Source organism: Dendrobates tinctorius, unplaced genomic scaffold, assembly GCF_039654945.1.
Source record: "Dendrobates tinctorius isolate UK_male_01 unplaced genomic scaffold, ASM3965494v1 ptg000037l, whole genome shotgun sequence".
In the NCBI taxonomy this organism is placed as follows: Eukaryota; Metazoa; Chordata; class Amphibia; order Anura; family Dendrobatidae; genus Dendrobates; species Dendrobates tinctorius.
In genome coordinates this window covers 26,081,489-26,225,667 of record NW_027361705.1, presented here as the reverse complement: position 1 = coordinate 26,225,667, position 144,179 = coordinate 26,081,489, and the positions used below count along the sequence as shown (strand labels likewise).

The following is a 144,179-nucleotide window of genomic DNA, read 5'->3' as shown; positions in this document are numbered from 1 at the left end:
AGAGCTGAGAGTATATGTGTCCAGTGTAGTAGAGTCCTGTGTGTGTGTGTGTGTGTGTATATATATATATATATATGTATATATATATATATATATATATATATATATATATATATATATACAGTATATATGTATAGCAGGGTTGAGTGTGTATGCGTGTTGATGTAGCAGTGTTATGTGTACGCTGTTGGGGATTGTCATACTGTGTGATGGGAGGGTCTGTGGGAATATACTGTGTGATGGGAGGGTCTGCAGGTCCATCATTCTGTGGGGGAGTGTTGTGGGGTCATCGTACTGTGTGATGGGAGGGTCTGCGGGAACATTATACTATGGGGGAGTCTTTTGGGGTCATCATACTGTGTGATGGGAGGGTCTGCGGGAACATCATACTGTCGGGGAGTGTTGCGGGGTCATCATACTGTGTGATGGGAGGGTCTACGGGAGCATCATACTGTCGGGGAGTGTTGCGGGGTCATCATACTGTGTGATGGGAGGGTCTGCAGGTCCATCATTCTGTGGGGGAGTGTTGTGGGGTCATCGTACTGTGTGATGGGAGGGTCTGCAGGTCCATCATTCTGTGGGGGAGTGTTGTGGGGTCATCGTACTGTGTGATGGGAGGGTCTGCGGGAACATTATACTATGGGGGAGTCTTTTGGGGTCATCATACTGTGTGATAGGAGGGTCTGCGGGAACATCATACTGTCGGGGAGTGTTGCGGGGTCATCATACTGTGTGATGGGAGGGTCTACGGGAACATCATACTGTCGGGGAGTGTTGAGGGGTCATCATACTGTGTGATGGGAGGGTCTGTGGGAACATCATACTGTCGGGGAGTGTTGTGGGGTCCTCATACTGTGTGATGGGAGGGTCTGCGGGAACATCATACTGTCGGGGAGTGTTGCGGGGTCATCATACTGTGTGATGGGAGGGTCTACGGGAACATCATACTGTCGGGGAGTGTTGAGGGGTCATCATACTGTGTGATGGGAGGGTCTGTGGGAACATCATACTGTCGGGGAGTGTTGTGGGGTCCTCATACTGTGTGATGGGAGGGTCTGCGGGAACATCATACTGTCGGGGAGTGTTGCGGGGTCATCATACTGTGTGATGGGAGGGTCTACGGGAACATCATACTGTCGGGGAGTGTTGTGGGGTCCTCATACTGTGTGATGGGAGGGTCTGTGGGAACATCATACTGTCGGGGAGTGTTGTGGGGTCCTCATACTGTGTGATGGGAGGGTATGTGGGAACATACTGTCGGGGAGTGTTGTGGGGTCATCATACTGTGTGATGGGAGGGTCTGTGGGAACATCATTCTGTCGGGGAGTGTTGTGGGGTCATCATACTGTGTGATGGGAGCGTCTGTGGGAACATCATACTGTCGGGGAGTGTTGTGGGGTCATCATACTGTGTGATGGGAGGGTCTGCAGAGGCATTATACCGTGTTTCGGGCACAGTGGGGGCCGATGACTGTGTGCAGGGGACTGTGGGGGCACTTTACTGTATAAGGAGCTCTGTGGGTGCATATAACAGACTGGGTGATGTTGGGCTACTGGCTTAGGCCTCTTTCGGACATTTGGGGGATGATATTCTGACAGATTCCCTTTAGGTAAAGTATTGGGTGACAGCTGAGCACCTGGCACGAGCGGCCGTGGGACGATCATCAGTGTTCTCCACTAGTCTGTCTGGTGTCAGCATAACTATGCAGCTGTGACTTTTCTACTCCGGGGGTCTCTTTTCCTGGTCTCTCGCAGGACCCTTGGTCTTCCCAATACCACAAATACGGTTGTTAAGGGGCCACAGTTAGAATTTCCATAGCAACCAACTGTTTGTGGAGTAGGCTGTGATTGGCTGTTATTTCATCCAATGAGATGAGTCCACTCATTTAGAGAGTGCTGTGGGGATGGAATTTGTATGAGCATGCTGATTGGTTACTATTACTTATCATAGCCAAGCTCAGAATGCTCAAGTGTTTCTCCGCACTGGTCTGTGGTCGTACACACCTGCTGGGCTGGTGGTTTACTGGCCACGTGGCCACAACCCTGCCCATACATGGCGCAGCTCTATCAACCCCCAGACCACTGCTTGACACGAGCTCGCTCACCGTCCTCTCTGTGACACACGCTGGGCCACACTTGGCCATACAGCCATGCTCTTTTCTTCTCCGAGGTCTCCTACCCATAGGCCTCCTGTCCCGTCTCTGGTTCACCACCACAGCTGCCGCCTTTCAGCTTTTCTCCCCTTACCACTCTACCAGAATGGCACCTAACCCCTCCAATATGGTGTCTCCTCCCTTATTATTAGTGGGGCAAGACTAAAGCATGACACAAATGCCCCTAACAGGTGGATAATGCAGTCCTCGTTCCTCTCAGAACGTAGGCATCTAGGCAGTCTATACACAGGGTCGGGGAGGATTTTGGAGGATTCGTCAAAGTTGGCAGAGCTTGGATGAGACCAGACATGGCGAAGCCCATCCAGCAGATTCATGAATCGTTGTGTCAGCCCGTGTACTCCATGACTGGAGTGGTGTTTCTGATGGAGGCGCACACCACTTGTAAGATCGGACTAATTCATCATTTGATTCTCAGTGAATTAAGCGCATCTTACTCCAGCTGTGCCTTCATTAAGACTAAAGAAGCAATCCTCCTCCTTCCATCCAAAAGTTTACCATCTGACTATATTGCACTCATCATATTATGTAGCACTGTGTACTTACATTGGCTCATTTTACCTTTATACCCAGGTAATGCTTCTGTTTTCCATTAGGTCTATGACTTCACATGATTAAAAACTGACTAGCTGAATCCTTCTGAGCTCTATGTACAAACAGGAGGTCAATTTTCCCTGTATGACTCATAAGTCACTGCAAAAGTCTCTGGCAGGAGAAGAGGGAGCCGCTGGGTCAGGAGTTGAAGAGGGGAAAGATAAATGCAGGGACAAGACATTTCCTGTTTCTACACAGAGCAGAGAAAAGTGAAGAATTTACTAGGTAGACTGTGAGCCCTCGCGGGCAGGGTCCCCTCTCTTCATGTACTTGTGTGTCCCTTGTCTTACACATGTTTATTATACTTGTCTATATTTTCCCTTTTCACATGTAAAGCGCCATGGAATAAATGGCGCTATATAAATGCATAGTAATAATAATAATAATAATAATAGGTAGAAAGTTTAATAGAGCAACAGTAAGTACACAGTAACATATAATATAATGATTGCATTACATTAAAAGAATATAAACTTTGATGGGAGTGCTTCTTTAACGAATCAGGGTCTAATAGTACATCCACATGGAAAAAGCAAGCACACCACAACAATATCCTCCAGGAATCTGCTGTAAAATCTACATAAATTACACATAGACTTGCTGTGGATTGGCAAATGATGAAATACAATGAAAATCCACATTATTAATTGTTGCAAATTGTCTGTTTGGAGGGATACATCTGCCCCATGTGAGTATGCCATAAGCAGTGCAGATACACCTGCTGATATAGTTCTTAATAAACAATGCAAGAATGTATGTCAGATTCAGCTCAACTCTGCTGCCCTCAGGTGGCCACATGCTGCAAGTACTCACTATCATCTAGTAGTCACTGTTTCTGGAAAAAAAAGAGTCTTGATTTCTTTTGGTCCAACCCTTTCAAAGAGGTTTTCCACTGCTATGATATTAAAGACCTGTCCTTAATAGGTCATCTATATCAGATCAGTAGGGGTCTGACACCTGGAACCTGCATGATCGGCCGTTACCAGGTCCTGTAACCAGTGTATGGAGCGGAACACCACCGCTCCGTCACGCTGTTTAGTGGTGGATGTCTGGTTTTGGTTCTATTCATCTGAATAGAAGCTGGTCTGAATAATTATTATGTATTATACTTGCTTATATAGCGCTATCTTATTCCACAGCGCTTTACAGGTATTCATACTTGTCCCCATTGGGGCCCAAAATCTAAATTCCCTATCAGCATGTCTTTGGAGTGTGAGAAGAAACCGGAGGAAACCCACACAAACACGGGGAGAACATACAAACTCCTTGCAGATGTTGTCCTTGGTGGGATTTGAATCCAGGACTCCAGCGCTGCAGTGCTAACCACTGAGCCACCGTGCTGCCTGATAGTGATCACCTATCCCATTGATACATCAGTGATTTCATAGTAGTGAAATAAACCTCTTTAAGATATGTCATTTCTCTGTTTTGCCTCTTAAGGGAATAAGGTCATTGTCAACAGGTGACAAAAGAATTTAAAGAGACGCCGCAGGAAATGGAGAAATTTGGCCTCAGAAACTCCATCTTCCTGACATCACGAGCTACTTGTGTCCACACATGATCCACTTATCCCAAGGCTTCACCGATAGAACAAATCTGTGGATAAATTCCGGACACACATCCTGCCTGATTGTAGATTCAGTTATGTACTTTAATTTGAACAAATTTTAATTAAATCATTAAATAATATAGATGAATCTACTGAATCCACTATTGTTAGGTTTTATTTAGATGTTAATTTTTTTAATCTATTTTCGTCAATATACTGGATGAGATTTTCATCAGTGTTTGGTCTGTGCATATGCTTTAATCATCACTGGTTTTGTCATATGCCCAAAAAAAATATTGCAAACTTTCTCCTAACCATTAGGGGTACGTTCACACAAACATATTTTTGGTCTGAGTTCTGTTTCCAAACCAGACCACACAGACCGCACACACCAACAACACAGGCACAAAGGTGAACAGTGTCAGTGAGTCACTAACACCGCTCACCGCCTGCGCCCCGGCCGTCACTCCCTCCCTGCACTCAAATTATTTACAAATACAAATAATGTGAGCACCGGACAGGAGCAGAGGAGCCATAATCAGTTCGCTGCTCTACCGGTAATTCTTGCTCAGGGCTGCCACTAGGAATTTCAGGGTCCCATACTGGTAAAATTTTCGGGGCCCCCTTGAGACTCCACCCAGGCTCCACCCCAGCCCCGCCTCCACCCTTCGAACTGTCCAAAGTCCCACCGCTCTCTCTTGGAAAAACTCCACTTCTCACCAATCACACATTAACAGTTCCCATCACCAGATCACACATATAGCCAGAAGCTTTTGTTTTGGCCAAAAGATTTTTTAAGCCGCCACCATAACACGATAGACTCTTTTGACTGTGCCCTAATCTACTGTAACATATTAAATATTTGTTAAAATATGTAATACAATTTAGGTATATTTTTATTTTTCAATTTTTTAAATGACCAATATCACATACAAGGGAAAAATACTACCGCACCTTGTCCACATAGTGACCTATAATACCACACAGAAGGAACAAATACCGCCAGACCATGACCAGACCACATATTACCACCACAGTGACCGAATAATATCACATACAAGGAACAAATACCGCCACACCATGACCAGACCACATATTACCACCACAGTGACTGAATACTACAATACTGATCAGTAATAAAAAATACACGATACTATCACCATAAGTGCCATTATACACAGGAGATCGGTGCTTAGTATGCACTTGTCTGTGTACAGGTAATACAGTGATCAATGACATTATACACAGGGCCTCTATATAGTGTATAGTGTCAGTGTATAGGTAACACACTAACTCACCAGTGACATCTCTAGGTGAAGTCCTTCATCTTTGTTTTTCATCTTTCATCCAGCACAGATCGCCATCACGTCTTCCAGCCAGGGCTCGTCTCTGCAGGAAATAACACAGTTACCTAGAGCTCTGCTTGCAGAACACATTACTTATTTTTACCCAACTTCTACATTACACCACATGAAGAAAAAAAGGCAACACAGTATCACTCTACACCGTAACAGTACCGCCCCCATTTAAAACAGTATACTCAAAAAATAAAATAAATACATCACTACAGTAATAATATCTCTTAATTAGACCCTGTGGTAATAATATCCCCCATCCTGGCCCCCGTGTGTCTCATTCCTGGCATCAGCCATATGTTCTCCCATCCCACCCTCATGAGTATCCATTCTGCCCCATATGATCTCCCCATCCTGCCCCATCTGTCTCCATCGTATCCATCCTGCCCCATGATCCTGCACGATCTGTCTCCAACCCTGCCCCATCTGTCTCCTATCCTGCCCCCAGTGTCTCCAGTCATGCCCCCATGTCTTTGATCCTACCCCCTGTGTCTCCAATCATGCCCCGTATCTCCATTCTGCCCCGTGTCTCCAATCATGCCCCGTATCTCATTCTGCCCCTTCCTGTGTCTCACTGTCACATTCTGCCCCATCGTGTCCAGCATTCTGCCCCCATCGTGTCCAGCATTCTGCCCCATCGTGTCCAGCAATCTGCCCCATCGTGCCCAGCATTCTGCCCCATCGTGCCCAGCATTCTGTCCCCATCATGACCAGCAATCTGCCCCATCATGCCCAGCAATCTGCCCCATCATGCCCAGCATTCTGCCCCATCATGTCCAGCATTTTGGCCCATCGTCACCAGCATTCTGCCCCATCGTCACCAGCATTCTGCCCCATCGTGTCCAGCATTCTGCCCCATCGTGTCCAGCATTCTGCCCCATCGTGTCCAGCATTCTGCCCCATTGTCACCAGCATTCTGCCCCATCGTGCCCAGCATTCTGCCTCCATCAAGACAAGCAATCTGCCCCATCGTATCCAGCATTCTGCCCCATCGTGTCCTGCATTCTGCCCCCATCGTGTCCAGCATTCTGCCCCATCGTGTCCAGCAATCTGCCCCATCGTGCCCAGCATTCTGCCCCCATCATGACCAGCAATCTGCCCCATCATGCCCAGCAATCTGCCCCATCATGCCCAGCAATCTGCCCCATCATGCCCAGCATTCTGCCCCATCGTGTCCAGCATTCTGCCCCATCGTCACCAGCATTCTGCCCCATCGTGTCCAGCATTCTGCCCCATCGTGCCCAGCATTCTGCCCCCATCATGACCAGCAATCTGCCCCATCATGCCCAGCAATCTGCCCCATCATGCCCAGCATTCTGCCCCATCGTGTCCAGCATTCTGCCCCATCGTCACCAGCATTCTGCCCCCATCGTGTCCAGCATTCTGCCCCATCATGCCCAGCATTCTGCCCCCATCATGACCAGCAATCTGCCCCATCGTGTCCAGCATTCTGCCCCCATCGTGTCCAGCATTCTGCCCCCATCGTGTCCAGCATTCTGCCCCATCGTGTCCAGCATTCTGCCCCATCGTGTCCAGCATTCTGCCCCATCGTGTCCAGCATTCTATCTGTTGGAATAATGCATATTGATCTGTATGTATTGCAACAACTACTACTGTACTGTTTTATATATTGTGCATATTGTGAGATTGTTAACAAAGTTCAGTGACAAAAAAAACAAAAACAAACAGACAGGATGCCCCCTCCTTCTCTTCCCTTCTTGCTGTTGTAATGCCCCCATGCTGCAAGCCCCAGCAGATACCAGACTGATTACATTTCATGCTGTAAGATGTTCAACCTGGATATGAATAAATCTACATTCTGTGTTGCTGACTCTGGATGTTACGCTGATTAATCCGCTGCTAACAGGTTATGGGCCCAGAGTCCTAGAGTCCCAGATCCCCAGAGCACAGAGAAAAGAAAAGAAAGGAAGACAGCAAAGATGGCCACCAGCAGCAGCAACTCCATGAAGTTTACAGTACCAAGTCTCACTAACCAGAATTATCAATCCTGGAAATTCAAAGTGAAAATGCTGCTGATAAGAGAAGGTATGTGGAAATACACACAGGAGCATAAACCTGACCCAGTATCACAGGAGTGGATAGCGATGGATCAGAAAGCACAAAGTGCCATATCACTCAGTATAGATGATGATCAGATTGTGCATGTGTGTAAAAGTGAAACTGCAAGAGAAATGTGGGAGCAGCTGCAAAAGGTGCATGAGAGGATAAATTTAAGCAATAAACTTTATCTCATGAGAAAATTGTACCAGTCTAAACTACAGAATGGCCAGGATATGCAGGACTACATAACAAGCATTGTAGAGATTGTAGAACGCCTGAGAGGCATTGGGGAAGATTTGAAGGACTTTCATGTAGCCGCATTACTGCTTAGTGGTCTTCCAGAAAACTATGACACGCTTGTAACCGCACTAGATGCGCGCCCAGACGATGAGCTTACATTGGAGTATGTCAGAGGGAAGCTCATAGATGAATATAAGCGGAAATCGGAAGGTGTAAACAACAGGACATGCGATGCAGAATCTGCTTTACAGACACAAAATCTAAATGATAACAGAAAGCACCAAAAAGAAACACGTGAATGTTTTGTTTGCAAGAAATCAGGACATTTGAAAGCCGACTGCAGAGTCTGGAAAGCTAGAATGAATCAGCTGAAAAAGCAAAGCAGTCTTCAAAGGGTTAAAAGTGCTGTGTCTGCAGAAAATGATTCTGTGAATACTTAAACTGCATTTACTGTCAGTGTAAATACATCAAAGCATGCATGGTGTATAGACTCTGGAGCAACTAGTCACATGACTAATAACAGGGACTTCTTTTCTAAGCTTAACCAAAGTAAGTCAGAGAAAGTGATTATGGCTAATGGTCAGTACATGACTTCACATCTTATAGGAGATGCTTATATTGATTGTCAAATCTCACCAACACAAAGCAAGAAGATCCCAGTAAAAGATGTGCTCTATGTGCCTAGTCTTGAGAGTAATTTACTATCTGTGAAGAAACTCACAAAACAAGGAAATGAAGTTACATTTAAACATGATAGCTGCATCATCTCAAAAGAGGGCCACACACTAGCAGAAGGAAAAATCACAAATGAACTTTACCAGCTTAACCCCTTAATGTCCAATGACGGACACAGTCCGTCATCGGACATCTCCCCTGCTTTGATGAGGGCTCCGGCGCTGAGCCCGCATCAAAGCCGGGACATGTCAGCTGTTATGAACAGCTGACATGTGCCCGCAATAGGCGCGAGCGGAATCGCCGTCCGCCCGCACCTATTAACTAGTTAAATGCCATTGTTTAAATAGCATTTCCGGCCGCCGGGCCGGAAATGACGTCATCGCCGACCCCCGTCACGTGATCGGAAGTCGGCGTCACGTTGCCTGGACAACCAGAGGTCTCTATGAGACCTCTATGGTTGTTCCAGGCATAAGGCTTTCAGCGCCACCCGGTGGTCGGCGCTGAAAGCACAGCAGTAGATCTGCTACATATGGGCGATCTGCTCATCGCCCATATGTAGCAGACCCGATCGGGTTGCGCAAGCTTCTAGCCTCCTATGGAGGCTATTGAAGCATGCCAAAAGTAAAAAAAAAAAATGTTTAAAAATAAAAAAAAATTAAAAAAACATAAAAGTTCAAATCACCCCCCTTTCGCCCAAATCAAAATAAAACAGTAAAAAAAAAATCCCACATACACATATTAGGTATCGCCGCGTTCAGAATCGCCCGATCTATCAATAAAAAAAAAGCATTAACCCGATCGCTAAACGGCGTAGCGAGAAAAAAATTCAAAACGCCAGAATTACATTTTTTTGGTCACCAAGACATTGCATTAAAATGCAATAACGGGCGATCAAAAGAACGTATCTGCACAAAAGTGGTATCATTAAAAACGTCAGTCCGGCACGGAAAAAATAAGCCCTCACCCGACCCCAGATCATGAAAAATGGAGACGCTACGGGTCTTGGAAAATTGGGCATTTTTTTTTTTTTTTAGCAAACTTTGAATTTTTTTTTCACCACTTAGATAAAAGAGGACATAGACATGTTTGGTGTCTATGAACTCGTAATGACCTGGAGAATCATAATGGCAGGTCAGATTTAGCATCTAGTGAACCTAACAAAAAAGCCAAGCTTAAAACAAGTGTGGGATTGCACTTTTTTGGCAATTTCACCGCACTTGGAATTTTTTTCCCGTTTTCGAGTATACGACATGCTAAAACCAATGGTGTCATTTAAAAGTACAACTCGTTGGGGCGTGGCCTGGACATGGAGCCGGCAAGACACACACTGTAGGAGCTCCTCAGTAACGGCTGCAAACACCACCACCCACCAGCTGTCAAGAGCGAGCACCGGGGTCAGATGAGAGGGAAAGCGGGTCTCCGGTCGCAGACGCCTGCCAGAGGGACTCCCAGCCGTGGGGGGCAAGGTATTGTGCCATACCTGACTGAGGCCCAGTGTCCTCCCAGGCCTGTAATGGCGACCGGGACACGTGCTGCTGCGACCCGGCTGTCACAGCCTGAGCGTTCTCCTGCTTCCCCCGCCCGCTCTGCACGGCAACCCGATGAGAGGCTGCAGACTGACCCGGCATTGCAGGCTCCTGGGTGGATGGCTCCTGGGGAAAACACCGGAGACCGGCCTGTGGTGACTGATGGGGGAGGGGTGAGCAGTGGGAAACTGGCTGCAGGGCGTGCTTCTCCCCCTGGGGCTTCACAGAGCAGAGGATCTCCTGCCTCTCTTCCTGGCTGCTCCAACTCACCAGGTACCCTGCGGTCGTCCCCTGCCCCACAGCACTCAATTACCCCGGCAGCTGGCTCAGGAGGGGCTATGGAGCAGAGCTTGCTTGCCCTCCCCTGCCATGGAGGGGAGAACACAGCTACTACCTTGCAACACTATGGGGAAGACCAAGGCTCAGAAATGTCAGCTTTAAGGCTTCAAATAAATGCTATGCCAACCAAAATGGATATGGAGGGATACATTGCCCGCCTGGAGGCTGTGTGTAAAAGTGAAATTCGCTCCTTGAAGGAGGATATGTCATCACTAACTAACTCCGTGCGGGCCCTTGAATCGTCCACCCAGGATTTATACTCTCAGCAAAGCTCACAACAACAGCTTATAGATCAGCAGGCTCAACAGATCCATCTCTTGTTTGACATGATTGAAGATGCTGAAAACCGCAACAGGCGAAATAATGTGCGCATTCGTGGTTTGCCGGAGTCAGTCGGGCCTCAGGATTTGACCTCTACACTGCAGAGGATGTTTAACTCCTTGTTGGAACGTCCCCTTGAAACACGCATTGAGATGGACAGAGCACACCGTGCACTGGGGCCTAGAAACCCGGACCCAGAGAGGCCAAGGGACATTATTTGCAGGGTACACTTCTTCCAGGTCAAGGAGAATATTATGAGAAAAGCAAGAGATAAAGGTACCCTGGATTTTAAAGGAACTCCCATACATCTTCTAGCGGATCTTTCCCGATCAACACTTGCAAAAAGGAGAGCCCTGAGACCCCTGCTGGAGGTTCTACGTAACAACAATATTGCTTATTCCTGGGGCTATCCTTTTCAACTACAAGTCAGGAAAGGTCCCAACCTGATCATCTTGAGGTCTCCGGCTGACCTGCCAGATTTTCTTTCGGCTCTGGATCTCCCTGGGATAAAATTGCTGGACTGGCCGTATACTACACCTCCACCCCAGAGAATGGTCCGTCGTGGAGGTCCCTTCCCACCTGATCAACACCGTACTCAGCGACCAAGATCCCAGAAGTCGCCAAGATCCTCATTGGCGGAGACCTGAACTCTCGGGACTACTGGGTTATACATGTAGTTTGAAGGAGGAATGAGGGCTGTTATGGCCTACTCTGATGCCTAACCAATATTGCCCTTTGTCCATTTTTTTTTTTGTTTTTGTTTTTTTTTCTCTCTCCCCCTCCTCTCCTTTCCTCTCCCCCCTCCCCCCCCCCTTCTCCCCTGGGCATCACTAATTCTAATGTTGGGATTCTCTGCCTCCCCTCCCGGCATGCTCCAATGCTGGGTTGGGACGCCTGAACCCCCATGGGTATCTATGCTTCTCCTAAAAGCCTCACGAGTTGTGAGCCAGGAGACGGGAGTTTATCTCTCCTGCTGCATTTCTCACCTTGTTGCTGTGATTAATTTTATTGAACTTGAGCTGTTAGCTGTTATATATGTTACTTTCATTTTGGTCGGGTGACTGACCATCTGTGGTTTCCTTTTCTTCTACCCCTTTTCGGTATTAACTAGTTAGGTGGTGTAGCAGCCGTCCTTCAGGCGACATAGTTCCAGTCACCTCCCACATTAGGGTGTGTTCCTAGAACACTAGTTTTGAGTATTTTCTCAGTTTAATTGCCTTCTGAGCTAGGACTCAGGAGGCTAAGTAAAGACAGTTCTTGATACTAGTCTTTATTATTCTGGTTTCTTTTTCCGTTCTACCACTTTCTCTGCTTTCTTTCCTTTAATCTCAGTTTCTTTCTTCCCCTCCCCATCTCCCTACTCTTCTCTCGGGTGCCCAGAAAATAGGGCTTCTAAGATGGCGAACTTCAACCTATGCTCGCTAAATGTTAGAGGATTTAATGTACCAGAGAAGAGATCCAGGATCCTCTATAACATGCATAAAAAAAGAATCCATATTCTACTGCTTCAGGAGACTCAATTTAAAACGGACCACACCCCCACATTTAAGCATAGATATTATAATTCCTGGTTTCATAGTACCAATTCAGTTGCAAAATCCAAGGGAGTTAGCATCGTTCTACATAAATCTCTCCCAGCCCAGGTCTTAGCAGTTAAATCCGACCCAGAGGGGCGATTTATTCTTATCAAACTTAAGATCTGTACCAAATTATTTACCATTGCCAATTTCTATCTCCCCAACCAGGACCCGGCCAGGACTTGCCAAAAGTACCTGAACACCCTCTCTGACTTCGCTGAAGGCTCCTTGATTCTTGGAGGAGATTTCAATCTTATCCTTGATCGAGCTGTTGACTCCTCCTCGGGTAGGTCCTCTGTTCCTGCAGTTAAACTGCGGGGTCTTAGGAGTAAATTACTGGACTTGAGGCTTATTGACATCTGGCGTACCCTACACCCTAAAACACGGGACTACACTTTCTATTCTCCTGTCCATGATATGTACAGTAGAATAGACCTTTTTTTCATTAGCCACCACCTACTCTCACATGACCCGGCCTGTACTATAGACCCTATGGTGTGGTCCGATCATGCTTCAGTGTCACTTTCTTTCCTCTTGACAGACTTGCGCCCTGGGGAGTGGGTTTGGTCATTGAACCCACACTTATTAAAAGATCAGATATGTCAGTCAGCCATCAGGAAGACCATCACGGACTTCTTCGAATTTCACGCCAATGACCCAACGCCCTTACCTCTCCAATGGGAGGCCTTGAAGGGGATGATCCGGGGGACTTTTATTCAACAGGGAACCAGACTCAAGAGGGATAGAGCTTGCAAAATAGATAGATTACTGACTTCCATCCAACACCTAGAACAGGCCCATAAACGGACCCATGACCCTCAGATTTTAACAGACTTGCTCAAGGCTAGACTAGATCTGGGGTCCCTTCTGGATGCAGCGTCTGCCCGTCACCGAGACAGAGGTAGGAGATTTATGTACGAATTCTCTAACAAGCCAGGCAGAGCTCTGGCTAGGTTTCTTAATCCTCGCCTACCCTCTACATTTATCCCCACCATTAAATCACCATCTGGCCATTCAGCATATAAACCTCATGAAATTGCAGATGTATTCCGAGACTATTATGATGGGTTGTACAACCTAGGTGGCCCAGTGGCGGACATGTCCCCAACAAATTTCCAAACGAAAGTGGACGAGTATGTTGATGGTACCCCTCTCCCCCCACTGAATCATGTGGACTCTCTCATGCTAGATGACCCTTTTAGCGAACAGGAGGTCACTGAGGTTATTAGGGGGTCTAGCCAATGGTAGGAGTCCTGGTCCGGATGGCTTCCTGGCCAATTTCTATAAGCAATTCGCCTTGGAACTGACGCCCTTCCTGACCAGGACCTTTAACGCTATATCCTCAGCTTGCCCCTTTGCCGCGCAAACTCTTGCGGCTATTATAACGGTGATTCCCGAGCCTGGGAAGGACCCATCGCTATGCTCCAACTATCGCCCTATCTCTCTTATAGGGGTAGATGTCAAGATCTTCGCCAAACTAATAGCTAACCGGTTGTCCCCGCTGTTGCCTGCCTCAATCCATACTGACCAAACAGGGTTTGTCCGGGGTAGAGAGGCGCGCGATAACACTATTAAAACTCTACTTTTGACCTCCCACATGTACAGACAAGGTACTCCAGCCTGCCTTCTATCGATCGATGCCGAGAAGGCATTCGATTGTCTTAACTGGACCTTCCTACACTCATCCCTCAGACAGCTGGGAATCGGTCAAACTATGTTGGAGAGAATCTCTGCCCTGTATCATAAGCCCTCGGCACGAGTTCGAGCCAATAATACTCTATCTTCTCCCCTGCAAATATCTAATGGCACTAGACAGGGGTGCCCTCTTTCACCCCTTCTATATGTGATAGCCATGGAGCATTTAGCTATATCCCTTCGAAACTCCCCCGATATAAAGGGCTTTGATATAGGTCAGAAATCTTATAAACTTGCCTTATACGCTGATGACCTCCTTCTATATCTAACAAACCCGGAAATCGCCTTTCCAGTTCTCATCCAGGAATTTCAACGCTTTGGCATGGTTTCTAACTTCAAAGTAAACTACTCAAAGACAGAGGCCCTTAATATTACTCTTCCTACCACACAAGTCAATAGACTAAAATCCACCTTCCCATTTAGGTGGGAGACCCAATCTATCAAGTATCTTGGGATATTTGTTTCGGCCAATCCGGATGAGTTGTTTAAGGCTAATTACTCCCCACTGCTTACTAGAGCTCTTGCAGATCTTAATAGATATAACCGGGGCCGACTTTCCTGGTTTGGCCGGATCAATGCCCTCAAGATGGACATACTCCCGAGGTTCCTTTATTTATTCCAAACAGTCCCGGTAAAGGTTGCCAAACAGTATTTTAGACAGCTCCAGAGGGCGTGTAGCAGATTTGTCTGGGGGACGGGGAGACCGCGGATTCGTTACGCCACACTGGTGAGACCCAAATTCAGGGGAGGCGCTGGTTTACCTGACTTCGAAAAATATTACCAGAGTGTCCTCCTTACGAGGGTCTTAGATTGGAGATTTAACGATCTCAATAAACAATGGGTGGGCGTTGAGTCCCATCTCTCCCCGTTCCCTTTGGCACAGCTCCTATGGGCCCCCCTTCAACAGAGACCGGCGGTCTCGGGGTTTCAACCTCTGACTCAGGCGCTCATGCTTTTCTGGCACAGACATCTGGAGACATTAAACTTATCCCACAGACCGGGGAGTATGAGCTCACTTTTTAATAATTTAGACTTTCCCCCTGCGTTGAAGAGATCTACCTTCTTATGTTGGGACTCCGCAGACGGAGCTACACTGGGACAGGTGGCTAGGAAATTATCTGGAACGGCGTCTTTTGGGGCTTTGCAGGAGTCATGCCCGGAGAGGAGATTATCCTGGCTGGAATATACTCAATTGACCACATTTCTAAAAAAGAAATTCCCGGGAAACGCTCTATTATCCAAACCTACACACTTTGAGACCCTAATTTCATTAAAAGCCGTGCCGCAGCATGCCATCGCATTGATCTACAACCTCTTGTGTACAGCCCAGTATAAAGGTGCCCCAACGTATTTGGAGGCCTGGCAAAGAGAGCTCCAGATTACGTTGTCGGAACAAGATCATCTCAAAATCTTTACACTCTCTCATAAAATGTCCATTTCTTGTAGTGCACAGGAGAAAAATTTTAAAATTCTTACACGCTGGTACAGATGCCCTGACGTACTGCATAAGATCTTCCCCACAGTACCAGATACCTGCTGGAGATGCGGAGTCGAAATTGGTACTATGAAACATATATGGTGGGATTGCTCCTTGATAAGGTCATTCTGGGATTCAATTTTTGAAGTGTACTTTCAACTGTCGGGTATTCGAGTAATCCCCACTCCTCAAATAGCCTTACTGTCCCTAATTCCTGGATCTCTCTCTGTGACCAAAAGAGGTATCTTGCGTTTTTTTCTCATCGCTGCTCGTATGATTATTCCAAGACATTGGAAGACAACTACTACCCCCTCTATGAGGGAATTTTTGGAGGAGATAAATAGATTGGAGCGTATGGAATCCCTGATTGCAGATGACTGTGACAAATGGGATGCACATGCTAGCACGTGGACTTCCTGGCTCATTTTCCGAGAGACTCCGGAATATTCGTCTTGGCACAGATAAGGGGCTATACTGTGGTCGTTTATCCCCCAGGTGCCTTTAACTGATATTTGTAATCTTTATGAAGATTCGGATATTTGTGCGTATGAGCTCTCTGGACGCCCGACTTACTCCTTACTCCTATCTATCTATCTATTCCCCCCCCCCATACCCTCTTCTCTTTCCTATACCTATCTCTTTCCTCCCTCTTCTCTCTTTCTGATCTTCACTCAGTCTTTATAGTTAAAATAGTTTCCATAATACTATTTTGAGAAGTCTTACCATGACACGGTATAATCTGAATTGATTTGCTTTCTCTGTTTTTTCTGTTTTCTTTTCTTATTTTACCATTCCTATCTTGGTAAAAGTATTCACAATACAGTGCTATTTGCCTGATCCACATGTTTGAATTAACTTTAACCGATGTACATTTACATTTTATATGTGATATGAGCGATACTTTGTTCACTTTGCCTTAAACTTAATAAAATTATTTACTGAAAAAAGTACAACTCGTCCCGCAAAAAATAAGCCCTCACATGGCCATATAAACGGAAAAATAAAAAAGTTATGGCTCTGGAAAGAAGGGGAGGGAAAAATGAAAATGCAAAACCAAAAATACCCCTGGTCGTTAAGGGGTTAAATGCAAAGAATGTGTGTATACTGCTCAGGAAGAAAGGCACAATAACTGCATTCATGTATGGCATAGGCGCCTAGCACACAGAGACCCAGAAGCAATAAGGAAGTTAGTTCAAAAGCAACTAGCTGAGGACATTACAATTGATCTATGTAACCAGATAATGAAATGTACTAGCTGCATCAAAGGGAAAATGTCTAGAAAAGCTTTTCCTAAGAGAAGTACTACAAGAACAGAACAGACACTAGATTTAATACATACAGATGTCTGTGGTCCAATGAGCACTCAGACTCCTGGGAAGAAGATATATTTTCTCACATTTATTGATGATCATTCAAGATATACAGTTGTCCATCTGCTTCACAGCAAGAAAGAAGTTCCAGAGAAACTTGAAGTATATCTAGCTGAGGTATATAATAAATTTGGGAGAATGCCAAAGATTCTACGTGCAGATAATGGGACTGAATACACAAGTAATGAGACACAGAGCATTTTAAAGAAAAATGGAATCCTATTTCAGACCACTGTACCGTACAATCCTGAGCAAAATGGTGTCGTGGAAAGAAGGAACCGAACACTCTGTGAAAGTGGAAGAAGTATGTTGTTTGATGCAAATCTGCCCACAGCATATTGGGGTGAAGCAATCATGACAGCTTGCTATCTTCAGAACAGACTACCAGGTAAAGCTACAGAGAAAACTCCGTTTGAGCAATGGAACAGCAGAAAGCCAAAACTACATCATATAAGAATATTCGGAAGTAAAGTGCTTGTACATGTTCCCAAAGAAAGGCGAACTAAGTGGGAATCTCACGCTAAAGAAGGGATCCTGGTAGGCTACAGTGAAACCCAGAAAGGTTATAGGATTCTACACCCAGAAACACACAAGGTCACAATAAGTAGAAATGTAGTGATTGATGAGAACTTTGTGTCCCCCAAGTTTTGTGACATCACGCCAGTAGTCCAGCTGAAGTCACAATTACAAGACAATAACAAGGAGGATGTAGAGGTCTGGCTGGATTCTTCAACCACTGAAGGAACAACAGAAAAATCAGGTGAATCTGAAATCAAGAGATCTTCAAGATCAAACAGAGGCGTACCAGCTAAATGTCTATCCTACATAGTCAAGACACTACCTGAATCAGAGCCGCAGTCATGGGATGAAATGCAAGAACTACCTGTCCATGAAAGAACAAAGTGGATCAATGCTGCTAATGAGGACAACCAAGGATGCATTAAACTTGCATGCAGTGAAAAGATCAGTGCTAGAACCAAGCACATTGACGTCAGACATCATCATTTACATGATTTGATAGATCGTGGCATAATTCAGTTCATCTATTGTGAAACTGATAAGATGGCAGCTGACATTATGACAAAAACAAAGCCATTGCCACGAGCCAGGTTCCAAGAATTGAGGACCACACTGGGACTAAGAGGATAAGTAGTTGTTGAGTGGGTGTGTTGGAATAGTGCATATTGATCTGTATGTATTTCAACAACTACTACTGTACTGTTTTATATATTGTGCATATTGTGAGATTGTTAACAAAGTTCAGTGACAAAAAAACCCCAGACAGGATGCCCCCTCCTTCTCTTCCCTTTCTTGTTGTTGTAATGATCCCATGCTGCAAGCCACAGCAGATACCAGACTGATCACATTTCATGCTGTAAGCTGTTCAACCTGGATATGAATAAATCTACATTCTGTGTTGCTGACTCTAGATGTTACGCTGATTAATCCGCTGCTAACACTGCCCCTATCATGACCAGCAATCTGCCCCATCGTGTCCAGCATTCTGCCCCATCGTGTCCAGCATTCTGCCCCATCGTGCCCAGCATTCTGCCCCCATCATGACCAGCATTCTGCCCCATCGTGTCCAGCATTCTGCCCCATCGTCACCAGCATTCTGCCCCCATAGTGTCCAGCATTCTGCCCCATCGTGTCCAGCATTCTGCCCCCATTGTCACCAGCATTCTGCCCCATCGCCACCAGCATTCTGCCCCCATCGTGTCCAGCTTTCTGCTCGATCGTGCCCAGCATTCTGCCCCCATCATGACCAGCAATCTGCCCCATCGTGCCCAGCATTCTGCCCCATCGTGTCCAGCATTCTGCCCCATCGTCACCAGCATTCTGCCCCCATAGTGTCCAGCATTCTGCCCCATCGTGTCCAGCATTCTGCCCCCATTGTCAACAGCATTCTGCCCCATCATCACCAACATTCTGCCCCATCGTATCCAGCATTCTGCCCCATCGTGTCCAGCATTCTACCCCCATAGTGTCCAGCATTCTGCCCCATAATGTCCAACATTCTGCCCCATCGTGTCCAGCATTCTGCCCCCAAATTGTTCAGCATTCTGCCCCATCGTCACCAGCATTCTGTCCCCATCGTCACCAGCATTCTGCCCCCATCGTCACCAGCATTCTGCCCCATCGTCACCAGCATTCTGCCCTCATAGTGTCCAGCATTCTGCCATCTGCCCCGGCCCCCCGGATCGCCGCTCTCAATAAATAAAAAGAAAAAACACAAGCTCTCCTTACCTGGCCGCGGTCCAGCGGCAAAGCTCCGGGCGTCCCTCCATGCAGAAGCGCGCGCTCGCCGGCGACTGACAATGACGTCAGACGCCAGCGAGGTGCGTGCTGCGGCGGATGTCAGTTGCCAACCTCCGATTGGCGGGCGGCTGTTAACTATTGACGTGCGGGCACAAGCCCGCATGTCAATAGCGATCATCTGCCGCAGCGCAGTGTTTAGCGTGACGGTAGGGCCCGGTGAGCAGAGGAGACCGGGCCCGGTGCGGGCCCCCTCTGCCCACCAGGCCCCATACGCCAGTCAGGGCAGTAATGCCCTGATGGTGGCCCTGCGCTGGCTATGGTCAACCTGCCCTCAGTTAGAGGATAGAATACGGCACTAGAAACACGTTCAGTTTTGTTACAAGCTGCATCTGTCACATTAATTTAAACCAAACAGCCCCATTATAGTTAAGCTATATTAGCTTCCATGACCATTCTTGGGTCTGACCTTTAAAATACAGGATGTCAGGGATGACTATCGCTATTTGTCCCTTATATAGAGTAAATGGTCCACAAACAATGAGTGGTTCTATCTAAAACTTTGAAAATATGCTCCCTGGTAAGCCTCACTCCTAAATTACACTTTTTCTTACTTTCACTGTTATCTCTTGGTAAAAAAAGGTAAGAATTTTGGTGGTAGTGGTCATCAGAGCTTGATATCTGACCAATCAGAGGATGGAGGTGCTACGCTAGGGGTCCTGTTATCATACTGTCTGACCTATTCCTTTTCTTGTGGGAGGAGGGGAGGGCGCCATTGGCTTCATCTGCCTAAGGCCTGTTTCACACTTCAGTTTTTTGACGTCAGTCAAAATCCGTCGTTTTGCCAAAAAGAGTGGATGGACAATGAAACGTTTTTGTGTGCGTCAAAAAAGCAGATAGCAACGGATCCATCGCTGTCCGCCATGTGTTATAATGGACACCTATGGGCAGCGGATCCATTGGCAACCGTTAATTGATGGAATCCGCCAACGGATCCGCAAACAATTTCTTTCTGGCAGCAAAAAATTCATCTCTCTCTCTCTCTCTGCTCTCCTCGAGTCATGTCACTTTAATTTCATGTAAAAAATCAGCTAATAACGAATCCGTCAAAAAACGGATCCTGTGTCATTCGTTTGTCGCAAAATGGAAACGGATCCGTTTTTTCACACTCTGGCAGATTTTCACTGACGTCAAAAAACTAACACCGAAATACCTTGTTCTAACCCTGATCATGATATTAATAAAAATACCAAAAAGCAGGTCTGTGTATGAGAAGATTCTAACCAAAAGCAACAAAAGTGTGAAACAACTGAAAATATGTATTATATTCTAGGTTCTTCAAAGTAGCCACCTGACCGCTCGGTGCCCTGCTGGTGACCTGGCCATGACCTACCTAGGAATCCGAGCTGTGAGTTCCGATCCTAGGCAATTGCCATGGTCACCAGGCAGAGCAGGGATTGGTGGATCGATGTAATCATTCAATCCCACCAATGACAGGTCACAGCAGCGATGTGACCGCTCTGTGACCTGTCCCTGACCTGCCTCTGACCTTAGTTGAGGATTCCTGCAGAGAGGTCAGACGCAGCAAGAGCTCCTGTGCTGGGTGTTGTGGTGCCACAACTTGTAGCATCACAATCCCTGCAGAGGAAAGAAGAGAGAAGAAAGAACACTACAACTGTAAGTGTTAACTGATCCCTTTTGATAAGTGACACCGTTCACTTATCATATCTAGGGCCTGCTGTTTTAGACTTTTTCACAGGTATTTTTCTCCCCATTTCCTTTTAGCTTTTTCTTACAGAATAGTGTGTGTTATGATTGAGTCACCGTAGGAGGCAAAAACAGAAATGCTAGCTAAGTCCTGAAAACCAGAGAAGTTGGCAACTATCAGATTGCAGACCCCTGAACCTATCAACACAACTAGCAGTAGCCGTGGGGGGTTCCTACGATGACCTAGACCCCTCGATCACAGCCGGAGAGATACATAGGCCTAAAGAAGGAAAGGGGAAATCTAACTGTCCCAGAGCAGACCCCAAAGCAATAGGCAGCCCCCCACATATAATGACGGTGAAGCAAGATGAAAACACTTACACAGACAGAAAGACAGGCTGAGCAAAGACGGGGCCCAAAAACTACCTAGATAGGAACGGATAGGAAGGCTGCTGTCTGCATTCTGCCAAAACCCTATCAGAGACAAAAGCCAACAAGCTGATATAAAAATGGCCCTGAAGCAACTAAGCTTCAAAAACTAAATCAGCACTCAGGTACTTTCAGAAGACAGAGCTCACGGAACACTGCACACTCCAGCAGGGAGTGGCAGAATCCAAAAAGCAAGAAAAACAAAAACAAATCTTAAATGCAAAAAAGGCAAAACAGAAAACTTAGCTTTAGGAGAGCAGGAATCAGACTGGTGTCCAAGAGTCCACAGAGAAATCACCCGCAGGGCAGAAAGGGCGTAGGCTGCCTTAAATCCAGTCAGAGACTCCACTCAGCCAATCGTCCTCATTAGTCCCAGGTGCCTGATAATCAGGCTCACTACCTTCGTTCACTAGAATAGGTAGTTCACCAGGCCTCAGTGACGGAGGGGAAAATGAACTCACAACAAGTGTGCACCAATCACTAGCCCCCCCCACACATACACCGTTATAAATAAAGTACACCCAAGCACCATACTTACACAAAAAAGTCCCACCCATCACGTTCCTCCCAACACCGCTATTCAATGGAGGAGGCATATGATTTACTTGCCTCCAACACTGATAGCGAGGGAGAGGATCCCACTTTTCTTTATTTTTCGGATTCTTCATCCTCTTCCTCTTCCCCCTCCTCATCTTCCTCCTCGGGTCCTGCGGAACCGCCACGCAGATGCTCCAGGACAGAAGATGATGCAGCGCCCACCATGCCCGCAGCTGATTCAGCAGACCCTGTGTGGACCTCGCCCCCCTAAAATTACGAGCCATTGATTCCTGATTTTGTGGCAGAATCAGGAATCAAGTTTGACACCACCGGCCTCATAGAAATTGACTTTTTCAAAGTCTTTTTCTCTGAGGATTTTGTTAACCTCATAGTGGAGCAAATTAATTTGTACACTCGGCAATTTTTGAAACAACACCCGCGTTCATCATATTCTAACTGGTCTCCTGTGGATGCAGTTGAAATGATGCCGTTTTGGGGCCTGGTCCTTCACATGGGTATCCTGAAGAAGCCTGAAATTCGGCAATATTGGAGTGTTGATATTTTATACAACACTCCAGTGTTCCAAATGGTCATGGTCCGGACACGTTTTCAGGCCATCCACAAATTCCTGCATTATAATGATAATGCACAGTGTCCCGCACAAGATGACCCCAACTTTGACCGTCTGTTCAAAGTTCGGCCGGTCATCAAACACTTCAACAAAAAGTTTGCTGAAGTGTACGTGCCCCAAAGGGACATCTGCGTGGATGAGTCCTTGGTCCATTTTAAGGGCAGGCTCGGATTCCGTCAATACCTGCCCAGTAAGAGGGCCAGGTACGGAATCAAACTCTATAAGCTGTGTGAGAGTACCTCAGGGTGTCAAGGTCCTGTCAGCACCAGCGTGCAGCCACTGCTGATCAGGGACTCACCCACACTGCAGGGGGCCTGGGGTCAGATACGGCCGGGAAGCTCAGGCAAACAGGACCTGGAGACGCTGAAGGTAGCAAGCAGTGAAGGACCTACGGTCATGTGACTGCAAGGGGCGTGGCTTAGCGTCCTGCTGCCAGAGATTGGCAGGACACAACTACAGGAATGCTCAGGTCAGACAAACAGGGGTCATACACAGAGATAGCTGTAAAGTACCAGGGATGAGACAGAACGGATAGTCGGGGCCAGGCAGCGGTCAAAGCCAAACAGACATGGAAGGTACCAAGCAGAATCCAACAAGCTGTATCCAGAGAACAGACTGAGTCGAAACCAAAGTATCAGGCAAACAAGAACACAGCACAAACACACTCAGGGGTCAACACACTCTGCCAAGGGCGAAAGTATAACTGACGGAGATTGGAGCTTCCTGAGGCTATAAAAAGCTTTCCCAGAACCAAGGAGAGGCCACAATAATAAGCCCCAGGTGTGCAGGTAAGAGCCTGCACTGAGATCATAACATTTAACCCCAGAAGTGCAGGTCCACCAGCACTGGTTCCAGACATTAACCCCAAGTGTGCAGGTCCAACCCGCACTGGGATCATGACACAGGGTACATCCACAGGTTTAGAGTGTACGAAGTAAAGGACACCAGGATTGAACCCCCTGAGTGTCCTGTCCTGGGAGTGAGTGGGAAAATTGTGTGGGATTTGGTGCACCCACTGCTGCATAAAGGTTATCACCTCTACAGTGATAACTTTTATACCAGCGTCCCACTCTACAAATCCCTCTCTGCGTGAGGTACCGCAGCTTGTGGTACTGTCTGCAAAAATCAGAGAGGCCTCCCGAAGATGCTACTTGGGCAGATGCTCCGAAAAGGTGAGAGCAGGGCCCAATGTAGCGACCACCTGCTGGTGGTCAAGCACAAGGACAAGAGGGATGTCCTTCTCTTGACCACCATACACGGTGATGGCAGTGCCCTCAGCACTGTACGGGGTACCTCTGCACAGGTCAGCAAACCTGAATGTGTGCTGGAGTACAATAAATACATGGGGGGCGTTGATCGCTGCGATCAACTCCTCCAACCATACAATACTTTGAGAAAGGCCAAGGTGTGGTACAAAAAGCTGGCCGTGCACATCGTCCAATTGGCAATGCTCAACACATTTCTGCTGTCACAATGTGCACGCCACACCGATACGTCGTACCTTGAGTTCCAGGAGGTAGTGGTTAAGGCCCTGATGTTTGGCACTCTGGAAGGAGCGGGCCCCAGAACTTCCGGAACTGAAGATGCTCGTATTGTACCAGGTCAGCATTTCCCGGGGGAGGTCCCACAAACTGCAAAAAGAGGTAAATCGCAAAAAAGGTGCCAAGTGTGTTACAAAAATGGAATACGCAAGGACACCATTTATCAATGCGACACCTGCCGCGAAAAACCTGGCCTGTGTATGAAGGATTGCTTCAAATTGTACCACACCTCAATGCACTACTAAATTACTTTACTGGAAACATTAGATTAGTTGGGGCACATCTAGATAAGTTCCTTGGGGGTCTAGTTTCCAAAACAATGTCACTTGTGGGGTTTTTTTACTGTTTAGGCACATCAGGGGCTCTGCAAATGGAAAATGACGCCCGCAGACCATTCCATCTAAGTCTGCATTCCAAAACGTCACTCCCTTCCGATCCCCGACGTGTGCCTAAACAGTTTTTTCCCACATATGGGTACCAGCGTACTCAGGACAAATTGGACAACAACTTTTGGGGTCCAATTTCTCCTGTTACCCTTGGGAAAATAAAAAATTGGGGACTAAACCATCATTTTTGTGGGCACAAAATAGGATTTTTATTTTCACGCCTGGGCATTATAAACTCCTGTGAAGCCCTAGGGGGTTCAAAGTGCTCACCACACATCTAGATAAGTTCCTTAGGGGGTCTAGTTTCCAAAATGGGGTCACTTGTGGGGAGTTTCCACTGTTTGGACACATCGGGTGCTCGTTAAACACAACATGGCGTCCGATCTCAATTCCAGCCAATTTTAGGTTGAAAAAGTCAAACGGCACTGCTTCCCTTCTGAGCCCTGCGGTGCGCCCAAACAGTAGTCCCCCCACATATAAAGTATCACCGTACTCAGGAAAAATTGGACAATAACTTTTGGCATCCAATTTCTCCAGTTACCTTTGGGAGAATAAAAAATTGGGGACTAACGATCATGTTTGTGGAAAAAATATGATTTTTTATTTTTACGCCCGGGCGTTATAAACTCCTGTGCAGCCCTAGGTGGTTCAAAGTGCTCATCACACATCTAGGTAAGTTCCTTAGGGGGTCTAGTCTCTAAAATGGGGTCACTTGTGGGGGGTTTGCACTGTTTGGGCACATTGGGGGCTCGTCAAACGCAACATGGCATCCAATCTCAATTCCAGCCAATTTTACGTTGAAAAAGTCAAACGGTGCTGCTTCCCTTCCGTGGCCTGACGTGCGCCCAAACAGTGGTCCCCCCCCCACATATAGGGTATCAGCATACTCAGAACAAATTGGACAACAACTTTTGGGGTCCAATTTCTCCTGCTACCTTTGGGAGAATAAAAAATTGGGGACTAAACTATCATGTTTGTGGAAAAATATGATTTTTTATTTTCACGCCCGGGCGTTATAAGCTCCAGTGAAGCCCTTGGGGGTTCAAAGCGCTCACTACACATCTAGATAAGTTCCTTAGGGGGTCTAGTTTCCAAAATGGGGTCACTTGTGGGGGGTTTGCACTGTTTGGGCACATTGGGGGCTCGTCAAACGCAACATGGCGTCCAACCTCAATTCCAGCCAATTTTACGTTGAAAAAGTCAAACGGTGCTGCTTCCCTTACGAGGCCTGACGTGCACCCAAACAGTGGTCCCCCCACATATAGGGTATCAGCGTACTCAGAACAAATTGGACAACTTTTGGGGTCCACTTTCTCCTGCTACCTTTGGGAGAATAAAAAATTGGGGACTACACTATCATGTTTGTGGAAAAATATGATTTTTTATTTTCACGCCCGGGCGTTATAAGCTCCAGTGAAGCCCTTGGGGGTTCAAAGCGCTCACTACACATCTAGATAAGTTCCTTACGGGGTCTAGTTTCCAAAATGGGGTCACTTGTGGGGGGTTTCCACTGTTTAGGCACATCGGAGGCTCGTCAAACGCAACATGGCGTCCGATCTCAATTCCAGCCAATTTTAGGTTGAAAAAGTCAAACGGCGCTGCTTCCCTTCCATGCCCTGTCATGCGCCCAAACAGTGGTCACAGACAGATCATTTTTGTGACTAAAAAGTTAAATGTTAATTTTTTTTCCTTCCATGTTGCTTCTGCTCCTGTGAAGCGCCTGAAGGGTTAATAATCTTCTTGAAAGTAGTTTTGAGTAGCTTGAGGGGTACAGTTTTTAGAATGATGTCACTTTTGGGTATTTTCTACCATATAGACCCCTCAAAGTGACTTCAAATGTGAGGTGGTCCCTAAAAAAAAAAAGGTTTTGTAAATTTTGTTGTAAAAATGAGAAATCGCTGGTCAACTTTTAACCCTTATAACTTCCTAACAAAAAAAATTTTGTTTCCAAAATTGTGCTGATGTAAAGTAGACATGTGGGAAATGTTATTTATTAACTATTTTGTGTCACATAACTCTCTGGTTTAAGGGCATAAAAATTCAAAGTTGAAAATTGCCAAAATTTTCGCCATATTTCTGTTTTTTCATAAATAAACGCAAGTTATAGCGAAGAAATTTTACCACTAAAGTGAAGTAAAATATGTCATGAGAAAACAAGCTCAGAATCGCCTAGATCCGTTGAAGCGTTCCAGAGTTATTACCTCATAAAGGGATAGTGGTGAGAATTGTAAAAATTGGCCCAGGAATTAACGTGCAAACCACCCTTGGGAGTAAAGGGGTTAATAAGTGGGATTTCTTGCCTTATAAATGGGGTTGGGACCATAAGTTGTGTTGTGCAGAAATCTGGTGGATACACAGCTGATAGTCCTACTGAGTAGACTGTTAGAATTTGTATTATGGCAAGAAAAAAGCAGCTAAATAAAGAAAAACGAGTGGCCATCATTACTTTAAGAAATGAAGGTCAGTCAGTCCGAAAAATTGGGAAAACTTTGAAAGTGTCCCCAAGTGCAGTGGCAAAAACCATCAAGCGCTACAAAGAAACTGGCTCACATGAGGACCGCCCAAGGAAAGGAAGACCAAGAGTCACCTCTGCTGCGGAGGATAAGTTCATCCGAGTCACCAGCCTCAGAAATCGCAGGTTAACAGCAGCTCAGATTAGAGACCAGGTCAATGCCACACAGAGATCTAGCAGCAGACACATCTCTACAACAACTGTTAAGAGGAGACTTTGTGCAGCAGGCTTTCATGGTAAAATAGCTGCTAGGAAACCACTGCTAAGGACAGGCAACAAGCAGAAGAATGGACATTATACCAGTGGAAATCTGTGCTTGGTCTGATGAGTCCAAATTTGAGATCTTTGGTTCCAACCATCGTGTCTTTGTGCGACGCAGAAAAGGTGAACGGATGGACTCTACATGCCTGGTTCCCACCATGAAGCATGGAGGAGGAGGTGTGATGGTGTGGGGTTGCTTTGCTGGTGACACTGTTGGGGATTTATTCAAAATTCAAGGCATACTGAACCAGCATGGCTACCACAGCATCTTGCAGCGGCATGCTATTCCATCCGGTTTGCGTTTAGTTGGACCATCATTTATTTTTTAACAGGACAATGACCCCAAACACACCTCCAGGCTGTGTAAGGGCTATTTGACCAAGAAGGAGAGTGATAGGGTGCTACGCCAGATGACCAGGCCTCCACAGTCACCAGACCTGAACCCAATCGAGATGGTTTGGGGTGAGCTGGACCGCAGAATGAAGGTAAAAGGGCCAACAAGTGCTGGGAACTCCTTCAAGACTGTTGGAAGACCATTTCCGGTGACTACCTCTTGAAGCTCATCAAGAGAATGCCAAGAGTGTGCAAAGCAGTAATCAAAGAAAAGGGTGGCTACTTTGAAGAACCTAGAATATAAGACATATTTTCAGTTGTTTCACACGTTTTTGCTAATGATATAATTCCACATGTGTTAATTCATAGTTTTGATGCCTTCAGGGTGAATCTACAATTTTCATAGTCATGAAAATAAAGAAAACTCTTTAAATGAGAAGGCGTGTCCAAACTTTTGGTCTATACGGTATATATATATATATATATATATATATATATGTATTTATTTGTCCATAAATGTTGTTAATATTATGCAAATATGAAAAAGAAAGCGTGTAGATACAGTGACTTTCTGTAGAAAGGAGCAGATGATGATGATTCCGCTTCTCGGGCCTTGGTTTACACTTGTGCCGTTTTTGGACATCCAGGTCTGGATCACACATGACAGAGAGGAGAATTCAGGAATGTGTGACATCTCATCTGTGTAGTTGGAGTTTTCCTGGATTCCTACAACATCGCGATCAACCATATGGCCTTCTGTCTGACCATGGCCAGGAATGTGAAGGAGCAGCCGCTTCCTTCTGTCTGTCCATGGCCTTGTAGGTGAAGGAGCAGCCACTGCCTTCTGTATGTACATGGCCAAGTAGGAGAAGGAGCAGCCGCTTCCTTCTGTCTGTCCATGGCCTTGTAGGTGAAGGAGCGTCCGCTTCATTCTGTCTGTACATGGCCAAGTAGGTGAAGGAGCATCCACTTCCTTCTGCCTGTCCATGGCTAAGTAGGAGAAGGAGCAGCCGCTTCCTTCTGTCTGTACATGACCAAGTAGGTGAAGGAGCAGCCGCTTCCTTCTGTATGTACATGGCCAAGTAGATGAAGGAGCAGCCGCTTCCTTCTGTATGTACATGACCAAGTAGGAGAAGGAGCAGCCGCTTCCTTCTGTCTGTCCATATCCGGTAGGTGAAGGAGCAGGCGATGCTTTCTCTCTGTCCATATTAAGTAGGTAAAGGAGCAGTCGGCACGTACCGCGTCTGCACAGTAGCAGCTCGGAGATAGCCGAGAGCTGCTACTACGCAGGCGCTGGCAGCGTCATCTTGGTGGAGGAACTTTTTTTCCATCTCCAGTAAAATGGCGCCACCGGCGCATGCTCAGTAGTGACTATCAGGTCACAGCTATAGACATTGATAGTGTTAGGGCTGGCGGAACGCACCAAATTATAAATAATAGTAGGTGCGTTTGCAGCTCGGGGTCCACCGTGCAGAGGTGGTACACTGCTGCTAAGTAATGGCGGAAGAATAGAGCGGCGTGAAAACAGTCACACGTGGGTTACGTCACCCAGTGTGAACATGAGCGAACTCTGTTGACTCCCAGAGCCGCACAGCCGCTGAACGCAAATACCGGAGCCTGTTTAGCTCACAGAGCCCGGCCAAAAAGCGCACAGAAAGCGGCCACAGAACTCTACCCATGGACACGGGGTTAGAGTTCCTCTAGGCCCTCTGAGCGCACGGCGTCGCTGCCGCGAACGCCGCTATAGACGCTGGCTACGGAGTGCGGAGCACGTGCACTGAGGCGTGCTGAGTTACTGATGGAGACTAATGCCTGACTCCGACTCTGCCCTACCTACACCTAAGCTTGGGCGCTAGCAGGCTAGGCTGCACAACACATGCGTACCAAGGGTAGGGGTTTCATAATGAGTCAGTCACCAGAGACATTCATACGTGCATACATCACTCACTCCTCATGGTCTGAAAATACAGAGTATCCTAGCGCATGGCCGAGCGGCCATGCAAATCTTTTATAGCCGCAAGCGTCCGGGACCTTCCTGGCTTCTCGGATGGGCCAATCTGAACAGAAGCAGGACCTGAGCACGTGACTTTCGATCTCCAATGGGAGATCGCTCCATGGGCATGCTCAGTGGCCCGACATGAGGACTTAGTCCCTGGAGAATCTCGCTGCTGAGCAGCCTGCATTGCCATAGCTGTGCCAGAGGTGGCAGCAGCAAGCAAACCCACGGAGATGGTCTGGGCAGAGTGCCGGGACCGACAAATTTGCTGAGCAACCTCCTCTACGGCTGGGGAGGAATGTGAGACCGCCAGGAGCAGGGTTTGGGATTCCCACTGTGCAGCAACAGGAACCTGACGCCTCACATTACCCCTCCTCCTAGGGCTCCCCCTTCTCTGAGCCTTGCTCCGCTCGAATTCTGCAATGAGAAGTGGAGCGTGGATGTTCTCCACCGGCTCCCAGGACCGAGCCTCTGGACCATGACCCTTCCAATCCACCAAATAAAACTTTTTGCCCCGCATCATCTTGCATCCCACAATGGCATTGACCTCAAACTTATCAAACGACAGGTCTGATGTCCCGGCAGATGGCTCAGAAAACTGGAACATGTGAACCAGCTTAAGGAGGGACACATGAAACGTGTCAGAAATAGCCAAGTGTGGTGGAAGGGCCAGGCGGTAGACCACAGGATTGATCTGCTTGAGGACCTTGAATGGGCCAATATAGCGCGGTGCGAACTTAGCGGATTCAGCCCGCAGCCTGATGTTTCGGGCAGAAAGGCACACTAAGTCGCCAGGGGCGAAGGTCAGAGCAGGACGCCTGTGTGCATCAGCGGAGACCCTCATTCTCTCCTTGGAGGCCCGGATAGCATCCTGCGTGTGATCCCAAATGTCACGTGCCTCCACCGCCCAGTCTGCCACCCTAGAGTCGGTGGATGACACAGGCATGGGCACGGGGACGCGCGGATGCTGGCCATAATTTAAGAGGAATGGAGTCTGATCGGTGGAGTCGGCCACAGCGTTGTTTAAAGCGAACTCCACCCACGGCAGCAAGGATGCCCAGTCATCCTACCTGGCCGAGACAAAATGTCGCAGATATGTCACCAGGGTCTGGTTGGCTCTCTCAACCAACCCGTTTGTCTCGGGATAATAGGCCGAGGAGAGATTTAGCTTGATGCTGAGCAGAGAACAGAGCTCTCTCCAGAACCGAGACGCAAACTGAGGACCCCGGTCGCTGACAATCTTATCCGGCATGCCGTGCAGGCGGAAGACATGTTTAATAAACAACGCTGCCAGGCCCCGTGCAGAAGGCAGCCGCGAGAGTGGCACCAGATGCACCACCTTGGAGAAATGATCGGTGACCACCAAAATGAAGGTGCTGCCACTGGACTTGGGCAGACCCACCACAAAGTCCATACCGACCATCTCCCAGGGCCTCTCCGCTACCAGCAGGGGATAGAGTAACCCAGCAGGCCGCTGCCGAGAGGACCGATTCTGGGCGCAAGAGACGCACGCTTGAATATAGTCCCTGACATCACGGGCCATACGCGGCCACCAGTACGTCCTTGCCAGTAGATCAGAGGTCCGTTTGGTCCCAAAATGTCCCCCCACCCTGGACGAATGAGCCCAAGAGAGGACCTCCGGTCGCAGATGGGCAGGGACAAAAGTCTTGCCTGGAGGTAGCGACTCAAGAGCAACCGGAGCCATGGTCCTGAGACTCTCCGATGGGACTATCAGCCGAGGCTCCTCCTCCTCCTCCGATGACACCATGGAGCGAGAAAGAGCATCGGCCCGGACGTTCTTCTCCCCGGAGAGAAAATGCAGGGTGAAATGGAATCGGGAGAAGAACAACAACCATCTGGCCTGGGCTGTGGTCGGTGAACACCTGGAAAGGGTGGCGAACCCCCTCCAGGTGGTGTCTCCACTCTGAGAAGGCCAGCTTCATTGCTAGCAACTCCCTGTCCCCGATGGAATAATTCCTTTCCGCTGGTGTGAAGGTCTTAGAGAAGAAGAAGCATTGGGTGCTTCCGACCTTGCGAGTCCTTCTGGAACACGACAGCTCCAGCACCGACAGAAGAGGCATCCACCTCCAGAATGAAGGGCTTATCTACATCGGGGCGATGTAGAATGGGAGCGCAAGCAAAGTGGGATTTAATAGAAGCGAAGGCCTTGGAGACAGCTTCCGACCACAGTTTGGGGTTTGCACCCTTCTTGGTGAGGGCTACCAAGGGCGCTACCAAAGTTGAGAAATGGGGAATGTATTAGCGGTAGTAATTTATGAACCCCATAAAGCGCTGCACCGCTTTGAGAGAATGGGGTTCTTGCCAATCCATCACCACCTGTAGTTTGGCAAAATTCATGGCCAAACCCTGAGCAGAGATGATGTAGCCCAGGAAAGGCAAGGACTCCTGCTCAAACACACAATTCTCCAACTTGGCGTAAAGGGAGTTTGCCCGCAGGAGATCGGAAACTTTGCGAACATCTCTCCGATGGGAGTCAATATCTGGAGAGTAAATGAGTATATCGTCCAGATAGACTACTACCGAGGTGGTAAGCATATCCCGGAAGATATTGTTCACAAAGTCTTGTAAGACGGCTGGTGCATTACATAGCCCGAAGGGAATCACCAGGTATTCATAGTGCCCATCTCTGGTGTTAAATGCCATCTTCCATTCGTCCCCCTCACGGATGCGAATCAGATTATAGGCTCCTCGCAGATCAAGCTTAGTAAACACTCTCGCTCCCCGTAGCAAACAGTTCCGATATCAGGTGTAGAGGATACTTGATCTTAACGGTTATGGCAATAAGACCCCTGTAATCGATGCACGGACATAATTCTCCATTCTTCTTTTGGACAAAGAAGAATCCCGCTCCCGCCGGAGACACCGACTTCCTAATGAATCCTCTTGCCAGATTCTCCCTGATATACTGAGACATGGCTTCTGTCTCTGGGAGAGATAGGGGGTAGACGCGACCCCGGGGAGGCTCAGCACCGGGCAAGAGGTCAATAGGACAGTCGTAAGGGCGGTGCGGCGGAAGGGTCTCCGCCGCCTTCTTGGAGAAAACGTCTGCATACTGCTGGTACGGCTTGGGAAGCGAGGAGAGATCTGCGGGAACCTCAGAGGTAGCGACCTGTACGCAGTCCCTCAGACACCTACCCTCGCAGGACTTGCTCCAGCCGAGGATTTTTCCCGAGGACCACTCTATGTGAGGAGAGTGAGCTCGTAACCAGGGAACTCCTAGGAGGACCTGGTCGATACCTTCGGGCATAACAAGAAGAGACAGCATCTCCTGATGAGAAGGAGACAGTGAGAGTCTCACTGGAGCCGTCTGGTGGGTGATTTGGGATGGGAGTGTCGCACAATTCACTACTCTGATAGTGACTGGTTGAGGTAGCAGGACCAGGGGGATTGCGTGTTGTTGGGCGAAGGCAGATGACATGAAATTGCCCTCCGCCCCAGAGTCCACGCAAACCTCCACAGTCAGAGTGGAAGAATTGAACTCTAATGCCCCTTTAAACAGGAGCTTGGAGGAGAAAGTCGCTGTGTCTAGTAGGCCCCCTCCGATAACGAATAGACGTGAGCGTTTCCCGATCGCTGTGGGCACTGGTTAGCAACGTGCCCAGTCTGCCGACAACGGAAACAGACTGGAGATACCTGTGCAGGCCGGGACTTGGACCCCGTGCGGGACACCTCCATGGCCTCTGGAGGCTCGGGCGGCTGACCGGGAGATTCCAGCGGTCTAGCAAAATTTGGCGCCAACCTACATCGTTGCTGGACTTGGGGCGCTCCAGCCCTCGCTCGGTGAAGCGAACGTTGATTCGGGTGGAGACCGTAATGAGCTCCTCCAAAGTGGTGGCCACCTCCCTGGTAGCCAGGGCGTCTTTGACATGATCAGCCAGGCCTCTCCAGAATATAGGTATGAGAACCTTATCTGGCCACTCCAGCTCGGAGGCCAGAGTCCTGAAGAGGATGGCATACTGGCTGACCAGAGATGGACCCTGGGTTAGGGCCAGCAACTGAAGTGCGGTGTCGTGCGTGACTCGAGGTCCTAGGAACACCTGCTTCAGAGTGAGAAGAAAATGGGTGGCACTCTGTACCAGGGGATCCCCACGCTCCCACAGCGGGGTGGCCCACTCCAAGGCCCTGCCCGACAGGAGGGAGATGATAAATCCCACCTTGGCCCGCTCAGAGGGAAATCGTGTGGCCAGCAACTCCAGGTGAATGGAGCACTGACTCACGAAACCCCTGCATGATGCACTATCACCCGAGAACTTCTCGGGCAGCGGGAGGCGAGACAAGGTCGGGGCAGGGCAGGCCGTGGAGACACGAGCGACAGCCTCTGTAGCTGCCTGAACAGCAACCGAAGTAACATCCGCAGCTGAGGTGGAACGCTCTAGTGCTGCCAACCTACCCTCCAGCTGGATGTACCTGTGCAGTCGTTGTTCATCCGCCATTACTAGCCAGACCCTGGCGCTAGGATAATGTTAGGGCTGGCGGAACGCACCAAATTATAAATAATAGTAGGTGCGTTTGCAGCTCGGGGTCCACTGTGCAGAGGTGGTACACCGCTGCTAGGTAATGGCGGAAGAATAGAGCGGCGTGAAAACAGTCACACGTGGGTTACGTCACCCAGTGTGAACATGAGCGAACTCTGTTGACTCCCAGAGCCGCACAGCCGCTGAACGCAAATACCGGAGCCTGTTTAGCTCACAGAGCCCGGCCAAAAAGCGCACAGAAAGCGGCCACAGAACTCTCCCCCAAGGACACGGGGTTAGAGTTCCTCTAGGCCCTCTGAGCGCACGGCGTCGCTGCCGCGAACGCCGCTATAGACGCTGGCTACTGAGTGTGGAGGACGTGCACTGTGGCGTACTGAGTCACTGATGGAGACTAATGCCTGACTCCGACTCTGCCCTACCTACACCTAAGCCTGGGCGCTAGCAGGCTAGGCTGCACAACACATGCGGGTTTAATAATGAGTCAGTCACCAGAGACATTCATACGAGCATACATCACTCACTCATGGTCTGAAAATACAGAGTATCCTAGCGCATGGCCGAGCGGCCATGCGAACCTTTTATAGCCGTGAGCGTCCGGGACCTTCCTGGCTTCTCGGATGGGCCAATCTGAACAGGAGCAGGACCTGAGCACGTGACCTTCGATCTCCAATGGGAGATCGCTCCACGGGCATGCTCAGTGGCCCGACATGAGGACTTAGTCCCTGGAGAATCTCGCTGCTGAGCAGCCTGCATTGCCATAGCTGTGCCAGAGGTTGCAGCAACAAGCAAACCCATGGAGGTGGTCTGGGCAGAGTGCCGGGACTGATGAGTTTGCTGAGCAACCACCTCAGCGGCTGGGGAGGAATGTGAGACCGCCGGGAGCAGGGCTTGGGATTCCTGCTGTGCAGCAACAGGACCCCAACGCCTAACAGATAGTTTCTACTGTGCAGGTGCGGCGGGCGCCATTTTCAAATAGATTTTTTTCGCCTAGCTGTACATTATCACTCCACGTCACAGAGTACAGATGTAAGGGGGTGTGGGCTTTACCCCTTTAAATGTTCATGCTGCTATGTACATTTACCTGCATATAATTGTAATATTCAACCAATGTCCTATATAAATTACTAAGGGCACTTCACATCAAGGTATAGCACAATTCCCATATACCGCTATACAGGATAACGAAGAGATCCCAAATGTTTAAAAAAAAAATTTTATTATTATAAATAAATTTAAAAACCACATCTAAAAAAGCAAAATGCCGTTTTAGGGGGCGCCAGAGCACAAAATTACAATTATACAACAATAGGACACCTATATTAATTTTGCTCCATAATACATATAAATAATGCTGTAATCCATGTATTCTTAAATAATGGTGACAATGAATACAATCAATATTATTAATCAGCAGTGCAATAGTTAAGTGTGTACTGAGAAACGCATGAAAAAATAACACTTACACAGCCTGGCGGCGCATGAAGCCATAGCCCCGCCCCTTATGACGTGCTTCCTGACAGCGCTCTATGACACGCAAGCTAAACCCTGCATGTCAGTGTCAGAGCGTCATAGGAAGTGACGAGGGCCGAGGATACAGGCGCATGTGCACAGAGCTAGACCGTGGTCTTAGTAAATACATGAATAAGACTTAACGCACAGATAAGTCCCCTAAAAAATCTAAATAATCTACATATACAGTCATTATCATATTCATCCATTTCTTCCTTTCACTCTACTGTGATGTGAGTGACAATATCACAATTATGTGTAAAAAAAACATATATATGTGTCCAAGACGTATTTAAAGTGACAGTGCATAATTAATCAAGTAACCGTTGATCAACATGAAATCCATGTATAATCCATGAATGACAATATCACAGTTATGTGTAAAAGGACATATATATGTGTCCGAGACGTATTTAAAGTGACAATCAAATAACCATTAAAATAATTAATCAACACCAAATCCATTTTTATGCAGTAACACTAACGCCCATCATAGAATATACTGTGCAAAATAAAAAATTAAATTAATAAAATTAATTTAATAAAGTGACAGTGCTTTAAAGTGACAGTATTTCAATAATAATATAATATATCATTGGGTCTAATTTATCAAGGAATAATAAAAGTGCAATATATAAACACATAATGCAATTAATTAGCCTAACTAAAGTGACCAGTGATAGTGACCATGTGTATACCATAAAATTACATATACATTAATATGAAAATTAATATAAGGATAAAAATAAGTAGTAATAGTAGATTCCAACTTCAGGCCATGATCTTGTACCCGATACATCAAGTCCAAACAATGTAACCATCAATGTCTGGAAGGTGACAGCTCATGTACTAAAATTGATAAATAGACAAAATTAATAACAAATATGACCACAGAAAATAAAAAACACTCAAATAAACCCTTACTCATAAAAAGGATGCCAGTTTACAAAAACGCAGAAAAAAACATATTTTCATTTAATCCATAAATATTAAGTGTATGCAGACGGTAAATCCAGCGATATTCCAGCTGAGAAAGAGATTTGAAAATGTCGCCACCCCTGGTACCTAAATCAACCTGGTCAATGGCCCTAATCCGTAACCCTCGAGGATTACAATTATGGTACTTTTTGAAGTGCCTGGGTAATGTCTTCAATTGGGCACAATCTTCAATGGTAACAGTTTTCTCTATGTCTAAAACATGTTCCCTAACTCGAATTTTTAGTTCTCTAGTAGTTAGGCCGATATATACTTTTTTGCAAGGGCACTCTGCGTGATATATCACCCCCTTAGGCTACTTTCACACATCCGGTGTGTGGGGTCTGGCGGCGTGCGGCGAAAAGCCGGGCCGCTGGATCCGGCCTGCAGCCGTGACACCGGATGTGTATGCGGCGAGAGATACGGCTCGGACATTATTTAAAGGAGCCGCAGGACGAGGTGGACAGAGGCAGCCGATGAGAGACAGCTGCTGAAAGGGAGGTGAGGGGAGGGGAGGATAGGAGAGGGGAGGGGAGGGGGAGAGGGGAGAGGGGGTGGAGAGAGAGAGACATGGGGGGTTAACACTTAGTGTCCAGGCGAGAGAATCTCTCTCTCTTGCCGGGCACTTGTGGGGTTAACCCCACAGAGAGATCTCTCTCTCACCCAGACACTGTGAGTGTTAACCCCACAAGTGCCCGGTGAGAGAGATCTCTCACAAGTGTCCGGGTGACAGAGAGAGATCTCTCTCGCCGGGCACTTGTGGGGTTAACATTCACAGAGTCCGGGCATGCGCTGTGGAAAAAGCCGGTCCGGCGCTGACAAAAAACGTTGCAGGGAACGTTTTTTGCAGATGCCGGACGGCTAATTTATGCCGTGTCCGTCAACAATCGGACACGACGCATAACCATCCGGCACGATGCGGCGACCATGAAAGCTTATGGGACAAAACCGGATCCGGTGCTGGATCCGGTTATTAAAAATTTTGCCGCATCGTGCCGGATTACAAAAACAGGATGTGTGAAAGAGGAACATGTGAGTTGTTTCCTGATGTTGTACTGGCGAGAACCATCCGAGTTCCAAAACTTTTTGCATTTTACCCGGTTGAGACATGCCTTACACAGGCCGCAAGGGAAAAAGCCAAGCGATAAAGGTCCCAGATTCAATTTTTTCTTTTTCTCATAGTGACTATGCACCAACAAATCTTTACAATTAGCCGAGCGTCTGGCTACACATTGGGGGGCTGAGGGTAAAGCCTTACTCAAAACCGGATCGGTGAGCAAAACCTTCCAGTGTTTATGGATTATATCCTTCAAATTCCGCCATTGGCCATTAAACGTGGAAATAAATCTTACTTGGTTGTTAACAGCTTTTTCCGTTTTTTTGTTGTTACTGTATATAACAATTCATTACGTGATATACCCACAGCTCTCTTATAACCTCTTCTTATCATCCTGCGGCTATATCCACGATCCTCAAATCTCCTTGTTAAATCCAAACATTGTTTTTCAAAAGTAGCAGTTTCGGAACAGATTTTTTTAGCCCGCAAAAACTGGCCTATTGGTAGTCGTAGGTTTCCTGAAAATGTCCGTATGAATCCTTCCATCACTCAAAGCCTCTATCCAAATGTCAAGAAACTCCAAACACCTGCCGGATTTAAACGTAAGCTTCACGTTAAAGTCATTGTCATTCAATTCCTTCATCAAATTTCCCAGTTCAAATTCCGTACCCTTCCAGACAAATAGAGCGTCATCTATATACCTCATCCAATTGTTCACTTTCGTCATGTTAACAATTTTGTCCCCCAAGAAAATTTCTCTCTCCCACGCCCCTAAAAATAAATTGGCGTAGGAGAGGGCACAAGAGGCCCCCATAGCTGTACCTTGGCATTGGAGGAAAGTCCTGTTGTCAAATGTGAACACGTTATGATTCAGTATAAATTCCAAAAGGGTCAAGATGAAGTTCACCATGGAATTTTCAATGTTACTAACTCGTAAGAACCAGGCTGCAGCAGCCAACCCATCTTTATGACACTTGAAGTGTCTGATCTCTCCTTAGAAGATTGTGGAACCAATTTATCCATCTTTTTAGGTTGTTGCCAGCGATACACTTTACGTGACACAATCTTCTAAAGAGAGATCAGACACTTCAAGTGTCTCGGTTAGTGAAAGTGGTTTATCTACCAGTGAATCAGGATATGGGAGAGATTTTCATTTGAGAAGTGGAGGGAGACGTAGATACCATGACATGTTTCAGAGACCTCATAAACCAAGAAAATCCAAGGATCAATTAAAGGTGATTAATTTGTCAGCACATATGTTAACATCACCCCAGATTAGATTACTTGAGAAAGGTCTTAATTTTTCTCCATCTTCTCGCTTAGACTCCTTTACTGCGATAAAGGATCTTAATCTGTTTGCTAGGAAAATTGTGCTAAAAAAAATGCATTTCAAGATGGAGGACCCGATTTTTGATACTTCTACCAGAGCTTTGGAGAAAGAAGCGATTGAAATTTTGGAATCTTTAGCTGAAGAAAGTGGGCCTGAGGAGGTGAGTGCTATCCCCTCTAACCTTTATGGTAAATCAAAACATTTTCCTCCCCTCAGTTTATGTCCAGCTGTTGAAGTGTTTACCCGGTTGGTAACTAACGATGTTGAGAGATTGGCACAGACCCAAAAAAATAGGGATAATTTATCCAAAGAAGAAAGAGATGCCCTACAGGAGCTAAAAGGTTGGGACGATGTCCTATTTAAGCCAGTGGACAAAGGGGGGAACTTGGTGATATGGCCCAAGGAATTGTATGAACAACAGGCCTACAAGTTGTTAAATGATGAGAAATGCTATAAAAGATTATTCCATAATCCTATTCCTTCTTTTCAGCAGAATCTGATTTCCATTTTGGAAAAGGCATTTACAGAGGGTTTGATATCCAAAGTCTTTTTGGACAGGATTCGTGATCTTCAACTAAAATTTGCTACTTTTTACCTCATTCCCAAGATACACAAGAATGCCCTGGATCCACCTGGTAGGCCTATTGTGGCTGGGAATGGGGGTTTATGTGAGATAATCTCTGATGTAGTGGATTAATTTCTAAAAGCTAATGTTTCTTCCCTACCTTCCTTCATTAGAGATACTAATCAGGCTTTGCAATGAATTGATCAGATGCAATTAGAAGACAACCAGATTCTAGTGACAGCGGATATAGAGGCGTTATACACCTCGATCAGACATAAAGATGGGTTGGCTGCGGCAGCCTGGTTCTTATGAGTTAGTAACATTGAAAACTCCATGGTGAACTTCATCTTGACCCTTTTGGAATTTATACTGAATCATAATGTGTTCACATTTGACAATAGGACTTTCCTCCAATGCCAAGGTACAGCTATGGGGACCTCTTGTGCCCCCTCCTACGCCAATTTATTTTTAGGGACGTGGGAGAGAGAAATTTTCTTGGGGGACAAAATTGTTAACATGGCGAAAGTGTACAATTGGATGAGGTATATAGATGACGTGCTATTCGTCTGGGAGGGTACAGAATTTGAACTGGGAAATTTGATGAAGGAATTGAATGACAATGACTTTTAACGTGAAAACCTACGGCTACCAATTCATGTCTCCTGGCCGACTCCGCTCACCCCATCAGCACTATCCGTGGAATTCCAATAGGCCAGTTTTTGCGGGCTAAAAAATCTGTTCCGAAACTGCTACTTTTGAAAAACAATGTTTGGATTTAACAAGGAGATTTGAGGATCGTGGATATAGCCGCAGGATGATAAGAAGAGGTTATAAGAGAGCTGTGGGTATATCACGTAACGAATTGTTATATAACAACAAAGAAACAGAAAAAGCAGTTAACAACCAAGTAAGATTTATTTCCACGTTTAATGGCCAATGGCGGAATTTGAAGGATATAATCCATAAACACTGGAAGGTTTTGCTCACCAATCTGGTTTTGAGTAAGGCTTTAACCTCAGCCCCCCCAATGTGTAGCCAGACGCTCGGCTCATTGTAATGATTTGTTGGTGCATAGTCACTATGAGAAAAAGAAAAAATTGAATCTGGGACCTTTATCGCTTGGCTTTTTCCCTTGCGGCCTGTGTAAGGCATGTCTCAACCTGGTAGAATGCAAAAAGTTTGGGAACTCGGATGGTTCTCGCCAGTTCGACAACAGGAAACATCTCACATGTTCCTCTAAGGGGGTGATATATCACGCAGAGTGCCCTTGCAAAAAAGTATATATCGGCCTAACTACTAGAGAACTAAAAATTCGAGTTAGGGAACATGTTTTAAACATAGAGAAAGCTGTTACCATTGAAGATTGTGCCCAATTGAAGACATTATCCAGGCACTTCAAAAAGTACCATAATTGTAATCCTCGAGGGTTACGGATTAGGGCCATTGACCAGGTTGATTTAGGTACCAGGGGTGGCAACATTTTCAAATTTCTTTCTCAGCTGGAATGTCGCAGGATTTACCATCTGGGTACACTTAATCCTTATGGATTAAATGAAAATATGATTTTTTTCTGCGTTTTTGTAAACTGGCATCCTTTTTATGAGTAAGGGTTTATTTGGGTGTTTTTTATTTTCTCTGGTCATATTTGTTATTAATTTTGTTTATTTATCAATTTTAGTACATGAGCTGTCACCTTCCAGACGTTGTTTGGACTTGATGTATCGGGTACAAGGTCATGGCCTGAAGTTGGAATCTACTAGGAAGATTTTTTCTTCCCCTAAATATTATTATTTAATATTATTATTATTTTACTTTTTTTTGTATTTTTAGTAATTTTTTGTAAAAATATTTTTTCATTTCTTTTTTATTCTTTATTTTTATTTATTTTTATCCTTATACTAGCTGAAGAGCCCGGCGCTGCCCGGGCATAGTAACTAACTGTGGTTAGTTATAACAAATTATAATTATCCTCCATCCCATAGTCCCGTGCCCATATACCCATCATACATATCCACGATCCCATAGGCCCGTGCCCATATACCCATCATACATATCCTCCATCCCATAGTCCCATGCCAATATACCCATCATACATATTCTCCATCCCATAGTCGAGTGCCCATATACCCATCACACATCCTTCATCTCATAGTCCCATGCCCATATACCCATCACACATATCCTCCATCCCATAGTCCCATGCCCATATACCCATCATGCATATCCGCCATCCCATAGTCCCGTGCCCATATACCCGTCATACATATCCTCCATCCCATAGTCCAGTGCCCATATACCCATCACACATCCTCCATCCCATAGTCCCGTGCCCATATACCCGTCATACATATCCACCATCCCAGAGGCCCGTGCCCATATTCCCGTCATACATATCCTCCATCCCACAGTCCAGTGCCCATATACCCATCACACATCCTCCATCCCATAGTCAACCATTATGACATCATAATGAGCGGTGGGGCTTGATGACATCAGCGTCGCCATGGCAACCATTGTGACATCATAATGAGGGGCGGGGCTTGATACACACACACTTTTTCCCCAGTATGTAGATAGGGGCAAAATTGTTTGGTGAATTGGAACGCGCGGGGTTAAAATTTCGCCTCACAACATAGCTTAGGCCACTCTCAGGGTCCAGACGTGTGACTGTGCCAAATTTTGTGGCTGTAGCTGCGACGGTGCGGATGCCTATCCCGGACATACATACATACATACACACTTTGGGCTTTATATATTAGATTAATTTTCATATTAATGTATATGTAATTTTATGGTATACACATGGTCACTGTCACTGGTCACTTTAGTTAGGCTAATTAATTGCATTATGTGTTTATATATTGCACTTATATTATTCCTTGATAAATTAGACCCAATGATATATTATATTATTATTGAAATACTGTCACTTTAAAGCACTGTCACTTTATTAAATTAATTTTATTAATTTATTTTTTTATTTTGCACCATATATTCTATGATGGTCATTAGTGTTACTGCTTATATATGGATTTGGTGTTGATTAATTATTTTAATGGTTATTTGATTAATTATGCACTGTCACTTTAAATACGTCTCGGACACATATATATATGTCCTTTTACACATAATTGTGATATTGTCATTCATGGATTATACATGGATTTCGTGTTGATCAATGGTTACTTGATTAATTATGCACTGTCACTTTAAATATGTCTTGGACACATATATATGTTTTTTTACACATAATTGTGATATTGTCACTCACATCACAGAAGATTGATAGGAAGAAATGGATGAATATGATAATGACTGTATATGTAGATTATTTAGATTTTTTAGGGGACTTATCTGTGCATTAAGTCTTATTCATGTATTTACTAAGACCGCGGTCTAGCTCTGTGCACATGCGCCTGTATCCTCGACCCTCGTCACTTCCTATGATGCTCTGACACTGACTCGCAGGGTGTAGCTTGCGTGTCATAGAGCACTGTGAGGAAGCACGTCATAAGGGGCGGGGCTATGGCTTCATGCGCCGCTACTGCAGACTGGATTTCAGCGACACGGCGCTCATATAAAAACCTGCCGCCCCTTACCTTAGACACGCTCCCTGGAAGAAACTGGCGGCGAAACGCGCGTCAGGGTGAGGGGACGCCATGGGCACCTACATACACCGGTAAATATATTTATTTAGGATAGTATACCTTGGATCTGGATGGCTAAGGGCTAGAGGAATTCCCTTTTCGCTATAGGATTCACCAGTGTTACTGCACACGTGGATCTGTTTTATCTTTCAATGCCAACCTGCAGCTTAATGCTGGTTCTATCCTTTTGTTATCAAGGCACTTTCTTATGCTACTAATTAGCATTACCACCTGGCTCCATATGCTAGTGGGCAATTTTTGAGATATATATATACTAATTTGGCAGTGAATTGGATGTGTAGTGCTTGTGAGATTGGTAGCTCATTTGAGTAAGTATTATTTTTTCATGCATTCCTCAGTACACACTTAACTATTGCACTGCTGATTAATAATATTGATTGCATTCATTGTCACCATTATTTAAGAATACATGGATTACAGCGTTATTTATATGTGTTATGGAGCAAAATCAATATAGGTGTCCTATTGTTGTATAATTGTAATTTTGTGCTCTGGCGCCCCCTAAAATGGCATTTTGCTTTTTTAGATGTGGTTTTTAAATTTATTTGTAATAATAAAAAATATTTTTTCAAACATTTGGGATCTCTTCGTTATCCTGTATAGCGGTATATGGGAATTGTGTTATAATTGTAATATATTGCATTGTGTCATATTTTCGTATCTTTGTACTATATGTAAGCTAGGGACAGTGCAGTTAGGAAAAGGGCCACTAGATGGGGGCACTTAGTATACTGCATAGGAAGGTTTAGTTGTAGGACACTTAGAGGTTAATACTAGGAGGGGTAGCTGGGGAATAAGTTAGTGAGACCTCCTGGTATAGTCAGTCAGGGGTAGACTCCTGTGTGCTGCTCAGATGGCCTCTGGCCTGGGCTGTTTAACTACCACGAAACATTCTGAAGTAGAAGCCCAGCCATCCATGGAAAGGAGTGGGTGTATAAAGAAGGAAGAGAAGAGTTAAGTGCACAGTGTCCGCAGCAACGAAGTGAAGAGTGAAGAATTTACAGAAGAAGTTTGGGGTACAGAAGAAGTTAGAGTGGGCCACCGTGAAATTGCGCAGGCAGGATAACCATTGAAGGGGTGGACAACCCAGTAGATAGTATTTCCGAGTCTGGGACGAAGTCGGTTTCAGGGCTATATATTGCAGTGGTGTTTTTACCGGGCTCCACATCCCGTTATATCTTTGAGGCCTATTCCTGTGAAGCAGAAGAAGTTAGGGAAAGACGAAGAAAATGCATTGCTGGTACGGTGACATGACAAGTGTGCTGGAAGTCTTATGGATGTGCTGTGTCCTGAAGACAATAAACCCGTTTTGTTTTAAGTTGCTTGGACACTGCATCCTGTCCTTTGAATGCAATGAAGAATGAGGAACACAGCAGGGAAGAAGCAGCTGCCAGCACAGTGAGTATGGATTGTGCTGACATGACTACAACCCTGTTGCTATTTTACACAGATGCAGAATCATATTTACATCCAGGCACTTACTGCTGATGTCTCAACTGATTAGACTTGTTTTCTGCTGTTTCTCCATATGGTCAGACCTTCATGTCAACATCTCCCAGCCATGACTCGTCTTGTCACTCAGCCCTGAAAATAACTAGGTCACATACATTGTATACATACTTGTGTCTCCCCCCAAATACAGATTTGTACCCCTTCATTGAAAACTTAAACTGATAAGCAGCACTGTGTCCCCAATTACCTATAATCTTTGACTCCCACTAATATAAATTATTCAGTCTGTGACTCTCCCCAATTACCTGTAACGCTATGTGCACCCTGAAAATGTGCAAGGTTTTACAGTACAGGGAAAGTGAATGAGATCCCTGAAGTCTCAAGCACACGCTGCTTATTTTTTCTTTGCAGACTTGCAGCAGATTAAAATCTGCATAATGTCAATTCTTGCAGCTTATTTCACCCATACTAATGAGTGGGGGACAATACACAACAAAAGAATGTCAAAAACGTGGCAAAAAAAATGTATTTTACGCAACTTTTTTCCTGCCAATACATAAGGATATACAATAAAATTTCCTCCTGCAAATCCAGGACATGTGCACATAGCCTTAGTCTCTGTCCTGTGTCCCCCAATTCATTTTAAGTGCCTGGTAGCATCAGAATAAATTTGGGGGTTGGAGAAGACATTATCAGGTACTGAGCCTCCTCCGTCACTGCCCAATTCATTACAAGTTCCTAACAGCGTCTTGTCCCTCCTTTCAATTCATTATAAAGGGTTCTATGCACCTTACCAAATCCAGGATCCACACCGCGGCCTCCCAGCTAACGGGGACGATCAGCTGCCCTCTTCCATGACCAGGTTTCGGAAGTTTTCAACAACGTCACATCAGTGTGTATAAAAAAAGTATGTTAGAAAGGCAGAGTATCTCAGAAGCAAAGGCAGTCAGAGATTCACCAATGAGGAAGTAAAAATTTCAATAAAATGTTCCTCAATGTAAAATTATTTCAAACACTAGGAATATCCCACCATTTATAGTACATAATATAAAAACATTCAGAAATTCTGAAAAAATACATATGTACAAGGGACAAGGCCGACAGTCAACGTTACATGCTCGTGATCTCTGGGCACTCAGGCGGCACTGTATTAACAAGATGCTTGTGCAAATCACTGCATAGGCTCAGGAACACTTTTAAAAATAATTGTGAATGCAGTTTTCTGTGCAACCTACAAATGCAAGTTAATGCTCTATCATGAAAAGAAGAAGCCATATATTAACACAATCCAGAAATGTTGCCATCTTCTGTGGGGGTAAGCTCATCTAAAATGGACTGAGGCAAAATGGAAAACTATTTTGTGGTCACACAAATCAAAATTTGAATTTTTTTTAATGAAAACCACGGACGCCATGTCCTGTGGACTTCAAAGGAGAGGGACCATCCAGCTTGTTATCAGAGGGACCATGCAGCTTGTTATCAGAGGGACCATCCAGCTTGTTATCAGAGGGACCATCCAGCTTGTTATCAGAGGGACCATCCAGCTTGTTATCAGAGGGACCATCCAGCTTGTTATCAGAGGGACCATCCAGCTTGTTAATGTTGCACATTATATAGAGGTTTTAAAATAACACTTGCTGCCATCCAGACAACATCTACAGTATTTCAGGGAAAATCTTTAATATTTCAGCAAGACAATGCTGAGCCACGTCCAGCAACCATCACCACAGCATGGCTTCTCAGATGAAGAGTTTGGGTGATGATTCGGACCTCTGCAGTCCAGACCTTTCACCTACAGAGAACACTTGGCTCATCATGAAATGTAAAATCCGTCACAGAAGACCCTGAACTGAGGAGCAGTGAGAATCCTAAATCAGACTACAAGGGAGAAATATTTTTCCCCCAAAAACTCCAGTAATTGTCTCCTCAATTCCCAGAAATTTGCTGTCTGTTGTAAAAAGAAGACAATGGTAGACACAGGCTGGACACAACTATTTTGAGATGTGTTGCCGCCATCAGTTTCTAAATTAGTTCATTTTTTCAAATGAAATGGAAAAAAATCCAACGTTGAATTTCTGATCTTTGTCCTGTGTTCTGGTGAGAATAAAATATGGCTATAAGAGATTTCCAAATCATTGCAAGGTGGTTTCTTTACATTTTACAGTGTCCCAACTTTTTTGGAATTGTGGTTGTACTATAGAGGCTGATTGACGTCTCTCTCCAGCAAGGGCCATATACCGCCCTTGGCATTCTTGTCCTTTGAATTGACCTTGGTCGGTAAAACTGCTTGTATTATTTTCAGAACTCTATTATGCCATTAGGACATCTCAGGCCTACCTCACATATTATGAAGTTTTTAACTCTGTCACCATTAATCTCTATGAAAATCCAAACAGGAAAAGATTTAGAAAGCAAATAGTTTATGTTCGACCAGAGAAAGCAGTGCCAGGAGCTCGTACAATAAGCCTACAACTGAGCGCGTAACTGTGGGATGGGGGCGGATAGTTATAGGGACAACAAAGTGAATACTGTAAGAGTGGATTATGGGATCACAGGACCACAGAACAGATTTGGTTATTTTTGCTACAGAGCTCAATGGGTGAAGATAGGAACAAGTAGGACATGAAGTCTGAGTGGTGACTGGTAAGTGAAATGGGACTTACCACTTGATATAAGAGTATCTGCTGTTCAATCTGCGATAGGCGGAAATCAACAATCATCGATACTTCAGTCTCATAGAAAGTAAGCCGTATAAATGACATCAGGTCACATCAGTGCTAGATTGTCATCGTTTTTCCTGTAGATAGATTATGTTTCTAATGATGATCCCATGATCGTCAATATTCTCTTTTCTCATCTTTTCTTCTCTCTCTATGGATTGGTAAATATAATTGTTGATAGGACGATCTCGTCTAATGAAAAGTCTTCAGTCTTTTACATTCCACAACAGAAGTCTTTTTCTGTGAATGTATTTATTGATTCATTTATGAATCCATTAGGTAAAGCAATGGCCAGGACAAAGGTTTGGCAAAGTCTTTGCCCACCCAAGGTGGAGAGAGGTTTAATTTATTGATAGAAAAAACTCACTTGGCCTGTAAATATCTTTATACCCCAATTTGGATGGTGTTTTTTTTTTTTTGCAAGATGGGATGTTGTTATTTTGGCAGAATTTTAGAGCCCATATAAGTTATAGTCTCACTTATATTCGCTTTTTATGGCCATTTTTATGTTGCTGTACTGTATATTTATTTAATTATTATTTAAAAAAAAAATTTCAAGTAAATAAAAAATATTTTTAAATTTTTATGATCAGATATTTTTTGATATATATTAATTGTTTGATCACTTACATAATGTGTTGGAATAATTAGTTGTAGTAGAAGCTTCCTGCGCACCACTCGCTTAGCTCCATGCTGTCTTAAGACAAACTCACCACCACATTTCCAATAGATCCAACAAGAAGTATCCAAGGCACCAGAGAAGTTCCTCAATTAGCTTCTTTATTATTCAAAACATTTATAAGGCAAAAGGGAAATAAAAAAGCCATGATTTAGCCACAAACATACTTTTCAAGCCATAAATTGAAAAATACAATATTTTTGCAATAGTTAGAATTGACGCCACTGATGGGGTGACAGAGGGAGCATTTCCCACTGTCAAACACCTTACATACTGCACTCACTTTTGACCTCTACATCTAAGGGGTAAATAGCTGGGATCAGAGTTAACTTGATTTTTTTTTGAATTTTTAGTTTTTACTTGCTATTTTTAACCACTTCATAACCAGAGGTTTTTTCGTTTTTGCGTTTTCATTTTTTGCTCCCCTTCTTCCTAGAGCCATAATTTTTTTATTTTTTGGTCAATATCGCCATATGAGGGCTTGTTTTTTTGCAGGATAAGTTGTACTTTTGAACGACACCATTAGTTTTAACATATCATATACTGGAAAACAGGAAAAAATTCAAAGTGCTTTTAAATTGCAAAAAAAGTGCAATTCCTCAATTGTTTTTTTTTTGTTGCTATATTACCATGTTCACTAAAGTCTTAAACTGACCTGCCATTTTTATTCTTCAGGTAATTACGAGTTCATAGACACCAAACATGTCTAGGTTGTTTTTTATCTAAGTAGTGAAAAAAGTTCCAAAATTTGTTAAAAAAAATAAAAAATTGCACTATTTTCCTATATCCGTAGTGTCTTTATCTTTCGTTATCTGGGCTGGATGAGGGCTTGTTTTTTGCGCACCGAGCTGACGTTTTTAAAGATAACATTTTGGTGCAGATACGATCTTTTGATCGCCCGTTATTGAATTTTAGTGTAAGGTTGCGGCGACAAAAAAAAAATTCTGGCGTTTTGACTTTTTTCTTGTTATGCTGTTTAGCGATTGGGTTAATTTTTTTCTATATTGACAGATTGGGCGATTCTGAACGCGGTAATACCAAATATGTGTATGTTTGATTTTTTTTGTATTGTTTTATTTTGAATGGGGCAAAAGGGGGGTGATTTGAACGTTTATATTTTGTATATTTTTAAAAACATTTTTTTTTAATTTTGGCATGCTTCAATAGTCTCCATTGGAGACTAGAAGCTGCCGTAACCTGATCACCTCTGCTACATACAGGTCTGCTAGAGACTTCTGGTTGTCATGCCAACTCATCGGCAACCCTCAGTCACGTGACATGGGTGCTAAAGGGCAGGATTTCCTGCATGCTTGCCGGAAGCATGTGTTAAATGCTGTTTCAGAGTTTGACAGCGGCATTTAACAGGTTAACAGCTTCGGGATGATTGCGATTCCCCCCGCCGCTATTACACACATGTCAGCTGTTGAAAACTGCTGACATCAGAGGATATGTGCTTTATGGCAGCCTAGATCGACGGAATCTGTTGTTTCGGAAGATCTCATAATCCAAAACACACAAAAAAAACTTTAGGAAGAGTTTTCTTCTTCTCCTCTCGGCCTCACTTTTTCTTCTGGCTGAGATGACAAGAACTGGGGTGGTCAAAGCCGAACCCTGCTCCCTACCACGGTGTTGTTTTAGAAGTGACAGATAGTGGAAAAAGTCCAACCATGATTAAAAATGTAAATGGAGCCTAGCTATGCTGTTTACTTAAATTCCAACCTCTTTAGAGGATCTTCATTTATTTCTGTTAGGAAAATATGTGATCACCTAAATACACAGACACCAGGTCAAGGTCAACCCATCTTTTTAGGACGTACTGCATGTATTTTATGCAAGTATTTTGTGTTACTTTTTTTCATGTGATATCTTTTTTACATTCACTCGTTATATGGCTCAGATATTACAGTAATGGAATTTTCCAGGAATAGTTAACCTATATCAGATTATTTGGCTTCCAACTCCCAGCACCCATCCCGATCTGCTGATTGAAGGTGCCATATTGTGTAAAGACAAAGAATGGCACTGCCAACTCTTTCCCATTGACTTATGTGGGAGAAAACATGCTGTACCATTTGCAGACGCTACACAATGTGCTAATTCTGGTTGGCTGAATCCCTTTCAATCAGCTGGTTAGTGGGAGTGCCAAGAGATGGATCCTCACCAATCTGATCATGACCTATCTAGTCAAGTCCCAGAAACAATTAAAAATAGTTGTATGTATCAGACCATGTTTTCTGTGTTATGCTTTTCTTATCCGTACAAGATGTATCAGCACCTGAAGAGATGACGGTCACATACAGCAATCGTGTGGCAGATGCCAAGCTGGGTACCTTCTCCAGGTTACTTCTCCGATGGCGAGGTAGCATCTACAAATTACTCTACCAAGAGTTCCTTATTTTTGTCGGCTTCTACTTCATAATCAGCGTCACCTACAGGTACTACACTAGATAGTACGTATGACCAACTTTATATTACTACTACTTATGTTTATGGAGGAGGAAAATCTATCCAGAGGCCAAGTCAACATTTACTCCTGATTGTTTTATAGGCTTCTGCTTTGATTTTATAAGTACATACAAATGTATTTACGCTGCGAAGACATCCCAGTCATTTCATATCATTGACATATCTGGCTAAATTTGGTGAAATGTGCAGAGAATGTGATGTCTGTGGTTGTCATACCCACAGGACTAATAGCTCGTGTTTCTAATGGCTACTTACTCATTAGACTAATGTCAACCAAACCCACCGCAATTCACGTGTTTAGTCAACAAAACCAAACAAAGGAGAAGGAATATATATTGGTATAAGTGTAATGTGTAGGTTCACATTCACACTGTGGCCATCATCGGACAGAACCTATGATAAAAACAATGAGCAACTACACTGCGATAAGTAATTAAATGGCAATAGTACATGTGAATAACATAGGGGACTTAATTTACACTATTTTGATCAAAAAGGGATTAAAAACACATGTGACATGCGCACATATGAACAAGTGCTCTCTGTTTGTATTTTGATCAAAAAGCATAAAAGTCATCCCATCGCGACACAGTGCACCCAATCGGGATTGTCCCTTACTCTTGCTGTTCACAACATTATTTGCCCACAGACATCAAAATTGATGGGGGCAGAGAAGGACCCAAACCCAACTATTCAGACACCTGGAAAGCTATCTAGACAAAAGGTCCAGCCCAAAAAGGGGGAGCCACGACCCTGTTGGTACAAAGTACAAAAAACTAAAGTAAAACCAAAGAAATTAGTATAGGTGTAATGTGTAAGTGCACATTCACACTAGGGCCACTTAACAGCCAGAATCACGTTAACTAATATTTTTTACAGTTACTATTGCTATTTATTTACTTTTTATCCAAAGTTCTGTGTGTTCAATTGACAGTATAATGTAAATGGGGACCTTGGACAGATTATTGTCGTGGGAGGGTGGGATCATTATCTACCATGCCTGGTTTTGGACTGCTGATCTTTTTGTTCTCTAGAGATGGCGGAGATAGCTGCTGGCAAAACAATTGTCCGATACTATCATTCAGCTGACAGCCATTTAAACTGACAGCTCATTGGCTGACAGCTCATTGGATGACAGCTGACAGCTATAAATGAGTTAGATCTGCCAATGAGCTGCAGAATAATTTTTAATGTTTATGGCCAGCTTTAATTTTTGTACTCAACAGACCATTTACCCAAAATCAGATCATAGTGTTCCATTGTTTGTACGTTAACCTTTACAGTTTCATAAACTAGCAGCTATGTAATTGTAAAAGGGAGAGATTCGTTGGATGCAGTGAAGAGCCGAAGGCAGAGAAGGGGTGAACACGGTTTATTGAACAGGTTATTATACAAGGAATACTCCACGCAGGGAGACAAGATCAGTAACGGCAATGACGGGAATTGCACACAAAACACAATGCTTGAGAAAAAGGTATACAAAAAAAAGTAACTTATCGCTTGCAGTTCTTGTAGGGGAAAGGCTGGAATATCTTCCGACGGCGTCGCAAATCGTGGACAGTGTCTATGGCTCTGTTATGGAGGAACGAAAAACACTGTCTCCCGACGGTGCCGATGTATCCGGTCCCACTTGGCTTGAGTGCGCTGGAACATAGAAACAGTCCTTTGTGTGGATTCCTCTGGAATGGTGCCATACACGAACCATAAGCACGCTCGTAGACCGCAGCAGCGGGCGGTCCTCTGGAGTAGTCTCTAAGAATGGAGCAAGTCAGCTTATTCGCAATTGCGGCAGGAAGGAGTCATTCAGAAAGGAAGGGTCAGAAGCCAGCTCGGTAGTGACACAGTCAATGGTAGAGTCAGAACGCTGGGGGATCAAAGACGTAGAGTTAGCAGTCGGAGCAGTGGGGAGGGGGTCAACCTTCTCCTGTCACGTTCCCACCAAGTCTCCCCCTTTCCCGCGCTCAGTCTTTTTTATCTCCCCTGTGCCCCCTGCTGTCCAGCGTAAAGGTCCTCCCCTCCCAGAAGAACCTTCCCCTGGCAACAGTGGTGACAGTTCCGATAGTTCCGGCCCCAAAGGGCACGGGAAACCGCTGACTCTGTCTCGCTCATCTTCTTACACAATAATTAGGATTAGTAATACAGAAAACAACAAATGACCAATCTATTCTAAACTTTGTAATCTCTAAAGTTCGGTCAATGAGTCACCGTCAAGTCACCGCTACATAGTTTACATCTGAATGTGGTAATGGACCATGAACTTAAACATTACTGTAAGGGTTGTACCAAAATAAAGCGAAAAGAGAACCGGTCAGCTCTCCTGTCATGTACGTTTCATATACATCACGTACACTAAATAGAAAATATTCGAGGGCATCACTTCGTAGACCTGTGTGTTGTGCCATTCCTCTGGTATTCTTTATACGGTGTTACCATCCTCCTTGTCTGGGTGTAACCTATACACTGATACTTTCCAGTTGGTGCTGACTGTGCCAAATTGTTTATGGACCTGTAGTATAGATTTTACTCCTTTAGGTGCCAGGAGAAAAACTATTTTGTTTGCAAATGAGGAGCTTCGGTACACACTAAACCTGGTAATACACATTAGTTGGCTGTTGGCAAAACAATGCGTCGGCTGATCGTTTGGCCAACAGCCATCTTGCCCGTCTCTCCCAAACACAGGATCACTCAGTTGGTCGAGCACCCCTGTGATCTCTATGAGAAGGTCGCCTACTGACACGTTGGCCGACGGCTTATCTCAGAGAGAACAATGCGATGGGCAGTACGAAATCAGACATGCCGATCAAAATCTTTTCCATCCATCAGTCGGCCGGTAATCCATTTACTGTACACCAGACTGTCGGCCTAACCCGTCAATATCAGAAGATTCAGCTGACATGAGTCTAATGTGTATTGTGGTTTTTAGATTGGCCAAGAGCTCAGTACACTGTTACATCTCATCAATTTGCATGCTGAGCACTCTGTCATGTCTTAACCTGAACTCAATATGTGGCTATGTACTACTGCATGGAAAATGCAGGAACCTTGCCATGTTCACATAGTGTCATTGCAGGCTCTCATCATTGGCTCCTGTCTACAGCAAAGTACCAAGCAGCTTCAGACAGAAGACAGCGATGAGAGCACACACTGACACTATGTGAGTGTGGCTGGTCTCCTGCAATGTCCATGCAAAAATGCAGACTCGCTGATTGAGTTCAGACAGTGTTTATTTGAGCACCATTAATCAAAATCTGACAAAGTGCTCAGTATGCAAATTGAGAATGCGCAATGGTGCACTGAGCTCTTGGTCATTCCAGCGGTACACTAAGCTCTTGGCCATGCCAAGAGAGCACTGAGCTCTTGGCCATGCCAACAGTGCACTGAGCTCTTACCATGCCAAGGGTGCACTGAGCTCTTACCGTGCCAAGAGTACACTGAGCTCTTACCATGCCAAGAGTGCACTGAGCTCTTACGATGCCAAGAGTGCACTGAGCTCTTACCTTGCCAAAAGTGCACTGAGCTCTAACCTTGCCAAGGGTGCACTGAGCTCTTACCATGCCAACAGTGCACTGAGCACTTACCATGCCAAGAGTGCACTGAGCTCTTACCATGCCAACAATGCACTGAGCTCTTGGCCATACCAACAGTGCACTGAGATATTACATGCCTATGTAAGTGCTTTAATAAGTGTTTTGGGAGTGAGAGAATTTACTTTAGCTTAAGCCATTTTTTTCTATAAGCTTTTGTTTCAGACTGTGACTAGGTTTAGTGTTGTGAATGTTTATAATCTTTTAGGCCTGTTTCACACATCCGTTTGTGTCCATCAGTCAAAATCCGCCGTTTTGCAAAAAAAATGGATCCGCCATTTTTCTTGGCGGATCCGTTTTTTTTCCCATTGAGTTGCATTACCGGCGGATCTTGATGGATGGCCATCCGTTGGATCCATTTTTTTGCGGATCCGCCAAAATTTTGACGTCCGCCGACATATGCGAACGGACCATGCAACGTTTTTTCGGGCGGCCAGATCCGCATTTCTCACTGCGCATGCCCAAAAGACTTCACGCAGCTGCAAATTTAACCCTAAACTCTGTTCTGGCAGCTGAAAAATTCTCTCTCTCTCTCTCTCTCTCTCTCTCTCTCTCCCCTTCCCCAGGCAGCGGTTCCTTTAAAATTCTTCCTTTGACGGATCCGTTAAAATAACGGTCCGGTGCCAAACGTTGTGGTCAGTACAGGAACGGATCCGTTATCCGCCATTTTAGCGGATTTTGACTGACCAAAAAAACTGATGTGTGAAACAGGCCTTAGATTTTGTTGCTTCTTTTTTTATCCATTGCTGATGAATGATTCCTAACTATAACACCACCCAAATAGCTGTCTCGCTTATATCTGCCCTGCAGGCTCCTTCTTAATGAGCAGCAGAGAATTCACTTTGAGAAGCTGGCCTTGTACTGTAACAACTATGCAGAGCTGATCCCAGTGTCATTCGTTCTAGGTAAGATCAACAGGATTTTAAAAGAATTAATCATATACTATAAGATCTAGTGTAGATATTTTAAAGATTGCTAAATGCCAGAAATGTAACTGATTAACTCATTTGACAAATGACCAACTATTTTCCAGTGGAGTTGTTCATTTTGGCCATACTTATCAATTTTTACTGACGAGCATCCGGGAGGCTTGTATGATTGCAGCATGCCAAGCATGCCAAGGAAAACTTAGCATCTTGATGATGTCCCCCACCTATTTTCATGTCGTATCATTCCCCCAATCTATGCCCCTTCTTACACTCCTTGGTACCACTATTGTAAAATCTAATGCAGACAATGACAAGGTTTCAGTGATAGCCCCAAAAGCTGATCAGCATTAGATCCTAGAGTCAGACACCCATTATCTTAATGATCAGGCATCAATTATAAAACACTTATTTATTACCTTCCTTCATTGTAATAAGGTAGAAAATTATACGTCATAATTATAATTTTAAAGTATGTAAGGCCAAAAACTATTTAAGTGATCGTCTTAAATTCTTAAATGGGAAGCTTGCAAAGTAATTGTAAAAAGAAGTACAGTCCTTTAAAAAAGTATTCATACCCCGTAAACTTTTCCACATTTTTCCACCTTACATCTAGAAACTTATGTATTTTATTGGGATTTTATGTAATAGACCAATACAAAGTAGCAAGTATTTGTGAAGTGTAGAGGAAATGATACATGTTTTTTAAAATATTTTAAAAGTATAAATCTGAAAATTGTGATACATATTTGTATTCAATCCCCTGAGTACAATACTTTGCAGGACCACCATTCACTGCAATTACTGCTGCTGTCTTATTGGGTTTATGTCCACCAGCTTTGCACATCTAGAGGCTGACATTTTTGCCTATTCTACTTTATATGAGATTGGATGGAGGCGTCTGTGAACAGGAATTTCCATGTCTTGCCACAGATTTTCATGGGGATTTATTTAGGTCTAGACTGTGACTGGGCCATTCAAACACATAAATATGCTTTGATCAAAATCATTGCATTGTAGCTCTGGCAGTATGTTTAGGGTCATTATCCTGCTGGAATGTGAACCTATGCGCCAATCTCAAGACTTTTGCCACCTCTTACATATTTTCTTTCAGGATTGACCTGTATTTAGCTCCATCCAAATTCACATCAATTCTGACCAGCTTCCTTGTCCCTGACAACATGATGCTGCACCACCATGTTTGACAGTAGGGATAATAGTTTTAGTGGTATGTGGAATTTTAGTTTTCTGACTCACATAGTGGGTCGCCCTCACACCCAGGGCAGAGGGGTACTCGGTACCGGGCCGGTGTCAGGGGGATGTGTCACAGCAGCAGTGACCCGGTCCGTGGCCCTGGGCGCCCAATATCAATGGCGGTGATGTTAATAGTAAAGTTTATATGGATAGTTCGTGACGCCACCCGTGGTGTTTGGCAAGTAAGATGTTGAGCCAAAGCTGCATACAGATCCACTGAGACTGATGGTGTGGTGCAGCAAAGATGGTGTAGCTCCCCACAGGTGGAGCTGTAGTCCCAGGGCAGTGTAGGTGCAATGGACGAGGAGAGGCGCAGAATGGTGTAGATGCTGTTACACAGATGTAGCGGTGCTGGAGGTGCTAGCGACGAATGAATGGAGGACACCAGGGCTTGCAGTTTCAAAGCTTTACTCACAGTTCGTGGTACCCACTGGTGCCTGCCTCCGTGCCGTGTCCTCCGGGGTAGAGACTCAATCAACCTCCCGGGCAAGTCAGGGTTCTCCTCTCCAACACCCCGCCAACATGTACCTTTCCTGAATGACTCCTCTATTGCGCCCTTAGGGTGGGGAATGTGGAAAACCACAGAAGAAAATGCGACCATAGATCCATAATATTAAAGTACAAAACGTCTTTATTAAATAATGGACAGAAAAGGACAACTGGAGGACATGTGCAAATGGCAACCAAAGTGCAAATAGTGCAAAAATGCAAAACGAGCAGTCCAGCCACAGTCAAACCGTTACATAAATGCATACCTAAAAGGACTCTATCAATGATAGGGGGAAAAAAAGATAGACTGTCCTATATATTGGACTGGCTACGCATGTTAAATCTATATTTGATAATAACTATAGTAGAAAAAATATATATATAGTGCCCATATCCGTTTCCCATATGTGCTCTATAGGTCACACAATCAGAACCCATTCACATACTGCCACAAGGCAGAATCAGCTTTATTGCTAGAGCACACTAAGGGAACAGAGGGAAGATTCCCAGCACTCCCGGGGAGACGAGCAGCCCGCCCGGTCATCCTGAATCTGTTAGTGAGGTAACATCATTGCGGGGAAGTAACCCTTTCGGGGTAGGTTGGGTGCATGTTTAACAGTGCTGGGAATCTTCCCTCTGTTCCCTTAGTGTGCTCTAGCAATAAAGCTGATTCTGCCTTGTGGCAGTATGTGAATGGGTTCTGATTGTGTGACCTATAGAGCACATATGGGAAACGGATATGGGCACTATATATATATTTTTTCTACTATAGTTATTATCAAATATAGATTTAACATGCGTAGCCAGTCCAATATATAGGACAGTCTATCTTTTTTTCCCCCTATCATTGATAGAGTCCTTTTAGGTATGCATTTATGTAACAGGGTTTGACTGTGGCTGGACTGCTCGTTTTGCATTTTTGCACTATTTGCACTTTGGTTGCCATTTGCACATGTCCTCCAGTTGTCCTTTTCTGTCCATTATTTAATAAAGACGTTTTGTACTTTAATATTATGGATCTATGGTCGCATTTTCTTCTGTGGTTTTCCACATTCCCCATATTAAAAGTTTCAGCGATTGATCCTTGATTGTCCGGTTTTCTTTGCACCTGTGTGTCAATTTATGACATACAGGATGCAATGCCATATCATTGCTATTGTGGTGCGCCTTTAGGATGAAGAGCTCCAGTACCGTGGTGCTCTGAAGTTCCTCCTGTCAGATGTTCCTAACAACTCTACCTGTATGACAGACAGCTGTAGCCTCTATCGGGGACTCCTCTCAGAGTCCTGGCTCTCTAATCGGTTGCTGTTGTGTCCCAAGTCTTGGATGGGAGTAGTGCATTTACAGCCAACTACTCCACCGGTGTCTGCTGCAGAACCATAAGTGTCCATACAACCTCGAGGACCGGGCCCCGACCTTGCACTGTGAACCTATAGGCAGGGTTCCTCTTCCAACCCACAACTCCTCTCTGTTCTCCTACTCCTTCGTTCCGCGCTGTTCCTTCTCTCTCTTATGGAAGCTTAGGTTGCAGGTCTACGTCTTTCTCCTTCTCTTCTCTTTCCCGTGCCAGCTGGCTCAGATCACTGAGGCAGCTGCAGCACTCTTTCTAAACTGAACTCAAAGTGAACTCAAACTAACTTCAGAACTGAACTCTTCTCGCCTGACCTCCTGTCAGACTGACCTCTAATTCTAAACTTTCCCCCTCTTTTATACTAACTCCACCCACCTCCCAGCACATCTCGTGTTATGAAGCAGGGTTCCACGAAGGGTGCTCTGCTACCCCCAGCCTGAAGCTGCTATGTGGACCTACTGAACTATCCTGTGTGTGGGATGCAGGTGTTGGAGTGTGGAAAGGAGTTCCCAACTTACCTAGGCAGTGGGGCACCACACCTTAGGAGAAGGTGCAGTACCTTTGTGGCGACTGAGCCTCAGGGGTGCCACAATAGCATTTTGCATTTAGCCCAAAAAGTCTGTGGGTATAAGGTGGAAAAAAATGTGGAAAAGTTCACTGGGTATGAATATTTTTCTATGCTCTGTAACTTTGCATTTTACCTCATATTAAAAGCTATCTCTGTTCTAAAAAAAAGCACAGATTTTTGAACTGTATAGTTTACTACTCATTACCTGGCCACCACTGCAGTCTATTAGAGGTGGACAGTTTCAAAAGGAAGGAAAGCAAGTCTGCAAGCTATTTGCTATATATGTTGCATTCGCAGCCCTGAAGCTGTCCTGATGCTGCACAGGCAAAGCTGTCTTGCTTGCAGCATGGGAGAGCACCCAGCGGTATAACCATGCCGCAGGTCTGAACTGTCACCCTTGAGAAGAGCAAGCCTCTCCCCCCTAGCAAGCAGGAACCTGAGAGGCAGAGAAACTTGCTATTCAACACATACACAATATCTGATCGTTCCACCCTTAATGGGTTGCCATGGCACTTCTGTGTTGTATTGGGATTTTGTTACTGTATTGTATGAATTTTCTGCTTTTATATGATATCTAATAAAATTGATACTTAACTATTAGCTGGTGACTAGCTCATGCAGTCTTCATCTCCCCCCACTTCCTCAAGATGGCTGGACCAACCTTGTAAATAAGCCCCTGTACTTTGTCACCCCACCTCCTTGTAGATTGTAAGCTCCTACGGGCAGGAGCGTCATTATCGTTGCATTAATTATTGTATTATCATTAACTTTGTTATGACTGTTGAATTGTAAAGCACTGCGGAATATGTTGGTGCTATATAAAATAAAGATTATTATTATAATAAGTTCCACGCAAATTGCCAAAACTTGGAAACGATAATACCTTTGCTATAGATTTGAGCACTTGACATACCACCCTACCCGCGCCCTCCGTTCTGCTGATGACCTGAGGTTAGTATCCTCAATAGTCAGAACCTCCCACTCCCGTCTCCAAGACTTTACACGTGCCGCGCCAATTCTTTGGAATGCACTTCCCAGGTCAATACGATTAGTCCCCAATCCCCATAATTTTAAGCGTGTCCTGAAAACGCATTTATTCAGACTGGCCTATCGCCTCAACACATTAACCTAACCTATCCCTGTGTGGCAGAGCCAAAAGTTTTACCATAACCAGGTTCCCACATCATGTTCACACATGCTTTATGCATCCATTAGCCCTCTGTGTCTGTACTGTTACACACTTAACATTATGGCTGGTCCATACAATCAGGGCAACTGTTACCACCCACCTTTCGTGTCTACCTCTTTCCTCATAGATTGTAAGCTTGCGAGCAGGGCCCTCACTCCTCTTGTTATTTGTTATAATCTACTGTATGTGATTATTGTTATGCTGTAATGTCTATTGTCTGTACAAATCCCCTCTGAAATGTAAAGTGCTGCGGAATATGTCGGCGCTATAGAAATAAAATGTATTATTATTATTATATTGACATTACTAATGCTGCCTGTTACATATGTGGAATGTAAACAGTACTCACTTATTTCGCTGTACAAGTTTATAAGTAATCCTTGTGTTCACTGTGATCCGATTATTGTTTTTCCATACGTTTTGAGCTCCCTCCTAACCCCACCATTGCATGCATTCTACTCATCACACAAGGAGAAGTCATTAAAAAGTTGCGTAAACGAACTATGGCCCCCGATAAACACTGCTGCCTACACATGCATGAGAGGTTTAAGCAGGTTTATAATCAGATTAAAAGTTCTTAGCTATGTTCAACAATGCCGTCCTGCAAGAAAGAATATTTACAGGTCCAGAATACTAGTTTTGTGTATTTACTGCTTAGGTTCCAGTAAAAAATGAATGTACTATTGCGGGAATCCCAAGCATCTGCGGTCTCCCATGCCCCTCCAGCCACAGTGGAGCCTGCTCAGCAGACTCCACGATCCCGGCGTTCTGCCCACACCAGCATCATGGGCTCGGTTGCTGCTGCCACCTCTGGTCCAGTTATGGCAATGCAGCCTGTCCAGCAGCAAGAGACTTCAGAGTCTAAGTTCTCCCTTCGCTCCACTGAGCATGCTCAGGAGACAATCTCCCATTGGGGATCGGGAGTCACATGCTCAGGTCCTTCTCCAGTTCCGATTAGTCCATCTGGAGGATCAGGAAGGTCCTGGAAGGGCACGGCTATAAAAGGCGCGCATGGCCGCCCCGCCATGCGCTATGATAGACTCTGAGGCCAATGCATTCAGTGTATGTGTGATGATGGATGAATGAGCCTGGTGACTGACGCATTATAATACCCCCCTCCTTGGATATTACGTATGTGTTAGGGTGAGGGATTAGAGTCAGTACATTAGCTCTACACTGTATAGCGCTGCAGTGTTGCTCCACATCCTCCGCTAGCGCCTGGGGCGTCGGCCAGTATAGGCCTCCTTGGCCACTGTTATCGCAGCGTCCGCTAGTTACGCCGTGCGCTTTAGTAGCGCTTTCCAGCCCAGTAATTAGGCTGGTTAGTGGCGTCCATCAGGGTGGATACTGCACATGTTGCAGCAGTGGTTCACACCTCGTGACCTGTGACGTTAACAGGTTGCGGTTGTTCGCCGGCAGGCACGTGTTACGTGAAGTAATGGCACACGTGTTGTTAGCACCGGCTCAGTGGTTACGCACCGGTGTCTGGCTTTACTCCTACACACCTTTCCTTCATTGTTTAGCAGCAGTTGGTCACCTCTGCACGGTGGGCCCTGGGTTGCGAACGCACCTTATATATTATTTCATCTTTATTATTTGGTGCGTTCCGCCAGCCCCGTAACAATTACAATAAAAACCACTTAAACTTAAATCAAACGGCCTAATATGGTGTATGACAGGTATATCTTCCTTAAACAACCCCTTTATAGTTCTCATGGCTCGGTTTAGGGATTTGATTTGGTGATTTCTCATGGCTCGGTTTGGGGATTTGATTTGGTAACCTGTTGCTGTGTGGTCAGTTATTCTGACGGTTGAGTTTTGGTTCTTTTGTTTTCTCTCCAAATGCTGATTGTTACTTTGTCCTTCTTCTCCTTTCTTAGCTTTCCATTTTCCCATTTTGGTTTGCCCTATCATGTTCTGTGCTGGGCTTTATATAGTATCTCTTCTCTGCACTTCCTTGCTGGCTATACTTTCTAGTGGATGTGTATTTAGGAGTTCCAGATCTTTATCTCAGGAGTTTTCCTTTGCCGGGTAAACTCCAGTGGAACATTTTGGTTGTGGTCAGCTGAAACTACTTATATTTGATGTGAATGGTTGAAATTATATCCCACCCTGTTCCTTTCCTTCTATACTAGTGGAATCGCTTATGCAACTGATCATTATCATATGTGTCTGGAGACATATTAGGATCTTAAATATTGTATCACCATTGTATCGCCATTTTTTAATTTTTGCGTCAATGGACCTGTTTGATGAATTACTTTTTATGTGTTGAGATTTTATAGATGACATTCTAGACTACTCATGACATTTGACTACTTTTGAATGAGTTTTTTGGGGAAGTGTGGAGACCAAAAAACGTCAATACTGGCATTTCAGTTTTTTTTCTTTTCGACATTTAATGTACTGTTTAAATATGCTTTAGATTTTGATAGATAGTACTTTTACGGACTTGACTATACCAAGCATGTTTATTTTTCTGAACAAAAAAGTAAAGATCCAGCCTCAGTTAAAAAATATAAAGTCTTTATTTAATCATTAAAATATTGTTGGCATTGTTGGTATACAACAAAATAGATGTAAAAACATAAAAATTGAGCTCAGTTTAAATTGGTATACATGCAGCACATAAATGCATGTTCACATTGAACAAAAATCATAAAAAACAAAATGAACATAAACCCTGCTGTAACTAAATAAGTAAAAAGCAAAAGTGCATTTTTAATAAGAGGTTTCTTAGTAATACAATTTTTGATCAAAAATAGCATAAAAGTCATCCCACCATGGCAATGTGACCCTTTCCGGGATGGTCCTACACTGTCTAATAATAAAAACCTTACCATGTGTCAGAGTTGACCTGAATAACGGCAGACAAAGGACCAGGTCCTGAAAACAATTCTAAGAAAATGTACTGTAAGTTTTCCTATAGCAATATAGTATTTCCAATTTTCCAAAATTCAATATGTAGCACTAGCCAATTTTCTAAGGCAATGATGCAGTTCCAATTTTCTAGATTTACTATTCTTAACATTCCAGAGTGCATCTTTGTTTTTTCTTAGAATTGTTGTGTTAGCTGGCACCTGTTCACACTGGTTTAGATGTGCTGGTCAGTTTTTTTGTTTATGGGTTTATGTACTATTGTATATAGAGATTAATTTTTCACCTGTTGCATTGTGTTATGTATAGTTGACTTTTATGAATGTTTATGATTTTATTATTGATTGGAAAATATTTGTAAGTGATATATTTTATTAGAGTGGGCTGGGTCTTTATGGTGATTGGTGCATATATATCAACCACACTACATAAGCCCGCCATGTGTTTTATTGCTTGTGCTTGATAAAGACCTGCAATGGGTTGAAACGTTGTTCTATTTATGGCGGAATAAACTTCATCTTTTTAAACTGAACCCCCTGGATTGGACGCTGTCTATCTTCCCTTTTTGCTGATGTATTTCCAAGTGGGTTCCTTGGAGAAGTCGGAGGTGCGTTGTATGCATTGGGTGCTGCCAGATACCTTCTTTTTGGTAAAGGGCCTTTCCAGGTCTTAATAATTGATTCCTTATCCTTAGTACAGGCTGTAAATGATCAGTAGGTTTCGACCCCTATCACTCTCATCGATCAGTATAATATAACGGCGGTGGTACTAAATATATGGGTCGTGGTACTACAGTGGGGCCTGCAGCTCAGCTCCATGTATAAATAAAGTCGTGGTACGAAAACCCTTTTAAAAATCTATTTATAAAATCTTACCACTTACGATGGCCTATACACCATGTACATTGTATAGTTATATAATATGGATTGAGCCTGAGCCTCATTTTTGATTTCCACCTAAGATTGGGTCAATTCTGCTTTTGTCTCCATTTTCTGTTAGGTTTTTATGTAACTTTGGTGGTCTCTCGTTGGTGGGCCCAGTATGAGAGTGTACCCTGGTTAGACCGTCTCATGTGCTTGGTGTCCAGTAATATTCATGGCACAGATGAACGAGGACGGATGATGCGTCGGACTCTTATGCGCTATGCCAGTCTTTCTGGGGTTCTTATTCTACGCTCAATTAGTACGGCTGTTTACAAGAGATTCCCCACCCTGCAGCACGTTGTTAATGCCGGTAAGTATGAAACTGGAAAGCTGTCCGTGAGAAGATCGGTAAACTGCAGGTTAACTGTCTCATACACAGTTCTATGGTTTATTTCACTTTTCACGCAACCTCTAACAGAGACATTCATGAACATTACAGTCCACCAAACTTCAACCAAAAGTGCCATCCAACCACACTAAACTCTTATTTGAGGATCTAGACCAGAAAATGGCAGCCAGTGTCCATAATACAAACTCACAAGTCAGCAGCCAAAGTGGGCAAGTCATTATATAAGTGCTAACACATAGTTTCCAAATTTCTGGAGGTTCCCATAATAAATGAAGGAAAACAGACCTTTGCAGAAAACAGACTATGGTGGTTCTTAGTTACGACCCGTGGCCATCTGCTCCATACCAATATGAGGACCCTGTCAATGGTGGGACTGGACATGGCTGGACAAAAGACATCCATTTTCAGAAGCTATGCTATCCCTAAAGCAGGAAACACAAAGCGTTTCATATACATATCCAGTCACATTACTCTAACTCCAACCAGATAGACTCGTGCTCCAGCCTCTATATAATACCAGCATAGACTTTGCTACCACCTAAGGATATCTATTACCCTATCTGTATCTTTTGCAGTTTTCTACCAAAAGAAACCAAAAAAACCTTTCTGATGAAGGTCTGTTGTTGGACCGAAAACGTTCATACGATATGAGTCTATTTTTGTCTGGATGCTAAATAAAGAATATACTGCTTCTTCATTTTTGAGTGCCAAGTATTTTTGTACACATGTAGCTATTTTCTGTTATCTGCATTCAGTTGTCAGGTTCCAGTGTGAGTTAAAGGGTTCTTCTCATCATCAGAAATGAGTCAAATTGCAAAGTGCTTGTAAAATAAACAAGTTAGTTTTTATGAAAAATACTCCCATTCCCAAGAATGGAGGGATTTTTAGTTATATTGTTTACTACTTGTTGTCTAGGATACTGGCCAGCACTTCAAGCGGTTGCCAGTCTCCTAGGCAAGGAGCACAACCCTTACAAGCTCTTTGCTATATAGCTTGTAAGCGCTGCTCTGATGTTGACCACATTGCGGGATCTGCGCTTCTTCGATGCTGCAGAGGCAAAACTGCTACTGCTTGTACCATTGGAGAGTGCACAGATCTGGCCAGCAGGGCAATTGTACCAACGGTCCAAACTATCAATCAGTAGGTAGAGGCATAGTGATAAAAGGGTCATTGACTTATCAGGTAACTTCTTCCAATAGGTGACACTAGCAAGAGTTTTTTTTATCTCTTGAAAAAGTTCTCAAAGTTGTATACACATTGACACAAATCGGTAAAACTCCAGACTTTAGTGACACACTCATTTACCGCCACCTTGGTTGCTTTGAGGCACCAGCAGATTAAACACAAGTCTTACAAATGTTCCTTTTCGACTACCCCAGGCTTCATGACTCCAACTGAGTATATGAAATTTGATGCTGTTTCTTCTCCACACAACAAATTCTGGATTCCATGTGTTTGGTTTGCAAACCTAGCAGTAACGGCCCGGACAGAGGGGCGGATACGTGACAGTGTTATATTAACACTCATCCTCAAGGTAGGAGGTGAATAATGCACACATTACAGAAATCTTTTTAGTTTTTGCTTTTAGAATTAAGGCAAATATAAGGCCCTTTTAATGAAAATTAATTTAATCTAACTGTAAAGTGTTTGTTGTATTGCTCTACTGTGCAAAAGTTTTAGGCAGGTGTAAAAAAAAGCTATAGAGAATGCTTTGAAACGAAGAGGTGTTGGTAGTTTATTTTTATCAACTAACAAAATGCAAAATGAATGAACAAAAGAGAAATCTAAATCAAATCAATATTTTTATGACCTCCGTTTTACTTCCTAAACAGCATCAGTTTTTCTAGGAACTTTTATTTTGTACACAGATTTTGGAGGAACTCAGCATGGATATCGTTCCAAACGTCTCGGAGAACTAACCACAGATCTTCTGTTGATGTCACTTGTGCAAATCCTTCTATCTCTTCATGTAATCACAGACAGACCGGATGATGTTGAGATCAGGGCTTTGTGGGGGCCAAAAAATAACTTTCAGGACTCTTGTTCTACTTTATGCTGAAGATAGTTCTTAATGACATTGGCTGTATGTTTAGGGTTTTTCAAGTGTTACAGAATAAATTTGGAGCCTATCAGATGCCTCCCTGATGGTATTACATGATGGATAAGTATTTGGCTGTATTTCTCAGTGTTAATGACACTAAGAAATGGCAAACATTGAGGACCATAGATGCAGTGGTCAGCCAAGGTAACTTAGTGCAGCAGATGAGACACATCATGCTTACTTCTCTTCAAAATCAGAAGATGTCCAGCAGTGCCATCAGCTCAGAACTGGCAGCAATCAGTGGGACCCAGCTTCATAGAAGAATTGCAGCCAAAAAGCCATACCTTACACATGGAAACAAGGTCCAGTGACTCAGCTATGAAAAAAATAACTTTGTAACTGGGATGCAGAATAGTGTCAGCAAGTGCTCTAGACTGATGAGTCAAAATGTGAAATATTTGGCTGTAACAGAAGTCAGTTTGTTTCTGAAGGGCTGAAAAGTGGTGCAAAAATTAGTGTTTGGAAGCAACGGTGAGACATGGTGGAAACTCCTTGATACATTTCATTTTGAGTGTTATATATCACATAAATGTACCCCAGATTACACAATACTGTTTAGGTGAGAAATTTAAACCAACAAAATTTTTGAACTTTTTTTGGCGTTATATATATATATCACAGTAATGTATCTCACCACACGGAATACTGTATGGGTGACTAATTTAAATCAACAACACTTTTAAATGCTTTTTTTTGTGTTATAGATCACAAAAACGTACCCCAGACCACGGCATACTATATAGGTGAGAAATTTAACCCAGCTAAATTTTTTAAAACTTTTTTTTAGAGTGATAAATATCACAATAATATACCCCAGACCACAAAATATTGTATGAGTGAGTAACTTAACCCAGGAAATATTTTTTAATCAAATAATTTTTAGTGAAGCAATTTTTTATCATTTAGTTTTGTTACAAACATCATTAGCAACCTTCACATAAAGAACCACATACAAACATAATAAGTACCTAAGGGTAACAAACATACATGATTTCAGTATAGCTAACAATCCAGCTCAACGCTCTCCTGAAATTCACATTCATTATACCTTACATTCAAAATAGTGTGATCTTAACTTCCTGTAGAAGACAAAATTCTTATATAAAACATTTCTATCATAGACCTAAACATATAACATCACCCAGAACCAGGGGAGGGCTGGGCCAGGTGGCAGAGAGGCAAATGCCTCCGGGCCGCTCCCCCAGCACCTGTATGGGGCTGGCCGCACAGCAAATTGTGCACGGCCGTGCCCGCTGTACTGTGACGCGGCCAGCAGCAGACACAGCCGCACGCATCACAGTACTATCACGCCGGGAGCTGTGCACAGCCATCACCTTGACGGTTACGTGACTCCTGCTCCCTCCATCTTCTCTCCTGTACTTCCGGGTAAGGAGTCGGGCATGCATGTGCCGACATGTACCAGACCCTGTAAGCAGAGAGGCGCTGCTGGGGAGCGACTGTGGGGTAAGTATGAAAAGCTTTTTTTTACTTTATAAAATGAATTAAATGGGTGAGGGGGTGAGGGTAACTGCAAGTGATGAAGGGGGGTGTAAGGGAGGCTGCACATGATGGAGTGGGGGGTAAGTGGGGCTGCACATGATGAAGTGGGGGGAGTGTGGAGCTGTAAATGATGGAGTGGGGCTGCACATGATGAAGTGGGGCTGCACATCATGAAGTGGGGGGAGTGGGGCTGCACATAATGGAGTGGGGGGAGTGTGGAGCTGTACATGATGGAATGGGGCTGCCCATGATGGAGTGGGGGAGTGGGGCTGATGGAGTGGGGCTGCACATGATGAAGTGGGGAGAGTGGAGCTGCACATGATGGAGTGGGGCTGCACATGATGAAGTGGAGGGAGTGGAGTTGTACATGATGGAGTGGAGCTGCACATGATGGAGTGGGGATGCACATGATGGAGTGGGGATGCACATGATGGAGTGGGGATGCACATGATGGAGTGGGGGGAGTGGGGCTGTACATGATGGAGTGGGGCTGCAAATGATGAAGTGGGGAGAGTGGAGCTGCACATGATGGAGTGGGGCTGCACATAATAAAGTGGGGGAGTGGGGCTGCACATGATGGAGTGGGGCTGCACATGATGGAGTGGGGCTGCATATGATTAAGTGGGGGGAGTGGGGCTGTACATGATGGAGTGGGGCTGCACATGATGAAGTGGGGGAAATGGGGCTGCACATGATGGAGTGGGGCTGCACATGATGAAGTGGGGGGAGTGGGGCTGCACATGATGGAGTGGGGCTGTGTGGCGCCCCCAGGAGTATGGCCGCTACAGTGGCTTTGCCTTCCTCCAGGGGAGGGTAATGCCAGGCTTGGAGGCAATGATGGGTCTCTCTCGCAGTCAATCCATAAATGCAACACAGTTCCACTCCAGGCCAGCAGAGGGAACTCTGATCCAGGATTAAAGGGAGGGGAGCCCTCTGAGGGCCAAGAGGAAGGAGTGGTCAGATAGTCTGCGGAGGGTGAAGGGTGCAGACGTGTGGAAGGAAGCTGGAGGTTGAGCTAGGAAGGAGAGCTCCCTCAGCTGAGAGCGCACGAACTGGAGCCTGGTCTCCACGGATGTACGAATACTAAAGGTCCTACAGCAGATACCAGAGGAGTAGGAGGCTGTAAATGCCCTACTCCCATCTAAGACTTGAGGCACAACAGCAGCTTGGATAGAGAGCCAGGACTAGAGTAAGGAGTCCCTGAGAGAGGCTACAGCAGTCTGCCGTACAAGTGAGGTTCTTGGGAACATCTGACAGGAGGAACATCAGAGTAACTAAGTACTGGAGTGCTTCACACCACAAAACGCTAGGAAGGAGACTGCACAGCCCGTCTGTGAGAGAGAATCCCTGAGTTGCTTCCAGGCTAGCCTGCTCCAATACCATCTGTAATCAGGACCCTGGACTGCAGTTATCAAGTAAAGGTACAGAAATTGCACCTCGCTGTGTCTTGTCTGCTTCCTACCCTTACGGAACTGCTACATCACCGTGTCAACCACAACTACACTGCCTGGGGACATGAGCCCTGCCTGTGGAGGGCTATACCATCACTGCTGCACCCCACCATCTGTCCCAGCGGAGCTGTCTGCAGCGTCGGCTTAACATCTCCCTTGCCGAACACCACAGGTGACGTCACGAACTATTCCATTCCATTAACTACATACCCCATTACTTGGACGCCCAGGGCCACGGACCGGGTCACTGCTGCTGTGACACCTCCCCCTGACATCGGCCTGGTACCGAGTACCCCACAGCCCTGGGAGGGCGACCCAACTTGGCGTCACAAACAGGATTACGGAGCCCGGTATCCCCGGGTCCTGTGTGCCATAGCCTGTGATTGTGAACTGTGTGTATAATTGGCGCCAATAGCCGCCATTGCCGCGCTGCTTGGCGCGTGCGGGAAGAAAGAGGCGGGCCTTCACGGGGGGAGCCTGCCGCAGAGCGCGAAGAAGCGAAGTGCCGCGTGGGAAGAGAGGACAGCATGCGAGAAGAGGAGGAGCTGAGGCCTACAGCCCGGAGCGTCGGGCCTGTAAAGCGGCCGCCGGTGAGCTCACACAACCCCCGGCCCTGGCTAACGTTAACTAGGGGGGGAGAAGATGTCCGCGCCGCAAGCCAATGCAGCGGCGGACGCCGTTGCTAACCCCGTGGTACCGCCAGGAGGAGCGCCCGCCGCAGCGGTCCCCATAATGCCGCTATCCATGCCCTACATCCCGGGAGCGGCCTGGCTACAGCAGTACTCGGGTGAGTGACACACCCTGAGTGAATTTAAAGGGAGACTGTGCAGTTTGTTCCAAGTCTACCCTCTGTCTGAAAGCCAGAAATTAAATATCCTGATTGGATAGCTAACGGGTGCAGCACTGAGAGAAGTGAAAGCCTGGCAGGACACTCATAAAGAGACTGTTGCAAAGGTCCTGGCCAAACTGAAGAGCACCTTTGACACCCGCACTGCAGCTGAAATCAAGACGAGGTTCTTTGGCTGTAAACAGAAGGCGCAGGACAGTATCAGGGACTATGCTCTCAACCTGCAGGAGGCGCTGCGAGCAGTTAAGCAAGTTGATCCTGACAGCGTGAAGGAAGAAGATAAACTGTTGAAGGAGCAGTTCATTGAAGGACTCCTGTCCAGTACCCACAGAGGACAGTTGCGTATCATCACCTTGCAAAACCCTGATCTGGACTTTGCTGAATTTAAGGACAGGGCTATTCGGGTACTGCAGGAATCCAATGACAGCCGTCCAGCGCCCCCTATGCCCCTAGCGATCACCTACCATCAGGAAGCCCCATCTTTCCCTTCCATCCCTGTGGAGGCTGATGCCCAAACTCTGGATAAAGATCCCACTGAGGAGCTGCGTCTTCAGGTCCAGGAGTTGACCAAAGGAATGGCTGCACTCACCAAAACCGTGCAGTCCCTGCAAGTGTCCTCCAAAGACAAGATCCAGCTTGCTTCCAGTCCAGAGGATGTCCCGTGGCTCCGGAGGAGGAGAGCCCCGCCACTTCGAGGAAGGAACAACTATCGCTATGACCAGGACGGACGTCCCATCTGTCGTCACTGCTACAAGGCAGGTCATCTTGCCAGGTACTGTCCTTTAAACGAGCAACCCATATTTCTATAGTAAGCTCGGTTCTGCTCCCATATCTCTGTGGTAAGCTCTGTTCTGCTCCCATATTTCTGGAGTAAGCTCAGTTCTGCTCCAAATCTCTGTAGGTAGCTCGATTCTGCTCCCTTATCTTTGCAGTAAGCTCGGTTTTGCTCCCATAACGCTGTAGTAAGCTTGGTTCTGCTCTTGTATCTCTGTAGTAAGCTCGGTTTTGCGCACATATCTCTGTAGTAAGTTCCGTTCTGCTCCCATATCTCTGGAGTATTCTCTGTTCTGATCCATATCTCTGTAGTAAGATCGGTTTTGCTCTCATATCTTTGAAGTAAGCTTGGTCCTGCTACCTTTTCTCTGTAGTAAGCTCGGTTCTGCTCCCAAATCTCTGGAGTAAGCTCTGTTCTGCTCCCAAATCTTTGGCGTAAGCTCTGTTCTGCTCCGATATCTCTGGAGTAAGCTCTGTTCTGCTCCCATATCTCTGGAGTAAACGTGGTTCTACTCCCATATCTCTGGAGTAAGCTCAGTTCTGCTCCCATATTTATGCAGCAAGCTCCTTACTGTTCTCATAGCTACGTACCAGCCTATTTTTAAACCTGTTATCGCTGCTGCTTTAATGCAATGGCCAGAGATAAGCAGGGAAAAGGAGGGCCACCACAAGTCGAGGGCCACTGCCTTGTGATTGCCACCAAGGCTGAAAAGTGCCAGCCAGCCACTGCCCAAAACACCTGGTAAAAAAATTATTCACATATTATAATGCAATATCAGGCCCAGCTTCGCCCTCCTCCCCCCAGTAGGTCAAATTGTCTCTACAGCTACAATCCTCTTGATGGCATTCCAGAAGTATCCAACCATGAACCCCATATTCTGTCAAATGTATTCATTATGCTTCATTTTTTGTATATACCCTTTTCCAGTCTAATAATATTATTTATTGTATTTTTCAAATCGCTCATGAATGGAGGTAAGGGGTTAATCCATTTGGATACAATATGTTTCCTGGCCTGAAATAAAATGCGTGAAATTCCTATAGTTACTGGATCAAATTTATGTTATCCTCTAATATTCCCCACAGACAAACCCTGGAGCATTTTTAAATGCTTTTTTAGAGAGATAGATATCACATTAATGTACCCCAGACAATAGAATACTGTATGGATGAGAAATTTAACCAGACACAAATTTTTTACACTTTTTTGAATGTTATATATCACATTAATGTACCCCACACAACTGAATACTGTATAGGTGAAACATTTTTAAATGCTTTTTTGGAGTATTATGTATCACAAAAATGTACCCCAGACAACAGAATACTGTATGGTTAAAAAATTTAACCCAACAAAATTGTTGAACGCTTTTTTGGAGTGATAGATACCACAGTAATATACCCCAGACCACAGAATATTGTATGAGTGAGTAATTCAACCCAGCAATTTTTTTTTTACTCTTTTTGAAGTGTTATATTACATAAAAATGTACCCCAGACAACGAAATACTGTATGGGTGAGAAATTTAACCCAGAAATATTTAAAAGCTTTTTTGGAGAGATAAATATCACCTTAGTGTCCCCACACAATGGAATACTGTATGAGTGAGAAATTTAACACAACAATTTTTTTTAGTTTCAATAATTTGTATTTAGAAACTTATTTCAAATTATTCTCTGCCTCTGCAAGGGAGTGTAAACCAACAATTTAACATACATACTAGAAACATCAAATAATAGAGGGGGACAGGACATAGACAAGGGTAGGGAAAGGCACAAGGGGTTAACGATATCCAATAGTCCACAATGGTATCAACAATAACCAGTCTAAGGCATTTAAAGTGTTTATGTAACCCACAATTGTAGCATCATAAAACAACAAATTTTTTTATGCTTTTTTGAGTGTTATTTATCACAAAAAAATGTACCCAAGACAACTGAATGTTGTATGGGTGTGTGGGGAATAGATAGCTCAGCTGGGATCTTTGCTTTGGCACAAGCGTGTGGCTATGAAATCACTTCAGCAGACTAGCAAGTTTCACATGGATATGAACACGGCATATTTATTGTGCAAACTTGTTACTCAATGTTACACATGCCAAACATGAAATAAAACATCTAAGGCCATCTGGCCACTAACTAACAATAGCAGGCTAACTACAAAATAAACCTATATAACAGCAAACAAGTCCATGTAATCTTACTGTGTCAGCTCCCAGCTCAGCAGACGAGATAGACTGAGAGATCCCAGCTCCTCCTGATTATATCAGCTGGACCAGTCAGGAAACCAAAACCTGGATTGAATTAGTGGAGGGGGAACTACCAGTCCTTTCCATGCTGATCACTAAGGAAACCAGGACTGGATTACAGTGAAATAAACTGGCTTCATCATCAGTACAGGGAGACATATGAAATGAAACGGGGAGAGATATACCTGTTTTCTAGTACCTCTCCCCTTGGCACCTCACACACCCCCCTCCTCTGTTCGAGCCCGTGGGGTCGGACACGACGAGTCACCAAGCAGTGCGTTCTAGACAACGCATCTGCATTTCTGTGTGCTGTGCCCGCCCTGTGCTCAACGGAAAATTTAAACCCTTGTAATGCTAAGAACCAGCGTGTCACCCGCGCATTGCCTTCTTTTGCCCGGGACATCCACGTTAGGGGCGAATGGTCCGTCACTAGTCTAAACTGGCGACCTAGTAAATAATAGCGCAAGGTGCACAGGGCCCATTTCACAGCCAGGGCTTCCCGCTCAACTACACTGTAGTTCTTTTCTGCTCTCGTAAGCTTTCTGCTTAGATAGGCCACTGGGTGTTCCTCGCCATTTACTTCTTGAGACAAAACCGCGCCGAGGCCTACCCCAGAGGCGTCCGTTTGGACAATAAACTCCAGTTTAAAGTCTGGTGCAACCAACACTGGTTGGTCACAGAGGACTGTTTTCAATCGCTGAAAGGCCTCCTCTGCTTCTGCGTTCCACTTTATTGTGACAGTTTTCGACCCCTTAGTAAGATCTGTGAGAGGAGCTGCGATGGTCGCAAAATGTTTGATGAACCGCCTATAATAACCAACGATCCTTAAAAAAGCTCCAACCTGTTTTTTGGTTACCGGTCGTGGCCAATTTTGAATAGCGTCCACTTTATTGGCTTGAGGCTTCACGACGCCTCTCCCTATGCTATATCCCAGATAGCGAGCCTCTTCCAATTTCGTACATTTCTTGGGATTGGCAGTCAACCCAGCTGTTTTTAGGGAGTCTAAGACGGCTTGTACTTTTGACAAATGCGTGTCCCAGTCATCGCTAAAGATAATGATGTCGTCCAAGTACGCGGATGCATACTGGCCATGGGGTTTTAGGACAATATCCATTAGACGTTGGAAGGTGGCTGCAGCACCATGCAACCCAAATGGCATATCTCGGTACTGGAATAATCCCTGGGGCGTAACAAAGGCAGTTTTCTCTTTGGCTGATTCCGTGAGGGGAATCTGCCAATAACCTTTTGTTAAGTCAATAGTGGATATGTACCTAGCCGAACCCAGTCTCTCTATCAGTTCATCGACTCTTGGCATCGGGTAGGCATCGAATTTCGATGCTTTGTTTACTTTCCGAAAATCGTTACAAAATCGGATAGTCCCATCGGGTTTGGGCACCAGTACGATAGGGCTAGCCCAATCACTCCGGGACTCCTCAATGACCCCGAGCTCTAACATCTTCACTTCCTGGGCAATGGCTTGTCTCCGAGCCTCCGGAATTCGATATGGTTTTAGCCGTACCCGCGCCTGTGGATCAGTAATAATGTCATGTTTAATTAGGTGAGTCCGGCCAGGAAGTTCCGAGAAAATATCTGCGTTCCTCTGTATGAACTCCCTGGTCTCTCGTTTTTGGCTTTCGGATAGCGTGTCTGCAATACCCACTTTTGGCGGAGCTACCTGGGGGTCCTTTACCTTAGAAGGTGGTGCCCCTCGAGGCCCATCCTCAAGGGCAGCTCCTGCTACCAGACTCTCCCTGTCCCGCCAGGCCTTAAGCAAGTTTATGTGGTATATTTGTTCGGGCTTTCTCTTGTCTGGTTGGTGTATCTTATAATTTACTTCACCTATTCGTTCCAGCACTTCGTATGGTCCCTGCCATTTCGCAAGAAATTTATTCTCTACGGTAGGCACCAATACCAACACCCTGTCTCCGGGTTGAAAGACTCGTGTTTTTGCCGCTCGGTTGTATACCGTGCTTTGGGCATGTTGTGCGCGCTCTAAACACTCTTTAACTATTGGCATAACTGCTGCAATTCGTTCCTGCATAAGTGTTATGTGTTCAATTACACTGCGATAAGGAGTCACCTCTTGTTCCCAAGTCTCCTTGGCAATATCTAACAGGCCTCTAGGACACCGCCCATAAACCAACTCAAAAGGTGAAAAGCCTGTGGAGGATTGGGGTACCTCACGTATAGCGAACAGGAGGTATGGTAGTAGGGCATCCCAATCTCTCCCGTCCTTATCCACCACCCTTTTCAACATTCCCTTTAGGGTTTTGTTAAAGCGCTCCACCAAACCATCAGTCTGAGGGTGATATACTGAGGTACGCAAATGGGAGATTTTTAGTAGTTTACATAAATCCTTAAGTATACGAGACATAAAGGGGGTCCCTTGATCCGTAAGTATCTCTTTCGGAATGCCGGTGCGGGTAACCATATTAACCAGCTCATTGGAAATTGATTTCGCATTGGCATTCCGCAAGGGCACTGCTTCGGGATAACGCATGGCGTAATCCAATACTACCAAAATGTACTGATGACCCCTGGCAGATTTTATTAATGGACCGACTATATCCATTGCTATCCTCTCGAAGGGAACCTCTATTATTGGTAAGGGCACTAAGGGGCTTCTAAAATGTGACATAGGTGCGGTCAATTGACACGTAGGACATGACCGACAGTACTGGGTCACGTCTCCCACTAGACCCGGCCAAAAGAAACGTTGCAGAATACGGTGTTTTGTCTTTTCTACCGCCAGGTGTCCTCCCAAGGGATGTTTATGTGCCAACTCCAAAACTACCTGGCGAAAGGACTTAGGTACCACTAGTTGTTCTACCACCACCCCTCGCACCTTGTCTATGTGTTACAACATATCCTGCTGCACCGCCACGTGTGGGAACTCGTTTTGAGCCCCTGGGTACAATGGTCTTCCCTCGGAGACCTTTATGTTTTCTCACGCCCTTGCTAGAGTAGGATCCTGGTGCTGAGCGGTCCCGAACTTACCACGGGCCACCTCAAGATCAGGCATTTCTAAAACATCCTCTAGCTGGTCTGCCTCACCTGCATACACAGCCAGAGGAGAGTCCACAGATTCTAGTACTTCCTCTGAGATGAGTTCTCCGTCGTCTTGCTGCAATGGTTCAGGGGCTAGCTCCGGAGCACCGTCTTCAACTAGAGGGTTCATGCCACTTTTGAAGTTCCACAAGTCCCAAAATAAGGGAAAGTCTCTCCCCAGGATTACACTGTGTCCCATATACTTTATGACTGCTGCCTGATGTCTTTTGGTCCCTACTGGCGAGGCAAGAGTAACCCAGGCAGTGGGGTAGTTCTTAGTATCCCCATGGATGCAACTAATGCCCACGGTTAAGTTCGTTAGGGCGCTAGAGTCCACCAAACTGGCATGTACCAAAGTTACTTGACTGCTGGAATCCAAGACGGCATTCACACTATAACCGTCAACCTCGACGTGGCACACGTGTTGTTCATTTCCCGTGAGGGTCTCCGCCACACAGACTGACTGCACATATAACGAAAGACGCCTCATAGCGTTACAGTCCATTGGCTCTGTAGTCATTGGGCAGTTAGCTGCTACATGGCCAAGCCCGCGACATCGCCAACATTGTATAGGCCCTTGTCTCCTCGATGGAGATCCCAGACGAGGTCTGCTGGCTTGATGTGAGCCCGTACCACCTCCATAGTCCTTTGTAGGTCTGCTACCCTTCATTGTGACGTTCTCTTCTTTTGAAGATGAAGTAGGTTTCGCAGGACTCTCCAGCGATTTCTTGGGGAGCCAGTGGGGTGCTAACGTCCCTTGGAGTAGGCTTTCAGAAGCATTGTAGCGTTCGACCATATTCACCAACTGGTCAGCGGTAGTTGGGTCACCCTGTCCAACCCACCTCTGGATCTTAGCGGGTAAGGACCGCAGGTACTTGTCTAGAACAACACGCTCCACCATCTGTGCGGACGTCAAAGCCTCTGGTTGCAGCCATTTTTTTACTAGATGGATGAGATCATGCATTTGTGAGCGGGCTGGCTGATGCTCCACAAAATTCCATAAATGCACCCTCTGTGCGCGTACATATGTGTTTACTCCCAGCCTTGCCAGGATTTCGCCTTTGAGTTTGATATAGTCCATAGCATCCGCTCCACTCAGATCGTAATAGGCCTTTTGTGGATCTCCGCTCAGAAATGGAGCAACTACCTCAGCCCATCTGTCCAGCGGTAAGTGCTCACGTTCTGCAATACGTTCAAACACGGTGAGGTATGCTTCCACATCATTGTCTGCGGTCATTTTAAGCAAAGTCTTCTATACGGCTTTCTGCACACTAGCAGCGCTTTGTGCACAGTCTCCCTCATCTCGGGGTTGCCGAACCAAGGCCTGTTTTATTGCCTCCAACTGCTCTTGCTGCATCTGGTGTTGCTGCTCCAGAGCCTTCTGGAAGCAAGTATTAGTCTGCTGTTGCTGCACATTTGCTTGCAATAACTGCTTCACTAGTTCCTCCATATTACTGGACTCTTGGCTCTTCAAAAGTGCAGAAGCTTTCAGCCAGGACATACACAGCGTTTTCTCTGCAGTCACAGTCCAGCAGCCACAAGTGCCCGCATTCGAAACACCATTTGTGGGGAATAGATAGCTCAGCTGGGACTAGCAAGTTTCACATGGATATGAACACGGCATATTTATTGTGCACACTTGTTATTCAATGTTACACATGCCAAACATGAAATAAAACATCTAAGGCTGTCTGGCCACTAACTAACAATAGCAGGCTAACTACAAAATAAACCTATATAACAGCAAACAAGTCCATGTAATCTTACTGTGTCAGCTCCCAGCTCAGCAGAGGAGATAGACTGAGAGACCCCAGCTCCTCCTGATTATATCAGCTGGACCAGTCAGGAAACCAAAACCTGGATTGAATAAATGGAGGGGGAACTACCAGTCCTTTCCATGCTGATCACTAAGGAAACCAGGACTGGATTATAGTGAAATAAACTGGCTTCATCATCAGTACAGGGAGACATATGAAATGAAACGGGGAGAAATATACCTGTTTTCTAGTACCTCTCCCCTTGGCACCTCACAGGTGAAACACTTTTAGGCTACTTTCACACATCAGGTTTTCGGCGTCAGGCGCGATCCGGCGTCGTGCCGGAACGCCGGATCCGGCAAATGTTTTGTAAAACCTGATGTGCCAGATCCGTTTTTCTGCCGGATCCGTCTTGTTCTTGACAGAAAAAACCGGATCCGTCTCATCCGGTTCATCCGTTTTTCTATCCGTTTTTCGACGGATTACGCCGGATCCGGTTTTTAAAATTGACCCTTGTGGCCTTCCGAACGGGATTGGCTACTGGAAAACTATATATAGCGTGTTCCTACAGCCCTTCTTTGACAGGTTGGAGAGGAGAAAGTGCAGGTTGGAGAGAAGAGCAAGTTACTGGCGAAGATGGATGTTGTGATTGGAAATATTTTGAAGAATTTGGCAGATTTTATAGCGGAGGCGAATCGTTTGAGGGTGATTGTTCTGGAGAAGGAGAGAGCGAGACAGCAGCGCATCAGGCATCGTAGACGACGTTTGTGGATCCACCCCATCACAGCCAAGAGAATGACGCGTGGGGTCTATTCTACACTCTGCATGGACTTTCGACGAAACCCGGATAAATTTTTTGGATATGTTCGGATGAAAATGGAGAATTTTGATTACTTGGTGGAGCGCATTGCACACCTCATAAGAAAAGCGGACACCTATTGCCGCTTCTCTGTTTCACCCGCAGAGCGTCTGATGGTGACTTTAAGGTAAGCCACATTTATTGGATATGCTCGCATCAGAGCACACTTTCACTGCAATCTTGTTGGTGGTAGTTTGTATCTCCAAGTGTTATAGCTGAGTTTTGGTATGTAATGCTGTGATTTAAAACTAATTTATTGTTTTTTAATTCCCCACAGATTTCTTGCAACAGGAGAATCCCTTTCGTCACTGCATTTCCAGTACAGACTTGGGATTTCCACCATATCTGGAATAGTGAAGTACACATGCCGTGCACTGTGGGACTCCTTAGCTGAAGAGTTTTTACCAGAGCCCACAACAGAGAGGTGGATTGAAATTGCTGACAAGTTTCAACAGATATGTCAGTTTCCCAACTGCTTGGGCGCTGTGGACGGGAAACATATCCGCATTGTAAAGCCAGCCGGATCGGGATCGGAATATTTCAATTACAAGAAATATTTTTCAATTGTCCTCTTGGCCATCGCTGACGCGGAATACAAATTTATTGCTGTTGATATTGGGGCCTATGGCCGCTCCAATGATTCTCAAGTTTTCAAACTGTCTGCCATGGGGCGTAAACTGTATGGAAACACCTTCCAGTTCCCACCACCTAGACAGCTGCCGCAAACATCTGGTCCACCTATGCCATTTGTCTGTGTAGGGGATGAAGCCTTCCAGCTGTCAGAACACCTTTTGAAACCGTACTCTAGCAGAGGATTGACAAGACCAAAACGCATTTTTAATTACCGCCTCACAAGAGCAAGAAGAATGGTTGAATGTACCTTTGGTATTCTGACAGCCAATTGGCGGGTCCTATTGACTGCGATCAACCTCAAGACAGAAACTGTTGACGAGGTGATCAAAGCTTGCGTGGTACTCCACAATTTTGTTATCTGCAAGGAACCCATTTCCATTGAGGACACCTCTGAAGAAACCACCTTGCAAGATTACCATGACATTACCACTAGAAGTTCTGTGTCGGTTTCAGTAATGAGGGACAATTTTGCACTATACTTTATGTCACCTCAAGGCAGAGTACACTGGCAGGATGACAGAGTGTGAAAGATTTGTGCCCAACCAAACTTGTGTACCTTCTGTACCAACAGTATATACCTTTGCCAACCAAAGTTGGCTATCTTGTCATGGTCTCTATTTTTAGCTTTAGGCCACAGGTGTGTACCTGGTTGTGTTTTATGCAAAGTATTTCACCTTTTAACAAAAGTTGTGTACATTGTTAGGAAATCACCAACAATAAACACAACTTTTTAGGTGAAATACTTTGCTTCAAACACAACCAGGAACACAACTGTGGCAAAAAGCTAAAATTTACCCACAGTTATATACCTGGTTTTGAATACCTTTTTACCTTTTAAATACCCTGTATTTAACCTTTTTCGCCGCTGAAAGAAATGACAGACAACCAGTGTAAAATAATTTAACTTTTATTTAAAATATTTTTTTTTTGTAAACTGTTTTTAAAGTTAAAAAAACTTTTTTAATAAAGGTTTGAAAAAAACTGGGCATTTTTATTACAAAACACACATTACAAATCTGTGTAGTGTGGGGTGGAAATACTGCTGGAGGGGCTGCGGGACACTTCGACACTGGGAGTGTGGAGAGAGGACTGGGATCGTGGTGGGGAAGGAACAGTTAGAGGTGATGGTGTGGAAAAAGCTACAGAATGGGTGGACATGTGGGAGGCAGAAGAGGTGGTGGGCGGTGGAGTGGAGGGTTGGGCAGGGACTGTAGGAGCAGATGATGTTGATGGAAAGTTGTATGGGGAAGGAGTTTGGTACGGGGAAGGAGTTTGGTACGGGGAAGGAGTTTGGTACGGGGCAGGTTGTTGGAAGTGGGGAGATGTCTGGTACTGGGGAGGTTGCTGGTACTGGGGAGGTTGCTGGTACTGGGGAGGTTGCTGGTATGTAATAGGAGGGGGAGGATGGAAAGTGGCTGGAGGGGGTGCAGATGTAATAGGAGGGGGAGGATGGAAAGTGGCTGGAGGGGGTGCAGATGTAATAGGAGGGGGAGGATGGAAAGTGGCTGGAGGGGGTGCAGGTGGAGGAACTACAGTGGTGGGAGGTGGAGGTTGGGAGGTAACCTGCTGTAGAGCACCGTGGCACGAATGCATTACATGCATCTGCTGGGTAGGAGATAGTGTTGCCATGCGCTCCACAACAGACCTGAAAAAGGTGTGGTTTGGCGAAGATCTTGCTTCTGAATGCATGGTTTGCAGAAGTGTCTTCACCTCCAGAATGCTGGAGTTGATCTGCTGAAAGCCTGCGGAGATTTGCTCTGACAAGACTTTTAGACAGTTCTGGAAAGATGCATTCAGATGCAAGAACTCTGGCGCATAAGTCTTTTCCTGACCCCTCTGCCGCTGCCGCCCAGTACCCCCAGGTGTACTAGAGGTGGCAGGGGAAGAAGGGTGGGGTAAAGGGAAAGCGATCTCCTCAACAGCATCTTCATGTAATGTAGGCGGCCACGATGCTCCTGTGCTGGTGGATGGGACAGATGGGTCGAATGTGTGGGAAGGCTGGGAAGGTGCAGATGTACCGGGGCGGTCGAAGTGTCCCTCGGTGACGGTCTCCTCAGGGATCGCCTCAGAAGGGTCCAATCGTGCAGGCTCCCGAGTGCTGCTCACCGTGCTGTGGAATAAAGAGAAAAAAAAACAATTAAAATAGTGACATGGTATGGCCCTGGCTGAAAAAAAAAAAGTTACATCTAAACATTTTTTTGTCACATGTGGTGTGTAATATTTACCTTCTAGTGAGCATTGTCTCCCGGAGGAACGACAGGGCTTCTGCGTACTTGTACTTGCTCCTGCGTCCTCCAGATCCACTCGGGGCCCGCATCTCTTTATTGAACTCCTTCTTGAAACAATCCCTCACAGACCGCCACCGCTTCACAATTCTCTCCCCTGAAACGAGAAAGGACAAAGTGGTTAGTATACAACATCAGTGTTTCCCAAACTCCAGTCCTCATGGTCCCCAGGGGTCATGTTTTCAGGATTTCCAAAGTAAATAGAAATCCTGAACACATGATCCGTGGGGACCACGAGGACTGGAGTTCGGGAAACACTGGTTTAAATCAAGCAACCGGTACTGTATATACTTACGCTCTTTAATCTGGGCCCGAGCTTCGAGGTCCTCCCAGCGGTCCACAAGGAGCGAACAGATTTCCTCCCAGAGTCGTCGGGTAACGATAAGGTCAGCGTGGCGGCGGTCAGCCATATTCCAGAGCGGCTCCCTTTCTCTGACGAGATCGATGAGGCGGTCCACATCAATCCCTCCATCCTCACCGTCAGAGTCGGGAGCACGCTGTGAAGGCTGTTAAAGAAAAAGACAAAAATAACATAATTAGCCTCCACAAAAGAAATGAAATAAAAAGTGCAAAAAAAACAAAGCAAAAATATTTATACTTACACGCTGGTGACCGCCGCGTTGCTGTCACCGACGACCCCGGGAGGCACTGCGAGGACCTCTTGGCCGAGCACCAGATTGGGAAGACTAGAGAAGAAAACAAAAAATGTTATGTCTTTGGATGTAGGCATTTGTTTGCTGTGTGTGGTCTGCAGAACATTGTTTTCTATGTGTTGTGTGTAGTGTGATGTTGTGTTTCTGCGTTTGATGCAAAAAACTTACCAATTGTGAGCCCACTCCAGGTGTCTGTCCACCCCTTCCTTCTTCTTCTGGGAGCTCCTCTTCATCTTGTGATTCCTGTTTTGAAATAAAAGGCAATGAATAGACATATATTACAGAGATGATGGATTTTGGAAATAAAAACTTACCGTCAAACGCTGACGATGCGAGGGAGGGCTCCCAGAAGAAGATGTGCTGTCTTCCTCATGGCCAGACTCCATGGCTGTGGGTGGTGTTCCTGCTGCTGCCATTGCTGCTGCTGCTGCTGCATCTATTGGGCGGCTGTTGAATAAAGAGAAACAAAGGGCCAATGAATATCTTGATATTCCATAGCCCTAGTTTGGAGGAATGGGGGATTTGATAATTACCGTCTCTCATCTGCTGCTGGACTCCCCTCCCGTTGTTCAGCATGCTGCTCCATTTGGGGTGGTGCTGATGGTGCTGCTGCAGATGTCTGCTGCCTTCTCCTGCTCCTGGTTCTTGGCTTGGGTGTCATGTTGGGTGTGGCTGAGGGTCACACTGTCTTGCTTTTATATATGTCTTGTGGGCAGAGCTACTGAGCATGCTCAGACCAAAAAAACCGGATCCGGCCACCGGATCCGGCTGTCGCTGGATCAGGCGCATTGCGGCGCTCATAGGCTTTCATTGTATGAAAAAGCCGGACACGCCGGATTCGGCGTGTCCGGCTTTTTCGCCGGAGACAAAAAACGTTACAGTAGCCGTTTTTTCCAGACGCCGGATCGCGTCACATTGCCGGATCCGGCGAAAATCGGATGAAACGCATGGCCATCCGGCTCTAATGCAAGTCAATGGGGGGGAAACCGGATCCGGCATTGCATTTCGCCGGATCCGGTTTTTGTCAAAAGCGCCGGATCGCGCCTGACGGCGAAAACCTGATGTGTGAAAGAGGCCTTATACATCACAAAAATGTAACCCCAGACCACGGAATACTGTATGGCTGAGAAATTTAACCCAACAAAATTTTTAAATGCTTTTTTTGAAGTGTTACATATCACAAAAATGTACCAAAAAGCACGTAATACTCGATGGATCATACAATATATTTCACTTTTTCCCACAAAAAAACAAAAATCGCAGCTATATATTTTGCAAGGGACTGCCCAGGTCTAATACCTGTCTACAGGCTGGATTGTATCATTCTCCCTGCTCCTGCAACTCCCTCTCCCTCCCTAGGCTAAATGCAGAATGTATCTGATACAAACAGCAAAGCAAACGATTAGCCCTTAGAAGGGCTGTTAGTTTGATGGCTCAGCTTCAGCATCAGTATAAAGACTACAGGCCGCTGATTCACTATACTGTGCACACTCATGCGTAGACAAGCACTCTCTCCCTCCAATACGAAGAGTTGTGCAATGGAGTCAGTGTGCTGAACCGGGTGGCGCCAGTTCTTTTATAACCTCTGATGATGTCACATGGCCAGCCAATCACAGTAATGCCACAACCAAAATGGCTACGGCATTACAAAGACGCGCAGGCAACCCCCGCATGCTTATTGGCTGTGTAACAGGCGCCAAACATACTGGGCAGGGATTCTAGTTTTAAATCGAGCACCACCCAATGTTCACCAAGTAACAAGCAGCCAGATACTTGAGTGATATCCGAGTATCACTGAGCACGTACGCTCTTCCCTAGTGGTGAGTTCTCCAAGATGTTTGGGATAACCTTCTTGCTGAGTTCCTTCAAAACCTGTGTGCAAGTGACAAGTACCTAGAAGAACTCATGCGGTTTTGAAAACAAAGGTTGGTTACCCCAAATATTGATACAATTACGATTTCCACTTTGTTCATTTGCTTTGCATTTAGTTGACAGATACAAAATAATATATTAATAAAAATATTAACACTTGTATTTTTTAAATCATTCTTACTATGCAGCATTTTTTCTCACCTGCCTAAAACTTTTGTACAGCACTGTATATGTTTGAAGCAGGAGCTGACGCAAACAGTAGAGGACCCCTGTGTAAGGACTGGGTATGGGCCCCTCATATCCCATCATAAAGCACCTAATCATCTCTTTATAACAATCAGCCAATAGTTGTAAACTATGAAGTTTATTACCTTATGCCGTTTCGTACACTGGGGCCCCTAAACTATTGGCCCTCTGTGCTCCTGCACAGGCTGCACTAATGGCATGTCCAAATCTGAATTCAAGGTTATAGCTTAATCTGACTTTTTATAATATCTACTATTACAATACAGAAGCAAGTTGCTAAAAATCTAGTTTTTCATTCTACTCTTTTTTTAATTTATGCAGATCAATCTATTGTCTAATCAGTTATTATTCGTATAAAATGTATTAGAATATTGATTGACTATTCTGAGTGCTTCAGTGCATCTACAACAGTGGCAGCTCCAGTAAGACCACTACGGCCTGAGTGGTCCCCACACTATGTAGATGGCAGCAGCATTCGCGTCTGTCTGCTGTGGACACTGCCACATGGTGACCGCACTAGTCATATCTCATTCAAGACTGTACAAAATATAACTAGTTTTTAAAGGCGAGCTATCACTATTAACCTGCAGATATGCGGTTATTTTCTGCAGGTTAATAGCATTTTTTCACTTGACAGGTTCCCTTTAAAGGGGCACACCATACCTAGGTCCTGTAGGAATCTGTTAGGAAAAGGATGACTACTCCTGGGATAAAGGTACTGTCCGATACATTAGGGACACTTGAGAGGTGCATGGTAGTGATATTTGCATTATTTAATTTATAAAGCACCAACATATTCAATTTTCATCATTCACATTAATTCTCACAATTTCTTCAGTATGTTTCTGACTATTCTAACAGCAGGTTGTGCTCCTGCTCTGATATTATGCATAAATGAGTCACAATTTGACTACTTTTACATTAGGATCAGTGAAGCCTGTCATTCTTCATTCTTACACTGACCTGTTCCCTGTCTCAGGAGCTGAACTCTCTGCGCACCCAATGTGGACGCTTGTTTGGATATGACTGGATCAGCATTCCTCTGGTCTACACTCAGGTTTTTCCCTCAACACTATGACTTTTCTCTAACTTTCTTGATATGGATAGTCTGGTGAAATCACGTTATCACCTATATTATGGATATGTGATAATTTATAGATCGATGGCAGTCCAACCACTGGGGCCCGCACCGATCAGCAGAATGGAGAACCTTTATATTGTTTCCAAATGGATCGACAGGTTGGATGCCCAACCTTTGCTTCATACATTCCCTATGGGGCTGCTGGAATAAGCCGAGCTCAGTGCTCTGTAGCCCTATAGGGAAGAATGGAGCAGCGGTCGACCATGGATAAAAGATACGAGTTCTGCCTATCAGTGCAGAGTCCAGCATTTAAACCCCCTCCAATAAATAAATTATCACCCTTCTTTTAGATAAGTGAACGCATCTTTCCACTGGAGAAACCCTTCAGTCCTAAAAATTTCATTTATTTCTCCAGTTGTAAAATTGAACTGTTTCTGGAAGTAACCAACCATGTATTTCTAATCATAAAACTACCCCTTTAAAAGCAAAATGTCAACAGTTTTTTGTTCCCCCATCTGAGAACAGTATAATGTAGAGGCAGAGATCCTGATTCCAGTGATTCCTCACTTACTGGACTGCTTGCTGTAGTTTTGATAAAATCCCTTTTTTATCTGTTGCAGATCTAGCAGTTCTCTGAATGCTGAGCTGTGTATAACCTCGCCCACACCACTGATTGGCAGATTTCTGTGTACACTGTGCATAGGCAGAAAGCTGCCAGTCAGTGGTGGGTGCTATGTTGGACTATATGGCAGCAGGTTTACTATTCCTAGTGATAATCTCCTGTTGATAAAACTGTGACTTTATCAAAACTACAGCAAGCAGCCCAGTAAGTGACACATTGCTGGAATGGAGGTCTCTGTAATTCATCTACACACTCATTTGATGCTTGTTTTTCTCTTTTCTCCTTAGGTGGTCACAGTGGCTGTATACAGTTTTTTTCTGGCTTGCCTTATTGGCCGTCAGTTCCTGGACCCCCAGAGGGGATACCCTGGTCATGATCTAGACCTCTACGTCCCAGTGTTTACCCTTTTACAATTCTTTTTCTATGCTGGGTGGTTAAAGGTGAGTTTTTTATAGTCTGTATTAGTTCCACAAATCTCACTTTTCTTAGTGTATTACATGACTATAATCACCTTTGTATATCCTCCAGGTGGCCGAACAGTTAATTAACCCCTTTGGACAAGACGATGACGACTTTGAGACCAATTGGTTAATTGACAGAAATTTCCAGGTAACAATAATTAAGATGAGTCTATTGTAAAAGTCATTGGGTAGAAAACACAAGCGAGTAATCTGACCACTGACCATTGTGATAGTTACATACAATGTATAGGATGACCCAAAATTTAGGTAGCTCACATTCCCTTTAGGAGAATAGGGGTGACACAAACCTTATTTTTCCAAATAAAATGGCTGAAGACTGCTGTAAATGGAAGAGAAGCTGGAAAAATCCAAAGCAGTCCAATTACAGAAGCATTGCAATGGTGTAACATGTTGTCATGATCCATGCTGGATCAGGACTGATAAAAAGCACAGGTAACCTTTTTTTTTCCCTTAAGCTGTGCTTAAGTTTGGGTTTTGCCCCCGGTGGCCATTAGGATTATTGCACTGTGGTGTCATTTGTTCTAAGTTTGCCCCCGGTGGTGGTGAGCGTCATTGCACTCTAGTTTCTTTAGTTAAGTGCACATGATTATAATGCAGGTGTGATTGCTGGCTCTGCTATAAATGAGTCACAGGTGTTGCAATCAGTGTTGGTGATAGTGTTCATTTTAACCATCCTTGGTGGAGGAAGGAGCTGGAGAGCGTTCATTGCAGCACTGTCTTAGCTCTGGTGTGGAAGAAGTCATAGGGGATTTCCTTGTAGCTCTGACAGAGCTTGGTGGCAGCGATTCTGGAGGAGAGCTGCATTCTGGTGGTGGAGTCTGTTGCCAGGAGCAAGTGCAACAGAGTAAAGCTAAGTGGTGTTTCCCTGCTTGTGTATTTCCTTAGTGTGTATTAGTACAGCGGTGGGGCCAGTGCCTGTGCCACCCAGCTTCCTAACAAGGGATAGGTGTAGGGTGTGCTAGGGCGACAGGTTCCGGAACCGGCATAGGGAACGTTAGGAGCGTTAGGGACACTGACTCAGGGGAGTGCAGGGGGTCTCCACGTCCCCTTTCCCTATCGCAGGGCCCACCATTGTAACTGTTTTCCCTTCCCCTTGTCTTGTTGTTTTAGTTACCGGCCTGCGAGCCGTGTCACACAGGACAGTATCACATGCCTCGTCTTGTTGTTTTAGTTACCGGCCTGCGGGTTGCATGACACAGGACAGGTCTACGTGACACATGACCTTAAAGATAATCTGTTTTTAGGATCAACCCTTCTAAGTCGTCTATATGGGCATGCAGATTATAGAAAATTTAATAAAATAATACCTTGATATCTGTAATCCGATGTCCTATTCCAGAGAAATCCACATTTTTTTTACACAGTATGTAAATGAGCTGTGATGATCTATGGGCCAGGCATAGATCTCTGTTATGAATGGGTCACCGAGGAGGAAAAAACCTAAACAAGCTAAGCCCCAGAAAAACCAGAGAGATTGGTAACTATGTAGATTGCAGATCCCTGATCCTAACCACACAACTAGCAGCAGCTGTGGAGCGTACCTACGATGAACCTAGACGCCTTGTCATGGCCGGAGGACTAAATAAGCCTAAAGCAAGAAAAGGGGAAAACTAACTGCCCCAGAGCAGACCCCAAAGGAATAGACAGCCCCCACACATGTATTGACGGTGAAACAAGATGAAAACACAAACACAGGCAGGAAAATAGGCTGAGCAAACGATGGGACCCAAACGAACTAGAAAGGAAAGGAAAGACACTGTCTGCAATCTGCCCAAAACCCTACAAAATAATGTCCAACACTTCTGATAACAAAATTAACCCTGAAGTCACTAGACTTCTCCCACTATATCAGCACTCTGAAATATTCTGAGACAGATCAAAAAGAGGCCAATCTAATAAGGGACAAAAAGCAAATTGGCAAATACAGATAAATAAGAGTGGAAATTCAGCACAGCCCCAGCCGGGGCTGGCTGACCATACAAAAAACTGAATAGAACAACAAAATCATGTGTGAACATTAGGAGAAAAACTTAGCTTGAGCTGACGGGAACAGAGCTGAGAACCAAGACCTGACAAGCAGAAGAAATCAACAGCACCAGAGTAGGGCGTCGGCTGTCTTAAATCCAATCTGAGATTCCTGAGGTCCAATCGTCATCCTCATTATCAGGTGGCAGATCTCTACTGATTAAATCAGCCTCACTACCTCCTGTTACCACCAGAGGGAGCCTGGAAGGAGAACTCACAACTGGTAGACCAGAAAATGAACTCACAACAGATCTCCTTGAGAATCTGCCTCCAGAGATCATTTTAATTAAAAAAGGCCTTACCAGTGTGAGACATGTAATGACTGACAGTCTGATTTCCTGATCTAAATGTATCACACCGGTAACTCCCCCAATTAAAATAATCTCTGGAGGCAGAGTCTCAGGGAGAGCTTTATCTGGCCCATAGATATTAACATCTCATTTAAATATTAAGAAAAATGTGGATTTCTCTGGAATAAGACATCAGATCACAGATATCGAGGTATCATTTTATTTAGCTTTCTATGACCAGCATGCCCATATAGACAGCTTAGGCGGGTTAATCCTACAGATTCACTTAATGAATATTATTTTGTATAATAATTTACGGTAAGTAGATCAGGTGAACGTGTTGTATTATGGCACAGCAAGAGTATCTTTTAAGTATTGGTAGAAAAAGCAAAGAAATAAGTATATGTCTAAGGATGTACATATAGAAGTATATACCCCGTAACCTATAAATTTTCATAATAGCCTCCTAAATGACTAATACAGTCACGTGACAATATTTTGATAATGCGACACTCTTCTCCGTCAGGTGTCTCTTCTAGCAGTGGATGAAATGCACCAAAATGTTCCTCCACTAGAAAAAGATGTATATTGGAATGATTCAGACGCTCAGCCCCCGTACACTGCCTCTACTGTGGAGACTCGCAGGCCATCATTCATGGGTTCTGCTTTTGATATAAGGTAAGGATATAGCTCCGCAAGAATTAGAAACCTAAATTTTATTAAACATTACTCACTGTAAGATTGTGAAAGATGTTGGCGACACTGAGATTCTAACATATACCCATCGTGTAATTTTTCAGATAAGGTCACTTCATATAAGCTGCCTCCAACTGCTTAGATATTCACAAAATGTGGAATTAGCTACACCTAAGATGCCTTGCCTGCCCATGTACCCACGTCAGCAATGCCATTCTCAGCCACGTTCATACACATTTTTTACACTCTAGTTACCCTACAGTCAGATACTCCTCCTTTTTCCTAGTGACCCTGCAGGAAAGCATTGACTCCTTGGTGGACTATCGATAAACTCTCTAGTCCATGTTGGTCCATAATATCTGTGTTCTTCCCAGCCAACAAAAAGTATAATTAAATTAGCGTATCATATGTAGTTTACTATTTATTCATTAACCTTTACTTCTGTAATCCCAAACTAAACTCTGAAACAGCCCCCCACCTACTGCGTAATAAATTGTCTATGGGGCCCCCAATGACATCTGTGCAACTGCTAATGCTTCACTACCTATACCTTACATGACAACTTTATAGTACACGGTCTGGCTGTCTCCGTCCAGCCCGTGGACTGGACTGATAGCCGAAGGGATGAAACAGTCATCCGAGAGCGTTCCGATGTTTTTCACAGACCCATAGGCATGAGAGTGCGAGTGCGATCGCAATATTGGAGGCAAATTATTTGTGCTGTGATCTTTTTCATCGGAAAAAATTGGACATATGTATGGCCTCATTGAATACTATTGATCTGAGTGTGATCCTATGCTGTGATGGATCGCACTCGGATCAACATTACGGTTGTCTTAAAAGAGCCCTAACCACCACTTACGAAATATTATGTTTTCCTAATGTTTGGTCTTAACAACTATAGCAATCAGTAATGTGACCCTCCTAAATAATCTGGTTCCTATTCTAACAATCCTAAAGTCCCCGTCACACACAGCGAGATCGCTGCGGAGTCACAAGTTTTGTGACGCAACAGCGAGATCGCTGTGTGTGACATGTATCAGCGACCGCCCCCCTGCCGGGTATCACTGATCGTGCTCGAAAGCCCTGGACATTTTTTTGATCGTTGGTCTCCCGCTGACCAGCACGCATCGCTGCGTGTGACAGGCGGGATACCAGCGATCAGCGAGCTGGAGCTGGTATCCAAGGTAAACCGCAGGTAACTAAGCATGCGCGTCACTTAGTTACCCGCTGTGTACCTTAGATACCAGCATGCTGGCGCTGGGAGCTGGTATCCAAGGTAAACAGCAGGTTTCTAAGTGCCGCGTGGCATCGCTGTCCAGATCGCTGCTGAGATCTGCCTGTTTGGCAGCTCACCAGCGATCATGTAGCGACACACCAGCGATCCTGACCAGGTCATATCGTTGTCGGGATCACTGGTGTGTCGCTATGTGTGACAGGGGCTTAACAGCAACCATAAGATGACACTTTATCACTGATCTTCCCACACACTAGGCAGTGTAAACAAAATTTTAGTCAGCGACTACTAGTTGTTATTTATTCCATTATACAAATCAAAGTTCTAGCGTTTAATAGAAATTTTTGAATTATTTACTAACCCAACTTTCTCTTCTACTATGCAACCTTCCAACATGCAAGGAATCTTCTAAAAAAATAGACTACCCCTATATTTAGTTTACTTTTTCTCTTTCATTATATACCATGATGATCACCCATTTACTTTGACCCATTTGTCTGGTCAGCTCCATCGTAAATGCCGGTTTGGTATACCTTTTTGAAAGGACATCCCCTCTAGAAGACCATTTTTTTATGAAATTTTGGGTGGTCAGCTCAAAGAGATTTTATCGTATAGTATACTGGCCCAACACAGAACTGTGGCATTACAGAAATAAAACCACACAATTAATACGTTGTATTATGACTTTCAGTATTTTACAGGACAATTTATTGTTCCGTTTTTTACCTTCCAGTTTGCAAAAGGAGGATTTGGAGTTTCCTCCTCTTGAGCAGATAAATGAGAATGAAGAGGCCAATCACTCTACCCCATTGATTGGACCCCTTGGGCGTCTACTGGGAGTTCATTCTCCAAGTCCACCTCGTTCTAACTCACGACAGAGCTTATTGATGAGAAGACAGAGCGGCATACCTCCGGGACTCCCTCACTTTACACACCGAGACATAGGAAATAGAGGTGGAGAGACCCTACGTGATCTAAATGTATTCATGTCTACCCCTTTCTATGAGAGGCCAGGATTTTATAGCGCTCCTCAAACACCACTTAATGGAGGTCCAACATACTGTCCTCGATTTCCTGCTCACGGAACTCCGAACCTTTGTCACACACAAAGAAGCAAGAAAATGGGGACATCTAATGAAACTGCAGATGAGACAACCAGCGTATCTCCTGGGTCTAAAGAGTGCTTTGTGTGGCCACTGGGAAGTATGGAGGAACAGGAGGAGGCCATTGTAGATAGCGTGGAAAGTACCTCCTCGCTGAAAACGACTGACCAACCTGTGCAGAGTCCTATACAGATACCTAGAAGGTTACTCCGAGGCCACCGCTTATCTGCATTACTGCAAGAAAACCCGTCTCAGGCTTCACCCGATGCTCTTCATACCCCAAGACACAAGACATCACATCCTATTTTTTCATTCTCTCCTATGAACTCCCCAATTTTGCAAAGGGCAAATTCCAAAATCTCTCATGGGCAGCCTGATGTAAACTGTGACGGAGGAACTAAAGAACACAGTGGCTCTCAGTTTCCTTCTCCAAAGGACTCCGGCATAAGTCTAACTGACGGAGACTTTACACAACTTATGGAAGTAATCATGGAGGCTGGGGAGCCGTGTCAGCAAGAAGACAAGAGTGGTTAATAAATAAATTAATAGTAGTAGAAGCATAAAATGTAGATTCTGAGGCTGTGACTCCATTAGGCAGAAGAGGACGTTCTTCTTGTAGTCATAAGTCAAGTAATCTTATTTCTCAGCAATGACTTCCTATGAAAGTCTTTAACCCTTTTATCCTCAGAAGGCGCAAATAACATTATAGAAAATATCAGACATTTTGTATACAAAATCATTTTTGTTATACTAAAGCAATAACTATAGTTTCACTGTGTTCCAAAATGAACGGGATGTAGTAAATGCCGAGGATGCTATGCCATAGGCTGTCATTTAAAGGGAATCTGCTAGCAGTTTTTGCAACATAATCTGAGAGCAGCTATTGGCTGAAACCCTGATTCCAGCAATGTGTCACTTGCTGGTCTGCATGCTGCCATTTTGACACAATCACAGTTTTCTCTGCTGCAGATCTAGCACTGCTCTGAATGCTGAGCTCTGTATAACCCAACCCACACACTGTACACTGACAAAAAGCTGCTAATCAGTGTTTGGGAGCGGAGTTACATAGAGAAAGAGGACTATGTGGCACAAGACAACTAGCCCTCTAATGATAATCTCTTGCTGATAAAACACTGATTTTATTAAAGCAGCAACACACAGACCAGTAAGTGACACATTGCTTGAATCAGGCTATCAGTCCCCACATACTACTGCTCTTGCTGCTCTCAGATTACATAACAAAAGCTTGGTGACTGAGTCCCTTTAAAGGGTTAATTGCCACCTCAGCTTTTCATGACTGAGACGGTAATAATTCTGACCAGATTTTGAGGCTATGGAAAAATTCAAAGGGATTTATTGAAACGGCATAGCTCAGCCGCCCTGGCTATTTCCATAGCCTCACTTTTAGTGGTCGGAGCCTGAACAGAGTTATTCTCATTAGAGCCATAAAGGCTGAGATTGGAATAACCCTTAAGAGCAACCAATATCCAATTTAAAAAAAAGATGACAATTAAACTATTGACCTACATTTGTGTATTATTCATTATGACTATCAACAACTTCGAAGTCGTACAAAGACTCCCCAAAGAAGGGTCCTACAGTACCTTCATCCATTACAGTCTATGAAGCTGCTCACATATTCGTTTTTTGTGCTTGAACTGAAAAAAAAAGATACAGGTCTGTTCCTTTTCTGGAAGCGTAGGGATATCCAGGTTTTTTTTCAATTCTACAATTTTTTTTTGTACAAAAAGGGAGAACCTGAGTCACCATATATAAGGATATACAAATTTTATTGATACAAAATATACTAAATGATTACTAAACACAATACATTAAAATATTTTTTTCTATTTCACATGCATGGATAAAAATGTGATCCACAAGAATGACAACATTTCAGTAGCCGCAAACTAAGACCAGGACAGCATAACGAAACACAGATAATAATCATTGCCAATCATACCCATAGGAAGCCTCATGATAGAACAATGGGATGGATCAAACTGACCCCCCCAAAAAATGAGAGGGACTGGAGGAATCCACCCAAACCAAGCCATGTTGCTGTAACAGCCTTGTGAAGAGGTGTAACACCAATTATATTGTAAATCGATATGCAGTAAATGAAAAATAATAATCAAAAGGGTTAATCTAATATATAAAGCTCAAGTGTGTATGTATGTATGTATGTGTGTGTGTATGTCCGGGATAGGCATCCGCACCGTCGCAGCTACAGCCACAAAATTTGGCACAGTCACACATCTGCACCCCGAGAGCGTCCTAAGCTATGTTGTGAGGTGAAATTTTAACCCCGCGCGTTCCAATTCACCAAACAATTTTGCCCCTATCTACATAATGGGGAAAAAGTGTGTGTGTATCAAGCCCCGCCCCTCATTATGATGTCATAATGGTTGCCATGGTGACACTGATGTCATCATAGGTTGCCTGTCCCGCCGCTCATTATGACTGACTATGGGATGGAGGATGTGTGATGGGTATATGGGCACTGGACTATGGGATGGAGGATATGTATGATGGGTATATGGGCACGGGACTATGGGATGGAGGATATGTATGATGGGTATATGGGCACGGGACTATGGGATGGCGGATATGTATGATGGGTATATGGGCACGGGACTATGGGATGGCGGATATGTATGATAGGTATATGGGCATGGGACTATGAGATGAAGGATGTGTGATGGGTAAATGGGCACTCGACTATGGGATGGCGAATATGTATGATGGGTATATGGGCATGGGACTATGGGATGAAGGATGTGTGATGGGTATATGGGCACTCGACTATGGGATGGAGGATATGTATGATGGGTATATGGGCATGGGACTATGGGATGGAGGATGTGTGATGGGTATATGGGCACGGGACTATGGGATGGAGGATGTGTGATGGGTATATGGGCACTCGACTAAGGGATGGAGGATATGTATGATGGGTATATGGGCACGGAAATATGGGATCGTGGATATGTATGGTGGGTATATGGGCACCGGACCATGGGATGGAGGATATGTATGATGTATATGGGCATGGGACTATGAGATGAAGGATGTGTGATCGGTATATGGGCACTCGACTATGGGATGGCGAATATGTATGATGGGTATATGGGCATGGGACTATGGGATGGAGGATGTGTGATGGGTATATGGGCATGGGACTATGGGATGGAGGATGTGGGATGGGGATATGGGCACTCGACTATGGGATGGAGGATATGTATGATGGGTATATGGGCATGGGACTATGGGATGGAGATTGTGTGATGGGTATATGGGCATGGGACTATGGGATGGAGGATGTGTGATGGGTATATGGGCACGGGCCTATGGGATCGTGGATATGTATGGTGGGTATATGGGCACCGGACAATGGGATAGAGAATATGTATGATGGGTGTATGGGCATGGGACTATGGGATGGAGGATGTGAGATGGGTATATGGGCACTCGACTATGGGATGGAGGATAGGTATGTTGGGTATATGGGCACGGGACTATGGGATGGAGGATAATTATAATTTGCTATAAAAAAACACAGTTAGTTACTATGTCCGGGCAGCGCCGGGCTCTTCAACTAGTCTAATATATAAAGCTCTAGTGTGTGTATGTATGAATGTATGTCCGGGATTGGCATCCGCACTGTCGCAGCTACAGCCACAAAACTTGGCACAGTCACATGTCTGGACCCCGAGAGTGTCCTAGGCTATGTTGTGAGGCGCAATTTTAACCCCGTGCGTTCCAATTCACCAATTTTGCCCCTATCTACATAATGGGGAAAAAGTATATCACGCCCCGCCCCTCATGATGATGTCATAATGGTTGCCATGGCGACGCTGATGTCATCATAGGTTGCAAGCCCCACCACTCATTATGATGTCATAATGGTTGACTATTTGATGGAGGATGTGTGATGGGTATATGGGCACTCGACTATGGGATGGAGGATATGTATGATGGGTATATGGGCACGGGCCTATGGGATCGTGGATATGTATGATGGGTATATGGGCACGGGACTATGGGATGGAGGATGTGTGATGGGTATATGGGCACGGGCCTATGGGATCGTGGATATGTATGATGGGTATATGGGCACGGAACTATGGGATGGAGGATGTGTGATGGGTATATGGGCACGGGCCTATGGGATTGTGGATATGTATGATGGGTATATGGGCACGGGACTATGGGATGGAGGATAATTATAATTTGCTATAACTAACCACAGTTAGTTACTATGCCCGGGCAGCGCCGGGCTCTTCAGCTAGTTAACCATAAGAACGGCAACTCCGTGGCCGCATCTTGGACAGGAGTTACCGTTCTTATGGGTAAATAACCCTTTTGATTATCTATTATTTTTTATAAAGTAATCCCGACTAATCATAATACACAACTCATCTGCTGCAGAACCTCATCATACACACCTCAGCAGTTGTAGATCCTCATACTACACCTCAGCTGCTGCACAACCTCATAATACCCTGTAACCCAGATTCTACTACAAATTGGTCAATGAATGAATGAAGGTTCGCTCATATACCCCCCATCCATCAGTGCTCTCTCCAGTTCTGTTCCGTTCATTTCTACCACTTTTGTGCTGAGCACTGAATAGACTTTATCCTCGAATGTTACAATTTTTATCTTTTAATCTACAGCTAACGGCGCCACCATTCTGCACTGTGTAATGTATTGTAATGGCTTATTTTTACTGAGCACTTGTTAGAAGGAGCTTTGGACTCTGATCATGTGACTGATGACATCACAGGTCCTTCTGCACTTCTATGTTGCTGCCTGCTTATGATTGGTCAGTGTCATAAAGGAGGCAGAAGTACACACCCGCAAGTGAGAACATCCACTTGGACAAAATTAACTTATTAGGTGCCAATATTTTGACTGCTAAGATCTCCATGTGTCAAGCTCAACATGAAACATTTGATGAAAGGTTCTGTAAATAGACTAGTTTGGTGTGAGAATATTGTAGTATTGTCCAGGAAGACATTGGGACGTAGTGTTTTATCAGGTGGGGTGGAGCAAATAGCCTGCCTTACTTCCGCTACATCCAGTTCAAGCCAAACTTTGTGATTCAGATATTTTAGGTAAAGGAAGAGTGTCTAGAAGTGAGCATTGCTGCAGTGTCTGGAGGAGGGAACTCTAGAGATTGTGGTAGTAATCAAGGAGCATCTCCGGAAGGTTGAATTAGTCCTGTTGTAGGGTTTAAAATTTATAATTAGTGTGGAAAGTTGAGGATGGCCTAGAGATCTGTGCGAAGCATCCACTACAAGAACAGTCATCTATTTGGAAAGGCTAAATGATGCCACTGGGCCTTCCTGTGGACAAAAGAGTGGTTATTGTCTTCTGTCTGCAGTTTATTTTCAAAACTTGGATTGTCCCTGTATTTATTATGAAGGGCTTGGATTTTTTTTTTTTATTTGACCTTGAATCATGCCCATGGGTGTTGCCCAGATAAGGGGGGGAGGGGGGGTGAAGAAATGGAGCTCTGTTGGATATTGTCATTTGCATACTGAAGTTTGACCAAGATGTTAAAGGGGCTGTCCACTATTTAAATTAACCCCCCAATGTATCCCCCCCTCCACCGGGGCCCCTAATGAATTTTGTAAATACCTCATGTTGCCTATACTGCCTGCGAGCGGCGCCATCGCTGGCCGCTCACAGGCAGCACATGACCCCTGGCTGCAGCCGGCTCTTTCTTCCGCTGACGTCCCATTAAGTGATGGCAGCAGTCGGGGGTCCCTCTTCCGCGTTGGCTGCCAGGCTGTGGGCGGGGGTTATCCCCCCACGTCACACCTGGCGTCCACCACGCACCCATTCATTAAGCGCGCTGTGGATGCTGGGTGTGCTGCCGGGAAAACCCTGCCCACAACCCGGCATCCACTGCGGGGACCCAGCGCTGAGTCACACCTCACTTGTCGTGACATCAGTGCTGGGTCATGTGCTGCCTGTGAGCGGTCACGAATAGCGCCGCTCACAGGCAGTATAGGCAACATAAGGTATTTACAAAATTCATTAGGGGCCGTGTGGGGTTAACTTAAAGTAGTTGTCAACCCCTTTAACAGGCATGGATTTTTGTCTCCAAAAATTTTTTTAAAAAAAGCTGACCCCATCTTCTGGAAACACATGGAACTAATGTGTGTTAGGTTCACATTTGTGGATGGCCGAGCCGTGGAGGGCAGCGAACTTCATCCGTGAAGCTCTGCCCACTGCCATACCTCCTCTGGTCAGCTCCGCCTACATAGCCATCTTTAACATTGGGCATGCAGATGTATGCGGCTGCCTCCGCACGCGTAGTTTTGACGATGTGGCAACCCATGTCGACCTCAACAGCTCAGCCATCTGCAAATGTGAACCTAGCCTTAAGATTTGGCAAAGCTCCCATATCTGGTGGTGTGCATTCATGTGAATCCATACACATCTTAGTGAGAACCCATTCTTCTGGTTGCAGAGGCACAATCTAAGGAAATGCCAACAACCAGTTTATCACATTACCTGCATCGCCTCCCTGGCCTTTGTACAATAAAGATTTTTTTCTTCTTGTGAATGTCTTCCATCACGTGATTTAAGGAAAAAAAATAATGTGTTTTGTATCCATGGTTGACATAGGAAGCTGAGCTTTGTAGTGTGGGATATGTTCTGTTTATAAACTGAGCAGAATTAGGAGTCTGGTTAAGAGTAAAAACCCAATGAAGATGGCAAATCCCACAGCACCTGGTTCACCCACAAGACCCTGGGCTGGAATGGTCGCTTATCTACTGCTGACCAAGGTTCAGTTTGCCAACCCTCCTGATGTTCAATGAATGTACCCAAACCCCATTAAAAGGGAATCTGTCACCCCTTTTTTGAGATATGATTCTATTGTGTCACATAAGGATTCTCTTAGTACTTTTGCTTCCCCCTGACCCCGCACCTTTCATGCATAAATACCTTGTTTATATCGGTTCAGATGTATGTAAGCTGCCATGTCTGATGGGCAGGGCTTATTCACCTGCTCCCCCCTCCTTGAAATGTGTACAGCAAGATGGGGGGGGGGGGGGGGGGGTAGAAGCAGGTGAATAAGCCCCGCCCAGCGGACTGGAAAGTGGCAGTTTACATACATCTGAACCGATATAAAAAAGGTATTTATGCATGAAAGGTGCAGGGTCAGGGGGAAGCAAAAGTACTAAGAGAATCCTTATGTGACACACAATTGAATGATATCATTATATGATATCTCAAAAAAGGGGTGACAGATTCCCTTTAAACTCAATAGGAGGCCAAACATATACACAACACTTTAAGGGGGTGACAAAGCTTACCAAGCAGCAAAAATTAGGTGCAATCCATGAACAGTGGCAATTGACCTACAGTAGACATTTGCTAATGGCACAGCAGCAGTCAGCCATGCATGAGGCATCAGGGACTGGCTCATCATTTACAGTTTGGAATTGAAGTTTAAATCAAGACCTGGTGGGTAAGGGTTCAGTGTCTGCTGTGATTTGAGCTCTGATGCCTTACGCAACAGCAGTGTGAAATGACTCATTGAAATTGCTTCTGCCACTTAAGACATTAGCAGTAGCTGTGTGGTGATGCTGTGATGTTCCTGAAGTTGAAACTGTAGAACTGGGATGCCTCGCTGATATCTTTGGGAAACACCACAGATCTAAAAGTGCTTTGATACCTGGATTTTGTGATACAGTAGCCTCATCCACGCAGCACCATCTAGACCAAGCAAGTGTCATTGCATCACTTTCATCCCTCATGTTTTTATATTGTTAAGAGATCAAGTGATCTGGACCTTGAGGTTAGAGATGTCAAGATGTGCCTACACTGGCTGACTGAGGCCCAAACCTATCGTCCATAGCATGCAAGTGCTGTCCTGTAGAGCCAACATGCACCATCTGCCCTTCTAGTCAGGTCATCCCTGTGGAGTAGTGTAGGCAGCGAAATCTGTACCAACACTGGCAAGAAAATGCCTGGAACATGTAGAAGTGATGAGACTTGTGAAGCCACATATAGTAGAGGATTTATTGAAGGCAAGATATAGCAAGAAACAAAATCACACAAACATTAAAAGGAAAGTGTACATCAAGCAGGATAAGGTGGGAATTTAGTCGTGGGATTCCCCTAGTGTGTGTTTGTCAAAGAGGTATTCAGCCATGCCGTTCTGTGGGGCTCCCAGTCGCCGGAGATTTGTCACATGGTCACCCAGTTCTTTTATCGATTTCACCTGCTCATCAAGGTAGTGCGTTTCCAAGAAGTCGCAGAGCTGAGAAGATACAAAGTGAATTAAGCTGTGCAGCAGTAATGCTAGTGAAAGTTACCTTGTGATGGTCTTAGATTCCAGCTCTGGGAACAACAGACCAATACTCAGGGCAAGAAAGTTTAGCCTAAGATACATTTCTTTGAAGGCAAGGTGCTGATCACATTTTTATGTTAGATTGCTCATCTGCAGACAAGTCCCTGTCACCCAAGCGACATTAATAGGATCCAGTAGGGTGACACATTACAGCAGTCACTCACATGTGGATCATTCCGTTCAGTAGACACTTTGTGCAGATCCAAGAGGGACTGGTTAACGCTCTTCTCCAGCTTCAAGGCACATTCTAGGGCTTCCAGCCCACTGCCCCACTCATCCCGATCTGGCTTCTGCAATTACATGACATTTTTCATCAATATGATCAGACTTCTATATCCATGCGTAATTCATGTACCTCTTATAAATCTGCAAAAACTGCTTTGGGGGGGGGGGGGGTTATCAAGTTGATTCAAACCCCTGATCCAGGGGCCACAATAATACTGTTACCATCACATGAGAGCCCTCCAATTGCCTCCTACATGTTGTCTTTGACAGGAGAGGACTCACAGAACTTCTGAAAACTATAGAATATTGATGAGGTCTGAAACCAGGGCCCTTAGAGTATATGGACTCCTAGTGGCCATGCATCTTCATAAAGCATGCTGTTGGGACCAGCCTGCTCAAAGGCAACAGGACATTTTTGAAAATTATAGGGTGCAGCAGCCAACAGAGCCAAGTTCAGGAGTGTACCACCATGACATGGCAGTAAGGAACTGCTCCAAAGACAGATCTTTTAACCAACATAGCTGCTTTAACAATAATGTGAAGCCAGTAGTTAGAATTTAGCTTTATCACAATTGTCAGTCATTTTTTCAGCGAGTTCTAAAAATCCCACGTCTATAAACAGGTTGTATGCATTTCAGTGGAGTTGAGCTGCAGCTTACAGAATGTGAACATGTCTGGTGGATAAAGTCAGCATCAGTTGTATGGCCTGGGGCGACTACAGATACCATGGAACAAACACCTTACTGAAAACAGAAGTCGGGCTGTAACATTGTGCTTCCATTCACAGGACATGTACTTTATCATTAACAGATGAATGCTAGACTGGAATGAAGCAAGTACTGACAAGGTGCATGCATCACCTGTCTATTCACAGAGGTGCTGTACTTTACAGTTTTGTAGAAAGAACACTTAAGATTACACATTAACCCCATTTCCAAAAGCAAGAGTTAGTGGGATTAAGTGTGAGTGGAGGAACCACTGCTGATTTTGATAATTGGCTAGTGTTTTAGTTTAAAGGGAAGGGGTCAAACTTTATTAACATGAAAGTTTTTTTTTTTTTTTTAAATTAAAAAGTTTTAGTGGAGTAAAATCTGAAAAGTTTAACATTTCCTCCCCCCCCCCCCACTTATTTTAAGCACTAGGGGGAGCAGCTACTCAAGTTTGACATCAAAACCTAGTGTACAACTAGGTAACATTATGACTGCAGTAAACTGGGGCGAGGTTGTTCACCTGCATAACATTGCTCCTCCTGAGCGTTTGCAACAGGACAAAAGGGGAAGTTTAGGGTCAGTGTGGAGCCATTTTTGTAGGACTGCAAAATGATAGAGATGTGGACATGGTCACTGAGGATGGCTGGCAGCGCCGATTGTTCATTTGTGCTGCTCACTGTACGATATGCTGGGATATATCTAACCCCAGTGTTAAATTACACAAGTACAGCGCATCACAGGATGGCGTTAGATACACAAGTCTAGGGTGCATTTCACAACTTGGCAGCCCCAAGAGTAATTTGCCTCTTACTGAAGCCCCTAGATCCCCCTTCAATTGCTCCTGTACAGTATAACAGAAGCCTCCCAGAAGGTAACTATTACACCAGTGAATTCCTTCTTTAAAAAAAAAAAAAAAAAAAAAAAAAAAAAAAAAAAAAAGCACTGACAGTATTAAAGCCCCCTGATGTATAGTGTACCCCATAGTCATCCATTGTTTTGGGACACATGCATGATGGCAACACACACATGCTGTGGGCTACACCAAGATGTCTGATCTTTCACAGCCCAGGTCAGCCAGTGAAGGAGGAGATCACACTGACAGAAATCCTATACCCAAGGGATGCAGTATTTGAGGTGTGCAAGTGTCATACACCAGCAAGTAAAAGTGGCAAAAAAAGAAAAAAAAAAAAAAAAAGTATTAAAGTTGATTATGTAATAGAAGCTGCACCACCTTCCCTTAAGATTAAATCTGAAGTGTTTATTAAAGAAACTGCTGTTCCTATTAGAAATACTTGACTTAGCAGTGATGTTAGCATTTAGGGACATGTCTTGTTACATAGTGTGAATGGTAGTTCAATGCAGCAAGAGGAGATGCAATACCAGATGTGAGTGGACAGGTCCTCAGTGTATGGAGCTGAGAGAGGCCACAGTCTGAACAGCCGCCATTACAGCTACACTTGTTCCATATTATTCATTTTTTGGTGTTAAATATAGGACATTTGATCTATTGGTCAAGATAATCCCTTTATTTTGTAAAGTTTTGTTCAGTTTAAGGCCCCTTAGTCAGCACTTTAACCTGGCATTGCCTGATTGGGATTTTTACTATACACGGCAATACTGTGCTCCCATAGCAGCAGCCTCAGCTGGTCTTCATAGGGGCCCTGTAATAACAGGGGCCCTCGGCTGGCACAGCAATGCAGCCGACAGAGGATAACTCTGCCATCATCTGCCTCTACTAGGGAGCACTGCAGCCCGATCCCACCATTACACTCAGTGGCAGCATTACCCTGGCAGGCAGTTTACTTGATACAAGGCCATGTTCATTGGGTTTGAGCCTGTCAATAATTACACTACAGCAGGTGAATAGGGCAAAGTCTTCTTACCCTCACGTCCTGCAAGCAAATCCTTCCTCCACGTTGATTCTGCAGCTTCAAAAGCTTCTCGGCATGCTCCCGCTCCTCGTGGGACTGATGCAGAAAGTATTTTGCAAAGTTCTTTAATGCCACATCATCACGATCAAAGTAATAAGACTACAAGGGAAGAAAATAAAGTAACTGATCAATAGCTAGAACATCAGACCCCAGTCTTTTAATAATCATTAATGGCAGATTATAAGCATGGATTTAGATGTAATCTTATGTGCAGGCTAGAGTATATATATATATATATATATATATACACACACACACACACACACTAATTGCACTTTTAGGACTGCTGGTAGATACACAGCACTGTATACAAGGATGCAGGCACTAGGAGACAATGATGTCTTATTGCCAGCAGAGGGCGGTGTAAACAAACACTTCTCACCCATATATTACACATGGCAGGACATCCCTCCCATCACACATGCAGAAAACGTTCCTGGAGGTCATCATGTCTTTGTATTGTACGCAACAATGTTTTCCTGGAGTTTAACCATCCCATTGGTGCAGCACATCCAAGTGAAGAGACATGACGGAGCGCAGCATCGAAGGAACTAAGGCGAAAGCCGTTATATCACCCAAGACGTGCTTATATAACCGCTGCGTCCGCCCACTCAACACTTCATGTACTAGAACACACTCCATACAAGAGGGGCTAATCTAACCCAAGCCATCAGATCACCATGCCAACTATTGCGTAACTAGAACTCCCAACACATCTTTAAAAAAAAAAAAAAAAAAAAAAAAAACTATATGCAAGTTTTGCTCATTTTTCACTGATCTGTGTAGTTACCCTAGGAGCCACAGCCCCTCAGCAGAGATCATGCAAGTTAGCTAATAATGGCCACATTTTCTGGATCCATATGATATATGGAAATGAAAGGACAGATAGCATGCAGGGTTTAGCAAACCAGACCCCAGCTGCAGCACACTGATCTGCACTAACAGGCACCATCTGCTGCTCCACACCCTTCACTGGGTCTGATAGCAACCTGGTCGATAAGCCAGAGCCAAGCCTGAGGTGGGTTTAGTGCCCTTATGCCAAGCATGAGTCCAGATAACAGATCTGCAGGGTAGTGAAGGTGCCCACTGACAGAGCAGGAGTTTATTGTTATAGGACCTGGTTTATGCACAGGGACAGCTCAGAAGCTTCAGACCCTCTGTGAGCAGTGTGCACCACCCCTGGATGCAGCCATGCACTGGAGTGGCCTCAGTGCCACCATGACACCTCACCCACAGTAGTCCTGGAGACCAGGCTAGCATCCATGGACTGCACAGGAGGGAGATCTGCAATGTTAACAGCTCCATAGAAGTGAATGGCATGAGCTACACTTACACTGGATGAAGGGGGATTTGGATGGCAGATCCAGCATCCAGAAGGGAGTAGCCCCCCCCTAAGGTCAGAGACCACCACAAGGTCCGATAGACAAGTCACCCATGCTGGGCAAGCGCTGATCCTGTGCTGTAAGTGACAAGGTGGAGGCCACCACAAGAGCCAGCACTGCAGGATGGAGGCTGCCCCAGCTGACTGCACAGCCCCACATGGGCCCCCCAGAGCACGCCAGGCGTTAGAGGAGAACCCCGGATCAGGTCACGAGTGGAGCAGCTGCAGAGTAAGGCCTGGGCCACTTACAGGCCAATGTAGCCATGAGCCAACAGAGCACGCTGGGAGTTGTAGTCCTGCAGCACATGCTTTACGGCAACAGCTGTTTGACGTACACCACATAAAAAAATGGCTGCCTGCGGCACGCAGGTGTCGCCCAGCAGCGCAGGCTCAGCACTCACCATGGACAGGTACACATAGGAGGCGTACAGCTCCAGGTTCACCTGCCGGTTGATGGCGGCCTCACAGTCCTGGTGGTAGTTCTGACGGACCTGGGAGCTCATGGCGGTGGATTCTTGGGTTCCGTCCAATCACTGTTGAAGCGGGAACCGAACACTGTCCTCTGAACGGCGCCGTCCCGCTGTGCTATATATACGCAGACAGACGTCACCAGATCCCTAGCGGTGCCAAGGAAACTGCTCCGCCTCTTGACACGTGACCTGCCAGCCGGACGCCATGCTTGTTTAGGGCAGAGTCTAAATCTATGTGAATAGTAATAGAGAAAAAAAATTCCTCTATTGTGATTCTGAGGTAGGTGAATAAGCCGATGTAAGGAGCCTGCGCTTATCGTTTATTTCTGACTTTTTGGGTCACTGGAAAAGCTTTAAAGCTCAGTTGCCCAAACTACAAATGGCCGCCAGGTCACGTGGTCACGAGATCAAAACAAACGTGTTTGTGTAATGTGGGGCAGGCGTTACTGTGAGGTGGCGTCATGTCATAAACAGGCCGCTTATAATGAGTGCTGCCTGTGTGATAGAGGTTAATAGCACATGTGTGATAATTAGTGCTGCTGGATAGTAAACAGGGCCTGGCCTTTAAAGGAGATGTCCACTTTAAACAGCGTGCCAATACGCTCAGCTTAGGCCTGTTTCACACTTCCGTTTTTTCAAATCCGTCAAAATCCGTTGGTTTCCGTAAAAAAACGGATCCGCCATTTTTTTGCAGGATCCGTTTTTTTTGTCCCATAGACTTCCATTAGTGGTTACCGCGGATCCGTCAAAAAAACGGATCCGTTTTTTTAAAAACGGATCCGTTTGCATCAGTTTACGTCAAAAAAACGGAAACGGATCCGTTTGGCGGACACAAAAACGGAAGTGTGAAACAGGCCTTAGCTGTGACCAGCGCTATAGCGAGGGCTCAGTGGTCGCGCACCCTCCATAGCCTTCTCTGGGGGGGGTTTCTTCACTCTGATATTGACGCTTTATTCGTAGATCAGATTGGTGCCCAAGTGATCGGATGATTAAAGGGACGTGGTGCTGAAGTGAGACCGCTATCCCTTACTGAGCTGAGTGGCAGTGCCTGGCCCAGCAACTCTTTATATCTGACAACTGGCCCAAATTTCTATGGACTGGGGGAGATGGGATCAGACGTGATAGTGATTGCCTACCTTAAGGCCACGTTCAGTATTTAAGGAAGCCAGGATGGATGAACACAGAACTTAAGCACATGCTAAAAAGGAAGAAAAAAATGTTCATAAAATGGAAAGAGGGAGGCATATCTAAAGAAGAATATAATGATGTCTGCAGAACCTGCAGGGCACAAATCAGATTATCTAAATCTGACAATGAATTGAGGCTTGCAAGAGACGTCAAAAGCAATAATAAAGGATTTTGGGGATATGTCAAAAGTAAAAGAAATGTCAAAGATGCTATAGGATTTTTACAGGATGAAAATGATGAAATGGTAAGACAGGATGTTGAGAAGGCCGAACTTTTAAATTCCTATTTTGCATCTGTTTTCTCTCAGAAAGGAAGTGTAACATCAACTGTTCTTCACTGTCCTATTAAGGGAATAGAAGAATCCAGGATATCTATAAACAGAAATATAGTGATGAAACACTTAGCTAACCTAAATGAATTCAAGTCTCCAGGTCCAGATGAATTACACCCCAGAGTACTGAAGGAGATAGCAGAAGAAATTTTTGAACCCCTCTCCATAATCTTTGAAAATTCTTGGAGAACAGGAGAAGTCCCAGAAGACTGGAGAAGAGCAAATGTTGTTCCTATCTTCAAAAAGGGGAAGAAGGTGGACCCAGGGAACTATAGGCCGGTGAGTCTGACTTCTATACCAGGAAAGATCTTTGAACAAATTATTAAACAACATGTATGTCAGTACCTGGATAAGAATGAAGTGATTAAACAGAGTCAGCATGGGTTTGTAACTAATAAGTCATGTCAGACTAACTTAATTTCCTTTTATGACAGAATCACTGATTGGGTGGATCAAGGAAATGCTGTAGATATAGTATATCTTGACTTCAGCAAAGCATTTGACAAAGTATCTCATACAATCCTTATTGAAAAAATGACTAAGTATGGAATGGACAAGGCAACTGTTAGGTGGACTCATAACTGGCTTAGTGATCGGACCCAAAGAGTGGTCGTAAATGGCTGCACATCCAGTTGGAAGAATGTCTCAAGTGGGGTACCACAGGGCTCTGTCCTGGGCCCTGTATTGTTCAACATCTTTATCAACGATTTAGATGAAGGAATTGAGGGTAAACTGATTAAATTTGCTGATGACACAAAGCTAGGAGGGATAGCTAATACTAGAGAAGAGAGAGAGAGGATTCAAAAAGATATAAATAAACTGGAGAAGTGGGCAGCAACTAACAGAATGGTTTTTAACAGGGAAAAATGCAAAGTACTACATCTGGGCAATAAAAATGAAAAAAGCATATACAGAATGGGAGGAATAGGGCTAAGCAACAGCACATGTGAAAAAGACTTGGGTATACTAATAGATCACAGACTGAATATGAGTCAACAGTGTGATGCAGCAGCAAAAAAGGCAAATGCAATTCTAGGATGTATTAACAGAAGCATACAGTCTAGATCACGTGAAGTCATTATTGCCCTCTACTCCTCTTTGGTCAGACCTCATCTGGAATATTGTGTCCAGTTTTGGGCACCACATTTTAAAAAAGACATCAACAAACTGGAGCAAGTTCAGAAAAGAGCGACCAGAATGGTGACCGGTCTGCAAACCCTGTCTTATGAGGAAAGGTTGCAGGATTTGGGAATGTTTAGTTTGCAAAAGAGAAGACTGAGAGGAGACTTAATAGCTGTCTACAAATATCTAAAGGGCTGTCACATTGTAGAAGGATCAACTTTATTCTCATTTGCACAAGGAAAGACTAGAAGCAATGGGATGAAACTGAATGGGAGGAGACACAGATTAGATATTAGAAAAAACTTTTTGACAGAGTGATCAATCAGTGGAACAAGCTGCCATGAGAAGTGGTGAGTTCTCCTTCAATGGAAGTCTTCAAACAGAGGCTGGACAGACATCTGACTGGGATGATTTAGCGAATCCTGCGTTGAGCAGGGGGTTGGACCAGATGGCCCAGGAGGTACCTTCCAACTCTATGATTCTATGATTCTGATCAGTATTTTCCATCACCATTTGTAAGCCACAACGAGGAGAGGGACAATCAGTGGAAAATTATCATAGAAACACGTCACCACTTCTGCGTTTATCAAAATACCGATGTCAAATACTGATAGTGTGAACATGGCCTAAGGATAAGCAAAAAAGGCCCAGGAATCCTCCTTTGAGTAATTGGGATGAGCAGCCGTAGCAGCCTCATGCCCCTTCTCTGTGCTAACTCCCGGGGTCCTGGAGGTCATCAGTGTTATGTCCTGGAGAATCCCGATAACCTTTGGCTTACAGTTGTATTGGAAACCATAGTCAAGAATATTTTAGTCAGTTGGAAGAGCAAGTGTACTGACCGATCCCCTCCAAATGTCCGGGCGGAGTAGTCTGTTGGCGTTCATTTGGTAATAATAGTATATGTGCTGGGAGGATATAATGCCAAACCTAGAGTGTAATGCAATGGGAACTTATCCTTAGGCTGTGTTCACATGCCACGGTCATGAAGTGGCTTTCTAATTGTTACCTTGCACAGACACTTAATTTTACAGAGAAACAGGTATTTCACCTGTAAATCCGCACAGCCAATATGATTGGCCACAGGATATTGCAGGTGAAACTAAAGGTTTTACACGGACTATCGATCAGCGGTTCTTTGAATCCCTGTTACACAGGCAGACTAATGTAAATGTATTTATTTTACTCCCTTATATAGCGCCATTAATTCTGCAGCGCTTTACAGACATCATCATCACTGTCCCCATTGGGGCTCACAATCTAGATTCCCTATGAGTAAGTCTTTGGAGTCTGGGAGGAAAGCGGAGAACCCGGAGGAAACATACAGACTCCTTGCAGATGTTCTTGGTGGGATGTGAAAGTTGCAGTGCTAGCCACTGAGCCACCGTGCTGCCCAAATGTGCTGTAAACGATGCGCACTGAGCCTTCTATGCTAGATCTATACTCGATCGTTCAGTGTGCATAGGTTGTCTTTGTTCTCGGCAGCACGAGTCCTGTTTGCACAGCATGATGCACAGCCGAGAACGATGAGCTTACACCCGATGAATGAGCGGTTTTCCTCTTCAACGGCTGATCGTCAGCCTGTTCACACTGCAAGATAATCGCTAAATCAGTGTTTTTAACTATGCGCATTCACGATTATCCTGCAGTGTAAATGCCCCTTTAAGTGATTGCGGGTCACCCTCCCAGGGCTGTGGGCTACTCGGTACCGGGCCGGTGTCAGGCGGATATGTCACAGCAGCGGTGACCTGGTCCGTGGCCCTGGGCACCCAAGTAATCAGGGGTGTTGAATGGTGGTTTGTAGTTAATGGAATAGTTCGTGACGCCACCTGTGGTGTTCGGCAAGTGGGATGTTGGGCCGACGCTGCATGCAGATCCTCTGGGGCTGATGGTGTGTTGCAGCCAAGATGGTGAAGCTCCCCACAGGTGAAGCTGTAGCCCCAGGGCAGTGTAGATGTAGGGGCAGAGGAGAGGTGCAGGCGGTGTAGAAGCTGATACTCAGATGTAGTGGTACAGGGTGTGTTGGCGCAGGAATAATTGGAGGACACCAGGGCATGCAGTTCCAAAGCTTTACTCAGTCTGTAGTACACACAGGTGCCTGCCTCCGTGCTGTGTCCTTCGGGTCAGGGACTCAGTCAACCTCCAGATCAGATGGAATGTTCCCTTCCACACTCCGCCAACATGTGCCTTTCTGAACGTCTCCTCTTATAGCGCCTTTATGTGTGAAGTACTCCCAGTACTGAGTTACACCGGAGTGCCTCCTGACAGACGTTCCCAAGAACTCTACTTGTAGGGCAGACAGCTGTAGCCTGCTTCGGGGACTTCTCACTACCGACACTATTCACGTTGCTGATGTGCCCCCAAGTCTTAGATGGAAGTAGTGCATTTACAGCCCACTGTTATGATTGAGTCACCGTAGGAGGCAAAAACAGAAATGCTAGCTAAGTCCAGAAAACCAGAGAAGTTGGCAGCTATCGGATTGCAGACCCCTGAACCTATCAACACAACTAGCAGTAGCCGTGGGGGGTTCCTACGATGCCCTAGACCCCTCGATCACAGCCGGAGAATTAAATAGGCCTAAAGAAAGAAAGGGGAAATCTAAACTGCCCCAGAGCAGACCCCAAAGCAATAGGCAGCCCCCAACATATAATGACGGTGAAGCAAGATGAAAACACTAACACAGACAGAAAGATAGACTGAGCAAAGACTGGGCCCAAGCTAGCTAGATAGGAAAGGACAGGAAGGCTGCTGTCTGCAATCCGTAAAAAACCCTATGAAAATAAGAGCCAACAGACTGACAGTGAAAAAGGCCCTGAAGACGCTAGGCTTCAAAAAAGCTATGTCAGTACTCAGAAATATTCTGAACACAGAGCAACAGGCAAAAGGAGATTCAGCTCACCCCAGCAGGGAATGGCAGAATCCAGAAAAGCAAGGAAAACAAAAACAAAACACGAATGCTAACAGGCAAAGCAGAAAACTTAGCTTTAGAGGAGCAGGAATCAGACTAGTGTCCTAGAAGTCCACAGAGAAATCACCCGCAGGGCAGAAGGGCGTCAGCAGCCTTATATCCAGTCAGTGACTCCACTCAGCCAGTCATCCTCATTAGGCTCAGGTGCCTGATAATCAGGCTCATTACCTTCCTTTACCAAAATAGGGAGTTCACCAGACCTCAGTGACGAAGGGGAAAATGAACTCACAACAGTACCTCCCCCTTGAGGAGGGGTCACCGAACCCTCAACCACGCCACCAGGGAGATCAGGGTGAGCCCGATGAAAGGCACGCACCAATCTTTTGGCATGAATATCAGAGGCAGAGACCCAGGAATTATCCTCCTGACCATAACCCTTCCACTTAACCAAATACTGGAGTCTCCGTCTAGCCAAACGGGAATCCAGTATTTTCTCTACTTCATATTCCATGTTACCTTCAACCAATACTGGGTCTGGAGGTGCCACCCCAGGAACAACTGGTTCAACAAACCTCTTCAACAAGGACTTATGGAACACATTATGGATTTTAAATGTGACAGGAAGAGCCAAACAAAAAGAGACCGGATTGATAATCTCCGAAATCTTGTAAGGTCCAATAAATCTAGGCTTAAACTTAGGAGAAGCCACCTTCATAGCAATATTTTTTGATGATAACCACACCATATCACCAATCTTAAACTGGGGACCAATGGTCCTATGTCGATTGGAAAACCGCTGGGCCTTTTCCTGGGAGAGAGATAACTTATCCACCACTTGGTCCCAGATCTGGTGCATTCTCTCCACCACAGTGTCAACACCTGGGCAGGCAGAAGGCTCCACCTGCCCTGAAGAAAATCGAGGATGAAACCCAAAGTTACAAAAAAAAGGTGACATCAAAGTGGCAGAACTAGCTCTATTATTTAAAGCAAATTCGGCCAAGGGCAAAAATGAAACCCAATCATCCTGATCAGCGGAAATAAAACATCTCAAATACGACTCCAAGGTCTGGTTTGTTCTCTCTGTCTGCCCATTGGTCTGAGGGTGAAAAGCAGAGGAGAAGGACAACTGAATTCCCAGCTTGGAACAGAAAGTCCTCCAAAATCTAGACACAAACTGAACTCCTCTGTCAGATACAATGTTCTCAGGAATCCCGTGTAAGCGAACCACCTGTTGCAAAAACAGGGGCACCAACTCAGAGGAAGATGGCAACTTAGGGAGTGGTACAAGATGAACCATCTTAGAGAACCTATCACAAATCACCCAAATAACAGTCATTCTTTGAGAGACCGGCATATCAGAGATGAAATCCATTGAAATATGGGTCCATGGCCTCCTGGGGACCGGCAAAGGCATCAACAACCCACTAGAGCGAGAACAAGATTTAGACCGGGAGCAAAACAGGACTGCACAAAATTCCTGACATCATGAGACAAGGTGGGCCACCAAAAAGAGCGACTCACCAGATCTCTAGTACCAAAAATACCTGGATGACCAGCCAATGCAGAGCAATGAACTTCAGACATCACTCTCTTCTTCCACTGGTCAGGAACATACAACTTTCCACTGGGACAACGCTCAGGTTTGTCCTCCTGGAAGTCTTGCAGAGCGGGCGAGATGGCAGAAAGAACTACCACTTCGCCTAAGATGGTAGCAGGCTTGGTCACCACAGGAGAATCAGCAAAGAAACTCCTAGAGAGGGCATCTGCCTTGACATTCTTAGTTCCAGGAAGAAAAGAGACCACAAAATCAAAATGTGTAAAAAACAAGGCCCACCTAGCCTGTCTAGGGTTCAAGCGTTTAGCCGACTCTAGGTAAATCAAATTCTTGTGGTCAGTGAGGACCACAACTTGATGTTTAGCTCCCTCCAACCAATGTCTCCACTCCTCAAATGCCCATTTCATGGCCAACAGTTCCCGATTCCCCACATCATAGTTACGTTCAGATGGAGAGAACTTTCGGGAAAAGAAAGCACAGGGATTCATTTTAGATGTTACAGGATCCTTTTGGGACAAAACAGCTCCTGCACCAATCTCAGAAGCATCCACCTCTACCTGGAACGGGAGTGAGACATCAGGTTGCCGCAAAACCGGGGCGGAGGTAAATCTTCGCTTCAGCTCCTGAAAGGAAGCAACAGCCTCCGGAGACCAATTCAACACATCAGCACCCTTCTTAGTCAGATCAGTCAATGGCTTGGCAATACTAGAAAATTTTGCTATAAATTTCCGATAAAAATTAGCAAAACCCAAAAACTTCTGGAGGGCCTTCAAAGAAGTGGGCTGAACCCAATCATAAATGGCCTGTACCTTGGCCGGGTCCATTTCAATAGTTGACGGAGACAAAATAAATCCCAAAAATGAAATCCTCTGTACTCCAAAAAGGCATTTTGATCCTTTGACATACAGGGAATTCTCCCTCAAGATCCGGAACACAGTCCGAATATGTTCCACATGAGAATCCCAATCCTTGGAGAAGATCAAAATATCATCCAGATAGATAATCAAAAATTTATCGACAAAGTCTCGGAAAATATCGTTCATGAAGCACTGGAAGACAGAAGGGGCATTAGTGAGCCCAAAAGGCATCACCAGGTACTCAAAATGTCCCTCCGGAGTATTAAACGCCGTCTTCCATTCATCCCCCTGCTTAATGCGGATAAGATTATACGCCCCCTGAGGTCAAGCTTGGTAAACCAGCAAGCACCTCTAACTCTAGAGAATAGATCCGAAATCAGGGGTAACGGATACTGATATTTAATAGTAATTTTATTGAGGGCACGATAATCAATACAAGGCCTTAAAGAACCATCCTTTTTGGCCACAAAAAAAAAACCGGCACCTAAGGGTGAAAAGGATGGTCTAATATGACCCTTCTCCAACGCCTCCTTAATATAGGACCGCATAGCCTCGTGCTCGGGTACAGATAAATTGAAGAGCCGACCCTTGGGAAATTTACACCCCGGGCTTAGTTCGATTGCACAGTCATAACTCCTATGAGGAGGCAAGGACGCAGACTCATTCTCACTAAATACATCATAAAAGTCCGCCAAATAGTCAGGAACATCATGCGACTGAGGAGAGGTGGAAAAAATCGGAGCCTCACTAAAGGCACAACGACAACCCCAACTCACCACAGACACAGATTTCCAATCCAAAACTGGATTATGAATTTGCAACCAGGGAAACCCCAGAACAATGGCATCATGCAGACCATGCAACACCAAAAATCTGCAATTTTCTTGATGGTCTGGGGCGACTCGCATGACCACCTTGGTCCAAAACTGAGGTTTATTTTTAGCGAAAGTAGTAGCATCAATCCCCCTCAAAGGGATAGGCGTCTGCAGAGGTGTCATCGCAAATCCACAACGTTTAGCAAAATCCAAGTCCATTAGGTTTAGCGCTGCTCCCGAATCCACAAAAGCCTTGGCGGAAAATGTGGACAGGGAGCAGATCAGAGTAATTGCCAGAAGAAACTTAGGTTGAACACCACCAACAGAAAACGTGTGTGCAAAGCGTTTCTCTCGTTTAGGACAAACAGAAATAATATGCGAGGCATCTCCACAGAAAAAACACAGCTTATTACGCCTTCTGAACTCCTGACGTTGCGCCTTAGACAAAACTCTATCACATTGCATAGGTTCAGACGTCTGTTCAACCGGTGACAACACCTCTCGTGCAATCCTGCGTTCACATAAACGCCGATCAACCTGAATGGCTAATGACATAGAATCGTCCAGACCAGAGGGAACAGGAAATCCCACCATAGTATCTTTTACGGCTTCTGACAAACCCTTCCGAAAGAGAGCAGCCAAGGCATTATCATTCCAGGTAGTAAGGACCGCCCACTTTCGGAACTTTTGACAGTACAACTCTGCAAAATCTCTACCCTGGTTCAATGCCAACAGGGTCTTTTCAGCCTGATCAATAGCATTAGGTTCATCATACAACCCCAAAGCTTGAAAGAATGCGTTCACATTAGTCAGAATAGGATCATCTGGTTTCAAAGAAAACGCCCAATCCTGGGGATCGCCACGCAGCAAAGAGATGACAATTTTAACCTGCTGCGCGGAGCTCCCTGACGAGTTAGGCTTCAAGGCAAAAAATAATTTACAATTATTTTTGAAACTCAAAAATTTAGATCGATCCCCAAAAAATACATCAGGTGTAGGGATCTTTGGTTCAACAGCATGCGAACGAGCAAGGTAGGCGGAAATTCCCCGCACTTCCGCAGCGAGCTGCTCCACACGATCAGACAATTGCTTTATCTCCATTGAGAGAAAAAAAAATTCCCCCTACGGCCTCAGAGATATAGAGGAAAGAATATACACACACTTTTTTTTTTTTAAACACAATTCTTTCCTGCTATTGAGTACCCTAAGATCTGCGGTATGGCGGGTGATTCTGTTATGATTGAGTCACCGTAGGAGGCAAAAACAGAAATGCTAGCTAAGTCCAGAAAACCAGAGAAGTTGGCAGCTATCGGATTGCAGACCCCTGAACCTATCAACACAACTAGCAGTAGCCGTGGGGGGTTCCTACGATGCCCTAGACCCCTCGATCACAGCCGGAGAATTAAATAGGCCTAAAGAAAGAAAGGGGAAATCTGAACTGCCCCAGAGCAGACCCCAAAGCAATAGGCAGCCCCCAACATATGACGGTGAAGCAAGATGAAAATACTAACACAGACAGATAGACTGAGCAAAGACGGGGCCCAAGCTAGCTAGATAGGAAAGGTCAGGAAGGCTGCTGTCTGCAATCCGTAAAAAACCCTATGAAAATAAGAGCCAACAGACTGACAGTGAAAAAGGCCCTGAAGACGCTAGGCTTCAAAAAAGCTATGTCAGTACTCAGGAATATTCTGAAGATAGAGCAACAGGCAAAAGGAGATTCAGCTCACCCCAGCAGGGAATGGCAGAATCCAGAAAAGCAAAGAAAACAAAAACAAAACACGAATGCTAACAGGCAAAGCAGAAAACTTAGCTTTAGAGGAGCAGGAATCAGACTGGTGTCCTAAAGGCCACAGAGAAATCACCTGCAGGGCAGAAGGGCGTCGGGAGCCTTATATCCAGTCAGTGACTCCACTCAGCCAGTCATCTTCATTAGGCTCAGGTGCCTGATAATCAAGCTCATTACCTTCCTTTACCAGAATAGGGAGTTCACCAGACCTCAGTGACGAAGTGGAAAATGAACTCACAACAGCCCACTACTCCACCGGTGTCTGCTGCAGGACCTTCAGTATCGATACAACCTCGGGGACCGGGCCCTGGCCTTGCGCTTAGAACTTCTAGGCAGGGTTCTCCTCTATCCCACGTCCTCTCTGTTCCCTTTTACTCCTTTGTTCCGTACTAATCCCTCTCTCTCATAGAAGATCAGGTTTCAGTCCAATGTCTTTCTCCTTTCCTTTCCTGTGCCAGCTGGCTCAGATCACTGAGGCAGCTGCAGCACTCCTTCCTCCATCCCTCTTCCAGGGATCCTCACTCCTCTCACTCACTCACTCACTGACTGACTACCTAAACCTTCCCGCTCTTTATGTATCTAAACTCCACCCGCCTCCCAGCACATTTCGTGTTCCAAGCAGGGAGCCACCAAAGGTGCTCTGCTACACTCCAAGCAGGGAGCCGCAATGTGGCTTTGCTGAACTACCATGTTGTGAGGGATGAGAGTGCTGGAACGTGGTCAGGAACCTCCAACTCACCTGGATGGTGGGGTACCACACCTCAGGAGGAGGTGCAGTACCTCTGTGGCAACTGAATCCTCAGGGGCGCCACAATTGTGCCAGAAAAGAGTGGAAAGACCACCACGACACAGGGCTTTTGCAGTTAAAGGGAATCTGTCACCTCATTTTAGCCCTATCAGCTGCCGGCACTGCCATCAGGGGCTTATCTACAGCATTCTATAATGCTGTAGATTTGCCCCCGATGTAACCTGAAAGATAAGAAAAAAAGAGTTAGATTATACTAACCCCGGCGATCGGTCCGGTCCGATGAGTGTCGCCGTCCCGTCCGGCGCCTCCCATTTTCATACGATGACATCCTCCTCCTTGCTTCTCCCTGTTGAGGGCAGAGCAGAGTACTGCAGTGCGCAGGCGCCGGACCTCTCTGATCTTTCCCGGAACCTGCGCACTGCAGTACTTTACTCTTCCCTCAACAGGGCAGATAAAGTACACCTGCGCAGGAGCTGAGGGAGAAGCAAGGAGGAGGATGTCATATGAAGATGGGAGGCGCCGGACCGGACCGTGACACCCACCGCACCCGCCCCCCCCCGGTGAGTATAATCTAACTTGTTTTTCTTATCTTTCAGATCACATCGGCGGCTTATCTACAGCATTGCAGAACTCCTGGAACGCCTGGTCCACTCCCGTCTTATCCGCTATCTCTCAGAAATCTCTGTTCTCGACCCTCTCCAATCCAGTTTCCGCTCTTTACACTCCACTGAAACTGCCCTCACTAAAGTCTCTAATGATCTGCTAACAGCTAAATCAAATGGTCATTACTCCATGCTAATTCTCTTGGATCTCTCTGCAGCATTCGACACTGTGCATCATCAGCTCCTCCTCACTATGCTCCATTCCATTGGCCTCAAGGACACCATTCTCTCCTGGTTCTCCTCCTATCTCTCCGACCGCTCCTTTACTGTATCTTTTGCCGATTCCTCCTCCTCTCACCTTCCCCTTACTGTTGGGGTCCCTCAAGGATCGGTTCTGGGCCCCCTCCTCTTCTCCTTGTACACTGCCCCTATTGGTCAAACAATCAGTAGATTTGGTTTCCAGTACCATCTCTACGCTGATGCCACCCAATTATACGCTTCTTCTCCTGACATCACGCCAGCCTTTCTAGAAAACACCGGCGATTTTCTAAACGCTGTGTCTAACATCATGTCCTCACTATATCTGAAACTGAACCTGTCAAAGACTGAACTGCTTGTGTTTCCTCCCTCTACTAATGTACCTATACCCGACATTGCTATTTCTGTGTGTGGTTCCACTATTACTCCCCAGCAACAGGCCCGCTGTCTTGGGGTCATACTTGATTCCGAGCTTTCCTTTGCCCCCCACATTCGATCACTGGCTCGCTCTTGTCATCTGCACCTCAAAAACATTTCTAGAATTCGACCTTTTCTTACTTTTGAGTCTGCAAAAACTCTTGCTGTTTCTCTTATTCATTCTCATCTCGACTATTGTAACTCTCTTCTAATCGGTCTCCCTCTTACCAAACTCTCCCCTCTCCAATCTGTCTTGAATGCTGCAGCCAGGATCATATTCCTCACCAATCGTTACACCGATGCCTCTACCTTGTGCCAGTCATTACACTGGCTACCCATCCACTCCAGAATTCAGTATAAACTTATTACCCTCACCCACAAAGCCCTCCATGGCTCAGCACCACTCTACATCTCCTCCCTTGTTTCAGCATACCACCCTACCCGCGCCCTCTGTTCTGCTGATGACCTGAGGTTAGCATCCTCAATAGTCAGAACCTCCCACTCCCGTCTCCAAGACTTTACACGTGCCGCGCCAATTCTTTGGAATGCACTTCCCAGGTCAATACGATTAGTCCCCAATCCCCACAATTTTAAGCGTGCCCTGAAAACGCATTTATTCAGACTGGCCTACCGCCTCAACACTTTAACATAACCTATCCCTGTGTGGCACAGCCAAAAGTTTTACCATAACCAGGTTCCCCGCATCATGTTCCCACATGCTTTATGTATCCATTAGCCCTCTGTGTCTGTACTGTTACACACTTAACATTATGGCTGGTCCATACAATCAGGGCAACTGTTACCACCCACCTTTCGTGTCTACCTCTTTCCTTATAGACTGTAAGCTTGCGAGCAGGGCCCTCATTCCTCTTGGTATCTGTTATGATCTATGTGATTATTGTTATGCTGTAATGTCTATTGTCTGTACAAATCCCGTCTGAAATGTAAAGTGCTGCGGAATATGTCGGCGCTATAAAAATTATTATTATATTATTATTATTAATGCTGTAGATAAGCCCCTGATGGTGGTGGCCACAGCTTATAGGGCTAAAACGGGGTGACAGATTCCCTTTAAAAGACACAGTATGACTCCTGCATGTGAACACAGATATATCCGTTTTCTTTAATTTAGACAAATCGGTTGAATAAACAAAAATGTAGGAACATGGCCCAACCTCTGCCTACTAGCTCCACCATTGCCTGCATCCATCCCCCAATAACACAGTGCATTGCACAACAGACTGCAGGAGACTGCTGACTCGCGGCATCGGCTTGTGTAAGTCATGTTAATGTGAACAGTGCCGTCATATCAGCTGTATAAAAAAGGTGTGTGCATTTACAGGGCATAGCCCAGATGCAGGTCACTGATTCACATTCATGGTATTTCTGAGCAGGTCCATTATTAGTGATACCACAGAAAATAACTTCCACATCACGTATCATGTTAGACAATGAACTTGTAGGCTAAGTTCACACAGGTACATATATGATAATGCCCAGTATCAGAGAACGAGACAAGGCGGTGACCATGGTCAAAAAACGCCTTGTGCATGGATTACCACTCCATATGCTAATCTTAAAAAGGAGAAAACGGAGTAACGGATACAAAATATATGCAAAAGTATAAATTTTATTAATACTCACATCAACTGCTGACAAGTATACAAGTTGACTAAAATAGGGGGGATAAGCCCCAATGATACAACAATCAGGACAGACAAGGACAGGGTAAATAAAATGATACCAGTGCTCGAAATCTACATGGCACAACGTTCAGTCAGCCCATGGGCATTGCACATAACAGACATGTGTCTAATGGTAAAAGATAGTCAAATATGGCATACTCAATTAAATGTGTATTGTACATAGTTGTACATGTCTAGAGCGCCAAAAAAAAAAAAAAACATCCAGAGGGGTCAATGTGCAAGTCCAATGGACACTGAACATAAATGAATCAATGACATGTGGAAGGATTCTTACATAGTAAATAACATATGTATCAGCATATCAAAACTGCGCAATTGTGCCAGAGAGAACCCGGGAGACGACCCGCCCAGCGGTCCAAATGACCGAAGTGTGGAAACAAGTAAAGGCCGGGGAGCAGAGGAGGTGAAGGCCCATGCAACGACACCCGACGTACGTTTCGCGCCCGCCACAGGCGCAAGGGAGTGTCCCTTGATAAAGCGCCTGTGGCGGGCGCGAAACGTACGTCGGGTGTCGTTGCATGGGCCTTCACCTCCTCTGCTCCCCGGTAAGCAGCCTGCCTTTACTTGTTTCCACACTTCGGTCATTTGGACCGCTGGGCGGGTCGTCTCCCGGGTTCTCTCTGGCACAATTGCGCAGTTTTGATATGCTGATACATATGTTATTTACTATGTAAGAATCCTTCCACATGTCATTGATTCATTTATGTTCAGTGTCCATTGGACTTGCACATTGACCCCTCTGGATGGTTTTTTTTTTTTTTTTTTTTGGCGCTCTAGACATGTACAACTATGTACAATACACATTTAATTGAGTATGCCATATTTGACTATCTTTTACCATTAGACACATGTCTGTTATGTGCAATGCCCATGGGCTGACTGAACGTTGTGCCATGTAGATTTCGAGCACTGGTATCATTTTATTTACCCTGTCCTTGTCTGTCCTGATTGTTGTATCATTGGGGCTTATCCCCCCTATTTTAGTCAACTTGTATACTTGTCAGCACTTGATGTGAGTATTAATAAAATTTATACTTTTGCATATATTTTGTATCCGTTACTCCGTTTTCTCCTTTTTAAGTTCACACAGGGCGGTTTTGCTGCATTTTTAATGCGTTTTTTTATACTAATTTTCGTCTGGGCTTTACAGTACCAGCAAAGCCTATGAGGTTTCAGAAATCTCATGCACACACATTGGGTATTTTTTGTCATCAGCATATTGTGCTTTGCATTGTTTTTTGGATATACAGCATGTCACATCTTTCAAAGTTTGTTCAGCATTTTTCACCCATTGACTTGAATGGGAGGCGAAAAAAACGCATAAAAAAAACAGGCATCATGTTTTGCAGTATTTTTTGTGCCCAAACCTCATTCTTTGGAATAGGACTTTTTTTTCAATACTAAACTTTATCAGCATGCACAAGAGACAAGCATGCCAAAACCGCTGAAAAAAAAGCGCATCAAAAACGCTGTGAAAAATGCAAGATAAAACAAGGATAACATGTTTTATTTCTGCAGCTTCTTTCCTGCCAAGAGATCAGGTTTTCCTGCAGAAAAAGATGCTGAAAAAAGCCTAGTGTGAACTTAGCCTTACCGTCAAATATTGTAAAATATCACAGAGCCATGCTTCCTGCAATCTGTGATGAATCTGGCTTGATGAGATTTCCGGACGCAGCTCCATTCTTCAAATCTGACATGTGTCACCTTACCTGGGGATCACAGGAAGGGAGCATTGTGGATGATACACACTGCTGATAAATCCAGGTCCACACAAGTAGGTTTTCTTTTTTTTATGTCAACGCGTTTCGAAGTTTACACACTTCTTCATCAGGACAGAAAACCTTTTTTGCCTGGGGATAACTTTTGGAATGTCACTACTTGTTAAGATGATTGCTTTTCATGACTCCAAAAACATACTGATAGGAAATTTAGATTGTGAGCCCCAATGGGGACAGTGAAAGGGATGGTACATGTATCCAGGGTAGGGGTTAATAAACACGGCCTCTTCCGTTATATCATCCCGCAGCTGTCAGCGTAACTTTCTGGCTGTAAAATGCAGGGGACCCCCCCAAAAAAAATGTGACGTGGGGTATCCCTATATTTTAGGCCAGAAAGGGATGGTACATGTAGCCAGGGTTGGGGTTAATAAACACGGCCTCTTCCGTGATATCATCCCGCAGCTGTCTGTGTAACCTTTCTGGCTGTAAAATGCAGGGGACCGACAAAATAAAATTTGACGTGGGGTACCCCTATATTTTAGTGCCAGAAAGGCCAAGCAGACTACTGCGGGATGGTACATGTAGCCAGGATAAGGGTTAATAAACACAGCCTCTTCCGTTATATCATCCCGCAGCTGTCTGCGTAACCTTTCTGGCTGTAAAATGCAGGGGACCCCCAAAAAAAATTTGACGTGGGGTCCCCCTCTATTTTAGGGCCAGAAAGGCTAAGCAGACAGCTGCGGGCTGATATTCATAGCCTAGAAAGAGGCCATGGATATTGGCCCCCCCACTGGCTACAAATATCAGCCTGCAGCCACCCCAGAAACGGCGCATCAAGAAGATGCGCCAATTCCGGCACTTAGCCCCTCTCTTCCCACTCAGATGTGGGGTAATAAAGGGGTTAATGTCACCTTTCATCGGTGTCATTAAGCCCGGTTACTAATGGAGAGGCGTCAATTAGACGCCGATCCATTATTAATCCAATATTAAAGAATAGAAAAAAAAAAACACGACACATTTTAAAAAGAAAATTTAATGAAATAAAAAACATGTTTTTTGACAAATATTTTATTGCACGCTCAATCCATTGCGACGCCCTCGATCACCTAGACAAAAGTAAAAAAACAAACCAATTAGATACCTACCGTTCCGTGGCAGTCCATTAAACGAGTGTCCCTCGACGATCTGACATGGAGAACAGTCACATCAGCAGATGTGACCATTCTCCATGCCTGCACAAACACACTGACAGGAGCTAAGCTCCTGCAGTGTGTACTGCGCATGTGCGTACTGCGCATGTGCCTAGAGTTTACCAGAGTTCATTGACTCCGGTAGCCTCCTTTACGGCACTGCTGCGTGGGAAAGTTCACACGCAGTTATAGTGCCGTAAAGTGAGGTCCCGGAGCATCCGAACACAGGTAAAGTCGGCGCAGATCTACCTCTCTGGCCCAGATGTCACCTCTCTGCTGTCCAGAATCCCGGAGTGTCTATCAGCAATATCCTCCTTCTTCTCTTCTCCCTCAAACTGAATGTGGACAAATCTGAACTCATCATCTTTCCTCCATCTCACAGATCTTCCTTACCTGATCTGTCTATCACAATTAACGACATCATACTTTCCCCCCGTACCGGAAGTCCGCTGCCTCGAAGTAACCCTTGACTGCCCTGTCCTTCAAACCACACATCCAAGCTCTTTCCACCTCCTGTCGTCTCCAGCTCAAAAATATTTCCAGAATCCATCCTTCCCTCAACCCTCAATCTACTAAAATGCTTGTGCATGCCCTTATCATCTCCCGCCTCGACTACTGCAACATCCTTTTCTTTGGCCTCCCTGCTAACACCATTGCACCTCTCCAGTCCATTCTTAACTCTGCTGCCCGACTAATTCACCTCTCTCCTCGCTACTCCTTTTCTCCCCTCTGGAAATCTCTTCACTGGCTCCCATTCCCCCTCAGTGTATTCAGTTCAGATTACCATTACTGATCTACAAAGCCATCCATAACCTGTCTCCTTCATATATCTCTGAACTAATCTCCCGATATCTTCCCTCATGTAATCTCTGGTCTATCCAAGACCTCCTTCTCTCCTCCACACTTATTCGCTCCTCATCTAACCGCCTTCAAGACTTCTCCGAATATCCCCCATCCTCTGGAATTCTGTGCCCCAACACGTCCGACTGTCAACCAGATTAAGAACCTTCAGATGGAACCTGAAAACCCATCTCTTCAAGAAAGCTTACAGCCTGCAATGACCCCGCTGCCTCCTCACCACTACCAGAGCTACCGCCTAACCATCACTGGAGCTGCTGCAACCCCCCAACCTGCTGTCTCCTTCCCCACCATCCTGTAGCATGTATATGTGGCGCCCCTGAGGGTTCAGTCGCCATAGAGGTACTGCACCTCCTCCAGAGGTGTGGTGCTCCACCATTCAGGTAAGGTGGAGACTCCTGACCACACTCCAACACCTGCATCTCACACAACATAGTAGTGTAGCAAAGCACCCTTTGGTGGCTCCCTGCTTGGAACATGAAGCATGCTGGGAGGCGGGTGGAGTTAGTTGGCACCAAAAGAGCGGGAAGAGTTTAGGATTTAGTCAGTCTGACAGAATCAGTGGAGGAGTGAAGATCCCCTGAGTGGGATGGATGAAGGAAGTGATGCAGCCGACCTCAGTGACCTGGGTCCGCTGGCACAGGAAAGAGACATTGATGGAAAGCCTGACTCTCCATAAGAAGGAAGGATTAGTACGGAACGTAAGGAGAGGAGGACTAAGGATTAGGGTTAGAGCAGAACCCTTCTCAAGTTCCAGCGGCATATCTAGGAGGGGGCAGCCGGGGAATTTGCCCCAGGCGCAGCCAGCAGGGGGGCGCATTCGAGCCGCCTAATGCAGCGGTCCACAGTGTCCTCCCTGGTGGCTGCGTTCTGCCGCCCCCCCGGTCTGGGAGTCAGCGATTCTCTGTCAGCTGTCAAGCTGACAACCGGCACAGAGAAGGAGCGCGTGCCGGCTCCCAGGGAACAATTGTACTGGCGTCTATACAGACGCCAGTACAATTGAAGCTCTGACCGCCGGGTCAGAGCGACGTCAGCAGCGTGATCAGGTCATGTGATCACGCTGCTGACGTCACTCCCCGGCGCCCAGAGAGAACCCTGGTGGTAAGTCTGCTCCACTGTGGAGCTGAAAACCACCGAAGATGGGAGATGAGGGGGAGTTAATGAGTGGAGATGGGGGGGATTTGTAGAGGGGATGGGGGTTAATGTGTGGGGGGATTTATAGAGGGCATGGGGGTTAATGTGTGGGGGCGTTAATGAGTGGGAATAAGGGTTAATGTGTGGGGGGGTTAATGAATGGGGATGGGGGTTAATGTGTGGGGGCGTTAATGAGTGGGGGGGTTAATGAGTGAGGATGGGGGGTTTATGTGTGGGGGGTTAATGAGTGGGGATGGGGTTAATGTGTGGGGGTATTTGGAGTGGGGATGGGGGTTATTTAATGTGTGGGGGGATTTGGAGTGGTTATGGGGGTTAATGAGTGGGGATTGGGTTAATGTGTGGGGGGATTTGGAGTGGGGATGGGGGAGTTAATGTGTGTGGGGGGATTTGGAGTGGGGATGGGGGTTATTTAGTGTGTGTGGGGGGATTTGAAGTGGGGATGGGGGGGATTTAATGTGTGGGGAGATTTGAGGACATAAAATGAAGAGTATGTATGAGGAAACAGTATGGGGGATTGGTGCTGACACAGTTTGATGGGTGCAGACAGTATGGGGAGCGAATGGGTTAATGTAAGTGGACACAGTATGGGGAGTGAGGGTGATGGGATGTGTGCAGACAGTATGGGGAGTCGGGGGTATGTGTGAGCAGACAGTATAGAGAGTGAGGGGGTAAATATATGAGGAGACAGTATGGTGAACAGAGGGGATATTAGAGGAGACAGTATGAGGAGGGAGGGGAATAGTGTGAGGCGACAGTATATTGCAGACATTTGTATTTAGGGGCATTATAATGACACTTCTATCTTTGAGGGGATCGTGTGGAGATTTGCTGCAGAAGACTGGAGAAGATAAAAGTCTGCAGAGACGGCTGGTGATGAGAAAACTCATCATGGGGTCTGGACAAGAAGAAGAAAAGGAGAACGACTGCAGAGACGACATTACCTATAAGGTACCTGGATGTAAATGTTATTTGTGACACTGACTAATTCTCAAGTTTTTAATTCTGTTAGGAACATTACAGGGGTTGTCCAGGTTTGTGCTGAGTCTGCAGTCATTCTATGTGACTGCAGACTTCTGAATTCTCACAGTGTTCACTGAAAGCTGTTAGGATTCTCTTGTGCCGGTAATTTACATACATACGGTCACATGCTGACTAGACATGTGTGGCCTCACTCAATGAAAACGAACAGAGCGAGGCCGGGCACGTCTAGTCGGAGTGTGGCCAGAAGTATATAAATAATATACTTGTGCTGACATGACTGTACATCGGCAAGGGAGAATCCTAAAAGTGTGTAGTGCATTCATTGTGAGAATTCAGAAGCTGCAATGTCAGGATTCAGCTCTGCAGGTTCCAGTAGTCATCACATGGACACTTCACTCATATGCGATTTTCATAGTTATGGTCCTGTGACAACGAGCTTCTCTTCCTGCTTCTCTTAGTTTTTTACTGAACACTGAGAGCATTAGGGAGAGTAGCTCGTGGGTATATGGCTAAGTGTGCAAGTCGCATATGTACTTGGGCTGGGGGGGGCGCCGAACCGAATTCTTGCCCCGGGTGCTAGAAAGCCTAGATACGCCTCTGCCAAGTTCACAGCGCAAGGCTGGGGTCCGGTCCCCGAGGTTGTATGGATACTAATGTGTTGTGAGTTCATTTTCCCCTTCACCATTGAGGTCTGATGAACTCCCTCTTCTGGTGAAGGAAGGTAGTGAGGCTGATTACAAAGCACCTGAGCAGAATGATGATGACTGGGTGACTGGGATTGCTGACTGGATATAAGGAAGCCGACGCCCTTCTGCCTTGCGGGTGATTACTCTGAGGGATTCTTGGAGACCAGTCTGATTCCTGCTCCTCAAAAGCTAAGTTTTCTGCTCTACTTTTTGCATTTGTGTTTTGGTTTTGTTTTGCCTTGTTTTTCTGGATTTCTGCCTTTCCCTGCTGGGTGAGCTGAATTTCTTTTTGCTCTGTCTTCAGATAATACCTGAGTACTGATATAGTCTTTTTGTAGCCTAGCGTCTTCGGGGCTTTTTTCCCTATAAGTCTGTTGGCTCTTGTTTTTGAGAGGGTTTTGGCGGATTGCAGACAGCAGCTTTTCTATTCTGTCCTATTTAGTTAGCTTGGGCCCCATCATTTGCTCAGCCTATCTTTCTATCTGTGTGAGTGTTTTTTCATCTTGCTTCACCGTCATTATATGTTGGGGGCTGCCTATTGCTTTGGGGTCTGCTCTGGGGCAGGTTAGATTTCCCTTTCTGTCTTTAGGCTATGTAGTTCTCCGGCTGTGATCGAGGGGTCTAGGGCATCGTAGGAACCCCCCACGGCTACTGCTAGTTGTTGCTGTTAGGTTCAGGGGTCTGCAATCCGATAGCTGCCAACTTCTCTGGTTTTCTGGACTTAGCTAGTATTTCTGTTTTTGCCTCCTACGGTGACTCATTCATAACACTAATGGTCCTGCAGCAGACACCAGAGGAATAGAAGTTGTCACCACTTTATTCCCACACAAGACTTGGGGGCACAACAGCAACGAGAGTGAGCCGGGACTTGGTAGCAAGGAGTCCCCGAAGCAGGCTATAGCTGTCTGCCTTACAAGTAGAGTTCATAGGAACATCTGACAGGAGGAACTCCAGTGTAACTCAGTACTGAGAGAACTTCACTATAGGCGCAAAAGGGAGACATTCAGAAAAGGCACATATGTTGGCGGAGTGTTGGAACGGAGTGCTTCTTCTTGCCTGGAAGTTGGCTGAGCTCCTGACCCGGAGGACACGGCACGGATGCGGGCACCTGTATGCACAACAGACTGTGAGTAAAGCTTTGGAACTACATGCCCTGGTGTCCTCTGCTTATTCCTGCGCCAACACCCTCAGCACTGCTACATCTCTATGCCAGACACTACACTCTCTCCCTTAACACCTATCTTCTTAATCTACTCTGCCCTGGGACTACAGCCCTGCCTGTGGAGGGCTACACCATCATTGCTGCACCCCACCATCTGTCCCAGAGGATCTGTCTGCAGCATCGGCTTAACATCTTCATTGCCGAACACCATAGGTGACGTCACGAATCATTCACTCCTAAACTTTAATTCCATCATCCTTCACCCCCTTTTTACAATGGACGCCCAGGGCCACGGACCGGGTCACAGCTGCCGTGACATCTCCCATTGAAATCCACCGGGCCCGGCTCCGAGTACCCCGCCGCCCTGGGTGCGAGGGCGACCCATAAGCCCGCAAGGGTAGGGTCCCCTTCCCTCTTTATCAGTCTGTCATTGTTAGTTTGTTTACTGTAAGTGATATCTGTAATTTGTATGTAACCCCTTCTCATGTACAGCACCATGGAATCAATGGTGCTATATAAATAATAATAATAATAATAATAATAATAATAATAATATTGGGGCATTTATATCAATTCTGTCTAAATCTTCTCCAGTGCAAACAGACTAGACTGTCTTAAAATTTATCAGATTTGTTAGTGGTCCACACTGTTTTATAAATCAGTCATATTTTAAGACTATTTGGCTTAATGCCCAATAAGTTGTTGCATTGTGTTGCCTTTTAGGACACCCCCCTTTTCCATTAAACCACAACCTTTTCCATCGAGGTCATGTCTAATCGTTGAACGAGGCACAGAAAGTGTCTAAAGCATATAAGTCAGAAAAGTCCATTATTGAGTGTAAATAACCACAGAAATCTTGTGCGATTAGCTTGATAAATGATTAAATATTTTTTATTCTTTTTTTTGCAGTTTTTAGAACTATCCCACAAATATCCATGAGTGCGCTACATGTGGCCTGTTTTCATGCATTATTTTATAGAGCTCTGCCTTAGGCCGGGGTCACTCTTGCGAGTGCAATGCGAGAAACTTGAGCGAGTCTCTCGCATCAATTCCCGGCAATTCAAACGCTGATTTCTCAATGATGGAGAAACAAACTGATCATGTAAAGCTATTGTTGGACTTTCAAAGATCTACATGTGCATATATAGTTTGGGGTGAAATTCTGTTGATTCACTTTTAAGGCCGGGGTCACACTTGCTAGTGCAATGCAAGAAACTCGCACGAGTCTCTTGCATCAATTCCTGGCACTGCAGCCGATACTCGGGACTGGAGCGTTCAGCTGCATAGAATAGATGCAACCGCACACTTCGGTCCCAAGTGCTGGCGGCAGTGCCGGGTATTGATGCGAGAGACTCGCATTGCACTCGCAAGTGTGACCCCAGCCTTAAAAGTGAATCAACAGAATTTCACCCCAAACTATGTATGCACATGTAGATCTTTGAAAGTCAAGTCCAGCAATAGCTTTACATGGTCAATCTGTTTCTCCATTACTGAGAAATCAGCGTTTGAATTGATATGCAAATTAGGCTGAAGAGCTATGGTAGATCTGAAGCCTCGGTTACTCCAGCTCTATTCTGAGTGGGAGAATATTTCTGATATCTCAGCAATAGAGGAATGGACTGGCTATGTAAAGGTATTGCTGGACTTGTCTTTGAAAGAGCTACATGCATATACACATAGTTTTGGGTAAATTCCTGCTGACGCATTCTTGTTAAAGCGACCCTTCACCCTGGCACTAAAAAGTGCTTATACAATTCTCTCATGTATATTGTTTCTACCTGCTGCCCTCCGTTTGCCTCCTTCGTCCACTTAGATCATCATCCAGTTCCTCCTGCTTCCAAGATGGTCGCATCAGTGGCATTGAGAGTATAATGGTAAATCTAAGCCATGCCTTCACTGTCCATAGGACTGAACTCCACCTGCTACTGTGGCGACCATATTGGATGTAGGAAGAACAAACGTAATTTGAAGAAGGCAAATGAGGGCTCCAGATACACCAGTGTGAATGGTAACTTTTAGGTGCTTAAACACAAGGAACCCACCTGCCCACCCCAAGATCGAAACTGTTCATCTGTAGGATTTTAACTTGTAACTTAGACATTTCTGAAGTGCTGGGCCATGAAATTAACCCCTTTACCCCCAAGGGTGGTTTGCACGTTCATGACCGGGCCAATTTTTACAATTCTGACCACTGTCTCTTTATGAGGTAATAACTCTGAAACGCTTCCATGGATCCCGGTGATTCTGACAATGTTTTCTCGTGACATATTGTACTTCATGTTAGTGATTAAATGTTCTTTCAAATAACTTGCGTTTATTTGTGAAAAAAACGGAAATTTGGCGAAAATTTTGCAAATTTCGCAATTTTCCAACTTTCAATATTTATGCCCTTAAATCACAGAGATACGGCACACAAAAAACTTAATAAGTAAAATTTCCCACATGTTTACTTTACATCAGCACAATTTTGGAACCAACATTTTTTTTGTTAGGACGTTATAAGGGTTAAAAGTTGACCAGCGATTTCTCATTTTTGCAACAACATTTTATTTTTACGGACCACATCACATTTGAAGTCATTTTGAGGGGTCTATAAGATAGAAAATCCCCAAAAGTGACACCATTCTAAAAACTGCACCCCTCAAGGTGCTCAAAACCACATGCAAGAAGTTTATTAACCCTTCAGGTGGTTCACAGGAATTTTTTGAATGTTTAAAAAAAAATGAACATTTAACTTTTTTTCACAAAAAAAATTAATTCAGGTCCAATTTTTTTTACTTTACCAAGGGTAAAAGGAGAAATTAGACTGCAAAAGTTATTGTGCAATTTGTCCTGAGTACGCTGATACCTGATATGTGGGGGGGGACCACTGTTTCGGCGCATGGCAGAGCTCAGAAGGGAAGGAGCGCCGTTTGACTTTTTCAATGCAAAATTGGCTGGAATTCAGATCGGACGTCATGTCACGTTTGGGGAGCCCCTGATGTACCTAAACAGTGGAAACCCCCACAAGTGACCCCATTTTGGAAAATAGACCCCTCAAGGAACTTATCTAGATATGTGGTGAGAACTTTGAACCCACAAGTGCTTCACAGAAGTTTATAACGTACAGCCGTACAATTAAAAAATCATATTTTTTCCACAAAAATGATCTTTTCACCCCCAATTTTTATTTTCCCAAGGGTAACAGGACCCTAAAAGTTATTGTGCAATTTGTCCTGAGTACGCTGATACCCACATGTGGGGTAAACGACTATTTGGGCGCATGGCAGAGCTCAGAAGGGAAGCAGCGCCATTTGACTTTTTTGGCTGGAATTGAGATCGGACACCATGTTGCGTTTGGAAAGCCCCTGATGTACCAAAACAGTGGAAACCCCCCACAAATGACACCATTTTGGAAACTAGACCCCCCAAGGAACTTATCTATATGTGTGGTGAGAACTTTGAACCCCCAAGGGCTTCACAGAAGTTTAAAACGTACAGCGTACAATTAAAAAATCATATTTTTTCCACAAAAATAATCTTTTCACCCTCAATTTTTATTTTTCCAAGGGTAACAGGACCCCAAAAGTTATTGTGCAATTTGTCCTGAGTACGCTGATACTCCATATGTGGGGGTAAACCACTATTTGGGTGCATGGCAGAGCTCGGAAGGGAAGCAGCGCCATTTGACTTTTTTGGCTGGAATTGGGATTGGATGCCATGCCGCATTTGGAAAGCCCCTGATGTGCCTAAACAGTGGAAACCCCTCATAAATGACACCATTTTGGAAACAAGACACCCTAAGGAACTTATCTAGATGTGTGGTGTGCACTTTGATCCCCCCCAGTGCTTCATAGAAGCTTATAACGCCCAGGCATGAAAATAAAAAAATCATATTTTTTCCACAAGCATGATCTTTTAGTCCCCAATTTTTTTTATTTTCCCAAGGGTAACAGGAGAAATTGGACCCCAAAAGTTGTCCAATTTGTCCTGAGTACCCTGATACCCCATATGTGGGAGAAAACTACTGTATGGGCACACATCGGGGCTCGGAAGGGAAGTAGTGATGTTTTGGAATGCAGACTTTGATGGAATGGTCTGCTGGTGTCATGTTGCCTTTGGAGAGCTCCTGATGTACCTAAACAGTGGAAACACCCCATAAATGACACCATTTTGGAAACTAGACCCCCTAAGGAACTTATCTAGATGTGTGGTGAGCACTTTGAACCTCCCAGTGCTTCATAGAAGCTTATAACGCCCGGGCGTGAAAATAAAAAAATAATATTTTTTCCACAAACATGATCTTTTAGTCCCCAATTTTTTTATTTTCCCAAGGGTAACAGGAGAAATTGGACCCCAAACGTTGTTGTCCAATTTGTCCTGAGTACCATGATACCCCATATGTGGGAGAAAACTACTGTATGGGCACACGGCGGGGCTCGGAAGGGAAGTAGTGACGTTTTGGAATGCAGACTTTGATGGAATAGTTTGAGGGTGTCATGTCGCGTTTGGAGAGCCTCTGATGTGCCTAAACTGTTGAAACTCCCACAAGTGACCCCATTTTGGAAACTAGACCCCCCCCACGGAACTTATCTAGATGTGTGGTGAGCACTTTGAACCCCCAAGTGCTTCACAGAAGTTTATACCGTCCGGGCGTGAAAATAAAAAAATCACATTTTTTTCCACAAAAATGATATTTTTGCCCCCAATTTTTTATTTTCCTAAGGGCAACAGGAGAAATTTGACCCCAAAAGTTGTTTTGCAATTTGTCCTGAGTAGGCTGATACCCCATATGTGGGGGTAAACCACTGTTTGGGTGCATGGCAGAGCTTAGAAGGAAAGGAGCACCATTTGACTTTTTCAACTCAGAATTGGCTGGAATTCAGATCAGACGCCATGTTGCGTTTGGAGAGCACCTGATGTGCCCAAACAGTGGAAACCCACAATTCTAACTCCTACCCTTACCCCAACACTCCCCTTACCCTAATCTCAGCCCTAACCCTAGCCCTAACCCTAATGGGAAAATGCAAATAAATACATTTTTTTAATTTTATTATTTTTCCCTAACTAAGGGGGTGAAAAAGGGGGATTTGATTTACTATTTGTGGCGGGTTTTTATGTTTGGAAGCTGTCACACGCTAAAAGACGCTTTTTATTGTAAAAATAGTTTTTGCATCACCACATTTGGAGAGCTATAATTTTTCCGTATTTTGACCCACAGAGTCATGTGAGGTCTTATTTTTTTCGGGACGAGTTGACGTTTTTATTGGCACCATTTTCGGGCACGTGACATTTTTTGATCGCTTTTTATTCCGATTTTTGGGACGCAGAATGAACAAAAACCAGCATTTCAAGAATTTCTTTTGGGGGGTGCGTTTACACCGTTCCACGTGCAGTAAAATTGATAAAGCGGTTTTATTCTTCGGTCAGTACGGTTACAGCGATACCTCATTTATGTCTTTTTTTTTATCTTTTGGCGCTTTTATGCAATGAAAACAATTTTATATAAAAAATAATTATTTTTGCATCGCTTTATTCTGCGAGCTATAACTTCTTTATTTTTTCGCTGATGATGCTGTATGGTGGCTCGTTTTTTGCGCAACAAGATGACGTTTTTAGCGGTTCCATGGTTATTTATATCCGTCTTTTTGATCGCGCGTTATTGCACTTTTTGCTTGGCGGTATGATAAATAAATCATTATTTTTTGCTTATTTTATTTTTATTTTTTTAAGGGGTTCGCTAAAGGGGTTAACTAGTGGGAGAGTTTTATAGGGCGGGTCGTTACGGACGTGGCGATACCAAATATGTGTACTTTTATTGTTTTTTTGTTTTTTTTTATTTAAAAAAAATGAATTTATTAGGGAATATTTTTTATTTAATTTATTTAGCGACTTTTTATAAATTATTTTTACACTTTTTTTAACTTTATTACAATGTCCCAGGGGGGACATCACTGTCATGTGACAGATCGCTGATCTGTCACATCACAGATCACTGTGACAGATCAGCGATCTGTCACAGGCAGTGCAGCAGACTTCCTCGTGCCTGCGCTCAGCAGGCAAGAGGAAGACACCTCCCTTGCAGGCCCCCGAAGGTCCCCGGCGCTATATTGAATCCGGGGACCTACAAGGAAGGAGGCCCCCGCAGCAGCGCTGCACATCGCGCTGCTGCGGGGGGCTCAGGGAAGCACGGAGGGAGCCCCCTCCCTGCCGATGCTTCCCTAAACCCCCGGTACACTGCGATCGTGTTTGATCGCAGTGTGCCAGGTGTTAATGTGTCGGGGGCAGTCCGTGACCGCCCGTGACACATAGTGCCGGGTGTCAGCTGTGATAATCAGCTGACACACGGCCGCGATCAGCTGCGCTCCCCCCGTGAGCGCAGCTGATCGCGCTAAACGTACTATCCCGTCCATGGGCATAGGGGCCCGGGTCCCATGGACGGGATAGTACATCTGATGTCAGAAAGGGGTTAAAAACTTATATTCTTAAATAATGTGTTTTGTTTTCATTATTTTTGTTTTATTTTCCTAAGTAACAAGAAGAGAAAAAGCTCACAAATTTTTTCCACTTCCATGATATTTTATCTTTGGGCTGTGAATGAAAAATTACATTGATCTAGTAATTTGTAGATTTAGCTAAAAAAAAAATAATTTTTATAATGGGTAATAAGAAAAAAGTATCCCACAAGTTCAGCAATACCTCATATGTGGCTATGCACTATGGTATGGATGCAGGCATGGCTCCGGAGCGAAGGAGCGCCATTTGACCATTCAAATTTGGCTGGATCAGTTTTCACCTCTGGGATCTCATTGTAATGGAAATCCCTATAAGTGACCCCATTTTGGAATTTACACCCCTCCAAGAATTCATCAAGGGGTGTAATCAGTATTTTGTTTCCACAGCTTTTTCACAGATTTTGTTTCATGATTGGGCTTTGAAAACACAGAGCCAAACAGCCAAATCCTAAGAGTGTGCTTAGTGCACACTGTAAGGATTCAGCTTTATACAGTGCTGTCAAAAACTAGCACTGGCCCAGAAACGCCCTCCAATATTGAAGATTGGGGTGTATTGTAGGTCATACGCATATACAGTTTACACAATAAAAACCATCTTGATCTCGGAGGAAGACGGAACGCGTACTGATCTAAATAAAGGCTCGGATTGACTGGATTGTTTTTTTTTCTAGCTACAATACTATTTGCATAAATTCATGATCAGCTTTACAGCCAACAATGATTAATTTCCTGAATGTCGCCTCGTATAAATACCAGGCAGAAATATTGCCTAATTGGATTCCGGGACTTTGTTGAAAGAGATAAGTCTGGAGTGAAGGAGCGCCATAAGTTCATAGCGGAGGATCACATGGGGTTAACACTGTACAATATGGACGTGATTCTGGGTCAGCACATCAACAATGAATAGTTAGAAGATGACTAGCCAAGCAATTTAGAAGCCGTTATTGTTGAGTAAGCAGACATAATTACCTCCTTGAGAACAAGTAGAATTACCAGGTATCTGTATAGCTATGACGTGCCTCTCTCGACATCGGCTTTCCATATATTTTGTTAGGGCTCATTCAGAAATTGGTTTTCACATACAAATTACTGTTAGGGCTGGGGGAACGCACTAAATAATAAAGATGGTAATAAGGTGCGTTCGCAGCCCAGGGTCCACCATGCAGGGGTGGTAAACTGCTCAGTAATGGCGGATGCTATATGGCGGTATACTAGAGCAACACACGCAGGTTATCGTCACCCGGTGTGTACAGGGGCGGACTCTGTTGCTTCACAGAGCCACACTACCGCTGAACATAAACACCGGAGCCTGTTTGTGCTCACAGAGCTCGGCTATAGGAGCACTAGTGTATGGTCACAGGACTCGGCCCTTGAGACGCTGGGAAGAGTCCTTCTAGACCCACGACTACTTGACACCGCAACTGCGGAGTCAGGAACAGCAATACTGAACGAGAATTGCACCAGGTGTGCACTGCAGTGCCTCAGCGGACGCCACTAACCTCCAGAGCGGGGGAAAGCGCTTAACTTGTGCACGGCGCCGCTATAAGGAACGCGGCTGCTAGTGCGGTGCACAGGTGCCTTGTGCTGAATGGCACTGTGACGCTAACGCTCGTGTGGAGAGCGGGGTGCTCAGTGGCACATAGACTAAGCCACTGCTGGCGCTGACTGACTACTAATTCCCTAACCACATTCGTAATCTCCAAGGGAGGGGAATCATAATAAGTCAGTCACCAGTCTCGTGCATTCATCTTCACTCACACACATAATAACAAAAGCCTATGCTAGCGCATGGCTGAGCGGCCATGCGAGTCTTTTATAGCCGAGACCCTCCGGAACCTTCCAGATCCCCTTGATGGACCAATCAGAACTGGAGAAGGACCTGAGCATGTGACTCCCGATCCCCAATGGGGAATCGTCCCATGAGCATGCTCAGTGGAGCAACGGAGGAACTTAGGTTCTGGAGTCTTTTGCTGCTGGCTAGGCTGCATTGTCAAACCTGAACCAGAGGTGGCAGCAGCAACCGGTCCTACACTGCTGGTCTGGGCAGAGCGCCTGGACTGACTGTATATAGATAGATAGATAGATAGATAGATAGTGGTGTTCAAAAGTCCTGCATAGGATAAATTGATTTTTCAAGTTTTAAATGTTTTCTGTCGAATATCTTTGATGCTAATATGACATATTATATATGGTTTTGTTCAGAATACAATTTTGCATTCTCTCCCTGTAATATTTGTAGCTTTTGAAGCAGTTTTGCCTGAAATTATTGCAACAATATGGGAATTGAAAGCACAACTAAATATTGTACAGCTTCAGATCACAGATGAAAGTTCACCTCTCTTCAGCTTCTGCGAGAATGGCAAGAAAAGTGCAATATTGAGGTAGCAACATCAACTGTTAGGAAGAGATGTTTGGAAGCAGGATTGAGAGGGTGCAAGGCCCGAAAGAAGCCATTGATGACAGCCATACAAAGGCGAAAACTGTGGGCATTGAAATATTTAAAATGGAGGAAGGAGGCGTGGGAAAAAGTGCTATTTAGTGATGAAAGCACTTTTTGCATTTTAGGAAATGATGGCAAGTCTTATGTGAGAAGGTTCCCACATGAAGAGTACAAGCCAGAGTGTTTGAGCTTCTCTGTGAAACATGCGATGAAAGTAATGGTCTGGGGCTGTATGGCAGCCAATGGTGTTGGAAGGCTTCATATTGTGGAGGGTATGGTTAATGCAAAAAAATACATAGACATCCTTAATAAGAAAATGCTGCCTTCTGCTCAACACCTGTTTTCAGGGGATTATATTTTCCAGGTTGATAATGCTCCTTGTCACAGAGCTAAGACAGTAACGGAATGGAAAAAAAAGAACAAGGTAGCTACTATTGACTGGCCAGCTCAGTCCCCGGACCTCAATCCAATTGAAAATTTGTGGCACAAGGTATCATTAGAGATATCTAGAAAACAGCCAAGGACCAAGAGTGAGTTGATTGAGGCTCTAATACAGGCCTGGAACCACATCATCACTCGTGAACATCTGCAGAAGCTTGTTCACTCAATGCCACAGAGATGCAAGCTGGTGCTCAAGAGCAAAGGCTGGCCAATAAAGTATTAGAAGCTAAAGATGCACTCAAAAGGCCCTTTTCAGGGCTCCGAATTAAATAAAAAATAATACATCTTAAAAAGTAAAATTTAAGTCTGTGTGAACTTGCATTGGAAGTTAATGAACTTAGAAACCTGTTCACCATTCTACACACTGTACTGGTATAGGTATGGTTATGCTGTAAAAAAAATTATCAAAAATGCGCATACCATAACAATTTATACACTTGGGACATTCAAAAATGAGTATGGCATACAATGAGGGATTACAAAAACATATATGTTCCACCAGTTTCACTGTAGAGATGCAGAAGTATGAAACATACTGTATAGTTTTCTTCACGCCTATGCAGGACTTTTGAACAACACTATATATATATATATATATATATATATATATATGATACTTCCTTTGAAAACTATCTTTAAATGACAGAGAATTACTGTATGTAAAAGCTTATGCTAAAATCGCATTGCATACAAATTTAATTTGCATGCTATTTGGATCCTAGGTGATAAAAATCGCAATGTACTAGAAAGTTCCTTTGCTTTCGTTATTGGTACGGACCGCAGAGCTTGGGCTCCCCTCTATTCAGAATACTATGACATATAGTGTGTTGCCAAAGTATTCACCCCCTTGGCATTTTACCTATTTTGTTACATTACAACCTGTGCGTAAATATTGTTTTCAATCCGATTTGTGTGTGATGTCTAAGTTGGTGAAGTGAAGTGAGAAAAACATAGGCATAAATTAAATTTATGGGATCAAATAACTAAAAATTGACATGTGCATATATATTCATCCCTTTTGCTATGAAGCAAATAAAAATTTCTGATGCAATCAATTGCCTTCATAAGTTACATGCTTAATGAGAGGACGTCATCTGTGTGCAATGTAAGTGTCACATGTCTGTCAGTATATACACTTTACTTTTCTGAAAGGCCACAGATGCTGCAACATCATTAAACAAGATACACCACTAACCAAACACCATGAAGACCAAGGAGATCTCCAAATAAGTAAGGTAGAAAGTTGTTGAAAAGTACAAGTCAGGATTGGATTATAAAAAAATCCCAATCTCTGATGATCCACTGGAGCACCATGAGATCCATTATCAACAAATGGGAAGAACATGGTACCACAACAAACCTGCCAAGAGAAGGCAGTCCACCAAAACCCTCAGCCTGGGCAAGGAGGGCATTAATTAGAGGCAGCACAGAGACCTAAGGTAAGGCTCATTTTGAGTGTTCCAAAATTGTGGGAGACTCCTCAAATGTATGGAGGAAGGTGATGTGGTCAAATGAGGCCAAAATTTAACTTTTTGTCCACCAAGGTAAACGCTATGTCTGGTACCATACCAACTCAGCTCATCACCCCCAAAACACCATCCCCACAGTGAAATGTGGTGGCAGCATCATGCTGTGGGGATTTTTTTCATCAGCAGCGGATACAGGGAAAATGGTCTAAGTCGAGAGGAAGATGAAAAATACAGGCCAAAACCTGCTTCAGCCTGTCAGTGACCAACAAGGCAATGACCCAAAGCGTACTGCTAAAGCAACACTTGAGTGGTTTAAGGGGAAACGTGTACATTTTTTAAGAAGCCTAGTCACAGCCCAGTCCTTAATTCAATTGAGAATCTGTGGTCAGACTTGAGGATTGCTTTTCATCAGAGGAAACCATTTAACTTGAAGTAGCTGGAGCAGTTTTGACTTAAGGAATGGGCAAAAATCCTAGTGGCCAGATGTGGAAAGCTCATAGAGACTTATCCAAAGTGACTTGCAGCTGTAATTGCTGCAAAAGGAGACTAAACAAGTACTGACTTTAGGGGATTAATAATTATACACAAATTAAGTTTTCAGTTATTTTGTCTTATTTTTTGTTTGATTCACAGTAAAAAAAAGCAAATGTTCACATTTATAAGCAAAAAAGGAGAACCTGAGTCAAAGCCCCTGGCCGGGCTGCATTGTTACGGCCAGGGGCCGTCCGTCCCACGTGGCCCGACTCGTCTGGCTGGGTGACACACTGGTGTGGACGGCGGTCGGAGTGATGCGCATGCACCGCTGCACCATCTTGACTGGCTCAGGCCGACCATGTGATCGGCAGAGCTGGATATTTATATGGGGACACTTGACCTCAAAAGCCATGCCCCATGAGGAAGGAAATAAAACGTATTACCGAAACGTACGTCGGGGACCGAACTTATTAGGCATACACTGCGCACATGACGGGTAATTATTAACTGGTCTTTTTGCTCCTCTCTCTTACAATTGGTCCCTCACCAGATTTACTTTGCATTTTCATCTGGGGGATGTATTGGTGTGTTTTTGCCCCTTAAGCCATATTGATTTACTGTTACTACGGGAGCAATTCACACTCAAGATTCCCCCCCCCAGCACTCTGACAACTTATATGTGTTGGGATAATCTTATATATGCTAGCATTATATTATGACTACTGAGGGAGGTTGCTATTTACATACCCCATGAGCGTTAGTGATATGCTGGTTGTTCGCAGCATTAAATTTGGGTTATATTGTCATTGCTTAAGCTTCTTTACTGGATTATACAATTGTCTGCTCCAAAATATATTCCCTCCTTTCTTTTCCCTTTCTCCCCATTCCCCTTCCCCTCCCTGTCTTTCCTTTCCCTCACTATTTTGTTGTTGCATTTCTACATGTGCCTTTTTAATGATATTTTTTGAATAAAAACTTTAATATTTTCATATTTAGCTTTGACTCAGGTTCTCCTTTTTTGCTTATGTATCCGATAGAGTCGCTATTACTATAATACAATTTGCATATGAGGTTCAAATGTGTGCACAAATAGAGATTCAAATATGATGACATAGAGATTATTTGTACTATAAATGTTCACATGAACTGATGTGGAGCACCCTGCCAGGGCAGTGGGGTTACTCGGTGCCGGGCCGCTTTCTTAAAGGGACAGTGTCACAGTGGTGGTGACCCGGTCCATGGCCCTGGGCATCCAATAAAAGGGGTGTGTTTACAATGGAATGAAAAATAGAGTTTTTGTAATAAGTGTTCGTGACACCACCTGTGGTATCTGATCAGAAGGGACCAGCGCTGCAGTGCAGATCCTCTGGGACTGATGATGTGATGCCACAGTGTTGGAATAGCTCTCCACAGGCAGAGCTGTCATCCCAGGGCAGTGGTGATTGGTTAAAGATGCAATGGTTGCGGATGGTAGATGTAGCAGTGCTGAGTGAGTGCGAGATAAGAACTCAAAGGACACAATGGGTTGCAGTTCCAAAGCTTTACTCACAGTTCTGGTGCACACAGATGCCCGCTTCGTGCCGTGTCCTCCGGGTGAGGGATCCAGCCAACTTCCAGATAGATGGAGTACACCTTTCCAGCACTCCCTTCAGTATGTGCCTTCCCTGGCCTCTCACAGTGCTGATTTCCTACTCCTCTTCCTTCCCAGCACCTCACAGTCAGTGTCCCAGGCCAGCAGCCGCGAACCCTTTCGGATAACGTGGCCCAAAACGTTTCCTTGATCCTTTCTGGCTGCCTTTCCAGAGAAGATAACTGTGGTGGTTGGCTGTGGCCCCTAATGTTGCCACATGTCAGGAACACCGCACTGCACTGGCTCACTGAGCCAGTGCGCATGTCCTGAGTACAAAAAACAGTTCTCAAAGATACCTGTGGAGCGGGGCAGCAGCGGTGATGATGCGTGCTTCAGACTATCAGGATCTGAAGCACGTGACTGCTGGAGGCGTGACCTAAGCTCCACAGAGCTAGGAGCTGCAGGGAAACTCCTAGAAAGGTAACTACGGGACAAGTTACCAAGGGGCATAGACAGGGACGTAAACCAGATCAAGCCGGGTCAAAGCACAAGATAGCAGGACAGTACCAAAGGGTTAGACAGAGCGAATAGTCAGGACGTAGCAATAGATCAGAAAACCAGAACGGGCAATGGACGGTACAATAGAGACAAACTGTAACGGAGTAACAATAGCCAAGCCAGGAGGTCAGAACCAGAGAAGACAATAATACCAAAATGTGAGACAGAGAACTGAGTGAGGGGACAGACCGGGTCATACATGGGAATCAAACAAGCAATGCAGTATCCACGCATACCAGGGGGGTCAGACACACAGCCAGAATAACAGTATAGCTGACAGGGAATCCTTGTCTGAAGTGAGTATAAATACCCCTCCCAGATCCAAAGAGAGGCCGACAAAAGTTAACCTTGTGAAAACAGGACATTAACCATGTCCTAACCATGACAGTACCCCCTTTTAATGGGGGGGCCACTGGACCCCCAAGTTTCTCAGGGTATCTGGCATGAAAAGCCCACACCAGTCGATCAGCGTGCACCAAACTGGCTGGAACCCATGACCGATCCTCAACGGAATATCCCTTCCAATGAATAAGGTACTGAAGTCTCCGGTGCACCCACCGTGAATCAATGATGCGCCCTACCTCATACGTACTCCAAGTTGACCCTCTACCAACACTGGTGGAGCCACAGATGAGGGATCTTCTCTAACTGTCCCCACAGGTTTTAATAGGGACCTGTGGAAGCCGTTAGATATTTTGAAGGAGGTGGGCAACTGTAATCTGTATGCCACCGGGTTGATCACCTCTACAATCTTGTATGGGTCAATAAATTTTGGGCCCAACTTCATAGAGGGTATTTTAAGTTTGATGTTATGGTTGGACAACCAGACTTTTTCCCCCACTGTTAACGCAGGACTCAACCCCCTCCTCCTGTCCGCAAAATGTTTGTACTTCTTCTGGGCTTTGGAGATGTTCCCCTGCACCTCCCTCCGGAGGGTTTTTAACTGTTGTACCATCCCCTCGGCACCAGGGCAATCTGAATCCATACGGGAAAATTCCCCAAACTGCGGAACGTAACCATAATTGACCGATTAATACGACAGTTGAATTCAAATTCTGCCATGGGCAATACCTCACACCAGTCTTCCTGTCTGGAGGAGGCCAGGCATCTCAGAATCTGCTCCAACGACTGGTTGGTGCGTTCAGTCTGTCCATTGGATTCCGGGTGATAGGCAGAGGAGAATGACGACATGACCCCTAACTTCATACAAAACGCTCTTCAAAACCGGGCCACAAATTGCACACCCCTGTCCGATACCACGTTCACGGGCACTCTATGCAATCGAACAATGTGTAAACAAGCGGGTCAAGGTTTCAGCAGATGGTAACGCAGGTAATGGCACAAAGTGGGCTTGTTTAGAAAATCTATCAATCACTACCCATACCACTGAGTTTCCCTTTGGAAGATAGAACATTAGTGATAAAGTCCATGGACAGGTGTGTCCATGGTTTATCCGGAATTGGCAAAGGCACCAATTCCCTGGCCGGCCGGACCTGAGAGCTTTTAGAGCGCGCGCACACCCCACAAGTATTTACAAACCTTTTTATATCAGTACCCATAGAGGGCCACCAAAAACCCCTAGCTACTGCCCCCCGGGTAACTGCAATACCAGGGTGTGCACTTAACACAGAATCATGAAATTCTTGAAGGAGTGTGAGACGGAATTGTTCGGGTACAAACAATTTACCTGGGGGTTTATTCCTGGGAGCTTGTGCTTCCAGAATCTCTCTCTGTAACTCAGAGGAGATTTCGGCTACGACCACTCCCGGTTGAAGAATGGAGGAAGGAGGTTCTGGAGGGGACACAGAATCAAAACTTCGGGATAAGGCATCAGCCTTTACATTTTTAGACCCTGGTCGAAACGTGATGGTAAAATGAAATCGAGAAAAAAAAAGTGCCCACCGAGCCTGTCTGGGGGTCCATCTCTTAGCAGACTTGATATAGGCCAGGTTTTTATGATTATTGATGACCGTAATGGGATGAGCGGCCCCCTCCAAAAAATGCCTCCATTCTTCGAAGGCCAATTTAACCTCTAACAATTCCCTGTTACCGATATCATAGTTTCTCTCGGCCGAAGAGAACTTCTTAGAGAAAAAGGCACAGGGTTTGAGGTTAGTCAGGGTAGAGGGGCCCTGTGACAATACTGCCCCCACCCCCCACCTCCGAAGCGTCAACCTAGACGATAAAAGGTCTTGACAAATCGGGTTGTACCAACACAGGGGTTGTGGTAAAACACTTCTTTAATGTAAGGAAGGAATTTTTTGCGGCCACAGACCAATTTCTTACATCTGCCCCTTTAAGAGTGAGGTCCGTCAAGGGTTTCACCACCTGCGAGAACCCTTTAATGAACTTCCTATAATAATTAGCGAAGCCCAGAAAACGCTGCAACCCCTTCAGGTCATGAGGCTGCACCCAATCGGTAATGGCCTGAACATTCCCTGGATCCATGCGGAATCCCTCCCCGGATACAATTACACCCAGAAAATACAGTTCTTGCATAAAAAATGAGCACTTCTCCAGCTTAGCATACAAATGGTTCTCCCGGAGTCTCATAAGAACCATACGTAAATGGTGTAAGTGTGACTGACTGTCCTCAGAATATATCAAGATGTCATCCAAGTAGATGACTACATTACGCCCAATCAAGTCAGAAAAAGCAACATTAATGAAGTTCTGAAAAACAGCAGGAGCGTTAGTGAGGCCGAAGGGCATAACCAGGTTTTCAAACAGCCCCTCAGTTGTCAGGAACGCTGTTTTCCAATCGTCCCCCTCCCGGATCCTTATAAGGTTATAAGCCCCTCGTAGATCGAGCTTAGAAAACCATTTGGCCCCGGTGAGTTGGTTGCATAGATCAGGAATCAATGGGAGAGGGTACGTGTTCTTAACAGTAATTTTGTTCAGTTCCCGAAAGTCGAGGCACGGTCACAACCCACCATCTTTTTTCTTTACAAAGAAAAACCACGAGTGAGACCGAGGACCGAATATGCCCCTTGCGAAGGTTCTCTTTGATGTACTCTTTCATAGCTTGGCACTCAGGCCCGGACAAATTAAACAAACGAGCCTTGGGTAATTTGGCTCCGGGTACTAAATCGATAGCACAATCAAATGGTCTATGTGGTGGGAGCGCCTCAGCCTCACTTTCGGAAAACACGTCTTCAAAGTCTCTCAGGTACTCCGGAATACCCTCCAGATCGACAGACGACACAGATCTTATCGGATTGACAAAAAGGAACCGGGTTACAACACAGACCATTATCATTACATCCCCATCAGATGATCTCCCCCTTCACCCAATCAATGAGAGGATTGTGGCGTTGTAACCAGGGCATCCCCAATACCAGTCCTGCAGGCAGATTATTCATAATGAAACAACTTAACTTTTCCACATGAGTGGAACCCATTTTCATAGAAAAAACTTCAGACATAAAGCAAATTCCATCCCTGGTAAGAGGGGATGAATCCACAGCCTCAATTTTAACAGGGTCTTTTAACCTGACTGTCCCTATCTTATTAAGAGTCACAACTTGGGAATCAATCAGATTAATGGAGGAACCACAGTCCACAAAGGTGGTGGTTATAACAGGACCGCCAGCAAGTTCCAATTCAACCTGCAGCACCATCATTGTACAAGAGAAAAAATGTACCTGGGAGTCTGGACAGCCTCCTCGATTTTTGCCCAGACTCAGTCATTTCTCTGATGGTTTCTCTGAAGAAGGGCAGGAGGGGCAATTCCTTTTCCAATGTCCAGAGGCTCCACAGTAAAAGCATAGTAGGTTGTCTCTACGGTGCCTTCTCTCTTTATCCTTAACCGAGACTGACCCAACCT

The 144,179-nt window shown here is 45.1% G+C and overlaps 2 protein-coding genes across 2 annotated transcripts; one reads left to right on the top strand and one right to left on the bottom strand.

Moving 5' to 3' along the window:
* The first annotated feature begins 50,272 nt into the window (after nucleotides 1-50,272).
* Nucleotides 50,273-92,809, top strand: BEST1 (bestrophin 1). The gene is made up of 9 exons (XM_073574074.1): nucleotides 50,273-50,424; nucleotides 54,850-54,944; nucleotides 63,693-63,926; nucleotides 65,345-65,499; nucleotides 85,220-85,297; nucleotides 86,231-86,383; nucleotides 86,472-86,552; nucleotides 89,267-89,418; nucleotides 91,407-92,809. The coding sequence occupies exons 1-9, from the start codon at nucleotides 50,273-50,275 to the stop codon at nucleotides 92,308-92,310; spliced, it is 2,004 nt and encodes a 667-aa protein (XP_073430175.1). The 3' UTR covers nucleotides 92,311-92,809.
* Nucleotides 92,810-99,805: 6,996 nt separating this feature from the next.
* FTH1 (ferritin heavy chain 1) lies at nucleotides 99,806-104,994 on the bottom strand. The gene is made up of 4 exons (XM_073573959.1): nucleotides 104,799-104,994; nucleotides 102,969-103,115; nucleotides 100,315-100,440; nucleotides 99,806-100,060 (listed from the first exon to the last, which is right to left on the bottom strand). Exons 1-4 carry the CDS (start codon nucleotides 104,898-104,900, stop codon nucleotides 99,902-99,904), a joined length of 534 nt encoding a protein of 177 aa, XP_073430060.1. The 5' UTR covers nucleotides 104,901-104,994; the 3' UTR covers nucleotides 99,806-99,901.
* Nucleotides 104,995-144,179: the final 39,185 nt, after the last annotated feature.

Coding starts and splice junctions, on each gene's coding strand:
- FTH1 (XM_073573959.1), bottom strand. CDS start 104,900: ATGAGCTCCCAGGTCCGTCAGAACTACCACCAGGACTGTGAGGCCGCC. Junction 103,116..104,798: donor CCTATGTGTACCTGTCCATG/GTGAGTGCTGAG, acceptor CTTCCCTTGTAG/TCTTATTACTTTGATCGTGA. Junction 100,441..102,968: donor TTTGCTTGCAGGACGTGAGG/GTAAGAAGACTT, acceptor ATGTAATTGCAG/AAGCCAGATCGGGATGAGTG.
- BEST1 (XM_073574074.1), top strand. CDS start 50,273: ATGACGGTCACATACAGCAATCGTGTGGCAGATGCCAAGCTGGGTACC. Junction 63,927..65,344: donor GCAGCACGTTGTTAATGCCG/GTAAGTATGAAA, acceptor CGACTACCCCAG/GCTTCATGACTCCAACTGAG. Junction 86,384..86,471: donor TCTATGCTGGGTGGTTAAAG/GTGAGTTTTTTA, acceptor TATATCCTCCAG/GTGGCCGAACAGTTAATTAA.